The 120,279-nt window shown below is 44.9% G+C and overlaps 1 protein-coding gene and 1 long non-coding RNA gene across 2 annotated transcripts; one reads left to right on the plus strand and one right to left on the minus strand.

Moving 5' to 3' along the window:
• The first annotated feature begins 27,769 nt into the window (after nucleotides 1–27,769).
• On the plus strand, nucleotides 27,770–113,209 carry Marchf10 (membrane associated ring-CH-type finger 10). Its single transcript, XM_047542763.1, is given in 12 exon segments — nucleotides 27,770–27,918; nucleotides 32,909–33,015; nucleotides 42,481–42,603; nucleotides 64,472–64,643; nucleotides 77,313–77,387; nucleotides 77,390–77,464; nucleotides 82,419–83,838; nucleotides 91,786–91,952; nucleotides 94,484–94,593; nucleotides 104,487–104,600; nucleotides 109,660–109,702; nucleotides 112,766–113,209. Coding segments are annotated over 11 exon segments (2,442 nt in total). The 5' UTR covers nucleotides 27,770–27,918; nucleotides 32,909–32,925; the 3' UTR covers nucleotides 112,819–113,209.
• On the minus strand, nucleotides 79,385–90,489 carry LOC124978872 (uncharacterized). The gene is made up of 3 exons (XR_007107567.1): nucleotides 90,369–90,489; nucleotides 89,479–89,659; nucleotides 79,385–83,683 (listed from the first exon to the last, which is right to left on the minus strand). It is a non-coding gene; the product is annotated as an uncharacterized LOC124978872 (long non-coding RNA).
• Nucleotides 113,210–120,279: the final 7,070 nt, after the last annotated feature.

Genomic DNA, 120,279 nt, shown 5'->3' on the forward strand with positions numbered 1-120,279 from the left:
AGTATCACTGAAGTTTGAGAGTGATTAATTTGTATGTTGATCAAGGTGCACTGTCTCTTAACTGGGTTTAGTTTAGCAGCAGAAACTCTACCCTTTGAACTTGCAGAGTTCCTATATCTACGGGTGTCCCAGCACCTCACAGAAAAGGAGTAAACAAACAATAGCAACAACCAATGCAAACTATATACAGTATTAAAACAAATACCTGACATCTATCATGACATCTAGTACACTAATTACTACAAAACAGAAATGATGGGGTCAGCAATTGCCAACAGCACAAACATTAAACTACCATGAACTACATCCAGCATTAAATGGTAGGTATCAACTGTGCTGTCCATAGTACTAATAACTGCAACAATATAAATGGTGGGACAGGGGTTATATAAACCAAATAGTTCTAAAGGATGGTAAAGATACAGTTCATTAAGAGAAAACGAAATGTGATAGAAATGGAAAAGAATGTTTAGAATGTTCAAAATGTGAACAGAAAGAATGCAGAAGAGATGTAGCAAGTGATGGTTATAAAAGAAGGAAGAAAAAAGTAGGGAAAAAATGAAAGAAAGAGGGAACAAGAGAATTTGACTATTAGAGAGAGAGAGAGAGAGAGAGAGAGAGAGAGAGAGAGAGAAACAAAAACAAACTAAACAACCCTAACACTCAAAAGACAAGGAAAAAACATTGTTTTAAAAATTCTATAAAAGAGAAAAAGAACCAAATATATAACTATTGTATTATGTGTATGTATGTGTATATATACATAATTGTATATATTGTATATATCCATGAACCAATCATCATAGCAATAACACCAAAAAATCAAAAAGGAGAAAAGATTCTTAATGAAAAGCAAGAGAATTTTTTTTCCACTGAAGTGCTCAAAACTGTCTACAGGGATGGATGTTCACTGCCTATGCCAGATGATCCTTCTTCCACTGGGCTATGTACTGAGAAGATAGAGCAAGCACTGGGTGTTGTTAATTCCTTTCTTTTTTGTGTGTTGCTCACAAAGCTTCAAGCTGGAAGCTAAAGCTGGTAGAAACAGCTCTCACCTTCCCATCTCACCAGTATAAAGGTAGAATCAGAATGGGAAGTATGGTCAACTGGAGTTTTGTCCAGACAGATCAGATAGATAACACTCCCAAGGAGGTGCTACTGCAGAATTCTAAGAGGGAAGTTCTTATAGCTGGGGCTTAGGTCAAATCAGGCCTTAAGAACTTTAGTATCTGCTCTGGAGAGATTAGATCAATATATCCCTAGGGCCAAACAAATGCTGAATTCTGGATCTCAGGAACCTCCCATGGATTCTATTTATGGGGCAAGGAAGCCAATCCTCCACTCCACTGTCCACAAATACAGCTTTCCTACCCTTATTCCCTGAGTGTATTCATGCTCACCTGTTCTGTTTCCTGATCTTCTTCAACTAATCACGTAAACCACTAGACTCAAAGGGAAAGCATTTCTGACCTGAATTCCCCTGGGTACAATCTTCTCTCTGCCTATTCCACTCACATTCTGCTAAGTACACCCTAGGCCACACTGTAGGTCCTTGCTTGGACAACATGGCCATGTTTCCTATGATCTCTTGGACAAGTTGCTGTGTGGCCTCCTCAAGATGGCCTCTCAGCTCTCCATTTTCTGGTTGAGAAATACAGAGTACTTTTCAAATACCAGTTCACTGTACAGCCTCTGGATCAGTACATTCAGGATGCTTTTTTGATCTGCAGGTTTTTCCATGCCTCATTTGTCCATAGTGTTTCTTTCTCTCTGTGTATTATCCCTCCCCTCTGCAGTGAACCAGTGCTGCTGCCTCTGCCACAACCAGCTTGGCTCCAAAGTACTCTTTCTTGCTTTTTGTTCAATGCACCCAAATTTCTGAGTCTTTAAGAGACTCTGATACTGAATAACAATGAATTCCCTCTTTCACCTACCTTGCTGAGAAGCAATACTCCCATTGATTGAATCCCAAGACACAGAGAAACTGGAAATGCAGCCTTCTTCTAGTCTACCATCTTGAATCTTCCATCCTTTTACTTTCAACCTGCCTATTTTATTACATTTGAAGTGTGTTTCTTGTAGACAGCATATAGATGGGTCATGATTTAAAACTATTTCTGTCAATCTCTCTTTTAATTGCTGTATATGGACCACTTACATTTAATAATTACTGATATATTGGGTCCTAAGATTGTCATTTGATTTTTTATTTTCTTGTTTGTTCTATTTTTCATTCCTCTGTTTTCTTTTTCCTGCCTTCCTATAGATTACTCAGATATTTTCAAGAATTCCATTTTGGTTTATCTGTGGTGTTTTAGAATGTATTTCTTTGTAGCGGTATTTTTAGTAGTTGATCTAGGTATATAAATTACTCATCACAATCTGTTGGTGTCATCATTTCTATATTTCCTGTGCAATATAGAAAAATTATTTCCTTTTACATCACTTTACTTCCCACCATTCATATTACAATCATCTTCTATTTCTTCTACATACATTTGGAACCATGACAAAAAATTATCATTTGTACTTCAATAATTAAACAGTTTTAAAAATTGAATAATATGGGCAGGGGTTGTAGCTCAGTGGTGGAGTGCTTGCCTAGCATGTGTGGGGAACTGGATTCAATCCTCAGCACCACATAAAAATAAATAAATAAATGAAATGAAATGAAGGTATTGTGTTCATCTACAACTAAAAATGTTTTTAAAAATTGAATAATAGTTAGGAAAACTATTGTATTTACTAATTATTTATTTTTTTCTGCTGCACCAAGTATTCTTCTTTTATCATTTCTTTCCTGATGCTCTAAATTTCCTTCTTCTGTTGTTTTCTTTCTGTTTACAAACTTCCTACAACCATTTTTTAGAGTAGGTTTGCTAGTGACAGATTTTTAGTTTACTTCATATGAGGCTGTCTTGGTTTCTTTTTCATTTCAGAAAGATATGTTCACTGGGTATAGAAATTCTGATTTGACAGTTCCTTTTTTCAACTCATAAAGAAATTGTGCTCCTTCCTTAAGACCCTCATAGTTTCTGATAAGAAATCCACTATCATTCAAATAATATTTTCACTGACTAATTTCAAGATTTTTCTCTTGGTTTTAGTCTTCAGAAGTTTAACTATGATGTGTCTTAGAGTGGATTTCTTTGGGCTTATCCTATTTGGGGTTTTCTCAGCTTCTTAAATCTCCATATTTATATCTTTTATTAAAAATTTAAAGTTTTCAGTCACTGATTCTTTGAGGATTTTTTTATTCTCACCTTTTTCTTTTCTTTCTGCAACTCCAATAATACAATGTAAATCTTTTGTCATAGTTTCACAGTTTTCTGAATTTCTGCTCATTTTTTATCAATCTGTTTTTGAACCATTGTTAACATTGGGTAAGTTCTATTATTGTATTTTCCAGTTCACTGATTCTTTTTTCTATTTCCTCCATTCTGCTATTGAGTCCAAACACTGCATTTTCTATTGTAGTTATTGTATTGTTAAGTTCTAAAACTTCCATTTGGTTCTTCTTTTTATCTTCTGTTTCTTTGCTCAGACTGTCTCCTTCTGCCTTCACTTCTTGTATGTTCATGGCTGTCTTGAAATCTTTGTCATGTTATTGTACCATCCCTGTCATCTTGATGTTGGCATCTATTGATTTTTTTTTCTTACTCAGTTTAATATCTTCCTGGTTGTTGATATAATGAGTAATTTTCAATTGAAACCTGTACATTTTTATTTTATGTTATGAGTCTACAAATCTTATTTTACCCCTTTGTTTTAACTGGGTTTTGTTTGTTTGGGATGTCTGAGATCAAGGTGCTAGCCAATTTGGTTCCTTGTGAGGGCTTTTTTCCTGGGTTGCCAATAGCTACTTTCTCATTGTGTTTTCACATGACAGGAAAAAAGTGATCTGTCTCTCTTCTTCTTATAAAGCCACTAATCCCATTATGAGGGCCCACACTCCTGACCTCATCTATCCCCAATTATTCCCCAAAGGCCCCACCTCCAAACATCACCACATTAGGGGTTGGGACTTCAACTTGTAAATTTTGGGGAGACAATTCAGTCCATAGCACTAAAATTTTCCCATTGCTAACTACCCCTTTCCCAGTCCTTTAGTTAAAGGAAGCAGACTTTTATTGTTATTTTTAACTACTGCTGTTGGCATTCCCACCTTGCTGACTTCTTGCATTCCATGTTTGGGAGTAAAAAATAAAAATCCAGAAACTCACTGAAATGTCGTTCCTCAGGTTCTGAGTTCCTCAAACATTCTTCTTTTCTCTATCTTTTAGAGTCTTGTATAACATCAGGGTTTATTGTTGTGCTTAATGGAAGGAATGGGAAAATACATTTATCAGAAGAAAAGAATGTTTTTTCTTTAGGAAAAGAAAGGAAGACATTAGGGCTCTATGTATTTGTCTGTGTATACAAGACTATCATAAGTTCATCACTGGGCATCATCTCCCAAATTTTGGCCACTGAGAGACAATCATTGGTTTATAAACTTTAGTTAATAAATTTATACACACATATTCTCTATTTGTTGAAAAATAAAAATTACATTCTGCCAAGAACCACTTGGAAAAAAAACATAAACAAAATTGACTCTGCCCAATAAATTAGAACACCAACTTCCGTGCATGATATTTCTCATGTGCCTTTTAAGTCCTCTTTGCAGAAAACTGAATTATCATTTCACATTTGCAAACCTCAGATTTCTAGTTCTATTTAATCATACTGCAACTTGAATTAAGAAGTACTATGGGTTGTCTTTGTTTGCTCCAAGCCAATGGCTCACAAAGTGTGGTCCGTGAGTTTTAGTCATGTGTAGATGAAGTTAAAACTATTTTAACAATAATATTAAGATGGTATTTGCTTTTTCTCTGTGTTAAAATTTGCACTGATGTCACACAGACAATGATGGGTTAAACTTCTGGTGCTTTAGCATGAACCCAGCATTAGTACCAAACTGTACTGGTATGAAAGGTTCATTGATTTCAGAAAATGGGAGGACAAGCCACAGACTGGGAGAAAAATGTTTTCAAAACACATATCTGAAAAGGACTAGTATCCAAAATATACAAAGAACTCCTAAAACTCAACAATAACAAACAATCCAATTAAATAATGGGCAAAGGATCCAAATAAACACTTCACCAAAGAAGACATACAGATGGCAAATAAGCATATCAATAATGCTCAACATCATATGTCATTAGAGGCTTGCAAAAGAAAACAATGAGAAACAGATATTGTTTACTTATCAGAATGGCCAAAATCCAAAAAACTAGCATTACCAAATACTGACAAGGATGTGGAACAACAGAAACTCTCATTCAGTACCAATGGGCATGCAAAATGATACAGTCACTTTGGAAGACAATCCGCAAATTCTTACAAAACTAGGTACACTTTTACTATTTGATCCAGCAATCACACTCCTAGGTATTTACCCAAAAGAGTTGGAAACTTATGACCACACAAATGTTTATAGTAACTTGTTTCATAATTGTCCCAAACTGGAAGCAACAAAGATGCCCTTCAAAAAGTGAATGAATAATCAAAACCATGGTACATTCATAAGATGGAATATTACTCAGAGATAAAAAGAAATGAGCCATCAAGCCATGAAAAGACATAAAGGTATGTTAAATGCATATTACTAGTGAAAGAAGCTAGTTTCAAAATTCTACATATTGCTTGATCCCAACTATATTATATTCTAGAGAAGGCAAACCTATAGAGACAGTGAAAGATCAGCGGTTGCCAGGGCATCTGGGGAAGGAAATAAAAGATGACTAGGAGAAGCAAAGGGGATTTTTAGGGTAGTGAAACTATTCTGTATGATTCTGTAATGGGGGATACATGCCATTATACATTTGTCCATTTTCATGGAACTGTGTATAAAAAGAATGAACCTTAATGTAACTATGGACTTTAATTAATAATAATATATCAGTATTGACTCATCAGTTATAAAAAATGTACCACACTAATGCAAGATGTTAATAATAGGGTACTGGTATGGGGAGGGACTTAAGGGAACTTCCCATACTATCTGCTTAGGTTTTATTGTACCTAAGACTCCTTAAAAAAGTAGTCTAGCTGGGCACCGTGGTGCACATGTACTCCCAGCTACTCCAGAGGCTGAGGCAGGAGGATTGCAAGTTTGAGACCAGCTTTGGCAACTTAGCAAGACTCTGTCTCAAAATAAAAATAAAAAAGGGTTGAGGGTACAGCCAAGTGATGAAGAACTCCCAGGCTTAATCCACAATACTATCACCACTGGGGGGGAAAAAATCTGTTAGAAAAAATAAGTTCCTTTTTTTCTTTTTTCAGGTTCCACATTGCAATTAATCTTTAAGAAACTACCAACTTTGGGTTTGGATTAAAGAATATCCATAATTATTTGATAAGGCCATTAAAATACTCTCTTTGTCCAACTACATAGCTGTTCAGGGACAGATTTTCTTCCCATATTTCAAACAAAGCAACATATTACAACAGATATTTTTAAAGGTTATATCTGTTAACATGCAATTGCTTACTATTTTTTAAATGAATGAGTAAGTGAATTCAAAAATATCTGATTTCTAATTTCTTATACAGTAAATATTGAGAGAAATAATCCACACAAATAAAAGCTCTTTAAAGTCTTTGAAATTTTAAGAGTATAAAGGGGTTCCCAGCCCCAAAATCATTGCTCTTGGTCTTTGCGTTCTGATTAAACTTTTTAAGGATATTTTTGGACCATTTAACAAGTGATATATTAATAACAAATATATCTAATAATTACACAGAAGCTTCCAATACCCAGAAAGGGGCCATCAGGGCTGACGGGTGTCTGCTAAGCATATCTTTTTTCAAGCCTGAATTTGGAATTTGTTCAATTTTCATTCTTCTGTTATCTTCCTTTAAAATGAAACATTTCAACGAATATAATAAAACATGAAGGTAAATAAAAAAACAGTGAAGTCAAATTTATGGCGAGGCAACAGAAGGCTTGCGATTCCAGCTTTTAATGGCAGATAGTTTACAATAAACATTGGGCTTAGCCTGGTAGAAAATAGTCACAGACAGGAGGTAATTACTTGTCCATCTCCAAGCATCAGAAACTCTGGAGTCCCTCCAGTGAATAATGCAGATCTGCCAACTGTCACTCATTTGGACCAATGCTTTTTTTGTTGTTGTTTTAATTAAATTGAAAAGAGAGAAAAGAAAAAAAAAAAAAAAAAAAAAAAAAGAACATGAGATAAACCTCTCTCTGATAGTGCTAAAATTCCAGGGATGAATAAATCCATGACCCATCCTTTCACACTGTCTTTATTAGTCCTGAGTAAATCACATAGACTCCCATAAATAGAGCCACCAAGGGAATGGAATGTATATGTACGTGCTAGGAAGGGCTCACTGCCAGCAAATCTGAATATTACAGCGGGGGTTCTATAAACAGTACGAGGAAAGCAGCTCGATCCCCACACAGATAAGAATATAAATGGACCTTTTAACGAGCTTTGCATCATCACATATGAAATAATAAATACACCCAAACAGAGATAAAAAGAGGAAGAGCAAAATTATGCAAAAAAAAAAAAATTTCTGTTGTTAAGATATGTGGGCAGCGTGGCTCAAAATAGAAGCCAAGCAGCTTTCCAAAGACTTGGAGGTTTTAGATACAGAAAATAAAATCGTTCTAATTCTTGTTTAATCTTGTTCCCTCCAGCTTTTATGTCAGAAACTGTTACCCACCTCTGGTTATTTGAGGACAGTGGAACTGTTCACAGAAATGTACCTGAAACAGATTCTCACAAGCACACATTCTAATTTTAGGACTGTAACATTTAAGAAAAAAAAAAAAAAAAAAAAGAACTGTGGCAAAATTCAAGGTTATGTGTAGGGAGAAAAACCGAGAAGCAAATGAACTTCGTATCATATTCTAACCTTTGATATACTTCACAAAACTTGTATTTATGTTTTGCTTTATACTTACTTTAAATTAAAAGGTAATTTAGCATCAACTCAAACTGTTAACTAGAGAGGGTTCACCTGTTATTATTAATGCCTCAGATTATTTCAAATTAAGAGCTCTCAGTGGCACACTGCACACTTATCAAGGGTGTTTTCTTCTGAAATGAAGAATGTACGTAAGAGTAATTCTGATTTTTTTTTTTTTTTTTTTTTTTGGTACCAGGAATTGAATGCAGGGGTGCTTAAGCACTGAGCCAAATCCCAGCCCTTTTTAAATATTTTGTTTAGAGACAGGGTCTCATTGAGTTGCTTAGAACCTCGCAAAGTTGCTGAGGCTGGATTTGAACTTGAGATTCTCCTGCCTCAGCCTCTGGAGCAGCTGGGATTATAATCCTGCACCACCACACCTGTATCATCTCATTGGTTAAGAGGTTGTCCCAGTGCTAAAATGAAACTTGCATTTCATTTCACACTGAATGAAACAGTTCTCCTTATACAGTCATGTTTAGCAGAACTGTTGTCTATCCCATGGTGATGTTAGTAAATCTGACTCATTATATGTTCAAAAAGAACTTAAAAATAAATTCTACTAGATCTCGTGAACAGTAATGGGCTTCGGTTTCAATTTCATCATGAAAGTTTATGACACCTCACAGGTATCACAGCCCAAAGAAGTTGTAACCTGGATAGAGAGGAAGCAAATTTCAGAAGGGGAACTGAGTGGTACCCCTGTGTCACTTTTCCTTCTGGTAGTGATCTTCACCTTTGGCACCCTCACAGGGTCCAGGGCAAAAGTAAGTACAATGGTGTGGGGCGGACATTTTGGAAGCCAATAAATCTCAGTTGTGAGTATAGAGAAGTCTTAAGCTTAACTCAAAGGTTGCACTCTGAGGGCTTGTAGGCAGAATACAGTTCATGTGTCCACTTTCTTTGATCTTTACGATGTTTTTCTAAAAATTGAGTTAGTCGCCAACATTCACAAATCAGGATATTAAAAACAATAAAACAAAACAAAACAACCAAACCCTCAAATTTCTGACTTTTCTGAGCAATTCGGAGGTCTGGTCATACTGAGCTTATGTAGTCTCTCATGTGGCGAGGAGAAGCAGGAGTGGGGTCAGGCTGCTCCATTCATAAGGGACACCTCTTCAGCTGGCCAGAGTGCATACCCAGCCCACCGTATTCACCGGCGTACCCTTTGATACGTTTACATTGGCATCCTGGGCTTATGAGTCACTCTGGTTTGGGCTGAGCCCTGAAGAAAGAATTGGTCAGACTTAAGTGTTTGTACCCTTGGGGTCCCTCCCTATCTCTCTTACTAAAACTCTGAAGAATAGTTCCAGCTCCCAGCTAGACCTGAAATAGGAGGCATTCAGAGCCATGGTCCTGACCAGAATCACATCAAATTATCATTGCTCTGAAGATATTCTGGAAATAAGAGTCAGAGACCTTTCTCGAAGTTTATGTTCAATCAAGGTTGAGCTGCGGAATGTATCGCAAGACAAAAATGAGAGCAATTCTGGGATCACAAAGAAAAATGACCCCCCCCATGGAGGTGTTATTGCAATGCCTGTCTGTATGTGAGATGGAGTAAAGAACAATATCTGTATTCTCGTCCCCATTCTGCCCCTAGCAAGCTGAGGGACCTTAGACAAGTCACTTATGTTGGTTAGTTTCTGTCTTTTCACCTGTGAAATAAAGGGGATGTTTCTGTCAAATCATGTATTTAAGAGTCACCTGGAGGGACTTAAAAATGCTGAGTCCCAGGCCCACTTCAGAAAAATTGAATCTGATTCCTTGAGGTGGAATCCCAGGAATCAGTGTTTTCCTGAAGCTTCCTAATAGATTCTAAAGCACAGAGAGGAAGGAGAGGCATAAATTAATATGGCCTCCAAGGTTCCTTCCCATCCTCCAATTCTGTGGTCTCAGTGGCTTGGGAGCAAGTGCCAGGAGACTAGCCATTTGCACTGTTAATTGTTCCTTTATGTCAGATTACAAGCGAAGAACATTCATTTCTCTCTCTCTCTCTCTCTCTCTCTCTCTCTCTCTCTCACACACACACACACACACACACACAGTGTGGGCCTAACTTTTCATTTCCATAGTAAGTAACTAAGAGAATTCTGGGTTAAATCTCACATTCTAACACCCAACCTCTTCAATTCACTTTCCACATCCATATCTTAGGCATCCCTTGTCCAAGACATTATGATTCCCATATTGTAAATAATTGTATCCAGTGGAGCTATCTAAATCATTGCCATTTAAAAGATATCAAGAGCTTCTTGGTGTGAGAAGGTAGCCATCCGTCACCTATTGCTATTGAACTCCTGAGATGTGACTGGTCCCAAGAGAGATGTGCTGGAAGGGAAAAATATACATTGGATTTTGCCTATGTAGTGCAAAAAAAGTAAAATGGCTCATTTATAATTCTTATATTGATTTCATGTTGAAATGACAATGTTTTAACACAGTAAGTTTGGCAAAATATATTATTATGATTAATTTCAGGGTCTGGGGATATAGCACAGTTGGTAGAGTGCTTGCCTTGCAAGCATGAGGCCCTGGGTTCAATCCCCAGCACTGCAAAATAATAATAATAATAATAAAGATTAATTTCACCTGTTTGTTTTTACTTTTCTAAATATGATTCCTAGAAAATGTAAAATTACTGAAACTGGACATGGTGGAACATGCCTGAAATCCCAGCTACTTGGGAGGCTGAAGCAGGAGGACTATGAGTTTGAAGCCAGCCTTGAATAAACAAACAAAAAACATTTTAAATACTTATGTAGCTCACTTTATATTTCTATTAGATAGCCCTGAGAGGTGCCCACTTTCTGAAACTTTAGTTGAAGTTTGCAGTGTGCATGTGTTTTTAAAGGCAGTCTCATGAACTAAGTTGAGGGTTGATAAACATTCAACTTACTAATCTTTATTGCACTAGGGACTGCCTAAAATTCCACGACTTGGTTGGATGGAGAGTCACACAAATCAGAAGTAGTAGAGCGGTCCCTTAGTATCCTTGGGGGATTGGTGCTTGGACCCACCTCAGCTTCCAAAATCTATAGACGCTCCAGTCTTTGTATAAAGTGGCATAGAATTTGCATAAAACCTATGCGCAGCCTCCCAAATGCTTTAAATCATCTCTACATTATGTATAATGCTTAACACAATGTAAATGTCATGGAAATAATTATTATACTTTATTTTTTAGGGAATAGTGATAAGAAAAAAGTCTCTATATGTTCAGTACAAATGCATTCTTTTTAAATATTTTCCATCTGAGATTGGTTGATTCCATGGATGCTGCACCTGCAGATCAGAGGGTTGACTGTACTTTATGCCTGTGGGAAATGTCCGTAAATGTGGCCTTGGGAGAATCCAAGTGGAACACTACAAGCGGTCATTTTCCCTTCTTTTCACCGAACATTAGGAATATTATTTCAATACATCCACTCTTCACATGTTTTCCCCATCCACACACTCAGGCAGCTCTGTCCTCATACAGAAGGCTTACAAAGGGTACACAAAGTTAGTGGGTACATTTAGAAGGGACAACATCAAAACGTCCCATTTGCTGCAATTGTGTTTCCATCACGGATCTCTCCAAAGCTTCGAAGCAGTTGTTTCTACAGCCTTGGGGTATTTCCAGCCACAAGGTCTGAGACTAGCAGTTATCGGGCCCACACCCAGGCCTTATCATACAGCCACAATACAGGGCAGGGAGGGAAAAGCATGTCAGATTGAATGTTTGGAAACAGGGCCAACTCTAAGTGCAGAAAGGGCAGGCAACTGTCCAGAATATGTGGATCAGGGGTGCCAGGAGCCCCCAGGCCTCGCAGGAAACTCTTCTCCTTGGCTCACTGCCGCCCTTTGGAATAAGGCTCTGAGGCCTGGTGCAAGTGCGAGCTCCCAGGTGCTCACCAGATTTGTCACTCCTGCCTAACTGGGAATACGCTTCAGATCAGTTCGATAAACATTGATGATGTGTGGCTTCTCCAAGAAGCTTTTGATGAAAGTGTTCGGAAACTTCCTCCAGAGGGGCGGGGGAGAAAGGCGCTGGAGGGAGGAAAAGGGCGCCAACGCCAAAACTGGGAGAGCTGACAGCTAACGTCAGCCAGTTCTGGGTCTAGCCAGTGTCTGGCACTGCCGAGAAACACTTCCACCGGGAGGGAACTGACGCACCCGTGGGCACCGCACCGGGACGGGGCCTCCGGCAAGGCTTGGAGGCCCTTCGCTGTGCCTCACCGTGAGAACCTTGCCTTTCGTCTTCCTCTTTCCCTCGCCCTCCCTGAGGCCCACACCTACTCTATTGTCGAGCTGACTCCATGGTCTTGTTTACCTTCCTTCCTCCCCCACAAGCACAAAGACCGTCTGAGTCCTCTGTGACACACAGCACTTGGCTCTGAAATGCTTGAAAAGCATTTGATGAAGGAATACAGGAAAACACCCTCCTGGCCCATGGAGGGGTATCAAGAGAATCTACCATCCTGCCCATGGCGCTCAGGGTGAAAGAAGTTACAAATCTATGTATCAAAGTAGGCCTGCATTTCCAAACTCTAGACACAACATTTTGAAACAAAGATGAAGGGGAAGAGGCGTGGGGCGGGTTGGGGCATGAAGATATTACCACCCATGTGTGCACATACCCAGCTGAGAGGCTGCCAAAATGTTGCCTCTGGCCTTTCCCATGTGCTTTCCTTCCTGTTTTACCCCCAACCTCAGTGGGTCTCTATGAGAAAGACCATTAGGATAACTTGTTTGGCATTAAACAAATAAAAAACAAAGTCTATCAAAACTTCCCCCACAGTCCTAGGGTTATCGTACTTTTTAACAGGCTGACCCACCACGGGTCTTCAGCATTTGTGATACGCTGCAAGTTTGTGCCCAGTGCTCGGAAAGCTCAAGGTTCCAGCAACAGTTGGGTGGCCTTGGATAAGGAGCACAGGGAGACTCTTTGTCCTCTGGTTTCTTCAGTGTATTAAAGAGAGAGAATGGTATATTCAATGGGTATGAAAACAGCTTAACATTAGTCTGCATGAAGCTCTTTGAAATGCATGAAGGGCATCCCAGTGTATCAATTCAACACTGGTCCCAGTGTTCACTCAGAGCCTTGTCTGAACATTTGTAAAATCTCTCTGTGGTAGTGTACATGCACGCATGCGCACACACACACACTCACGCACAACTATATTTAAAATCGCTTTTAAAACGTTTAAGTAAATACACTGCGGTAATTTCAAGGCGTCTGTGCAATGTATCCGATGCAAGCCTGCCATGATAAGAGCTATTTGAGAAACTAAATCACATCAATGCAAGAACAGCAATGAGTCAATTGATGAAATATTGCATTAGCAGTGACCTCTGACCCCGTGTGATGCCAACTGAAGGCTTTTTCCTCCCTTTGTAATTCAATCATCTTTCAGTTAGATTAATTTCTTAAAATCACTCAGTCTTGTGTTACACACACAACTCCAGGTGTAGGTGAAATAAAGGACGACCTGCAATCATGTTGTGACTCTCTGCTACAGCTTTATTCTGGAAATGAACAATATCCTGCTTGTTTCTTTCTGTTTTTGTTTTTGTTTTTTGTTTTTTTTTTTTCTCTGACAAGAATTTTCCAAAACTTCTTCCTGTTAATGGTGAAGTCAAGGGACCCAAAAACCCCAAGGCGGAGACCCAGTCATTACAATATGAAGCCATAAAAACACCTTCAGGAGAGGCCCCACAGCGTGCCTGCTGGACAGATGAACTGGCTATGTTTTAAAAACTTTATTTTAATGCAAAGTAACTGACTAGAAGGTGACTTTGTGAAGACAGCAACTCTGAGAGGAGCTTAGGAGTTGGCTCGGGCTTGCTGGGGGAGCGCGCTCTGCACCACATCCAGGAATTTGAGGACTGAGCGTGGTTAAGTCATGTTTTAAGAATGTTCTCTCATTATCCTGACTCAGAGGGCACAGCGAGCCACAAAAGGGACGTTGCACAGAGACACCTTCTGTTCCGTCTGGTTTTCAAGAACTGCCTACTACTGGGCTGAGGATGGGAGACCCATCTCGCACCAAGTGACACCTTCACGTCTGCTTTCCACGGGCCTAGGGGAAGAGCACTTCTTCCTGTCGACGTTTTTGTTAAACCTTGTAACCTGGGGGTTAGGCTGAGGAAGGTGGGGATGGTAGGGAAGAGTGGGGAAGAGGTGAGGGAGACAGAGAAGGGACTTGACCAGAGGAGAGAACCAATTATGAAAGTCTATAAAACCGGCCAAGAAATTTGTTTGGGAAAATAGAAATCTAAGAGCTGTGGTTTGGCAAGTAACACTGACTGGTAATGAGAAAGGCAGAGAGAGAAGAGAGGGGAACCCAGGAGGAGGAGAGGAGGGAAAGAGAGAAGGAAAGGTGGAGCTCAAGGGAGAAACAAAGCAGGGGGTAAAATGAGTGAGACTCAGGTGTGACTTCAGAAAGGAACATTATGAGGGAATGCATTTTAAGGAGAGCCTGGAAGTTAGCAATCAGGATCTGCTGCCCCACGTGAGACATCTGGTCGTTCAGTGTCCTGGAACTAGAAGAAATATCTTTGCTAAATTATCTCTAATCATCTTGTCTTAACCAATCAACAAGCATGTGCTGGAGTGGCCATTGTGAAGTTTCCGCAAAGACTGGACTTGGGCTGGGCATGGTGGCATACACCTGTAATCCCAGCAGCTCAGGAGGCTGAGGCAGGAGGATCACAAGTCCAAGGCCAGCCTCAGCAACTTAGAGAGCCCCTGAGCAACTTAGTGAGACCCTGTCTCAAAATAAAAAATAAAAAGGGCTGGGGATGTGGCTCAGTGGTTAAATGCCCCTGAGTTCAATCCCTGGTACCAAAAAAAAAAAAAAAAAAAAAAAAAAAATGGGTGGACTTGGGAATCACAGCGTCATAATTGCCAAATCTGCTGAGGAACTTTCTTGTGGGTTTCCCCATATGCTTCACATGAGATGTCACACACATACACACGTGCACACACACACGTGTGCACACATGCACGCAACACATGCTCCCATAGGAACACTCACTCTAAAATCATTCCATGGCTTTCCATTGTGCTTCAAATAAAACCCAACCCCAAATTTGCATCCTCACCAGCCTTCCTGCACAATGGTCTTGTAGCGACACTGACTTCCTTTCACTTCCTTGAATCCCCTGAGCTTTCTCTCACCTTCCCAATTCTGTTTTCTGCACTTCCAGAGAACCCGCTCCTCCTCATCCTTTGGGTCTCCCAGAGAAGCCATCTTCAACAAAAAGTTTCCCACTCTCCCCACCCTATCTCCATCCCTGTACCTTATCAGCAGGCACTAATTGTCATTTATCAGCATATCTTTATTGGTTTGTCTACATGTAAATTGTCCTTGACACCTACTAGCTAGTCAATAATTATTTGCTCATTGAACAAATGGATGGAATATTCCAGATGCACCAATTTGGTGCCACGCAGCTTTGAGCGCTGGCAGCAGTTCCCAACGTCCCATCTTTGCTTCCATGTTTCCTGACCCCTCCAAGCCTCGCTCCCATCTGTGTCTTGAAGGTGGTCCTGCCACCTGTGAAGACCCTGAGCCTAGTGCAAGGAGAGGTAAACCGTCATCCTTGGGTGGGACAGAAGCAATGAGAAACCACAGTTAAAGAAAGAAATTGGAGTTTGCAGCTAATCTGATGCTCCTTTTATGTCATTAGAAAAACTGAAAGAGAATCACAGAAGGAAAGGACTCTGAAAAGAGGGCAGACGTTGGAAATATTCTAATTGGGGACAAATGATCATCTGTGTGGTACTGTCCTGGGGGAAAGAGACCTGGCTCCATCCCTGTGAGTGCTGAGGTTACTCCAGAGAGCAAAACCTCCAGGATGGCAATCATCCGAAAATGGCTGATTAGAAAGGAGGCTGCGGGCCCGTCTCTGCCACGCAGCCTGCTGGTTGTAGCGCTCTCTCAGCCCCACTTCCTGTGCACTTTTATCCAAACAAAATGTCATGGAGTTGAATTCACAAAGGCCCAGACGGTGCTCGGTGCTCATGTTCCCTGTCTCCTTAATGAGAAGGATTTTTTGGTTTGGCCTGAGTATTTGTTTCTCCAGAAACATGCTTACTGGTCGTGTGGGATTGTCGGCGCCATCATGGCTTCAGAGGGCTGAGTCTTTCTCAGGGGTCGAGAATCAGTCCGCAGAGTCAACTCTTAGCCAAACTTGTGTAAGTTGAGTTTATCCAAAGTCCAAACAAATCAGATACTCCTTCTGGACAGAAGCCCAATTCTTTCCTTTGGTAATAATTTATCACAAATTAAAAATGCAGTATGTTTTCTGTTCTCAAAGTTCTTATAATCACATCCAATATTGTATCAGATGCATCAATTGCAATAATGAAAGGTTTTGAAAAGTCTGAAGCTTCCAAAATGGATAAAGAAATCAAAGCTCATTTGAACTTTTGAGAAACATTTCAGCACTGTAGGATCCAAAGACTTTAATGAGTTTGCCCCCTCTTTGTAAAACAGCACAATTGACCAGCTACGATTCCAAGTGAGGAAAATTCTAAGGGATCTCCCGAAGGGCATGCTTTCTTAAAAAATTAATTGTAGGGAGTTTGCCAATCTCTAACAGAGTCTACTTTGTTCCACAAAAGAATTGGATCTCAAATATCTGATCTTTGAAAGCTCAACAGACATTACTAAATTTCATATAGTTTTTGGATGACTGACTGCCAGCCCCAAACCGAATACACCCTCACAATTAGGGATGAGGTCCTAAAATGTCACTCTCTGAAATTCAGGATGAAAAGTAATACAAAATCAACCACAATGATATTATTTTAACACGACTAGCATCTTAGGAAAGTAACTTTGGAGATGTTTTATAAATTTTGGGGGGATGTTCCTTGGAGTGTCCTCAGATCTCAGCAAGGAGAATTAAATCTACATATATAATGTAAAAAATAGTGATAGATATCATTTGTTCAGCAGCTACCGTGTATCAGGTCAATGCCAGAAACTTTACATTCATTATTTTATTAATTCTTAGAGCAACCTGTTGAGGCGACTCTCATCATTCTCATTTTAACTGTGAGGATCTGGAGGTTCAAGTGCCACAGCTGGGGTTTTAACCCAGGTCTTCTCAACTCCAGACTACTGTTAAAAGAATAAATGGAAGAGATACGTCGCCTTAAGTCAAGCAAGAAGGCTCCTAACTGAAACACAGATGTGGTAAAGTCCAAAAGCTTCGAGGTGAACAATCCAAATCAGTTATCCAGACTGAAAAGTCTCTAGAGGGAAGGAGCTTATTCCTTAAGGTCTCCTTAACCTGCTAGATAAATCCCTTAAGAACACTCAATTCCCTGTGATCTATTTCAATATTCACCACATCTCCTGATCTTCAATTCAGACTCCCAGGGATAACTTTCCACTGGGAGGAAGCACCTCATGTACATGACCAGGGTCAGCTTGCCAACTTTGTTCTCTGGGATGAAAAAAATAAGTTGGTCAGGTGGAGGACAAATTAAAACCTCTGCTGAGGGGCATTCTTTGGAATCAGTTCCTAAAATGATCAACTCTGAATATACAAAAATGGATCTTCTGATCCTACAAATCCTGGGTCCTTGATGACCTGCATCATGAAATAGACATAGGGAATGGAGATTTAGGTCAGTGGTGGAGTGCTTGCCTAGAGTGTGTGAGGTTCTGGGTTCGATCCCTCACACCGAGAAAGAGAAGACTCTGTGTGTGTGTGTGTGTGTGTGTGTGTGTGTGTGTTTACATACACATATACATACACATCCATGCCCACCTTTAAACATCCTACTAAGCTCTCTAACCATCTTAATGACATCAGTGTAGTATCACTTTTAATGGGTGCATTAACAGATTGTCACCTTGCACGTTCCCCTCTGGTCAAATAGCTAAGGGGTGAATGCAGAATGTCATAACAGCCCACAGCAAACTCCATAAGTCATTGGTCAGTTCTAAAAAATGAATCAGATGAATTCCTTGCACAAAAGTGGGCTGGAAGAGAACCCAAGGAGTGCCAAGGATTAGCGTGCCCATAATCCCCTTCCCAGGAAAGCTACTCCTAGAAATCCTTTTTGCAAATAAACTGCCATGGCTCAGGTCAGGTGCACCGAATGAGAGCAAGATCATCGCATTAGCCTCAACTGATGGCAACGGGAACCCATCAGTCATGTGTGGTTCAAGACCAGAATGACCATGTTTAAGGTGTTTGTGAGGGAGGCCATCTACCTCTGAGGCCGTTTGGTGTAAAAGCTCTACACCCTCGTAGAACAGCTCCTAATTAGTTAGTGTCAGAGAACCAATTAGTCTGTCTGTCTGTCTCTTTGTCTTTCTCTCCTTTCCCTAAATATGAGGTGAACAAAAGAGGGTGGTTTTTTCCGACTCAACTGAGTAACTGGATTAGGTCTCCATAGAATTGGGGACATCCCAATCTTAGAAGCCTTGGGAAGCTTCAAATGATAACTACCTCTCTGGACAGTCAACTTTTCACATTGAATTAAATATCTCCCTCAAAAATATTATTCTGAAACTTGACTCAAGTCTATTTCTGAAACTTTATACTTGAAGCTGCCCTCTATAGGACTCTTAAATAAAGAATGTATTGGTATGTACTTGCAAACATATCTCAATCATTAGAATCCACTGTTTACTGAAGTCGTTTTTTTTTTTTTTAACTTATTTATCATTTAATAGGGACACTGTGCAAAAAGCAATGACAAGGAGGATCCTTTCCTCAACCTGGAATTGTTCACTTTAATATTTCTTCCTCACTTTAATATTTCTCTTCCTTAGCACTTTGCTTTTTAATACTGGAACTAATCTTATTTGTAATTTACATGCCAAGGTTAAATTTACTCATGAACCACTTAAGTTGGAATTGCTCTATAGTTTTTTTATGGGCTGACCTTTGGTATTATTGTTCTCTTTCAAGGACACCATGATTCTTTCCATAGAACTTAATTGTCAAAAACATGTGATGTGTACAAGAGTTTAAAACTGAAATGAAGGGATGCCTACAAATCTTGATATTTTTAAATCTTAAAATATTTATGGTTTACACATGTACATTAAATAAAATCTTAAATATGCCTTAGAGAACAAAGCTACCAATTATCAAGTGCTTACTAGGTATGTGACATGATGTTTAATGCTTTGTCCTCTCTCATTTAATCCTCATAGCAATCTTTGGATGCAGATAGTATTATTTTATGTGGATCTTGAAGTGGAAGGAGAAAAAGCTGAGTCCAATAAATACCATGTGCTTTTCCCTACTGGTAGGCAACATCAAGGTATCAGATGTGGGGGTCTTGCTTCTGAGTGCTGAGTCTGCTTTTTCTCCTGTGAATATTGTCATAACAATTGCCTTCAACTACCTCACCTGAGCTTCAACTTCCTCCTCTGTTGATCATTAATGATAACCAATTATCATCATTATTTTTTTTATTTGGGGTGCACCATGGCTCCAACAGAACAAGATCCTTATCATTTGACTATTATAGTTTCAATGGTTCTTAAACTTGGTATCTTTAAACACCTACTTTTGAAAGGCAAAGACCATAGAGAGTGATCTTAAGTCCTTAGTTAATGCTTAAAAAAAGAATAATAGAGGCCCATCCAAGATGGTGGACTAGAGGGAGGCTGCATTCCTTGGGATTCAAGCAGAGGAAATATTGTTTCTGTGTGAGGCAATCATTGCTACCCACCCATCCCCTGCTGTTTACCCCTTTCATCCGCTGCAATCACCCACCTCTGCCAGCATATCGCCTGCCTTTTGAGTGTGGATTGCTCACTGACTATCCCCCACCATTTGCCTGTTTGCCCACCTCTTGCCTGTCCATCCCCTGCCTTTCACCTACCTGTTGCCCACCACCTGCCATCTACCTGCTGTCCACCTGCCCATCATCTGCCGTTAGCCTGCAGTTGCCCAGGAGATGACCTGCTGCCTGTCGTTGCCTGCAATTCCATTGTCACAGAACCTGCAGGTTTGGTTACATGCCACTGCCGCCATCTTGGGATGACAGCCAGGGCCTGCAGGTTTGTGGCCATAGCTGTAGACATCTTGGGGCTTGGCCACCTCCGTTTGGGGACTCAGACCAGGGCCTGGAGGTACATTGGGGTACCTGAAGGTCTGGTTGCACCTGAGGTCTTTCTGCTTGGTGTGGTAGCGGCTGCCATCTGGCTGCCTCTTTGCAGTGTCTCTCCTTTGTGTAAGTGCATACCTAGTGGTCTCTCTGCACGTTGAAAGGTCATTGAGATTTTGGGACTGCAGCAAAACAGGGTCTGGGGAAGCTGAAGCCCAGGTCCGTGGATTGCAGTTGGGTTTGGGTGGGCCTGTCTGGGTCTGGCAAGCCTGCAGAAAGCCAGAGACTAGTGGGGAGAACACAGGTTGAAGAAACGGAGAAAACTGGGCTCTCTCCAGCTCAGGGAGTCCTGAAGTGTGCAGGGACGGAAGGGGCCAGCTATAACAGGTGGGAAGACTGGAAGAGAGTTGAGGGCATCTTGCTATCAACTCACCTGCCCAACCCGTCTGGTGCCCACCGGACTGGAGCTAACCTCGAACTTCAGACAACCCCACCTCTCTGCAAAGAAGGGAAGCTGACAAATTTTTGAATGCCAGTGGAAGCAATCATTCAATTTTACATTGAGACTTTCCTCCTCCCCTCCCCTTTTTTGCCTTCACTCTCACACCTCTACCATCTTTGAATCCAAATATTTTTCATGCATCAATTTATTGAGGATTGGGATGTCTGAATAGTCTATGACAGTTTTGTTGTGTATTCTTATACTTTTACTTAAAAAAAACTGTACATATTTTTTCCTGTCACCTACCTGTCTCCCTGGATTCTCTTTCTCACTTCTCTCATACTAACAGCCAACCTCTATTAATTCCTGCCTCGCTCTCACTATAAATTCTCTCCCTCTTCCTCATAAACATCACATCTTATACTATTTCTGTTCCCTCATTGTCCATCATTTGAAATGGTAAATCCCTTTAGCAAACTTACTATTTATATCGTAGACAGTAATTGAGCACTTCATTTCTCTCTATTGTGACAAAACTGTAAACTTAGCCTTAATAGGAGCCATTTGGTTTAAGGTGGCATAACATTTGCCCTGGGTGCTGTTAATATTGGCCTTACCCTTAAAGATAAGGTGCTGGAAGCTTTCAGGGACACTATAAGACTACAGGGTAGAAACTCTATGGCCTCAGCTCCTTATTGCTACATGAGAAGACACACAAACAACATGAAAAAACAAGGAAACAAAGCACCTCAAACAAACCAAGATGTTCCAACAACAGAATCCATAGACAACACAGTAGAAGAAATGTCAGAGAAGGAGTTAAGAAAATATATAGACAGATCTTTGAAATAAAGGATGGTATTGGAGAGAAAATACAGGAAGTGAATGATCTCTTCAATAAAGAGGCAGAGATTATAAAAAGGAATCAAGCAGAAATCCTCCAAATAACAATAAACCAAATTAAAAATTCAATGGAAAGTATCACCAACAGACTGGACCACTTGGAAGACAGAATCTCAGACAATGAAGATAAAACATACTCATGAAAACAAAGTCTACACTGAGAAGATGTTAAGAAACCATGAATAGAACTTCCAAGAAATATGGGATAACATGAAAAGACCAAATTTAAGATTTATCAGAATAGATGAAGGTGTGGAGATACAAACCAAAGGAATACACAGTCTTTTCAATGACATAATATCAGAAAACTTCCCAAAGCTAAAGAATGAAATGGAAAATCAACTGCAAGAGGCTTCCAGGACCCCAAATGTACAGAATTACAGCAGACCCACACCAGAACACATTATAATAATAAGAATGACTAACATATTGAATAAAGATAGAATTTTAAAGGCTACATGAGAAAAAAATTAAATTACATATGGGGGAAACCAATTCAGACCTCAGTTGATTTCTCAACCCAGATCCTCAATGCCAGCAGGTCCTAGAATAACATATATCAAGCTCTGAAAGAAAATGGATGATAACTGAGAATTTTATATCCAGGAAAATTAAGCTTCAGATTTGAAGATGAACATGTGAAACAAAAGTTAAAAGAATTCACAACTAGAAAGCCTGCACTACAGGACATTCTCAGCAAAATATTCCAGAAGAGGAAATGGAAAAAAAAAAAATGAAAACCAGCAAAGGGAGGAACTACACTAAAGAAAAGATCAATCAAAGGAGAAACTAAATCAAGTTAAAAACAAAAATAAACCAAAATGATCAGGAATACAAAGCATATCTCCATAATAATCCTGAATATTAATGGTCTAAATTCATCCATCAAAAGACATAGCCTGATAGATTAAATTTAAAAAAAAGAAAGAGCCAACAACATGCTGCCTTCGAGAGACTCACCTCCTAGGAAAAGACATCCAGACTGAAGGTGAAAGGTTGGGAGAAAACATATCCATCACATGCACTATGTAAACAAGCAGGGGTTTCCATCCTCATATCAGACAAAGTGGAGTTCAAACCAAAGTTAGTCAGAAGGGATGAAGAAGGACATTTCATACTGCTTAAGGGAACCATACACTAAGACATAACAATCATAAATATATATGTCTCAAACAATGGAGCATATATGTACATCAGACAAACCCATCTCAATTTCAAGAATCAAATAGACCACAACACAATAATACTGAGAAACTTTAACACACCTCTCTCACCACTGGATAGATCTTCCAAACAAAAACTAAACAAAGAAACTACAGAATTAAATAATACAATGATTTAGACTTAATGGACATGTACAGAGTATATCATCCACCACCAAGTGAATATACTTTCTTCTCAGCAGCACATGGATCCTTCTCTAAAATAGGCCCTATGTTAGGCCACAAAGCAACTTTCAGCAAATAAAAAAAAATAGAAATACTACCCTGCATTCTATCAGATCATAACCGAATGAAACTACAAATCAAAGATATAATAAAAAAATAGAAGCTACTCTAACACCTGGAGACTAAATAGTATGCTATTTAATGATGAATGAATAAAAAAGAAATCAAAGAGGAAATTAAAAAATGCTTAGAGGTAAATGAGAACACCAATACAACATATCAAAATCTCTGGGACATTATGAAGGCAGTGCTATGAGGAAAGTTCATTGAATTAAGTTCATACATTAAAAGAATAAAAAGTCAACAAATAAATGACCTAACATTACTCTCAAAACCCTAGAAAAAGAAGAACAATTCAAAACCAAAAGTAGCAGAAGATAGGAAATAATTAAAATCAGAGCTGAAATCAATGAAACTGAAACAAAAGAAACAATTCAAAAAATTGACAAAACAAAAAGTAGGTTATTTGAAAAAAAAATCAATAAAATTGATAAACCCTTAGCCACACTAACAAAGAGAAAGAAAGAGAAAAAACTCAAATTACTAAAATTTGTGATGAAAAAGGAAATGTCATGATGGATACTACTGAAATACAGAAAGTAATTAGAAACTGTTTTGAAAATTTGTACTCAGATAAAATAGAAAAACTTGAAGACATTGACAAATTTCTAGAGGCATATGACCCACCCAAGCTGAATCAGGAGGACATACACAATTTAAACAGATCAATTTTAAGCAATGAAATAGAAAAAACCATCAAAAATCTATCAACCAAGAAAAGCCCAGGACCAGACAGATTCTCAGCTGAGTTCTAAAAGACCTTCAAAGAAGAATTAGCACCAATACTCCTCAAATTATTCCATGCAATATAAAAGGAGGGAAGCCTTCCAAACTCATTCTATGAGGCTAGTATCACCCTGATATCAAAACCAGACAAAGACACATCACAGAAAGAAAACTTCAGATCAATACCCCTGATGAACATAGATGCAAAAATTCTCAATAAAATTCTGGCAAATTGTATACAAAAACATATTTAAAATATAGTGCAAAAAAGAGAGAGAGGGAGCATCCCAATCAAGTGGGGTTCACCCCAGGGATGCAAGGTTTGTTCAACATATGGAAATCAATAAACGTAATATATCACATCAAAAAACTTAAAGACAAGAATCATATGATTATCTCAATAGATACAGAAAAAGCATTTGACAAAATACAGCACCTCTTCATGTTCAAAACACTAGAAAAACTAGGGATAGTAGGAACATACCTCAACATTGTAAAAGATATCTATACTAAACTCAAGGCTAATATCATTCTAAAGGGACAAAAATTGAAAGCATTCCTTTAAAAACTGGAACAAGACAGGGATGCCATCTTTCACCACTTTTATTCAACATGGTCCTGGAAACTCTAGCCAGAGCAATCAGACAGACGAAAGAAAGGGATATGAATAGGAAAAGAAGAACTCAAACTATCACTATTTGCCAATGACATCATTCTATATTTAGAAGATCCAAAAACTTCCACCAGAAAACTTCTAGAACTCATAAATGAATTCAGCAAAGTAGCAGGATACAAAATCAATACCCATAAATCAAATGCCTTTCTATACGTAAGCAACAAATCCACTGCAAAACAAATTAGAAACTACCCTTTCACAATAGCCTCAAAAAATATATAAGATACTTGGGAATCAATCTAACAAAAAAGGTGAAATATTTCTACAATGAAAACCACAGAACACTAAAGAAACTGAAGAATACCTTAGAAGATGGAAAGATCTCACAAGCTCTTGGATAGGCAGAATTAATATTGTCAAAATGGCCATACTACCAAAAGTGTTATACAGATTTAATGCAATTCCTATTAAAATCCCAATGACATTCTTCATAGAAATAGAAAAAGAAATCATGATATTCATTTGGAAAATAAGAGACCTAGAATAGCCAAAGCAATCCTTAGCAAGAAGAGTGAAGCAGGAGGCATCACATTACCAGACCTTAAACTATACTACAGAGCAATAGTAACAAAAATCACATGGTATTGGCGCTAAAATAGACATGTAAACCAACGGTACAGACTAGAAGACACAGAGACAATCCCACATAAATACATTTATCTCATAGTAGACAAAAGCACCAAAAACACTCACTGGAGCCTATTCAACAAATGGTGCTTGGAAAATTGGAAATCCACATGTAACGAGATGAAATTAAACCTCTGTCTCTCACCCTGCACAAAAATCAACTCAAAGTGGATCACAGACTTAGGCACTAGAACAGAGATCCTGTGCCTAATAGAAGAAAATTAGGCCCAAATCTTTATCATGTCAGCTTAGGGCCTGACTTCCTTAACAAGACTCCTAAAGTGCAGAAGTAAAACTAGGAGTCAATAAATGGGATGAATTTAAACTAAAAAGTTTCTTCTCAGCAAAGGAAGCAATCAATAACTTGAAGTGAGAACCTAGAGAATGGGAAAAAGTCTTTACCACACACCTCAGATGTAGCACTAATCTCCAGGATATATAAAGAACTCAAAAAACTTAACACCAAAAACAACCCATATAACCCAATCAATAAATGGACTAAGGAACTGAACAGATACTTCACAGAAGAAGAAATACAGTTGATCAACAAACATATAAAAAAAGTTCATTATCTCTTGCAATTATAGAAATGCAAATCAAAAATACTCTAAGATTTCATCTCTCTCCAGTCAGAATGGCAATTATCAAGAATACAAGCAATAGTAAGTGTTGACGAGGATGTGGGGAAAAGGTACAATCACACATTGCTGGTGGGACTGCAGATTGGTGCAATCACTATGGAAAGTATGGAGATTCCTAAGAAAACTTGGAATGGAACCACCATTTGACCCAGCAATCCCACTCCTCGGTTTGTACCCAAAGGACTTAAAATCAGCAATATTACAGTGATGCAGCCACATCAATGCTTATAAGCAGCTCAATTCACCTTAGCTGATCCAACCTAGATGCCCTTCAACAAATGAATAAAGAAAATGTGGTAGATATACACAATAGAATATTACTCTGCCTTGAATAAGAATGAAATTATGGCATTTGCAGGTAAATGGATGAAACTAGAGACTATCATGCTAAGTGAAATAAGTCAATCCTAAAAAAACAAAGGCCGAATGTTTTCTTTGATAAGCAGATGCTGATCCATAATGGGTGGTGGGTAGGGAAGAATGAAGGAACTTTGGAGTGAGGGTAGGGGTGGGACTGTGGAGATGGGAAGGATGGTAGAATGAGACAGGCATTATTACCCTATATATATGTATAAAAATCTTTAATAAAAAAATGTTTAAACATAAAAAAGAATACTAGCGAGTCAGCTGAGAACAAAACCAAAATGTGGGTGGGGTTACTGGGATTGGAAAGGTTGTAGGGATTGCTGGGTGACCAATGAAGTTCAGATGAGAGAATACCCAAAACAAAGACTTCATCTAAGTACATTTTGTCTAGACTCTGTCCAGCTCAGGATATGTCTTAGAAGTTGGTTTGAAGACAAAAAAAAAAAAAAAAAAAAGGTTCAGTGTGTAATATAGCATCCCATCTGGCCAATGTATGTGTAAAGAAGTGCAAAAGGACAAAAACCAAACAAGGAAGCCCAGGGGAGAAAATTAGGAAAGTCATGGACAGGAGTTTGGAATTCATTGCACAGTGAGGACACTTTGAGAGTTTCTTAGCAGAGACAGAAGACATTAGGCTTCTGATGCTTATTAGGGCAGAGGAAATGGTGGGAATAGGGTGTGGAAGACAGAGAGACCTGGGTGTCTTAGGAGAGCGTCACAATAATCCAGTTAAGAGGTCCTGGAGGGCTGGGGTTGCGGTTCAGTGGTAGAGCCCTTGCCTCGAATGCTTGGGTCACTGGGTTCAATCCTCAGCATCACATAAATAAAATAAAGACATTGTGTCCATCTACAACTAAAAACAATTTTCTTAAAAAAAAAAAAAAGAGAGGTCATGGAGCTCAAAATTAGGGGGTGGTGATAAGAATAGAAGAAGGACTATGAAGGACAAGGCCACCACCTGGATATGGGAATTGTAGAGAAGACTCTAGATCCACAGACATGGAGACTCTGGGCTCTGGTGAAAGGTTCAAGAACTTCTCCTTTTTTTCCCACTCAATCTAAAATGTCCTAAGTTGACATCTGCTGGCAAATGACTGAGTGCCTAAATATGCAAAGTAAATGCAAGAGTCATCTTTGCCTATGAGAACCACAGACAGAAATAAGCCTTGGAAAGACCGTAAGGCAAGCAGCGGTTCAGGTGCCTTACTTCCAAAACCTTGGGCACCAGTCCAAGGCTCCATGCACCTCTTTCCTTGAGACGTGGGTGAAGGTCACTGGCAACCAAGAGGCCTGGGTTCTGAGGTCCTTCCTGCTTCATTATTTATGTCTTCGTTTTCAGGTTGGACCACAGCTCCCCTGCAGAGCTCCATCTCCAGGATGACAGGATCTTTCCCCCTTTACAAGTACTGCTTCTATATTATTTCATTTGGAAACATTTTCCTCCCTCGCTTTCTAATCTCGTTCTTTATAAAGCCCTGGACCCTTTCAGGGAAGAAGCGAGGGCCTCTGCATCTGCGTCTGGGCTTGGACATCAGGACAAAGCCGATGAGCCTCCTCCTTGAGCATCTCCGGCCTTCCCCACTGCATCCCTCCTGTTCCCACGGCAACCCGCGGGGCGCCCACGTGTGGCTCGGGACCTCGGAGGCCCCCGCCCCGCCCCCACCCCGCGCTCGCGGCGGGCGGCACCGAACTCTGCGCGCGGAGGGGAGAGGCGCGGTTGCCCAGGAAACAGGAGGACGCTAGGCAGCCGCCCCCACCGCCACCGCCCCTAGAAAGCCGGGCCGGCGCCGCGGAAAGCTGCCTCCAGGAGGAGGAAGAGGGAGGGGAGACGTGAGTGGAGGAGGAGGAGAAGCCCAGGGCCAGCCCCAGCTCGATTGATGGGCGGCCCCTCAGCACTGAACCCGCCCGCCGGCTCCGCTCCTCGGCCCCTTTAGCCCCTGGCAGGAGAGAAAGTGTAGACTCGCAAGGTAACGGCCCGCCTCGCCCAGTCCTCCGTGGGGAGAGAGGGGACGGACTTTTGCTTTTGTCCTCCAAGCTTCTGGAGGGAAATGGGGCCGTGGCTTGGTAACAGGGCCGCTCCCTCCCTCCGGTTGGCCCGGTCCCCCCACCCTTTTTTATCCAGCCTCAAAAGGACCGATTTGGGGAGTCTTATCATTTGCACATAGGCAGCCCCCGGGCACCTACGAGACTTCACTGCACCCTTTTTAAACCTGCTAGTCCAGGAAAGGTGTATTGGTGATATTTGGTATTAGTGATAGCACCAACTTGCTTGTCAAACCTATGGTATCCCCCCCCACCCGCCGCCCCAACACCCCCTCCCCCAAAGTTTCCCAGTTACACACTGAGTCTCCGTCTGGGTTTTGTGATCGCCCATCTCCCTTAGTTTAACAGTAAAATGAAGAGTGGCAGCCTTGAACAAGCTCCTTCCCCGCCCTCAACCACCCCCCACCTGTGTCAAATTGGCTGGGAAGAGTCAGAAGATTTCTCTGCCCTCCCCAGCAATTACTCCTCTTTCTCTGTGATCCCCGTATTCAGGGAGTTAGGAAATTGACCCCAAATCACTAAACTTTGTTGCTTATTCTGAAGACATTTTTATAAGTTATTAAAACTCTAATATTGTTTTTTAAATCTAAGATTAAAACAAATCCTGCAGTTCTGATTATTACAAATTAATTGTGAAAAGAGTTGAATTAAGATCTGAAATCTTTCTTCCAGGCCCTCAATTGCAGGAAATAGGGAATTTATAATCCTGATTGCTAGGTTGCCATTTAAATTTTGTTTCAAAGGAAGCTTCAGCCAAAGAAGAGGTTAAATTTACATTTCGCTTAGTTGTTGAAACCAACTAAATAGTGCTTTAATGATATTTCTAATATTAGAATATTGTAAGTTGAAAACAGCAAAATAGCTTATTAAAAAGATCTCCTTTCAAACCAGTTTTTTGACAAACATGGTCACAGAACAGGACACCATATATATGTATAAAAATCAAATGTAATATTATATATAATATTATATATTATCATATATAAAATCATTCAATTCTCTAAAAGTCATATATATATATATATATATATATATATAGAGAGAGAGAGAGAGAGAGAGAGAGAGAGAAAGAACTAAAAGGAATGTATTCTGCAATCAAATTCTCTTCTTATTCAGGGACACTCAGTTTGAATTCATTGGAAATTTACACTAGAGAGAAATTTGTGTGTCACAAAGTTCTTAGAATTTTTCTCATTGAAATTTCACAGATGTGTAGAATTTGGAGGCTAAGAAGAATAGTTTTTGCTTGCCAGTGAAGCAAGCTCCCTTACCCCTACCTCCTTCCCTCCTACTACTTAACATGGCTTCTTCACTGATTTCTAAAGCACAAATTTGACACAGTACATTACCACAAAAGATTTAAAACAGAAGTATGCATAATTATGAGTGGATTTTAAATTGGGAAGCAGCTTAAAGGTGAGCAACAGAAGACAATATGGAATGCTATTTTAGAAACATACGCCTTGCCCACTTTTATTATCATTCTCCTCCACTCCTCCCACCTGTCTGTATTTGCTGATGAAAAACTCTTGGCTTCAAATGGCCATCTGATTGAGTAGGCCCACAAAGCTGAGCTCCATGAACTAAGCATTATCTCCTGTGGAATTATATCCATACAGTTACTTCTGTTTCTTGTTCATCCTGATGAGTATTTCAAACCTGCATTACAGTATGAAGCTCAAGTGAACCAAGGAGAATATTTCCCTAACCTGAGATAACCAACCATCTCCTTGAGCTATCGCTATAGTCCTTGGTGCGCCTACAGTATCTGTTTACTCTCACAAAGGCTTGATGTATTGAAATAAGAAATTACATGTGACACCATGATGCTTCCAGATACAATGTAATGGAGAGTTGGGGTGGGGGTGGGGAGGAACTTTTAGGCAATTGTAAAGTCCTTTATTTGGTAGGCGATTGTGAAGTCAGAAGTAACCTAGCAAGTTATTCAATAGCATTATTTCCTGCCCCTCAGACAAAGTGATTTCATGCCTCCTGATTTAGAAGCCTCCTTAAAATAGCATTGTGCTAAAACCATGATAGATTAGCTGACTTTGTTATGTTAACTTTGTAACCAGAATGTATCATCCGACTGGACTCTGGGATGTGCCCCTTTAAGTGACCATTAACATATTTTCATTTTGATCCTTATGTTCTCTTCCTGATTAATATTCAGACAGGCTTCTCTTTCCAACAGTAGCAGCAGGGGTTCAGCTCGCTGTTTTTAACACCATAATTTTCTGAAAAGGGTGGGAACAGAACTTCATTCTATGCAGGTACATATTTTTTATGAAAAGTGAAAAGTGATCCTTTAAAATATAGTCCCATAAAGGACTATTAAGATGCTGAGAGATTACCAGATGTAGTGGTGCACACCTGTGATCCTTACTACTACAAGGCTGAGGCAGGAGGATCTCAAGATGGAGGCCAGTCTCAGCACTTAGGGAGACCCTATCTCAAAATAAAAATTTTTTAAAGGACTGGAGGTGTAGCTCAGTGATAGAGTGCCCCCCTGGATTCAATAACCAGTACCAGAAAAAAAATTTTTTTAAATGCTGAGAGACAAGATTTGGTGTGGCTAATGATGGACTGTGGAACTACATATTGGGTTGTAGTTTCAGACTCTGTCTCTCAAAGACCAACGCTCTATACGTGAGAGAAATTATTTCATTTCCCCCGGGGACCAGTGAAAGTTTTCCCTATTGCTCAGAGATAGACAATAAACCTTGAAAGATTTCATAACTACCAGACGAGACATTGTGTCACCACGAGACAGGGACAACCTCACTCTGCCAATATCTACCCAACTAAATAAACCTGAGGAGCGAAGGAAGGCCACAGAGGGCACACTGAGTACTAGGCTTTCTCTTTTAGCCTGTTTACCCAGAGCCTAGGGCAGGGCCCCATCACATCATGGCCATGGAAAAAAATATGTATAGAAATAAATGAAAAAGCATCACTGCACAATAAACAGGAACCTTGTAGGGACTTCACTGAGGTCTACCAATCTCATTATGAGCAGTGCCATTTTGTAACTTTGTGAGCTTCAATATAGTGGTCATGAATTTGACCACGCCAATCAGACTTCAAACTTTTTGAAGTCCTCCTCTCCACTTCCTCACCTCCTGTTTGCACCTGTCCTCAGAGCAATCGCTTCCCTAACTGCTCTCACTGGGGTTATTCACTACCACCTCCCCTAGACAGTCCCTCGAGTGCACCCACTTGGATTTCTTGCTTCCCACACTTCTTTTCAGGGCTTCTCTTTGGCCACCTGTTCCTGAAATTATAGAGTCTGCCACAGGTTTGTCCTGTGCCCATTTTCTCTTTTCAGTTTCCATTCTACTTTAACCTCAGTCATCACCAGAATGCCGGCAATGCCCCTGTCTTCACCTGTCTAATTGGCTTCAGAGTCCCCTGCTTGCTTGACATCTCTGCTTACAGTTCCCCAGACACATCAAACCCCACATTGTTTTCTCACAAAACTGCTGCTGCTCCTCTGTTTTCTGAAGGGAGTGTTGGTGTCCCAGTCAGCAGACTTGAGCCAGTAACCGGGGTCCACGATACTTCCTTCTCTACCCCATCCCTACAGTCAGCAGGTCCTGATGGTTTTCTCTCCTGAACGTCCTTCATATCCATCGTGGTGAAGAGTGTGAACACTGGCACCAGGTTCTTCCACTTACTAGCTCTGTAACCTTAAGCAAGTTCTTTTTTGTGCCTTAATTTCCTCACCTGCAAAGTAAATATAGAGCCTGCCTCTTAGCGTTGTTGTGCAGATTGATAAAGTTAATGTGTGTAAATGCTTAGAACGGTGTCTGGCACTTCCAGAGGCTGGTGAGTGGGAGCTATGATTCCCCTCTGTCCCCATTCCCCTGCTTTTCTTCTTCCTTTTCCTCCTCTTTCTTCCCTCAACCTTACCTAACCAAGCCTGGCCACCATGTTACCTCATCTGGATTATCCACCTATTCCAGTGGTCTTCCCGGTTCCATCTTTTGCTCCACCCCCAACCATTCTCCATACTACAACTGGAGGGGTCTTTTTAAAAAGACAAATGTAATCATTTATTCCTCAGTTTGGAATCTTTCCAGGGTTTCATATGACTCTTCCAATCATGGCCTTCAAGGACTCACATGAGCTGGCTCTTGCCAATCCCCCAGCCCTGCTGGTGCTGTTTCCCCAATCTCTTCCCCTGCCCCTGCCCCTGCCCCATTCCTCATCTGCACCTTCCCTGAAGCTACTATGCCCTCTGTCCTCTCTGTCCCAGTTCTTGCCTATCTCTCCTTATCAAACCCAGTTTCTTTCCTAAGGAAAGCCTCCCCTAGCCCTCTAGAGCAGTTATGCCCTCCTGAAACACTCTCTCAGAGAACCCCATTCTTCTGCTCCATAGCACTTCTTGGCAGTTAAGGTTGGTCTGTTCAGTGTCAGTTTTCCACCTTAGCCTGGAAGCAGCACAAGGTAGGGACCATGTCTGTCTGTCTGGTGGTTGTACCCCAGCAACCTAGCACAGTGCCTGGGTTGGAGTTAAGGGTACAATGGTTGTTGTGTAAATAAATATAAGAAACCTGGGGCTTATAACTTAGTCATTGATAATTTAGCTAGGTTCTCAGGTTTTCTTTTTTGTCATGTTATAGAACCGCTTCGGAATCAGGTGTCACTGAACCTCACTCGCTGTGAATAACCAGGACAGGCTCACTGAAGCCAGCTGATGAATGTGGCTGCATTATTTATGCCCAGAACAGGAGGGCTATACGGGCTTCAGCACCAACACAAGAAAGCCCTTTTGGTCTGAAAGGAGCATCTGTGCCTTTCAAGCACAGATTAGATTAATAAGAGAATAAAAGCAATTACTCTAAAACAAATCCAAATATGGCAGTCACAGAGGAGTCCGTCACAGCACATTTATTTCTCTTTTATATGCAGGTCAGGCATTAAGAATCATGTTGCATGAAGCAAAGGACAGGCAGAAGTTCGTCAGTGATGTTCAGTGTCTGCAGGATATGCAACACAAGATGGACTCTGAGTATCAGGTAATTGTGGAAAGTAAGGATTGCCTTCCACCTTCTCTTGCAGTGTTGGCAAGTACGCAGACCTCAGCACCAACCTGTGACACTCAGTCATCATTTTCTAAAATCCCCAGCCCACCACTTATTGACTGGGTAACCATGGGAAAAAAAAAATCACTACCCCTTTCTGAGTCTCCATTTCCTCATCTATAAAATTGGGAGAATGATGGCGCCCATTTCACAATACCAGCACAAAAATGAAACAAGATAAAGAGGGTTTAGTGCAGCATTTGACACACAGCCCCTGACCAACAAAAGACATTAAGGTTCAAATTCAACAAACCAATTAAGAAGAAAAGACTATAAGGGGTTAACTGGGTCGGGTATAAAATAGCACTTTCTTCTGTTGTCAGAAGAAGGGTGGTTACATATTCTACAATAAGCCAACTGTTGGTCTCCCTGGTTACAGTGTTTACATGCAAAAACAAAACAGAAAGGGAGCCTGAGGGGTCATGATGCAATTACCGGGGGCTGGCATAGGACAAACTTGCTGGACTGGGTTGTGGGGTTCTGGCAGCAGCAGAAGGTGTCAGTCATACCCCCTCCCCCTGTGAGAGGTCAGCCCTCACCAATCCAGAGCCATGTCCTCAGCCTTGTTGGAGGATGGAAAGGCACTCCTTCCCTAAGGAGAACAAAGATCTGCCAGTCTCAGTTTTTCTCCTCCTTAGTAATTTCAAATATAACTGAACCTCCTGGGTCACCAAGGAAACCAGACCTATCTCAGTAACCTGATTTCACCTGTATAATATGGCTTCACTTTGGGGCTGGAAATGGAGTCAGCAATTTCCTCCCACAACTTGCCAACCCACATACAAGAAAACTATAAAATCCAGGGAATTTCTGGAAAACAAGTAAGAATGTAAACACCTGAGCCAGTCACCCTAGAAATCCATCTCCTCCTCACAGAGATGCCTCTGCCACCTGGCTTGTGTGAGGAAGCGCTCTTTGAGATTGTCTCTAGAACAGGCACAGAAGAACATTCTTCTTATTTTATAGTCCTGCTGAAGAAAAATCACACAGCCATGTCACTTGGAGCCCTGGTCGTTTTATTTTCTAATCTCACTTGGGCTTTCAACCTTGCCTTTCCATTCATTCAGCCAGTCTTTATCAAGGGACTACTATGTGCTGGATGGGGTATCTATTCTCCCGGAGTTCTTGCTCTAGGTATGGGGAAACCTTACCATGAGTAAATGTGTAAGATAGTTTTAGCTATTGCTACACTTAAGATCTGGAATAACCCCTCAAAGGCCCATGGACTAAAGGCTTGGCCCCTAGCTTCACACTGTTGGTGGTAGGACCTTTCAGAGGTGGAGCCTGTGGAATAGTAGCAATCCAGTCCCTTCCTCCCTCTCTCTCACTTCCTGGCTGCCATGAGGAGAACCAGCTTCCTCTGCCATGGACTCTCACCAGGTTGTACTGTGCTGCCACAGGCCCAAAGCAATGGGATCAACAGATCAAGGACCGAAAGCTCCAAAACTGTGAGCTTTACTCTTTTAAGGTGACTTATCTGAAATTATCCGAAGAAGTGAATGATAGTAAAGAGCCTCCTAGAGCCTCCCAAGTAGAAGGAATGCTAGTGTAAAGGCCCTGAGGCAAGATCTAGCCTGGAACACTGGAGGAAACAAAAGCAGATCAGAGTGGCTGAAAGACATTCCCCAAGGGGAAGTGTGGAAGAGGAGGAGGCAAACGAAGTCCATAGGAGCAGATGGTGTCGGCAGAGCCTGGCATTTAGATTTGATTCTTACCACAGAGAGAATTATTGAGTGGTTTAAGCGTAGCATGATCCCATCTCCATATTAAAAAGATCACTTTGGGCCCAGCGTGGTGGTGCATACCTATAATCCCAGCTACTGGGAGGCTGAGGCAAAAGGACCACAAGTTCAAAGCAGCCTGAGCAACTTACCAAGACCCTACTTCAAAGTAAAAAAGGACCTGGGGATATAGCTCAGTTGGTAGAGTGCTTGCCTTGTAAGCACAAGGCCCTGAGTTCAATCCCCAATACTGCAAAAAAAAAGAAAGAAAAAGGGCAGGAGATGTAGCTCAGTGGTAGTGTGTCCCTGGGTTTTATTTCAGTAACATATGCGCATGTGTGCGCATGCGCACACACACACAACCAAAAGGACAAGAGACAAAGCAGAAAAATTCATAATGAAACTCAATGGAAATTTAGGAGAGAGATTATGGTGACTTGGTTGGTGGGCGTGGAGGTGGCAAAAAATGGCCCAAGAGGAGTAAGGGAAAGAGAAGACTGAAGGGTGACTCACTGCAGCACACTTTCTTGTCCCTCGGACCCTCCTGTTATCATCGCTATTTTAAACCTTTCCGTTCTTCAACCTCCAACCCCCTTACTTCTGACTACTTCCCCTCTTACTTCACACACCAATGAAAAAAAACCAAGACCAGCCGATGGAACCCACCTAACCGATTTCCCCTGCAACACAGGCTAGCCCTCAAGTCTCAGGGGAGTGGCTCCCTTCCTTCCAGGGACCAGGGGAGGTGCTGGCCCCGCCCCATTGCTCTCCAGCCTCTCCCACCCAGGGTCCCTTGTCTGTCTTTGACCTTCCCTCCTCCTCACTGACTCTGACTAGACATGCTTACGTCTCTCCCATTTATGACCCAAAGAACAACCTCTACGTTGCGCTAATGACTTGTAAACAAGAGCCTGCCTAAAGCGTCGGAATCACGAGCTCCTGCTTATTGCGTATATCCACCTGGATGTCGCATGGGCGCCTCCAGCTCAGCGTGCCAGTTGAATGTTGGACAGCTGTGTGCCCCATGTCCACTCCCTAGCACGTCTCCTGTGCCCTATGCCTGCCTTGGCTCCTCCTCTCCTTCCCCGCCCACACCCCCAGTTACCAAGCCCTGCCGCTGCTTCCTACAAACTCGCGACCTTTTGTTTTCCTTTTTCTCCTACTGCCACCTCTGTGGTTCCAACCTCCACAATTTCTCTCCAGGACTACTGCAACATCCTTTTAACTGATCTCCTTGCCTCTAGTCTGGTCATCGTCTTTCAGATTGCTTTCTTGAAATCTAAGATGTGCATTTGACTATGCCATTGGAATGCACGAAACCCTCCAGGCATTTGCCACAGTCACGGCAGGCCCAGGACCCGGAACCTCAGCAAACCAGCCCAGCCTCCACCACCTCCCTAACCTCCTCTACCCCTTTGTACTTCACCCTCTTTGACGAGGATGCTGAGGATTATAGTTTTCATTTAGAACTAAAGGGAACCTCTATCTCACAAGAAGGACTCACAGTGGCTTTATTTTATTTTTAACTTGGTAGATTTTTTATAATTTACATATCATGAAATTCAACCTGTTTTAACTGTACATTATTTTTAGTAAATTTGCCAAGTTTGCAGCCATAACCATCAGTTTTAGAACATTCCCGTCACCCCAATACCATAGTACTCTTTTATATCTCTTACACAGAGCTAGTGAGATTGTGTTACAATTATCCTTTGTGTGACTTCCTCTCCAACTGCACAACAGCTCCTTAAAGGCAAGGGCTCAGTCTTTTCTTTTATGTTGAATCAAGTGCCCTGTCATTCACCAAAGCCAATGTTACCTAACTTGTATTTATTAGACTTAGATCTTGACCCGTGACTATTCTTAAGAGTCAAATTCACCTTTATTTAGCACTTTTGATGCCACTCATCCAAAGATTTGCAAAAAAAAAATCTTTGTCTTGAAGATACTGAATATTGCTGAAGTAGGTTCATAGAGTAACTACTTCAGAGGGAACAGAAATTATATTTTAGTCATATTATTCAATCTGTCCTTCACTTTGTTCCAAAAAGTATTTAAAGTAGTGGTTTAAGAATCGAATGCATAGCCAGGTGGGCCTGTAATCCCAGCAGCCCACCAGGCTGAGGCAGGAAGATCATGAGTTCAAAGTCAGCTTTGGCAATGGTGAGGCACTAAGCAACTCAGTGAGACCCTGTCTCTAAATAAAATGCAAAATAGGGCTGGGGATATGGCTCAGTGGTCGAGTGCCCCTGAGTTCAATCCCTGGTATGCTCCCAAGAAAAGAATCAATTGCAAGACTTTAGTGACCCCTCAGTAACTTGGCCCACATATGACCTACATGCATTTAAATAATTTACGGAAATTTCGTGTCAGATGAATATTGAAACCTGGGCCATTGATGAGCTTGGTCATTTACCAACTGTGGAAACCCTTGCTTTCTCAGTTCAGTCATCAGGGATTCCCCATTTCAGGGTGTACAAATAGTGTAAGGCCTAATAACTAGATATGACTCCCAAATCATATACATTTGCCACACATTCCTTCCTGTGCCTGACTTGCCTTTAATGAACTGGCTCAAATTGAAGCCCTTAGAAACCTCCGGCGTAAACTATTCCTGCCCCATCCTAAAATATGCTAAGGGTTGGTATGCACCAAATTAGCAGTGCTTTTCAGGTCTCTGTGCTAGCATAAGAGAAGAGGGATAAACCCACCCTGAGTTATTTTGATACTACTCCTCTCAGTAGCTGGGTGGGACCCTTTTGAGAAAACAAGAAGGAATAAACATCTATTTGGCATATTACATGCTATTTCAGAATCTGGTAACTAGTATATAATTATATGCCATCTCAGAATTTGGCTCTATTTCTTCAAGGGTGTTCATGCTGCATAGTTGTGTCTGTGTGTGTGTGTGTGTGTGTGTGTGTGTGTGTGCGCGCTCATGTGTGTTTTTTTTCCCTTGTGGTCAAATGTGTTTATGTAACTGGAGGCAGAATTTAGCCATTAATGTCCCCTGGAAAGTGAGAGGGAAAACTTTTACACCTGGCATTTCAAAACAATTTTCTATAATCTATCAAATATGTCCAAATTGGCTTCATCTCATGTCACTTATTCAGAATCTTGATTCTTTCAAGTGCAGATCAAACAACTAAGCATGACAATATAGATTTATTCAAGGACATGAGAGGTGACTTTAAACCAGGTGGCAAGAGTTGTGGGGGCGGATACAGGTTGAGCAACACTAATCTGAAAATCCCAAATCCAAGACAGAAAATGTCTTGAACACCAACACGATGTCACCAGTGGAAAATTCCATACGAGGAAAATTTGTTTTGTGGACAAAGTTATCAAAAATATTGTGTAAAATATGAGGTGAAGATGAAACATGAGTGAATTTGTTTAGACTTGGGTCCCACCCTCCAGACATTTCTTTTGGTAATATACACAAATACTGAAAAATCTGAAGCACTTCTGGTCCCCAGCATTCAGATGAGGGACCCTCAACCTGGAACTCAACTTCCCTTCCAATAGGAGTCAGGGAAAAGATCCCCTTCCCGGCTCACCTGTGAGATTCATGTTTTACTCTTCACAGTCTCTGAGGGGACAACCTTGTCAAATGTTTTAATGACTACAGTATCTTAACCTTTTAAAATGAATGAATTTTAATAATGTCATCAATGATAATTAAAACCCAGTCCCTGGGTCATGCAAGTTAGAGCATAAGAACCACAAAACAGCAGCAACTGAAGGTGTAGCAGTGGCCATGTCCCACGAGCCTGTGGGGTTAGGTCACGAGAGCCGTGTGGATGCCATTACGGACAGGGACACAAAGTCAGGTCATGTTCATGATGGTTTTTGTACCAGAACTATGTGGCTGGCAAGAGTTCCTGTGGCACGTGACTTTTAAGTCATCAGGAGTCCCGCTGGATAATAAAAAAGGAATCTCTGAGCACAACCGTGGACTCAGAAAGTTGTAATGCCAAAGAAAAAGTGATTTACCATGTGACCCCAAGTGACTGAGGGCGGAACTGCTCCTTCGGCCATCCAGGGGCTCCAGCAAGGGAAACAGAGCTCTACTTACAGGGCAGAGGCGCAACCACGAGCCCCAGACAGAAAAGCTCTTTCTTCTGTGGCCAAGAGCATAGTCATACGCTTTGGCAGAGGCTGACTTTAGAAATAGAAGTCAACTAGGAAATGGGATTGAAAACAGCAATTAAAAACCTGACGGTGTTGGGGAGGGGGCCCTTTTAGGGAGCCCTCGCCGTGGGCCAGTCACTGCTCACGTTACCCACAGGACCTCTACTCTCCTCCTAACGGCCTTGCAGCACAGGGACATCTCTCTTAGGATGAGGGAACTGACAATCAATGGAGTGAGCTCGTCCAAGTTCTCGATGCTAGAAAGCGGCAGCGCTGGGGCTTGTGGTCTTTACCAGGATTGAGTTACTGTGAGTCACAAAGCCCACGCCGTCCCTCACAGGCAGACACGCACGTAAGATTTGCCCCCACGGTGGAGGCTGCTTCTGCACAGGAGGCAACCTGACTGCCTGTGTTGGCGTCAGAGGGACTGGTTGGTGGCAGAGTCGGGGACACTACCAAAGTGAAAAAGGAAGCCCTGGCTCTCCCCAGAAGGAAAAGGAGAAGTTATCTGAACCTTCCATTTCAAGACTGCCCTCTGATGGTCTTGCCACACATCAGAAACTTATTTATAGCCCCCTAAAGCCTGACACGCGGAACAGAGGGGAAGACCATAGAAGTGCAGGTTGTGAACTGCCAGTTCACCCCTGCCCCTGACCCACGGGCTTCACCCTCCTCTGCCTGGTCACTTCAGGGTCCCTACCATAGGGCGCTCATCAACAGCAATGACCAAAAACCATTCACATTTATAAACACAAAGAAAAATAGCCCCCTGGGGGAAAAATATGGCTAGGTTCTTGCTGTTTCTAGGACCAGAAGTCTGGTGGCTCTGTTCCCGTGTTCCTCCTCAGCAGAGCTGTGACTGAGAGGATGGATGTTTGGTTTACACAGAAAGATCGCGGGTCATCTCAAGATAAAAGTCAGCAATACCGACCTTGCCACTGGTCTGTTCTTGCTCATCTCTGAGGGGAGAGAAAAGGAACCAGAGCGGGTGGTGGAGGGGGGATATTTTTCAGTGTAGCAAACCCATCTTCCTCCCTTTTGGTAAAGAAATATTTAAGTCGTATGCATTCTTGGAGAGAATTTTCAAAAAACACTCAGCCCACAAGAATTCTGTTCATCCCACAAAATCTGCCGTGGTCCTACGTGCATGCGCTCACGCTGGCTCCTCCACTTTCAGCCTTTAATACCAGTAGGTTAAGGTGACACAGACATCTGTCACTTCAGGAAACAACACTCCACGCCAGGAACCCCCCTAAGAGGAGTTCTGATTGGCAGATGTCATAAAAGGAAAAGACCAAAAAGTGCTCATGTTTAGCTGAACTTCTATCAAGCTCTCCAGCAGATTTCTTTGAGGTTCGCTTTGGCTCATTTATCATTTCTTGTTTATTTAACTTATTTATTATAGTTACTATCTCGTATTCTTTTGAAAGTTTTCCTTTTTTACATTATGAAAACAAACACTACCCGGTATTTATTTTGATGACTTACTATCTATCTATATGGCATTATTTTAAGAAATAAAACAAACTGTAGGACAGGGGGGGAAAAAGAAACAGCCATTTCAGAGTGTCCTCCCTTTCCAAGCAAGGCGGGGGGCAACTCCATCTTTCTTCTGGAATCCAGGATTCTACCTGCTGCAGGTGACCATCTGGCTGCTGGGGACAAATTGGAGGCCAGGGCCTCACCTGCAATTCAGTTGAGAAGCACAGTGTGAGCAGGTGGTAAATGATTTGCTAGCATCAGGCCATTTCTATTCTTAACCTTATAGCATAATGTTAGCCTTTCTCCATGGCGTAAAACTCCAGACAGGCCTACCATATCACATCACAGAAGGGAAAGGGTGCCCGAGAGCTCTTTCCTTACTCAGCCCGTCTAGGAAGCAGGGCGATGGCAGACAGGTCTACTTTTGTAACAATATTGTTGGTCCCACACGGAATTTCTTCACCGTGACAGTGGATGATTTGACCCTGGCAGGGCAAAAATGAATTAGGTCCCTGGAGAATTTAGAAATACTCCTAAAGTATTACTCTTTGGGGTTATTGAAAATATTAGTTGAGATCTTCATAGCACATATCCTTGGGTTGGTTCAGTCCTAGTTACTAGAGGAGGAATATTTGGAACCGGATTCTATTTTAATCTTGCTAAGAAAAAGGGGGGAAATTAAGTTTTGTTGCTTATTTTGTTTTTATTATTTTGCATTTAGGGATTGATATTTTCTTCCAAAATGCAGTTCAACTAACATTAAGTGCCAGATGCTAGGGGATCCAGAGAGTGGTCCCTATTTTTAAACTTGTCACTGATCAGCAAAAGGAATAGACCCAACTACAGTCAAATAAGGGGGAAGTGTATTGTGCAAGCTATGTTTATTGGTTTGTATTAATATATAGTAATCACCCTTTGTCCACAAGGGATTTAGCTCCAAGTCTCCAATAGATGCCTGAAACTGCAAATAGTAATGAACCCTATATATTATTTTCCCCCAATACCTACATGCCAATGATAAAATTGAGTTTATAAATTAGGCAGTAAAAGATTAACAACAATAAGCCAGGCACAGTAGTAGCACACACCTATAATCCCATCTACTTGGGAGGCTGAGGCAAGAGGATCGTAAGTCTGAGGACAGCATCAGCAACTATTATAACGATATACTTTAATAAAATTGCCAACATTACTACTCTTGCATGTTGGACTGTTATTAAGTAAAATAAGGGTCACTTGAACACAAGAACTTCGATGCTGTCACGTTGGTTGTGATCCCCGAGACGACTACTCAGCAGGCAGCACATATGCTGGACAAAGGGATGATTCGTGTCAGGGCAGGACAGAGTGGGACAAAGTGAGATTTCACCTTTCTACTCAGAATGGTGCTCAGTTCAAACCATATATATTGCTAATTTCTGGAATCTTCACTTTAATAATTTCAGACCAAGGTTGACCATACCAAAGAAGAGTAGTAATCAGGAAAATGAAAGAGAAAAGATGTCCTATGAGCTGGTTCTTAATAATCAGCAGGATTGGCCAAGGGAGCGTTGTGTAGGTTTTCCAGGCAAAGGGACAGCACATGCTAAAGCTCTAACATGAAAATTCTTCTCTGTAACTGGGGGGAATCCGGCGGGGAGAGTGCGGCTGGAAGGAGAAGCTAACGTGGCAGATCAGGTAGAACCTTCCTTGAGAAGGCAATTGTTGGGTAAGTTCTTGAAAAACAAATGCCTGTTAGTATGTCATTATTTGGACTTATTAAGCAGTGACTGATATTTTTTTGGTGCTGGGGTTTGAACCCAGGGCCTTAGTGCTTGCAAGGCAGGCACTCTACCAACTGAGCTATCGCCCCAGCTCATGAGGCTGGTGTTTTTGACCAGGCATTTGGGGCAAAGGGCAGATGGAGCAATGCCTGGTCTTTGTCCTTGGTAGCGGACCCTTCAGGAACCCTTGGAGAAGGATAACATTTCTCTTATGCTCTTCACAATTGGAATGAAGTCTCAAGTTGCCAAAGCCAGTCATAAACCAAGAACAAAAGAACATTTTTGTTTGTTTTCTCTAGGCTTGTTTGAGACGACAGGAATACAGAAGAGACTCAAAGGATGAGAACAAACAAGATCAGTTTGAGGGGCAAGAGACAAGTTTTGAAAGATCCCGATATTCCAGCGGGTCATCTTCCAAACAGGTATGGAGAATTCTGGGGATTAGCCTCCTACTGCTGTGTGTGTGTGTGTGTGTGTGTGTGTGTGTGTGTGTGTGTGTGTGTGAACTCAAAAAGGAAATATTACAGAATCCTAAAGGTCAGGGTAGGGAGAGGTGGGGGGGGCAAAGATTCCATCCCAGTCACCACCTGCCACTCCCCAGCTGTGTGGCCTTCCTACTTCTTCGTTAGGCCTCACTCTTCTTTCCTGTGGTTAAAAGACCTGAGGTAGATGATCTGCAAGACACATCTGCATCAGAAATGCCAGAACACTTTGATTTTGAGCGTTGGAGGCGGGCATTCTCCAGCTCTCGTGTTTGTGACTTATGGTCTAACCCATTGCATGCTGGGGTCTAGCTTTTATTTCAAATGGAGGAAGAGAGTAAAACATGGGGATATCATGTTATTATGCAATGACTGGCAATTGCTTAAATATTTTCATCTAGAATGATAACAAGTAATAGGAGTAATATCATGTTTATTAGAAGTTTGATGAATATGATAATAGCAGTCATAATAGTTACCACATTTGAGTGCTTACAGCAGTCTAGGCACTGTGCTAAGTACTTCATATGTATTAACTTATTTGATTCTCATACATATGTATTGATCTGTCTAACACACACACATACACACACACACATTTGCCCCATTTTACAGATAGGAAAACGGGGCCTAAGAAGTTAAGAAATTTTACCTAAGATCTCACAGCCAGTAGGTAGTGGACTAGGAATTCCATGGCGAGCAGGCTGACCCCACAGAAGGTCCTCCAAACTGCTGAGCTGTCCAGGCATATTTCATGTTTAAGACCTTGGCTGTCTGAGAATTTTACTTATCCTGCCTACGAGCTAAATACCACAAACTGCATCCAAGCCTGGTTGTTAGCATGGTGAATTGATTTAAGATGAGTAATATGCCTTTTATGAATTCTTACTTAATATTTTATGCCTGAAATAGACTCTAGCAGAGGGATTCTCTCTCTCTCTCTCTCTTTCCTATCAGTGGCATGGATCTCTGAGATAGATCTTGGATACCTGATATCAATCAAATTCTTGTTGAGATTTCTTCTTTAATCTATAACGTTCACAAGTGTGGTTATTTAATGTTCAAAGGACACCTTAAAAACATCAATGATTAATGTTTATGGATGTAGATGTATCCCTGGGAGAGATGTATACTCACCAATAAGGGAAAAAAAATCACAGGATAAAATATCCCACCTAGAGTCTGAAGGTGGAGGAGACCATTTCCACAATCCTGTCAGCTCCAAGAAGAACCTGCTGCTAAGACTTTTTCCTGTTAGTCGAGGCCTAGATTAATGGCTGCCACTGGTTAAACTTAGGGAGTGAGATTAATCAAAAAATTAAGTCCAGTTTGGATAGAATAACACATTTTAGTTCTAAGATAAATTCTTAACATTTTTATACTTAAAAACAAAAATCAAGAACAGATAAGAAAATGTAAATGTAAAGTAAATGTAAATGTAAAGTCAAACAGTAGTGTGTAGCATTCTTCCTAGATTGGCATTCCTAAACAAATGGGTTTCTGGATTCCCCTGTTTCCATGCAGAGATTCACGTTCATAGTCAGGGCCAGTTTGTGTGTTGGCTCTTGTGAGTTTGGGACATTCAGGACTAGCAGTTTATGCTTCTCTCTACTAATTTTAGGGGGCAAGCTGGTGTCAGATTCCTACTGTTTTCTTCTTTCTGCTATAAAAATTAGTCTTTCAGACCACTTCTAAATAAGGACATGGTTGTATATATAGAAGTAATTATGTGAAATGGCTTCTATAATCATAGATTATTTGCCTGAATTTTCTGACTCTTAATTTTATTATTGATTTACACCCAACACATAATAATGAAAAAAATTGCATGAAACGGGTAATTTCTATCTAATGTACCAGTTGGACACAGTGGCGGTGCCTGTGAGCCCGACGACTCAGGAGCCTGGGGCAAGAGGGTCACATCTTCAAGGCCAGCCTTGGCAACTTAGTGAGACCCTATCTCAAAATGAAATTTTGGAAGGGGCTGGGGCTGTAGCTGAGTGGTAGAGCACCCCTGGTTTCAATCCCCAGAACCACCCACACATAAAGTACAAGGACAGGAGATTCTGTGTTCCTACAATTCCACCATTCCTTGGTCTCTCTGAGAACATGAAACATTGCTTACATAATCTCCGTTTTTCCAAATGATGATATCCCAAGGGTTTGGTCCTTGACTATATGAGTGACTTTAAGGCTATATCTTCTCATCAAGAAGAGTAACAAATCCATGTACAAACAGAGAAACATGTATCCCATTTGTTTACAAGAAAAAAAAAGAAAGGTAAAAATAAATAAATAAATAAAAACAAAATGAAACAAAAATTAAAAAAAAAAAAAGAAGAGTAACAAAATCAAAATTTTCCACAGTGAAGTTCACTGCTTTGCTTTCAGGTTTGGACCCCCACCCACATTTCTACAGAAATCTGATTACTCTTAAACCTTCAGAACCTGAGTGCGCCTGCCATATCTCAAATCCTGAGGGAACGCACAATTTATCAATAAACTTCTTTCCACAGTGTCCGCAACGCCAGGGAGGTCCTGGACCTAGTCTCCCAGAGACTCTAAGATGAGAAATAAGAAACAAGAAAGCTGGCATCTCCCAAAGGAGAACTAGGCCAGACAGATCCGATTTCCAAAGCTCGGCGTATTGAATGTCACATCAGGCGCTAGAGTGCCAAAACATCTGTCAGTCAGAAAGGGGCAGGAGAAAGAAGCTGCTCAGAGAGCCAGTGTGAACCCACCAGAGCCCCCCTCCCCGGGCGCAGACTCCCCGAGTAATTTCTTTCCGGAGATTGCAGTGCTGAAACCTCTCAGTAATGTCTGCCTCTGATTTGTGGAGGCAGGTTCACTCTCTGAGTGAGTGGCTAGTATCAAAGTGAATTGCTTAATTGCCACGGTGAGGAGCATGCCAGGACCAAATTTTGACACTCGTATTGCAATTTTCATCACTTGTTCCTTTCTTAACTCAGACTCAAATTGTGACCATTCTGATGAGCCTGGAACAAGCAAGGCAGTTACCATCAGGTGATGACTCCAGTGTCAAGCTGTCATTTTCAGACACCTGCCTAGAGGTGGGCAGGTCCCCAAACACAGTTAACCTGGGGGCTGCTCCACTGTGGCCCAGCCTTCTTACTACAACGCACGGCTCTCACTGCTGGGTACGCAGAGGGTGTATTTGATATAAATATAGGATGAAGGCAATTCCTATCAAGCCCATGCTGAGTTGTTCTTTAAAGTTGTACCTCCTAAATACATTTCAGCTTGTGGCCTGGTATAATAGGAAACACTAATCAAGGCCAGCTCTGCCCCTCATTACAGTCTGAATTCAGGCAAACACTTCACTTCAAAGCATTTCAATTTCCCATCAAGGGAATACTTGTTATTATGCTTATCTTGTGGGATCATTGTGAAAATGAGGGAGATCCTTAAGTGACATGCCAACATTAAAATACATATAAACTGTCACTGGCGTCCAATGCCACCTGTAAATGATGCTCCAACTGGCATCAGTAGAGGAATAGATTCTGCTCCTCCTGGACGCTGTCCCATACAGAGCACATTTCCAAAGGTCAACCTAATGCAGCAACTTAATTTTAGGCCTTTCTTGGGGTTGCCTATAGCCTCTTGAACAGCTTAATCAGAATATAACAGGGAAATAAAGAGTAGCTCCATATATCCAACTAGAAATTGGATAATATAGTAGACTAGGAAGCAAATCAGTCTCCATATAGGGAGAAAACAGCACTCCTCTTTCCCAGGTGCCCCCAGGGATTGCTGCTGGCTTGGAGGACCTGCTGTGATTGACAGGGGCACCAGGTTTTTTCATCCTTTCAAACCTCAGCAGAGAAGAGACAGGAGCCCCGATTCCCTCATAGAAGATGAAGAAAATGATTAACCCAGGACACGGAAGGACAGCAAGCTTCTATGAAGAGACGTGACACAAGTCCTTCTCATCTTTGGAGATCCTGTATCCTTATTCCAAACGCACCAGCCTCAAGCCCTTAGAACACACTGTCCCTGCATTTTCTTCACTGGGAAGGAAGAGGGAGATCAGCTCTCAGTTTTTCAAGAGCACCTTTTCCTGTGCCGACAGGAACCCTCATCAACCAAGCTACTAAATATTTAGATTGCAGGTCACAAGGACCCAAGGTTACATTGGAAGAAGGCGTAGGCAGTTAACCTGATACCAAGAAGCAACTGGCTATGGCCCAGGCCCTGCTCAGTGTGATGTTTATATCAGTGAGGTCACCTGAACCTCCTGGCAAACAAGGTAAGCTTCACGAGGAAGGCTGCTTCCCGGCACAAACATTTTAATTGTTTTGTCCAAGAGAATCCACACAAACTTGGGAGAAAAAAAAAAAATAAAGCCTCGGGGCTGGGGAGATAGCTCAGTTGGTAGAGTGCTTGCCTTGTAAGCACAAGGCCCTGGGTTTGATCCCCAGCACCCAAAAAATAAAAATAAATAAATAAATAAATAAAGCCTCTTCAAGCAACCTATAATGGTCCATCCCTCCCACGAGGGCCACAGAGGTCTAGAGCTGTGGTGTCCAACGCCATTGGTCACCAGCCCTGTGTGGCTATTCACATTTAAATTAATTATAAGTAAATTTAAATTTTAATTCCAGAGTCACACTAGCCATGTTCCACATGCCCAGTGGCCACACGGGGTCAGAGGCTGCCATCCTAGACCAGGCAGATAGAGCATTTCCGTCATTGCAGGTTGTGTGGGGCAGTATTGCTCCAGATGGAACACAAAACAAAAGCAGACCCAGGAGCCAGGAAAGAGTTTCGTTTCCCAGAAGCTGGACCTGCAGAATCCACAAGGCAGTACTTTGCATACTGCAGCTCCTAGCACATGTTGGCTTTCCTATGCCTGAACCGTCCCTGAAAGCTGGCTTGCTTTGCATTTTGTGTTTTTCTGTGACCTGGGTATATTTGCATGTCTCTTTTCCTTACCTGTTTATTCATCCTATCTTTCCTGTGATGCCTTCAGCTTCTCCTCTTTCAAAGGACTCTTGGGGAGTTATTCTCCCATTAATCTGTCAGTGTCAAGCCACCGACACCCTGAACAGTGTCACGAAAGCAGCCGCAGCTTGGGACATGGCATCTGCGCGTTCTGTGAGTCATACTTGTAATTTTCTCCAGCTTCTGTGGGTCCATTGTCAGGTTCCTTGGGGGCCGGGCCTTCCTTCCCCTGGCCCCAGGCTGCGTGCTGATGAGGCGGTCACACAGGCACACACTGGCTCTAACTGCTAGGGGCCCCGCCCCGGCAGGCTGTGAGTCATCTCTCACACCTGGTGTGGTGTTTGTCACAGCCGCCCTCTTGACTCCAGAGCAGACCCTGCGCCCTGGAGGTGCACCTTAGTAACAAGGCAGCTGTGCACACGGCATCTGGAGCCTCGCCGCTGTGTGCGTCACGGAGAGGGAATGTGCAGCCAGTCTTTGGACAAGCGCGGATCTGTGGGAATTTTCCTTGGAGCTTGTTTTCCATTTTTGCTGTTGATCTGTTCACCATGGAGTGTTCCTCCAACCCCTCAGACTCAAGATGCTGGATGTACCATCTCCCCTCAGACTGGTTCCTCTTCCTGATTTTTATATTTGTGCCTGAGCCAGTATTCTGCAAGTTGCCTTAGGCTCCGCCCCCTCCTCCTTCTGCTCTTCCTCGCACTTTGCACTTCACAGCAATCAGACACAAAGCCTGTCTGTCTTATCTCCTCTCTTGAATCTGCCCATCATCACCTCCCTTTGCTGGGCCCTGCCTTTGTTTCTTTTTTGGTCTGAATTATTGTAGGGATAGTTTCTCTAGTCCTCTTATCTTTACCTCGCCCCTTCTGGGCAGCCTTCTAGGCTGCCATGACAGAAGCAAATTGGATCATGACATTCCTTTATTAAAATTCTTCACTAGTTCCCCTGGGTCTTTGGGATCAAGTTCAAACACTTTAGCAAGACACTCAAGTCCCTCAGTGGCTTGACCCGCAGACACCCCAGTTCATCTAGCTAACCTCGCACATCCTCAACTCTGAGGGCGCTCCCTCTGGGAAGAAGAGTTTCCAGGGCTTCTCCTGGGTATCCAGTGGCTGTTCTTATCCTCTTTTGTGTTCTCAGGACACCCCTGGGCTCAGGTTTACCATGGGATACATCTTGTCTGTCTGCCTCCTCTCTTAGGCTGGGAGGTACTCACAAGCAGCCACTATTTATTACATTTCCAGTACCTGGCAGGAAATAGGTGCTCAACGCTTGTTTGATGGCTAACATATTAGGAGTGTGCACAGATTGAAAGTCACAACTATATGGATACAACAGCTGGAACAGGGATCCTCACTCTGAGCAAGGGAAGACAGAGAACAATGCTACTGGGAGTGGAGTGTGCTGTATGGCCTGACTTGAAATCATCAAGAGGAGAGTGGTTTGGTGAGTCTGCCAATCGACAACAACCAGTTTGGGCTTGAAGATTAGTCAGTTATGATCCACAAACCCCTGAAATGCTGGTGACGAGAGTAACAAGTTCATTTCCTGGTAGACCATTCTGCAAAGGGACAAATGACTTCTTCCTTCAAGCCCTGGGTAAATTCCCTTGGTCACAGGTAGGCAAACACACAAAGACATAAGAATGCTGGGCCACGGCTCTCAGTGGACAGAGGAAACTCAGTCCAGAGGTGACTCAGGACTTGCTTGGACTTTACGACTGAAGTCATCCTGTTGTGGTTGGATGTTCTGCAGGATAACTCACCAGACCAATCTGGGTAGTTCTTTTGTGACTAGGCTGTGGATGTGTACTGGGGTGCAGGCCCCTCTCCAGGCAAACCAGCTGCAGGGAGTCTTCAACAGCAGCAATGGAGCAAACGAATATAACTACCTCTGGCAAAGCCAGCAGTGCCTCCTTTCTCCTTCACTTCTGCACTTTGTCTGAATTCCACTAGGTGATTTAAAAATAGGGCATGACATTAAAATGAGGCAACTGTCAGTTTAAATTGTGATTGCTTCCAGAAAGGTGTCCTTCCTTTTTCAACAGATAAGCAAAACAGCCTCCTCCTTCCACCAGGGTGATTCTGCCATGTGGCCAAGTTGATACAAACACCAATTGTGATCCCTGCTCAGTGAAATTGTTGGTGCCAAGAACTGGTGGCCTCTGACCCAAAGAGCTCCCTGTGTTAATTGGACTTAGCGGCTCGGAAATTGCATGAGAGAAGATTATGATAAAATATCTTTTTTTTCTTTATATGCAATATCATATGTTTCGAGTTTACTACATTTTATTAAAATTACCTACTTTTACAAAGTGGTTCCAATTAATCTCTAAAACCAAAAAACTTATTAAAAACCAATTAAAATTCAGATATCAAAACTTTAAAATGTTTCAATTGCAAGGTAATAATATTCAGGTGCATACCTGCATTAAATATATTTTATAACACCTGGCATTTCATCCCCAGTGTTTTATATTGCTTTATTCATTAAAAATTATAATACAATTATTTGTTAATTAAAGATAAAACAAAATTAAAAAATAAAATGCAAAAATTATAGATCGCTGTGTACAATACACTGTGTTGGGTGCTATGGGCATATAGTAATGAATAAACCATGCCCCACACTCAGGTCGTTTACAGATTGGTAAACTAAGATGTTATATAAATGCCTGTAGTTCAAGACGGTATCTGGTGAGTGTAATTAAAAAAGCAAGAGGAAACCCGGGAAAGCTCCATTGAGGATGCAGATTTCAGGCTCATCCTAAATCATGGTTAAGGTCTGGGGAGTTGGAAATGGAGGTGGGGACCTGAGGCAGGGAGGACTTTACAGGTGGAAGGAAGAGCCTAAATCCAGGCTCATTTGGGAAATGGTGAGCATCCGGTCTCCCTGCAGCAGGAAATGTGCATCAGTCCTCGTTCCAGAGCTTCCCTGTGACTTGCCATATGGAAGTCTGCCTCTTCTCTGAGGAGGCACCTGCCTGACCGTCCTCCAGGGGGCGCTCTCCTTGACACTCCCGCACACCCTCTTCAGACCAGGAAGGAGGAGGGCGTCCTTGCTCCCAGGTGCTGCTCCCAAACCATTGTTCCCCTGGCTCTGTTGGTTGATGCTCTTTCATTCCACCACCTTCCCGCTTTGATCATCCCCGCTAGTCTTCCGGCCACTCTCCTTTATTCAGTGAAGGCTCTGGTCAGCAGTTTGGTCTCTGTCCACACCACCTCTTGATCTCCTGCCTCAATCCTTGAGGACTTCAGCATCCACCTGGGTAACCCAGCCACACCCTGCCTCCTCAGTTCCTGATGTTTCTCAAGTGCCCTCCTCCATTCTGTTCTGCCACACCTAGCCCCAAGGCACACCCGGGACCTCTGATGTCACGCCCAAGTGATCCTGTCTCCAAGTCCTAGGTCATCACTGCTCTGTAGACCTCCCAGCTCTGCTACTCCATCACTTCTGGTGTGACATGTCTTCAGCCCCTTGGGAATCTCTGTTCCATTGATTCTTCTCCCTTTGTCCTGTGGTCACCCCCACTCTGGTGTTTCTTTTCTAAGCAACCTAAATTATGTGTTTGACCCTCTTTTGCAATTCCTTGTTCATTTGTCTTTTTTCACACCTGTCACAAAGCCCTGCACATCCAGTCTCTGAGCATACATCCCGGTCACTGGCAATTGCTAAAGAAAAATCACTCCACTTTGAATAATGGTGCCACTGAAAGATTACAGGCACCAACCCACTGGAATTCCTCAAAGCTGCCCAGTTACTTGGCCCAACTCTCTCTTCCCCCTCAAAGCTTCTTCCTTCTCCCCAATCTTCAGTCCTTTTCTCTTCCGCCCCACACCTGGATTCTAAAACCAACCTCTGCACCTGTGTCGGGATCCACCTCCTTGCCCTTCTCAGGACCTTACTTAGTCCATCCCATCCCTGCTGTACCCCCAAGTCGGTACCCGAGTGTTGCCGTGTGTTGCCGTCAGCACTTAAGCGTAATCTAAGGCCTCTCACCAAAAAAGAGAACAGAACAGCCCTTCCGTATCCCACACTCCCCTCCACTTATCCCTTCTTCACAGCCAGAGTTCCCAAAAGAATTATTTACACTGCCTGACTCCCCTTCCCCACCTCCTACTCACTCCCCAGCCCACTCCAATCTGGCTTCACACGCCTCATTCCACAGAAATGGCTCTTCCTCGAGCCACTTCCACATCTCTGAACGCAGCAGATCTCTTTCTGTCCTCACCACGCTTGACCTCGGAGTCACTTTGGACTCTGCTGGCTGCTGCCTCCTCCACGCGCTACCCCCCGAGCATCTGCAAAGCCGTGTCCCGTCCCCCCCCCCCCCCCCCCCCCCGCTTCCTCCCCGGTCTCTGGAGGCGGTTTCTCGTCCCTGCTTCTCATCCTCCTCCAGCTGGCTCTGAATCCTGGGATTCCTCGAGGCTCGGCTGTCTCCGCACTCTGCATTGGGGAGGGTCTTAGCCTGTTCTTGTGCCACAAACCTCTTGGCCGCCTGTGCATCCCCTTCTCAGAATATTTCCAAATGTATAAAATTGGATACACAGGCTTTCAAAGGAAACCACTTCTATTGAAATAGTCATCAAAATATTTTTAGAAATTTGTGATTCAGTAATATATGTGCTTCCTTATTAACACATTAAATAACAAGTGATGGGCGTAAAGGGTATTTTGAGACATCTGCAATGAATTTAATGAGATGCGAAAATATCTGTGATTTCCATTGGTGACAAAAATCACAGGTCCTGCTAATACTACTTGTGGTTTGTCGCCTGCATTCATAGATGAAGTATCTACTTAGATTTCAGGTAGAGGTTAGTGGAACTTCAGAAAGATGTGATTTTTTAATTTTTACCATCCAGGTTCACACCCCATCCCTAAGAAGCCCTGCTGTGTATTCTCGTTATCTCATGAACATTTAACTGCCAAAGTCAAGCCGTTAATGACCAGTACCTCCCAAGTCTACATTTCCAACCCGAAGTTCATTTTTGATCTCCAGATATAATATCCAATTGTTGACTCACTGTCTCAAAAGATACCTCAAACTCAGCTGGCCCAAGGCTAAAGCTCCCACCCTGACCTTTCATCCCGCCTCCTCTGTATCATCGTGGAAAGCTGATATTTCCTCTCCGCCTTCTTCACCAGGTCCTATCAATCTCACTTCCCCAACATCTTTTTGAGCCGCCTGTCTTTCCCCAGCACCTCTAGGTCCCTTCTGACTGCAAGTGGCTTCTTAGCAACCCTCACACTTGACTCCCGCCCCGAGTCTCATTTCCAGACCACGGGCACGGTGATGTGGGCACGGTGATGTGGACAGGGGGCTCAGCTCACCCCGTTTGCTTGCTGAAGCCCCTTCCATTGATTCTGGGGCTTTTAGAATGAGGCCCCAAATTCGTCATGCAATTCGCCAGGGACCTGGCCCTCCACGGCGCTCCCTCTGCTCCGGGCTTGGTGTCCCCTTAAGCTTCAGGAGCCTCCTGCAGCACTCGGCCTGCCACAGAGCTCAGCTGAGGTCACTTCCTCAGGGAGGCTTTCCCCGAGCACCCCTGCCCCAACTAGATCAGGGCCCTCCTACCATGTTCTTGTGTACTTTCTGTTTTCCCCCCTTCATTTATGACTCTTGCAATTTTATGCTTATTTAATAATTATTTAATTACTCTACCTCCGCTCGCAGGATATAGCTCTCTTGGGGTAAGATCTTGGTTTTACTCACATTCTCCGTTGTGAGACGTTACATTGTGTTATGGTTTGGATCTGAGGCGTCCCCCAAGAGCCCCTGTGTGAGATAATGCAGGAACGTTCAGAGGTGAAGTGATTAGAGTCAGGGAGTTGTAACCTCATCAGGGGATTAATCCACCGATATGGATTAACTGGGTGGTAACTACAGGCAGGTGAAGTGTGGTTGGAGGAGGTGGGTCACTGGGAGCGTGTCTTTGGGGTTTATATTTTGTCCCTGGTGGATGGAGCACTCTCTCTGCTTCCTGGTGGCCATGTCCTGAGCTGCTTCCTCTGCCACACACCCTTCCACCGTGAAGTTCCGCCTCACCTCGGGCCCAGAGCTTTGAAGCGGCCGACTATGTACTGAGACCTCTGAAACCATGAGGTAAAATAAACTTTTCCTCCTCTAATTGTTCTTGGCAGATATTTTGGTCACCGTGACAACAAAGCTAACTAAACACATTGCCTTCTCCTGGGTGGTTTCTTGTCATCCTAAAGCACCAAGTTTAAGACAAGATCACTTTCAAATTCATCTTTGTTTTGGGCAGTGCTGGGTGGGAATCAACCCCAGAGTCCTGAGCATGCTAAGCAAGCATCAAAATTTATCCTACATTGACTCCTGTATTCATTGTTGACTTTTCATTACCACATATACCATGAAGGGAACAAAATTTTAATCTAATGTAATAAATGTTTATTATGGACTATATGTCTTCAGTCTTTGAACAACCCAGCCACATGCTGGTGGTGTTTCCCACAAGGCATCTAGTTTATCCCACTCCCCTAATATCTATATATCTGTATTTCTGCCCCTTTTCCCCCCAACATTTTACTATGAAAGCTTCCAGACACACGGAAAGATTGAAAGAATTATACAGTAACTATCCCTACCAGCCAGTTTCTATCTTGCTGGTATTTTGCTATCTTGGCTTTATTACACGTCCTTCCATCCATTCACCTGTTGATCCGTCTTGCGTTTTGGTGTGTTTCAAAGTAAGCCACTCACATCGGTGCTTGCAGCCTCAACACCTCAGCATGGACATCATTAACCAGAGTTGCCTGTTTGTTTATGGGTTTTGTGGTTTTGATTATTTGTTTTGTTTTTTCAGGTTTTGTTTTAGAGGTAAAAATTACTTGCAGTGAATCATACCAGTCTTTTAAAAAATATTTTTCTTAGATGTTGAGAGACCTTTATTTTATTCACTTATTTATATGTGGTGCTGGGAATCAAACCCACTGCCTCACACGTGTTAGGCAAGGGCTCTACCACTGAGCCCCAGCCCCAGCCCAGAATCCTACCAATCTTGGGAGTAATGCTGGATGAGTTCTGAGGGCGCATGCGCTGGTGCTAGCCGAGCCCCACCCACCAAGTTCCCACCGCCCTCTGAAATCCTTCCTGCCCCTGCCAGCCAGCTCATGCCCTGTCCAGCTCAGAGGTGACCACTGTTCTGAATATTTTCACCACAGATTTATGCCTTTTCTTCTTCCATTTTTAAAAACTGTTTTCTATGTCATCTCAGACCCTAGTTAGAAATAGGTAGAATATACATTTTAAATAAATTAGATAACTGAATGGACCAGTTTAATAAATTAAATTTACATCATCTCCAAACATGAAAAAATATTTTTTAAAGATAACAGAAGAGTTTTGTAGAAACCGATATTCTCATATAAATCTTGGAATGTAAATTGGTGTAATATTTTTAGAGGATGATTTAGGAACAAAAAATGTTAAATCTTTGTGATACTTTTAATCTAGTGATATAATCCCCACTTTGGGGACTTTAAAGACATAACTAGAGATATACTGAACTATACAATGATATTCTTCATCACACTATTTATCATAACAAAGAGTTGAAAGGAACCAACACAAAGAATTATGATATTCATACAAGGAGGAATATATTCTAAAGACAAAGAGAACTTCAAAGAACTAATAAAACTTACTTAGCAGATTTATTCCTGCAGTTCCATTTGCATTATAATTCTGAAATTATTTCATGTTTATTGCAGAGTAAAACAAATGGACAAATATATAAATATAATTAAGGAATAAAGATTTTAAATATAAAAGAGATACAAATACATAAGTAATGGAAAGCCTTGTAGTGTTAAATTTTAATTAGAAATATTGCTGTGGATTCATGGTTTTTTAAAATACATAATTCTAATTCATCCCAACAGAAGAACTTAGAAACCCAGCCACTCCAGTGGCAATGAACACACCTACCACTTTGTAAATAACATTTTCAACTAGAAGGAACCAGAGCTTGAGAAATAACTGATTCCAGGTCTGAGGCACATAGTCTGTCTGACTATGATGTTTTATTGTATCAGAAACCAAAGAAGAACTCAAAGACTCGCCAAAAGCTACCTTCAACAGACTCTCACCACTTTGAGCTCAACTTGAGCAACAAAAAATTTGATGAGATAATTGAATGAAACATATCCTTGAGACCACAATATTAATTTGTTAATTGATTAATAAGAGAGAAAGAGGAAGAGAAGAAAGGGAAAGCACTTCTTTAGAGAAGGATGCCAGTTAATAATTGTAGAAGAGATGCAGAATTAGAAAATCATCATTTTGCTGCCCCAGGGTAAATTAGCAATTCAGGCAAAGCACATCAAAAGATACTAAAGTCATTGGGTGAGAGATACTGTTCAGAAATAGGCCATTCAGCAAGTGTCAAAGAATCATCCCACAGGCAACTTGCCAGCTACACTGGAGGACGTGCTAGAGAATCCTGACCATCCACCTTATCCTGGAGATCAAACAGCATTAGCAATATTAGGACCACCTAGCAGGCAGTTAATGTGAATAGTGCAAAGAAAGGCACCATCTGGGCGTGGTGGTGCACACCTGTAAACCCAGCAGCTCAGGAGGCTGAGGCAGGGGAATTCCAAGTTCAAAGCCAGCCTCAGCAACTCAGCGAGACCCTGTCTCTAAATGAAATATTTAAAAGGGCCGGGATGTGGCTCAGTGGTTAAGTGCCCCTGGGTTCAATTTTTGGTACCAAAAAAAAGAGAAAAAAAGAAAGGTAGCATATCACCTATAAAATATTCATACCCACAATGATTAACCTGAATTTCATTAAGAGGGAACAAATTCAGAACATAAGACATTCTATGAGGCAGCTGGCTGGATGGTAAAAATCCTGAAAAAGAACAAAAGGTCAGAGAACTACTCTAGATTAGAAGACGAAAGGGATGTAAAAACTGCATGCTAAAAAGATATCTTGGGGACAATTGGGTTTGAATATGCTCTGCATATTAGATAACATTATGAAACTATTAAAATTTCTTAGGTAAGATAATGGTGTTGTGGCTTTGTAGGAGAATGTCTGCTTTGATAGGAGATGCATGCTGAGGTATTTAGGGCCACTTTGGAGGATGGCCACTTAGAAATGATTTGGAGAGAGAATAGAGAGAGATGGAGCGAATTGACAAGATTTTTTAAAAAGGTGTTATTTATACTGTTTTTTATTTATGCTACCTTCCCTATAGATTTGAAAATTCTCAACATGGGTGGAAAAAAGTATAGGAAGGTATTTATTGCTGCAGTGTGTTGCTAAGTGGAGCAGTATAAGTGGTACAATTTTATTTTGTAAGAAAAATAATATAGCTATGCATAATAGTATACATCTAGGTAATGTTGGCTGCTATAACAAAGGGACTAAAAATGCACTGGCTCAGTCAAGACAGAAGTTTATTTCTTGCATAAGACAGTCCTGGATGGATGACCTCGGCAGGCTGCTCTTCTCTGTGGAGGCTTCCGGGGACTCAGGCTGCTGTCTCCAGCTTGTGACTTTCCAAGCTGCCGTTCCAGCTCACAGGAAGGGGGCAGGCAGAGGTCCAAGGCCAGAGATTTTCTCTGAAGCAGACTGCCTACATCTCTTCCACTCATAATCCCCTAGTGAGACCCTCCGAAGGCCACACTGCCCAAGAGGCTGAAAAATTCAGTGCTAGGTGGGCAGCCACATTGCAGCTTTGACTCCTGTAGCTTTAGCAGGGATTTCAGTGGAAAGCTAGTAGTCTCCATCACGGTCATAAAAAGGGCCCGAAAGAATACAGACCAACCTGTTAGCAGTTTCTATTTCAAGGTCAAAGGATTTTTGAATGTTTTAATTTTCTTTCTTTCTTTTTTTTTTTTTTTTTGGTGTGTGTGTGTGTGTGTGTGTGTGTGTGTGTGGTACTGGGGCTTGAACCCAGAGTGCTTTACCACTAAGCTACATACCCGGCCCTTTTTTATTTTTATTTTTATTTTTTTAATTTTGAGACAGGTATTGCTAAATTGCAGAGGCTGACCTTGAACTTGGGATCCTCCTGCCTCAGCCTCCTAGGTCACTGGGATGACAGGCATGTGCCACCTCACCAAGCTTAAAATTTCTTTTTTTATGCTTGTTTTTAATTTTCTCCTATAAGCATGCATTTCTTTAGAAATAGAGAAAATAATTATACTTTAAAAAAAAAAAACATTGAACTATAGCAATACATGCATACCTATATAGCAGCACAATTCACAATAGCCAAACTATGGAGTCAGCCTACATGTCCGTCAGTGAATGAATGGATAAAGAAAATGTGGCATATATACACAAAGGAGTTTTATTCAGTCATAAAGGAGGATGAAATTATGTTATTTGCAGGAAAATAGATGGAATTTGAGAATATTATGTTAAACAAAATAAAACTCAGATTGGAAGCTAGAGAGGAAAAAAGAAAAGAGGAGGGAGCAGATCTCATGAAAACTGAAGGAAGATCAGTAGAGTAGAGGAAAGGAACCAGGGGCAGGGAGGAGGGAAGGGAAAGTATTAATAGTGGGGGATGATATTGGCCAAATTAGATTGTTATATTGTTGCATGTACACTATGTAACAACAAAGCCCATCACCGTGTACCACTATAATGCACCAATAAAAAAAATAAGGAAAAAATAAACCACTGAAACAACAGAGAAATCATTTCGCTGGCAATTTTGCAGGATGCTTTGTTTTCTTCCTCCGAAAGAAGCCACTTTAAGGTACCACTTTAAGCATTTTTTTCTACTCAGAAACGCCCGGATGAACTTGATTCACTATTACATTGATCCTCAAAACTTCGGGAATCTCAGAGTTCCCCACAAGCAGATCCTCGGCCCACCCCCTCTACCCCGGACCCTGGACTGACTGGCCAGGAACCCTAGTGTGGTGGTTCCACTCCACACTCACCTTGGCTCACCTGTACCTGCAGCCTTGCTGATTCCTACTCCTGCTTCACGTCCCAGCACATACCATCAGCCTCGCTTGAGTTCTCATCATTTCTCAGGAATTTCAATGGCCTCGAGAATTGGTGTGACCCAGTTTGTCACTTGATTAAACGTGGTTTTGCATTTGGCTAGTAAGGCATTACTGGTTCCATGCTCCTTCGCGGTGCCCGGCACTCAGTTGAAGACATAGCAGAGCTAGTTGCTAGTTGAAGCGTAGCTTCTCATCACCTTCCACGTTTCACGACCTCTTATTTTGAGTAGGCAGCATTTTCTTTCTTTTTTTAAAAATTTTTTTTTTAGTTGTAGATGGACTCAATACCTTGTTTCATTTATTTATTTTTATGCGGTGCCGAGGCTCGAACCCAGTGCCTCACGCCTGCCAGGCAAGCGCTCCACCACTGAGCCCCAGCCCCAGCCCATAGGCAGCATTTTTGAGGATGACCTCATATTGCTCAGAGGCTCCTCTCAGCTCCAAAGGAGAATAAAAATTCAAATGAAGATGATGGGCACATACATCATAGCAAAACCATATCTGAAAAATACCTAACTCCGGGGCAATCTTGTTGTGGTACTAAGCACTACATTTTAGTGTTCAAATATTTAAAATCCAACCATTTTCTGACCACATACTGCTTCTTTACCTACTGCCCACCGCACAGAACCCATCCCTGCTACACCCGGAGAAATACCACACAGGTGTCCCCAGTATTAAGAAACCTAAAACACGTCACCCGTGTCGACTGTGACCTCTGCACCACACCAATGGTTAACGTGCACTAGAGGAAACACCTAAAGGGCATCAGAAAATACGCCATGCTTGCCACTTCTACAGCCCCCCACTCTGAGGGTCACCCAGTGGGCAGTCCGTAGTGGGATGGAGAGTAATTGCAAAGTGAGTCCTAAAGTCACACACATACTCCGCTTCCAAGAGCAGACCCAACAGTGGCCAAATGTTAGCGAGATTTTAATCACTGAGGCCACTCAGGAGAGGGTCCCAGATGGGTCATTCCAACCTTCCAGCATGTGAATCAGAAGACTGCAGGCAGCAGAGAGTTCTCTAGAGAACCTGATGCCATATAGTTATGCATATGGTCACCCAGCTGACTCCAAAAAGCATCTTATGGCAAAATGGAGAGCAAGAGCGTTCAGGTTGACCCTAGTATCACCCATCCTCCCCTGGCAGCCACGACCTTCGGTGGAAGGACAAATAAGCTTAAGTGTGATTCAGGTGGGGAGGACCCAAGCCCAAAGAAACCAAAAAGGCTCTTGACCTCTGTTCTCTATTGTTGTTCCATTTTATGGTTCTGGTAACCTCAAAATGTCCTGCAAACACGTGAAGCCTTTTGCTGCTCTTAGACTTTCCTCTGGACAAAAGACAGTCTAGTCTGCTTGGTGCTGCAACGCCACTCTGGGTACAATACCACTCTGTAGAGCATGCTCTGTACTTCTTTGCTATGTAAAGGTACCCATCCTATCCAGAGTGCTCTTCACGCAAGCCGTCCTCAATTCCCTAAGGCATTTTTTGTGTATGCAGCACAACTTGAATGTGGACTTTGGGGACAGCGCTCTGAAGATATCATTTGTGTACATTGTCCCTGGTCAACCTTCTCGTGTCGCAGTTTGACTGCCGAGGTTCCCTTCCTTGATGACACCGTTTCGCAATCCCATAAGACTAAGTTTGTTTCAAACGTAAGAAAGACACACTCTTTCCGTGGCACCAACCTGACGCCACCCTTCGCCTCTTCCCTCTTCTTCACGGAAAGTCATGCCCTGATCCACACTGCATCCTAAGATCCCCCCAGCTCAGCCTTCCCCAGCGGATACCCAGCAAAACTGGGTTTCACGGACATCACTCAGCGTTCAGCAGCACCCCTGGGGAGAGACGGCTACAGCACATCAACCCAGAACCAATTTCCTGGGTCTTGGAAAGGAGCCATCAAACGAGTTGGAAAATAACTTCAAGTCTTTTCTGTCCCTGTCTACTCGAGTCTGCGTGTCCTCGATCAGCTGTGTTGGTCACCTCACCCTTTTATGCTCAATATTGGTTCACCCCAGTTTTCAAAACTCTAGTCCTCACATTCCCAAGGAGATGCATCCCACTCCCCCACCCCTGTGCCTCCATCTTCCAGGAGATCTCCCTTGAACCATTAGGGCATTTCTAAGTCCTCACCTGAGTGCCTTTTTCCTTAATTAATCATGCCTCTTCTTTTCCCATTGTGAATCTTTCTCTGATCTTTTTTTTTTTTTTTTTTTTGGTACCAGGGATTGAACCCAAGGGTGTTCAACCACTGAACCCCCCCCAGCCCTTTTTTATATATTTTATTTAGAGACCAGGTCCTAAGTTGCTTAGGGCCTCACTAAGTTGCTGAAGCTGGCTTTGAACTTGCGATCCTCCTGCCTCAGCCTCCCAAGCTGCTGGGATTATTATGTGTGCCATTGCGCCCAGCTTTTTCTGAATTTTTGAAACAGCTGAGCCCTGGGCAGAGTAATATATTTACTTTATTATGTATGATGCCAGAAGGGCAAGTAGGGGATCTTTGGGAAGTCTTAAATGTAAAAATAACAATACTCCAGAAAAAAAAAAATGGATGGATTGATCAATAACTTATTCTAGGCAACATGGCTTTATCAAGATCTTTATCAAATTCTCAATATTAAACCATGTAGGATGTAGGTTGGGTTTTTTGTTGTACTTTGTCATTTGGTGGGGTTTGTTGTTGATGTTGTCATTGTTTTAGGCTTTGACTCTGAACGATAGAGCTGGTTTTCTTCTAAAAGAAATAGCAACATGCTGCTGCCTCCACCTCCACGTGACATTTCAACTCAGGAACATATGGAGAAGAAATGAAAACTGTAATTTTCAGAATTATAAGAGGAAAATACAGGTTTTAAAAATCAACTTTAAGTCAAAAAACTTAATTATTGCTTGTTCAATAATCTCTAAATATTATCAAATGTTTGCTCTTAGAGCTTTACTGTCTGAAAAAAAATGCACATTTTCTTAAGACTGAAGGAATTTCAACTGGCTATTTATGACTATAATAAATTATATGGTCTGCAGAAAAAAAAAAAAAAAAAAAAACAAGAGTGCCATAGAGGAACGGACCCACCTCCCTGTTCGTCTCTCTTTGGAATAGGCGAAATCCAATAGGGGTTTTCACTGGGGTCTTTGGCTTTGGTTTCAACAGTGGGTGGTTAGTGTTTAGTAGTCAGCTTGTTACTTTTAAAGGTGGTCGAATGTGAATATCTAATTGCAAAAACCAACATTTACGTGGCCCTTACTGTCTTATATGTACCTAATACTTGCTAAATGCATATCTTATCTCATTTAATCCTCATGAAGCCACCAAAAGGTAGATATTGTTCATGCATGAGAAAATCTGAGACTTGGAGAGAAAGAAAAAAAAACCAACCCAGTCAACAATTACTATGTGCCAAAGGTGGGATTTGCTCCCAGGGAGCTGGGCGCCTGAGTTTTAAATACCACACTTTATTGCCAGAATGAGCCGCAACTTCTCCCACCAAACAATCATCCTCCCCAGAGGGGACAATGGGTTTTCAGGAGAGGGTAGAGGAAAATGGCAGGGGACATGAGTGAGGACAGAAGAAGCCGAAATGTCCTGCTTAAGATTGCTCAATGAGGCGAGCAGGAAAGGATCCATTAGCACATTCCTAAGAATTACTGGTCTGGCCACTGTGACTTCTGTCTCCATCTGACCAAGTCACACACTTCTGGTGGCAATTTCTGGACTCTTAGGAATGATTAACACCTGGAAGTAAGGATGATTGGGAACCAGGAAGCGGAGAAGGATGTACTTAGAAAACAGGTGCACAACCTCCCCTAGCAGGCGTGGTTTGATTGGCCAAGCCCCCCCTCACCTCTGTGTGCTCCTGGAGGCTCAAAGTAATGAATGGGTGAAGGAAGGATAAACGGGGCTTAACACACACCCAATAAAGAGTTGTTTGGCCAACTCCTCCCAATTCCCCACTGCCTGGGGGCAAGCAAAGAATTCCAGCCCTAACTGGGGGTGAGGGGATGGATCCACTAACGTTAGCAGACACCTGCTCCTGATGCTCCAGCGCAGGTGTTGCAAGTCTTAGCCTAGAGCATCTTTCCTGCCTTTATGCTCACTGGAAATAAAAGGTTGAAATGCCGGCTGCTGGGTAAGCAGGCTTCCTGGCCATCTAAAGTAAGCGAGCTGTTCACGTTGGAGAGATTCTGCCCCATGTTCACTGCTGCTCTGCTTGGAACCCGAATCCAGGACTGTGACTTCCATCACCTGCTTACAATGACAGTCTTAGGCATCATAACTAAAATTTGCCCACGCTTCCTTTTCTGAGAATAGAGGACTCATCTCATGCTCAGAAATGACCTAATATTTCATCTTAGACATTTCAGAATAATTCTCAAGGATTTCTATTAAGTCACACAATCAAAAGGGGAAAATGGCGAAACAATCAATTCATTATGTCTTGTCCTCTTCCTGTCCCTTTATCTCAGGGTGGTCTGTTTTCTGAAAATATATGGAGTAACAATAATTATTTGGCTGAAGTCCGTATCCAAACTCTACATTTAAACACATGATGTATTGCCTTGGAGCATAATGATCTGTCTACCTGTGGATTTATAGAGCCTTTGTATAGCAGACTGACAAGCAGAGGACTTTTTAGAGTTTAGTTTGTCTTACGTTGTACCCAATAATTCAAAGCTATTTGGAATATTTTCCTGAGTCAGGAGCCGGTGACACAACTGTCCATGAGAACCATGAGCAGCACGGTCGATACAAATTGCAGCAGCTGGGGAGGTGCTGGGGACACTCATTGAGCTTCCCATGTCTGCAGAAGTCCACATTTACAGAGAGCGTTCCAGTACTGGGCGAATGTGCAATGTAGGGGAACACCCTTAGAGGTGGGGGTGGAGCAACCCTTGGGATTTTGTTTGGTGCACAGCATCTGGCCTACCCAATCTTGCTATTACCAGGTCCTAAAGCCCTCAGGCTGTACTTAAATCACCCTGGATGACCAGGTTTCTGATAGTCATTTATATTGTTGTCACCATTTCTTTGGTGGGTGTAAATGTGGCAAAGTATAAAACTGTTGAATGCCTGGATAATTTTTATCACGTCTGCCAGGCTGTGTTGAGATTTTCTGACACCACAGGAATCATGATTTGTCCATGCATAGATTTATACTGACTTTTTTATAGAAGACTGACAAGGAGGAGACTTTTTAAGATTCATCTGTCTTATACTACACCCAATAATGCAGAATATTGAAACTGGGGTCTATTTAATCAGTCTCCACCACACTATCGCAATTTCCTCTTGTCAAGTATATGATTAACATAAGGAACATATTCCCTCACCCACCCCCAAAGTAGTTCAAATAACAAACTGCAAGAAATTTTAAAGCACTGTTTTTTTTTTTTTCTCCTTTCATAGTATCTTTTAACATGAGCTACTTATTGGTCATCAAATTACTTATGGGTCAGAAATGCATTCTTTTCATAATGTGTCAGAAAACAGACTCAGAAATTCAGTCTTATCATAATGTTTTACAAATAACCTCTTTGACTTTGCCATTATTTCTAAGTTGATACTCCCAGATACACCCAGTCCATTAAAAAAAAAAAAAAAAAAAAAGGCTGGGGAGATAGTTCAGTTGGTATAGTACTTGCCCTGGGTTCAATCCCCAGCACCACAAAAAAAAAAAAAAAAAAAAAAACAACTCACCAACAAAAGGGTTCATTGAACATGGCAGGATCTTCAGCATCATTGAGGGAGGGCTCCCTACATTGTCCTCAGTTCTTTTTTCTTTACTTTAGCAAAGGTGACCTACTTGGCCATTGACACCAGACATCTTTCATTTTTGGTAGAGCTCTGGTGAGGAGGATTCTCTAACTGAATCAAGATCATCTAGCAAGATATGTGGGGTTAAGTGTGAATCCAAACTTCCAGCAATTGACCAAACATCAGTCAAGCAAAAACATAAAAGTACTATGACTTCAAGGAAACCCGAGAAATCAGAAACCACCAAATCCTCTTCAGGTGAGTGTCTGGTTTATTGAAATTCACAACTTCTAAAAATCCCTGCCTTCACGATCATAACAATCAAATTAGTGGTGTTGGTTAAACCTGGTGTTTTCCAAGTGACTAATTTCTGTTTGGGAAGCTCAATGATCCTATGTGCATGGTAAATTCCACAGTAGACTATTAGGTCAAAGAGGCATGACATATGCAAAGCAACTGTCTCCTTGCCAAGTTCTCCAGCCAATCATCTGCTTAGTGTGGCCCCAGGTATCAAGTGATGACTCAGGCCAAAGGAGCTTTCAAAAGCAATCGAATGGCTTAATTTATAGCTGAAAGGGAAACTAATAAAGTCCTCCAATCCTGGGTTTGTCCTCCCTGGGAAAAAAGGAAATCCTCCCTTTTGTGCAATTTGGTAAAGAATTCACTCTTTCGCTGCCTTCAAATCACAGATTGGTCTTGTACTAGGGGCAGGAGTGACTTAATAGTGTTCAGAAGAGAGTTAAAATTGTCGGAAAGATTAGAATCCCTTGGGTTCACCCCCATCAAAGTCAACATCTATAGGACAAACTTGACCCCTCTGGGAACCAGTGTAAGTTGGGGTAAGTAGGCAGAAAGTGCTGCCTTCTGGGAAGGGATCCAAACGAACTGCCTCAGAATTCGTAAATAACTGCAATTCATTAAAATCCAAATCACAGCGACTCCTAATCCTAAATAGCGACTGTCATGCATCCACCCGTCCAGTTAAATCTTAATGCATTTTTAGAAAATGTCAGCTTTCACTCAGATTAACCACCCACGTTTTATTTCTCTAACGAAGTAAAAGCCAAATTGACTTTTTTTTTTTTTCTTTTTGTGGTGCTGAGGATCAAACCCAGAGCAAGTACTCTACCACTGAGCTGTACCCCAGCCCTCAGATCCATCTCTCTAATGATGTCCTCTAGGCAAAGCCCCATCTCTTGTTCCTTATTTAATCAGGGAAAAGTAACACCATAGTTAATTTCTCATTTTAAGACTTTAATAGGAATTAGGCTCTTCATTCAACTGTTTTAAGGCTGAAATAAAGCAGATGGGGTCATGCTGCAAATATTTCAAAATATGAATTATAATTTATTGAATTGAAGATTTCTTAATTGAAAATTTTTTAGTATAAGTTTAAATAACGTGATTCCACTCAATCAATATGACTTTTTGCCTTCTTGCTAAAACCTGGTATCTGTTTGCTTTGTCATCTCTGGAGAAAAACCATTCAAATGAACTGTTGAGGCCCACTTGATGATTTAGTTTGTCTGATTAATACAGATATTTTTCGAATTGTGCAAACTCCATATGGAACTTAGAGCATAGACAAAAAGAGGGAATTAATTCTCTTTCCAGTCTATAAAACATCAAATTTGAAGAATTACCAGACTGAAAAACACCAAGGTTTAAGCAAGAGAGCCAAATTGGCAAAAGACATCTTTTTCATCAAATGAGGGATGTCACTTGTAGTAAATTATTTACAAACTGCCAGCTTCATCATCATGTTATGGCCCGAGCTTATGTCCAAGACCCATGCAGCTGTGCGCTGGACAGGAACCGGCGGCTGTCTGTCCAGCACAGCGGTCCTCAAGATTGATGGCAGTGCCGGATCAGGGGTGCAGTGGTCTGGGTTGATCAAGAAGCTGGCTAAAAGCAAAGCACACTGGTGTGTTACCCCCCATTCATCCGCTCGTTTCCCTCACATGGACTCACCCTTGGCGTTCCCAATTAGCTTAGTGAAATGGGAACCTAGAACCGTGGCAAGAATTTAAGTTAAGCCTGTTCAGGAAAAGTCAAGCTGCGTGTGGCGACGATGCAAACAATTGAGGCAAATGCTCTGCTGTTACAGAAAAAGAGGAGTTGGTTTCTGAATTATCTGGACACTGACCTGATCCACTAGCTGAATGCAGTTGCCTGCTTCATTTCCGTAGAGAAATATTTCCTAAAGCGTTTTGGGGGGTGACCCCAAGTTGGCAGTGCAAGGCCCAACCTCTTTTTTCTATGTCAGACCTGAAGCACCAAACACAGTGAAATCCCTCTGTGTGACATCTGCCTAAAAGGTCAGCCGTCCTTCCATACTGTGTGAGCCCAGGCTGTTCCCGGATAAGAGGGTGTAGCTGGGAACTGTGGCTTGCCTTACCATAACTCTAGGATGATAATCCATCCTCCTAGGACCTAGTGAATGCACTCCACAGATTCATAACCAAGAAGGCACCAGATTCTCACTATTCTTCACACTCTATCCAAAGGAGGTCACACGTTTAAGTTAAGTTCAACTATTTCTGGATTAGTTGACTTGTGATGCTCCTTGTTATCCCTCTCTGCGTGGTAGGGTGAGTGACTGATGGGCAAGTTCTTTGGAATTAAAATGTTTGTTTTAGCTGGATGCAGTGGTGCACATTTGTAATCCTAATGACTCTGGAGACTGAGGCAGGAGGATTGTGAGTTTGAGGTCAACCTCAGAAACTTAGTGAGACCCTATCTCAAAAAATTTAGAAGGGCAGAATTAAAGTCAGTAAACTATAGCAATACATGCAGACCCATGTTTATAGCAGCACAATTCACAATAGCCAAACTATGGAACCAAGCTGCATGTCCATCAATAGATGAATGGGTAAAGAAAACATAGCATATATACACAATGGAGTTTTATTCAGCCATAAAGAAGAATGAAATTATGTCATTTGCAGGAAAATGGATGGAACTTGGTAATACTGTTAAGTGAAACTCAGAAAGTTATAAGTCCTATGTTTTCTCTCAGATGTGGAAGCTAGAAAGGAAAAAGAAAGGGGGCAGATCTCATGAAAAGTGAAGGGAGATCTATAGAGTAGAGGAAAGGCACCAGGGGGAGGCAGGAGGGGAGGGAAAGTGTTAATACTGGGGGATGATATTGGCCAATTTATATTGTCATATTGTGTGTATGTACAAATATGTAACAATGAATCTCACTATTACATACAACTATAATGCACCAATAAAAATGGAAATAAAACAGATATATATGTAAATATGCATATATTCAAAAAATTAGAAAGGGCTTGGAGATATAGCTCTGTGGTAGAGTACCTCTGTGTTCAATCCCCAGAATTATTATTTTTTAGATGCTTGGGTAGCTTCTGGTCCCCATATCTTATTTGCTGTGCACCTTTTGGCAAGTAATTTCCCTGTGCCTCAGTTTCATCCTCTGTAAATGGGGGAGGGGTAAAAACAGATCCTACCTGCTGGGATTGCTAGAAAGAATCGGTGATAAGTATGTTCAACCATTAGAATAGCCCACGACACTGTAACCACTTCATAAATTATAGCGTTATGATACCTCTCATATGAAAGCAGCATTTGGCAAAGAAAAGAGAATAGAAAAACATTATCTTCCTTGTCTAAAGCTTGTCCCCACCTCCCTATTTTTTTCCCTTACAAAAATCGAAGATGTATTTTTTAAATCTCTGACATAAATGCAGAAACGGATGCTTTTTCTACTCTCTTGAGTTTCCAAAGCAAAACACAAAATGGAAAAAGACAAATAATCAGGAATTATTCATCAAGTCAAAGATACGCTTTGTCTCCAAAAAGACATGGAAAATTCAGGCAGTGTGTCAAGACCCACTTGGGTCTGATGTGTAGTTGACGCAGAATCCTTCACAACCAGGGTGAACACTGGGGTGGGTGAGAAATAAGCCTAGCAGAGTTGCATACATTTCAGGGCTCTATGTGGGTCAGTGAGATGCAGAGCAATCAGCAGGCTCAGCAAATGCAGGGGTGCAGGGATGATTGGGGAACTACGGTGGCCTCCAATTCCTGCCTGCTCTGAAGACCTTTGCCAGCCCCGCCCTGGGTTGGAAAGGGGCCGCCTCTCCCTTCCAGGACATGGAGAGGCATCCAAAGGCCATTGTGCTGTGGGGTTCTGGCTCACAGAGCCCTGAAGTGCTCTCTACCCCAGGGCCAAGCGCATGGGAAGCCAGCATGCCCTCTCCTGCTCTCTGCTCTCACCTGGATCCCGGGCAGAACCCCAGTTATGTTTCAGGAAAACAGATCTGGATGGAGTCCGGGGAAGCTGCTTCCAAAATCTTGCCCTTTAAAACAAAGCCAAGCGTTCTGAGATCATCCTCGCTCATTATCGAGCTCAATGTTAGCCATGCCCAGATTCAGATCTGCAGGAGTGAGACCTAGGCTGCCTGACTGCAGCTTATCCTGAAGACGCGCTCTTGTAGAACTAAGCCAGAGTGGTGAATTCAAGTTTTAAAAGATAGAAATCTAAAATAACTGTGGTCTCTTTTGGATTGGGAAATATTTAAAGAGCAGCCTGGAAGAGGAATTTGAGGGCAAATTCTGAAATCTTCATAATTTGCCTTGCAAATAAATTCTATTGAAGTTTTTCTCTGAAAGGCCAAGATGAATGGGTTTCCTAGCAAGTCCTGCTGGTGTCCAACAACTGTCCAAGCTATCTGCCCACAACAGGAAAAAAAAAAAAAAATGTAAATGAGAGAATAATTATTTTTTTTTACAGAAATCCATAATTCCCAATCCATTTTTGCAAATGCTTCTAAGACAGAGGGGCTGGGAGGTATCACAGAGCCCAGAATGTGAAGTCTTGGCTCAGAATCCTGGCTCTACCACTTTATAGCCCTAAAAATGTGAGCTGGCAACTTCTCAACTCAGTCTCCTCATCAGTAAAATGGAGTTACAGTATTGCTACTTCACCAGGCAGGTAGAAGATGGGTGTCAACCAGGCTTTAGGTGAAGGTAGACCCTTAGTCCTTCCTCTGCTTCCAAAGCCTGCTTCTAACACCACCTGCCGTGCCAGGGCCAGGAGAGAAAACTGCCTGGGCAAAGCAGTTTGAGATGTGAGCGATGTTATAATTTAGTTATAAAAAATCTGGAAGTATTTGATCACTGAAGAAGGCATCCATTTACTGAGTACCTATGGGGATGTTAACAGATACACTCAGCTGTTCCCCTGGCTCCTGTTCCCCATCCTGGGCGTATGAGACCAGAGCAAATTGGGTTTTTCATTCATCACTCGTTCATGCAGTCCTTCATTCACTGCTGGGCCCTGGGGATAAAATACACAGGTCCCCCACCCTCCAGGGCCTCCCAGCCTAGTGGGCAGCCAGGACACCAACAGGGCAAACAGTGCAGCACTCACCCCGACCAAGGTAAGTCCTGAGAACTTGTGGGAAGGAGTGGACAAGGTGAGAATCCTGAAGGGGACAGGATTTAACAGGTGAGGAGAGCAAGGAAGACGTGCCCAGCAGGAGGTGCTGAGCATGGCAGGCCTGGAGGAGAGGGACAGACAGGCGTCAAGGAGCTACAGATAGTCTAGGGTCTTGTGCTTCCACGCACCCCAAGACCAGGAGCGGAGGCATCACCTGAGAGCTTATTAGAAATGCAAACCTGAAGCCAGGCACAGTGGCACACATCTGCAGTCACAGTGACTTGGGAGGCTGAAATGGGAGGATCACAAGTTCAAGACCACCTCAGCAACTTAGCAAGGCCCTGGGTACTTAGTGAGACCCTATCTCAAAATTTAAAAAATAAAAAGGGCTGGGGAAGTGGCTCTGTGGTATATTATCCCTGGGTTAAATCCCCAGTATCAATCAATCAGTCAATCAATCAAAGAAATTCAAACCTGAGTCCCCAACCTCGACTTACTGACTAGGAATCTGCACCTAACAAGATCTCATGGCTATTCAAATGCACATGTGAGTTTGAAAAGCTCTGGTATAGGGTCAGGCTGCATATTAGGAAGTGTAGAATATGAAATTGAGGCTCTACAGACCCAGGACCCCAAGGTCCTTGAATGACATGCTGAAGGCAGGGAGCATTGGTCATCCAAGGGGACTATGCAGGAAATGATATAGTTGAACTGGGTTTTCAGTGTTGAATCTGGCCATAGCATGGAGCAGGGACCAGTTGGGAGGGTGAGGGCAGCCAGACCCAGTCAAGAGACCAGACCAACCTTGCAGTTGACCCGGAGAAACGAGAAGGGCTTGACTAGGAGAAAAAGCAGAGAGAATAGGGAAGAGGACGTGAACTTGAGGAATGGTTAAGGAAGTAAGCCTGGCAGAACCTGGTTACTTGGAAGTCGGAATCAGGAAAAAAGGAACCAAAGAGAACTCAGGGATCTGGCCCAGAAAACTACGCCAATGGAGGCTGCCTTTGCCAAGGCTGAGAAAGCAAGAAGAGGGAGGGCCCCGTTCTGCGGTGGTGTCTTTGAGAAGCAGACAGGATAGCGGGTGGAAATGCCAGGTCCCCAGGTCTGCTGTTCATCAGAGCAGTCCTGCTGCTCCTAGGAACCCAGTGGCCTCAGTGAGTCAGAGGGGTGGAAACTGCAAGAGGGCCTTCCCTGCCAGGGTGGGTGATGGAGGAGCTCTGGGAGGTAAAAACAGTCAAAGGAAGAATGGAGGAAGACAACTGCCCAGAGAGAAAAATGAGGAGTAGGAACCACTCTGGGAGACACTGAGGAAGGAAAAGCAGATTATATCTGCTTGAATCTGCAGCAAGACACTCCTGTCCCTCCATTGGACTGAGACCCTACACTTTATGTAATAGTTTTCAGCTGGATGACTACAATGATTTTTTTTTTTTTTTTTAGATATTCATTTTAGAATCAGAACTGATTTTAGCTGCAACATTTCCCATACTTCTCTAGTGAATAAGGATCACCAGGGAGGTGCTTCGTTGAGACACAAATTCCTATTTCCCATCCTTGACCCAGAGTTTCTGTGTTAGTCAGCTTCATGCCACTAACAAAATCCCCGAGATAATTAACTTAGAAGGAGAAAAGGGTTATTTTGGCTCATAGTTTTTTAGGTCCAGTCTAAGATTGGGGTAGACACATTTGCCTTGGGCCTGTGGTGAGGCAAAAAAATCTCACTTCATGGCCAGAAAGTGAAAGAAAGAAAGAGGAAGGTGACCAGGGACCCACAATCCCCTTTGTGGGCACATCTTCAATGATCTATTAACACCAACCTGGGTACCAAACCTGTAGCAAGCACGAGGACCTTTTGAGGACACTGATATCCTAACCCACAGCAGCAACTGAATCTCCGAAACGGGGCTCTGCAAAAGTGCTTTGAACAAGCCCTACAAAGATCTCATCACAGAGGTGTGGGCAGCTGTCTCAGAGCCTTGCTTCTTAAACTTTAGTGTTCATGGGAAAGACCTTGATAAAATGCGGGTTCTGACTCAGTAGGTTTGGGTGGGCTGAGATTCTGCATTTCTAAGAAGCTCCCAGGTGATGTTCATGCTGCTCATCCAAGCACCAGTCTAGGAGAAGCAAGGCCAGAGAAAACACCTGTCTCATTTTGCAGACGAGGAAGCAGGTTCCGAGAAGGTAAGCAGTCAGTGGATTCAAGGTGACCGAGCTGGCTAGGGGCAGGCATGAGGGAGTCGCTCTGAATCATGACTCCACAGGCGCCCAGGTTCTGCCTCCAGAGAAATTGGCAGTTAGAGCATGAGGTTCATGTTCAAGTCATTAATTTCACTTGGACACCTCTCTTGTCCACCTGCCTTTCCCTCCTTGACTCTCCTCCCTCCCATGATCCCACCAGGATCTCTCTGCTGCTCTCTCTTTTCCCAAGCTTCCCCTCCGTAGTGGAAAGGCCAGACCAGGGCATGACCACAGCCTCCTGCGGCGGACAGCTGGAGCTGGAGATGGGGGAGAGCAGGCCGCCATCTGCCGCCGCCGGAACAGCGTGTTAGACGGGCTGTGGGGGATGAGGGAGGACTGAGCCTTGCACATGGCTGCCTCAGGATGTTCAGGAACTTGCTGGGGAATAACTTCCCTACATCTGCCAGGGCTGCCCGAGACTCTTGGCTGGAAAGGGGTGTGAAGGTGATGCCTCTCTCCTTGGTTAACTCCTGGGTGCGTCAGAGCTAGGCGCGGAGGCTCCTGGGCAGGAGCCAGGCCTGCTGTGCCCGCCACACCTGGAGGCCGCACTCCCACCCCTGAAGAACCATTTTTGAGTTTTGATTCATTCACAGACTTTTTTAATGTCCTTTCCCACCTAGAGTGCTGCTTCCTGATTGCTCTTTTTCTTTTATGCAGGTGACAGCAGCGAGCACCCCCTGTTCTGTGTTGAATATTCCCCTTTCTGCTCCGTCTTTGCTTTCTCTCCCGTCATGCAGCCCAATACCAATTACTGCTGCCTCCTCCTGCCACTAGTGCCACCGGCCTCCCCAGCAGCCCAGGGGTCTTCCTCTTCCCCGCCTACGGCTCTCCTTCCCACCTATGGAAACTCCTCTTTCGCTCCCACCTCCTCAAGTCCCACATCCGGGTCTCCAGCATCCCTCTGCTACTTCCCTGTCTCCTGCCCAAATCCAGCTGAAACACCTGTGCTGTGCATGTCCGGCCCCAGAAGGCCCAGTAAAATTTACCTCATGTGGTAAGTCGCCCCTGGCAAGGCACACAGCACAGAGGAGTCAGGGAGGAGGGAACATCAGGCTCCCAGGAGGCAGATGACAGGAGAGGGACCAGAACAATGCCATGAACAATACCAGGAAGTGTGGTGTGCAGGGGAGCAGGAAGACTGGACAACGCTGCTGCTTGCTTTGGGCTCAGCTTCCTCTAGTGTTAAAGAAGTGAACAACCAATAAAATCCCATCATCTCTGGAGACTCTCTTGATTTCTTAACTCCCGTGTCGGGCACTCTTTGGAACATCACCACCAGAAACCCAGCAGGCTCTGCTGTGTCTAATCAAACCCTTGGCCCTATGAATAAGCAGTCACTGAGGGGGTGACGCCCCGAGAGGGTGGCACCAGGCAGGTCCTTCTGAAAACACACACTGGAACTGAAAGCCCGTCCAGACCCCGCTGAGGAGGGACAGATTGAAAGGCTCCGTCAGTGTTGACATTCCCTCTCCTGCCTACTTATTAGGCATTGCATTTCCTAAAATCAAAAATCCCACCTCCTGCGTTCTAAAATAAAACATATTTATGGTACATAATTAAGCCTTAATTAAGATCTCCTCTGGGTGTGTGAGACAACATACATTTCCAGCAGACTCAAATAGGCAAATAGATGTGACCTGTTATTTGTGACTGTATAGAAAGCTGCCTATTACACCAGGGCAACACTGGCTCTTATAATTACACTGTAATTCTTCTCATGATCCAAAGGGAGCAATCACCTTTTCACAAAGCAGGATCTCCTAGATGGAATCCAAGCAGCACCTAGGCACCAGGGACCCTGGTCAAGGTAGCACTGGGCAAGGATAAGGGTTCAGGAACTGTTTTTTCCTCTTTCTCTTTCTTTTCAATTTTGTTTGTCAGGAACCATGTCTGTGTATGGCCAGTGGTGTGAGGCAACTGAACCATTATCAAGTGCATGGAATGGACATATACAGGTGGATGGACTTGGTTCTCAGTTGTGAGGGTCTTGAATATATATGAGACTTCTACCATTTTTCCCCCTTTCCTGGTTCAAATAAGATCTATTGTAGTAACTATTCCAGTTTCCTAGCATGATCAAGAGAACCAGAGAAGACACCCTTTATCAAAATAGCTGCTTGGTTTCTTTGCTATTGGAAGCATCCCTTTGCTCAGATACTGAGTGTATGGGCTGCATGTTGTCCAAAGCAAACACACTCTTCCCCAAATGCATGGATGTGCAGAATATTGGGTTACCTGGAGATGAAACTCCTGAACAAAACACCCCCCTTTTTCTGTAAGGCAGAGAGGGCTTGTCCTGCCACCTGAAGAGGAAGTTTATAGTTCACATCCTGGGGCACATATGACTTGAATTTCCTGCAGGCTAACATATGCACTGTGCCATGATCAGGTCTGAAATTTGGTTCACAATTCATGTCGGTATGGTGATTAAGAACTTAATGGGCTTGGTGAACGTTTGAAACTCTTAAGTTCATGTACACAGACTATGCAATCAAGGTCACTCATTTGTGACTGTGATTGGAGATGGAGAAGAAAGAACATTTTGCAAGAACTTGCTTTCCATGGGATGAAAAGGGTATCTCAGACAAGAAGTCAGCAACGCAGCCAAATTAGATCATAATTTTTAAGGTCATGACCAAAAATGTCTTACTCATCTTTGTGAACCCTCAAATCATTGCATAGCAAAGGCACACAGGTATTTGTTGAACAAATTATAATAAAAAGAGTTGCTATTTGCCTTTTGGATTTTAGAAGAGAAGGCTTGGGAGAGAATCAATAAGAACTACACAGGAATGCAGGCTGCTGAATAAGTTATTCTCAACCTTCAAAACCTGCATGACAATGAGTTTCTGGTCAAATTCACTTCTCTCATGGGAGTGACTTTAATTTCCCTTGATTAGTAGTATTAGTATTAATATTCATTATGGTAGAAGAAGCACCTACTGTTTTTAGCAGCTAATAGACTCTAGACACTAAGTTAGGTCATTTATGTACACTATTGTTAAATTTTACAGTAGCTTAAGATAGGAGATTCCCATTTTACAGTTGCAGAAACTGAGGTTCAAATTGCCAAAGGTCAGGGGATCCTGAGGCTACTTCACTGCCAAGACCTAGTAAAATAATCTCTGGGTGTTCAGCTTTGTTAGTTTAGTTTGCTGGAACTCAATGACAAAAAACATGGTAATCGTTTTAGAAATTAAGAGATCTCATGTTTTAAAGAAAGCAGTTTTCTGAGCAACAATAACAAAATAATCTGTTATCTTAAGCTCTCCTGGATGTTTTGCACATCAAAACCATTATTCTAGTTTTGAAGTTCCCCATAGTTTGGGCTGAATGCATCTTCTGGAGCCCAGCAAATACTAAGCAATTATTATTAGTCCTGCGTAACAGTGTGAAGCAACACACAGACTGGCCATGAGAGAGTATTTGTCCTTAAGGAGCTTATAGGCTATTTGGAGAGAAAAAAACATACATGTTAAGCAATTTTTGAAAACTTAAATGCTAATGGCCTTCAAAGGCTGAAACAAGGCCTCTAGAAAAGGCAGAGTCAAGCAGACGCAGTCGACAAAAAACAGATCTTGAAGGGCCTGCTTGCTGGTGTGGGCTGGGGAGAAAGACTTCCTAGGAGAGAGGATCACTCCATGAAGGTGTGTGGGTGGAGTGGGAGTGAGGGGGTAGCAGTAGAAAGGCCTGCTACCTGGCGGGTGGAGGAAATTTGAATATTCTGCTGGGAACCAAAGTGAAAATCCTGCTAACTAGGACTTGGCCTGAGCTCCAAGCCTTCCTTCCCTGGTTGCTCTGTTTCTTCCTGATGGAGAATCCTACGGCTTCCTTCTGTCGGTCAGGTGAGGGAAGAGAAGCAGTTGTTGGTCTCTGGGGGCTGAGGAGGGATGAGGGCTCCGTGAGGAGGGAGAAACTCTCGATTCAAGCACTGCAACTTTGGGTGCTGAGAAAACGCTCCCCTCCTCCAGACCCCCTCCCAGAGTCCCCCTCCAGTAAGGGCCCTGATCCCTTCCTCTTTCACCCTCCTCCTCTCACTCCCTCCAAAGAACATACTGTCATTTTCCAGAGAACTTCCACACTCTCTCCTCCTTTCTGGCCATGCCACAACTTCTCTAGGCCCTACTGACCTGCTCTAAGCTGACTCAACACCACCAGCGCCCCCTGTTCTAGCAAGTTCCCCGTGATGCTCCAGCCCCAGCGCCTGCCCCCCTGGAACCTGTTAGAAGGAAGTGGACCTAGTCATCGTATTACACTAGGTTTCACAGTCTGCCAAAGAGAACTTTCCTCCCTTCCCTGAATCTGGATGGAAACTATTCACGCAACCACAGCCCACACTCTGGAACGTGAATCCCGTTGTCCCCACCAGGGGAGCACCAGGAAGGGCTGTGCTCTCACATGCCAGCAGGTCCTGTCCCAGCCCTACCCTGTTGCCTGCTGGCTGCATCTACCTGTGAAACTTCTAAACTGTCTAAAAGGGGACAAGCCAGGCAAATTCTCTCCCGGGGGAGGAAGTGCAGATATTCACAATTTAACTGCCTTGTGAGCCCAAGAACTTGCAGAGATGACTGGAAAATACTGCAGCTTTCCCTCACATTCATGTGCACCGGGCCTAGATACATGTGAAGAAGAAACTTGACATTATTCCTACCAATTAGTGGCCTAAATCCAAATATGAATTTTTAAAAAGTGTTCGCTGGAAATGCAGTCCCCCGTAGTGCTCTGGCTACTGCCTCCTGCACCAGCCCAGTGGTGGGTAGGATGTGGGCAAGGAAAAGTGGATGGAACCTTCCTGTAAGGTAACGTTTGCTGCTAACAAACAACCCGAGGACATTAATATGCAGGTGCAAACCATGCTGTGACTCAAATTTGGGCAAGCCCTTGGGGAGCAAGGACAGTGTGTGTCCCAGGGGCCTTCTGGACAGTATCACTGAGAGATCCATCCAAACACCTTGAATTGGAAACTAGAAACTTCTTAGTGAAAGACCCCTATGCATTGCAGGTGTCATGGGTGCTCATTAATGGTGATCATAGTCTTGCATAGTCTTACTATTTCCATGTGACAAGAGGAGGCTTGGAGAGGTGGAGAAATCTTGCCCAAGCTCATGTGGCTATCAGGGAGTGGAACAGGTTTCCTCAGAGTTCCTCTGATCTCTTGGGTCCATTCTCTTAAGTTCCTGTGGCCCCCCCACCCCCTTGTTGGGCCCGTTGAGCATTCTTTATGTGGAAGATATTTTCCTGTAAAAAATTAATTATTGAAAAGATTTTGCACCTTTCAGCAGCACAGGCACCAAAGATTTTATCAAGGAAGAGGAGGCCAAACTTGGGGAGATTGACAGTCAGCCCAGAAATGCACAGCCAAGAGCATCTGGGGACAGAAGCAGACAGAAATCACAGCTGCCTGCGAAGGCACAGACTCTCTGGGGAGCAGGTAAGGACGGTGGCTGCTGTACCTTGGTCCTCAGGGAAGAGGACCGGCTTGTGCTGTCACCCGGTGAATTCTTCATGGTTTGTAGATGCCTGTGCTTTTATGTGATGGAGAATTGCCTTAAGATGAAAGGTTTTAAAAACAAATTATTGGATCTTGGGTTTTTGTTTTTGTTTTCCTCCAATAGACGTTGGTGGGAAAGGCGGTGGAGGAGTTGATCTTTTATTTTCTCTCCCATCACTCCATGAGCATGACAAGGTGTGTTTCTGAGTGGACGGGAACTGGGGGAAGATGGAAAAGCAGCCTGCAGTTCTGGGGCGGTCCCACCCGGGAGGGGGACGATGGATGTCACGGTAGCAGACGGTTGACCTCTGAGAGAGTTGCTCCCCTCTGATCCCGGGCAGTCACAGCAGCAAGAGCTTAGTGTGCAAGACATATCAAAATGAATATGTGCTTTATTTCAGAGCACTGGCTTGGTGCTTTGACAGGAAGGAAAGGAGAACAGGACCAAAGGAGCTCCCTTAGGACTCAAGGGAAGCCATGCGTCATAGTCAAACTTGCCCTTAGAGAAACCACTGAGTATCACACTTTTGTTACCAAATGAACCTGGTAACCTTTGTATTTAAATGTGATATATTCTATGGCGGACACACATAGAAAAACTTGGGAGCATTTAGGTGGCTTGGAATGAGACACAATTAGAGAACACATGAACCTGTAGCGTTGAGATGTCCCCAGGGACCCCAGTGACAGAATGCCTCCTGGCAGAAAGGACACGAGCTTTAGGGCAGACCCCAGTTCTAATTCCCCTTCTTCCTCCTGGCCGCGGGGTCCTGTGTGGTCATGTAGCCACACTGGGATACAGTCCCCTTATCTTAAAACAAGGATAATGAAATCTACCTTGTCCTATTGTCGCAATGGCTTAGTGAAATATTACACAGACCAGCGCCAGCACATAGTAAGTCCACACAGAAGGCTCTGAATCGTCAGCCTCTGATCTGCCACGTCCCCAGTGGTCTTCCATGAGCTCTCAGGGATTATTTGAAAGATGGCGTTGTCTGCACATGAAACATTCCTCGACCCAAGGGGCTTGTTCAACCCTCTATCTGCACCCAGGAGACATCTTTCATTTTCCTGTGGTTTCCCCCACCCCCAGTTGTTGTCCCAAGCCTCCTCCTCTTTCCCCCATTAAAATCTCCCTTCAGCTTCTTTCCTCACATTCTAATGTGGCTTAGATAAATTGGAGTAGGAGTCAGATATTTGAACAGCGAGAGATTTGAAGCAAATGTAATCAAGATAATATACAGAAAAAAATCAATCTCTCTCTCTCTCTCTCTCTCTCTCTCACACACACACACACACACACATGCACACGCACACACACACACACAAATACCTAAGAGAAAAATGGAGGAGGGGGGTAAGAGACACACAGATGATCAACACTTAAAACAGAAGTTCAGCCTTAATAGGTAGTAAATGTAAATGCACATGTGAGCTCAATGTGGCCTGCCAACTTGACTAAGGATTTTAAAATAATATTTAGTAGTGGTAGTAAAACCAAAGCTAACATTTCCTGGCACTTTTGTGTCCAATGCTATTGATAAGGATTGCCGGTGACACAGTTATGACAGAGATGCTCTTGTGTCCCACCAGGAGGGTAATTTGGTGCAAACTGTCTGGAAAGAAATTTGGAAACATGTGTCAAAAGCTTCTAGAAAGTTCATACCTTTTGACCTGGCAACTCCACCCCCACAAATCTATTCCAAGAAAAGATGATGTGTCGTCAATGATGCGCAAGCAAGGAGATTTATCACAGTGGGATCTGTGACAGCAAAAAACCCAAAACTGTCTATATGCCCCGTAACAGGGGAAGAGTTCACAATTATGATATATTCATTTTATGTACCCTTATGCTGTAATTATGATAATATAATTAAGGAATAATGACATGAGATAATGCATACAATAAAATGTTTAGGGAAAGAAAGCAGGACATACATTCGGGTATACAGAAACATACCAGTTTTGTTTTTCTTAAAAGACTACCTCTAGATAAGGGAGCCCTGGGCTGTAAATTCAAATGCCTTCAGGGACTAGGTGGGTATGGCAGGGGAGAGACATAGCGGATTATGAGGTATGCCACACTGTACATGCTTCCATCTGAAGACGTTCAATTCATTGTTCAAATGCTGAGCCAAAGCACTATTGCAGGATGAAAATAACCTGGGGTCTTTAGTCTGCAACTCCCCAAAGTCCAGAACATGAGCAAACGGTCACCTGAGCCATGAGTCATGGGCAGACTTGGATTAGTTCATCCTCTTCTCTATTTTCTCCAGTGATCATGGGCCACTTTTATAACCAGAAGGGAAAAAACAAATGAAAAGTATATGGCTGTTGGAATTAGGACACTATTGGTCAAGCACACGAGGAAGTCCAGACCAAAGGCTTCATCTCAGGGTAGACGGTCGCTTGTTCCGGTTTCATTTCCACATGCCTGGAACTCCTGGTGGTGGCAGGCCCTCCAGCCCCAGCTGGAGGCCAGGCAGGCCTCAGAGAAGCATCCAGTGTCTGCGCTGCACGGCCTGAGCTATGAATAGCACATCCCTGGCATACCAAGTGCAGGGTTTATTCCCAGCCACTAAGTCTGCTCCCTCTTTGATAGACACAAAAAAAAATGGGGTTAAAATAGCATAAATATAGAATGCCGCAGTCTGCCACCTTTAGGAAACACACACACACACACACACACACACACACACACACACACACCAGAGAAGCTCTGATTGAATTTTTAAAGAGGAGACGGTTGTGGTGACAAGGAGGGTGAAGACGTGGTCCCTGGTGTGTTCTGTCTGGGAGCTGCGGGAGTCTGGGACTTCTGCTTCAGAGGCCCCTGTCACCAGCTCAGTGTCTTCCGTGCAATGAGCTCATGGCTCCTGTTGAGTCTCCTCTCTTTGTTTTCAGAAGTCACCCAGCTCATTCCCAGCCCTCCAGGTGTCTTCCCCTTGCCTGCTCAGAGGCCTGGGCTAAATCCGAAGGGGCATGGATGGGGGTGGGCACAGCCCCTCACTCTCCAGCTCGGGAGGTGAGTTCTGGAAATGACCATAAGACTTGGGTTCCAGCACCATGAGCCTGCTTCTGGGACCTTCCTCAAATTCAAAACGAAAACCAATCCATCAGAGTCTGTACTTTGATGCCTTCATATCACTTTTTTTCCTCAAAAGAAAGAAAGAAACGATCAGAATTCAGTTGGTTATGTAGAAGCAGGAGTCTCCCAAAGTGTGGATCAGCCCAGTGGGGTGGGCACACACGCCGCACTCCTGTGCACACACAGCCAGATGCTCAAAGCGTCCTTGAATTACTGATAAATCTCTTACTGGGGTTTATAAACCCCATGAGGGGCCTGGTAGGAGAGTTTAACTGACTTTTGGAAGAGCTGATGAGTAAAGATTCGCACTGTGTGGCTGAGTGTCCTATGCAGTTAACAATAAAAGAAGCTTACCGGGTATTAGGACGTGAGAGACTGGAGCTGGGGCTCCCCTGCGAGGCAGCTCAATTAAAGCAAGTCGGTATTGACTTGGCCCTTGGCTGCTCTGGCTGCTCCAAGGATTTGCATTTCCCCAGCAAAGCTGTTATCACAGACCTTCCAAGGCCCCACAAAGTCCTGTCCACTCGACAGGCATTTGAGCTGCTTTAGAGACTAAGTGATAAGGACAGCAGAGTCTCATCAGACCCACAGAATAACAGAGAGCAGGGCAGAGTGGGGGTGACTCACTTGAGGAGGGGAAAAAAGAGAAATGGGATCAGAGAAGTACTTCCAGTTTCAGCCATCAGGGTGAATAACCCTCCACCACACACACACACACAACACACACACACACACACACACACACACACACACATCACAATGAATTCCTCTGGATCCTGGTTTTCACAAGGAAATTGGAAGTCCAGCCAGTTTCCTAAGGTATAATAAGGACAGTGGTTAAGAACACAAACCCTCACATCAAACAGGCTTGGGTTCAAATGTTCACTCCATCACGTTCTAGAAATACGATCCTGGGCAAGCTATGTGACCTCCCTGAGGTTTGGTGTCCTCAGTTATAATGTGGTATGATTATGGAGCCTATTTCATAGAACTGTGAGGCTTACATGTGTGTGTGATACAGGTGGTGTAGTTCTGCTCAGCGTATATCCTCAATAAGTAGCACTTACTCATTACTTGTATAAGGCAGGTTTTGAATAAGTGATCTCACCAATAAAAATTCCTACTCATTGGGCACTTTATCTCCTCCTACTGTAAAATCGGGCAGGTGGGGGACGTTGGGGAATCCATGATAACCAGAGGTTATGAGTTTACTAAAGATCATGATTTCTTGAGAAATTTAAAATCATTATTTTTCACTAAGTGGCAAGCATGGCCACAATCTTCAGGGTACCTGGGCACTGGATTCTAGGGCCCTCCTCCCCATCTGCCAAGATGAACATACTTTTAATACATTTTTTAAAAGCTGTGTGTGAAGGAGGAGTGTCATAAATGTATGTCAGGTGAATTTGGGTGAGAAAGGACCTGTCGTTTTTAAAGAAGTTGTTGCCAGAGTGCTGGTTTTCCTTCATTACGTACAGAATGAAAACCAGTATTATCCATCCTCACCTCTGACTGGCCTGGAGCTGGGCCATTCCTCTAGAAGTTTCTGCAGAAAGAATCTGTGCTTAGGGGCACCCTATCTCCCTAGAACCAGCCGGAACTCCACAGGGCACAAAGGAGGACCCAGAAGCAGTCAGAAGAAGCTGGCTGTGTGGGGCTCCTCCTGTACCTTCTGCCATTTTGGCCATTCACATTTTCTTCTCCAGGGCTTTTTCTTATCTTTAAAGGATTCTCATGCTTGGTGCAAAGGACTTTCATCCATGGGTACTTTTAATAGCATGACAAATTTGTCTCTTGTCCATGCAGATCCAGTAGTTCAACAAGAAGCCCCAATATGGGCAGGCGAGACTAAGCTAAAGAGGCCAACCCGAGAGAGAAGAAACTTAGTCTCCTCCTCACCACTGATGATGGCGGCTGAGAACCCCCTTGAGAGAGCCAAAAAAGGAGACCCAAGTGCTCTTTCCCAGAATGAGCCACATTCAACCCCAACCCAGACTTTCCAAGGAACAAAGAGTTCTCAAGTGCTAAGTGAGCCCTTGGGGCCACCACTCATGCCCACCATTGTAGCGGGGCCAAGAAGGGCGCCATTTAGGTTCCGAGATGAAGATTTCTTTTCTGTTATATCATTAAATGCTGAAAGAGAAAATGATGACACTGAGGAGGAAACCCGTATAGAAGAAGAACTTCTTATGGTTGGCATGCGCTCACCCCGTTCTCCCTCCAACCATAAGAGAAGTCGATTTCTTGGGACATCAGCTACTCAGACCAAAAATAAAAATTTTGAAGAAAACGCTGAACATTGCAGAGGTAATTCTTTAAGAAGAGGCGAACCCAGTCATGGCTCATCAAGAATAAGCAATGCAATGGAGCCATTGCTTACAAGGCAATCTTCTGTAGGGCAAAAAATGTTCCAGGACCCCAAGCTCCCTGATGCGGAGTCTAAGGACAATGTTGGTGGTGGAAGTGAAAAAGAGCAAAAGACCTTTCATTCATTGGACACCAATTCTGAACCCAAACAAGATGGTGGTGTCAATGCTGAAAATGTACCTAATGATTGCATTTCTACGGAAAACCGGCCTGGTATCCATGATTACGAAAGAGATTGGCAAGACTATTTAAATGGTTCCAGAAATTCTCTTGACCACTTACTTTCTGGTAGACCAATAGCCTCAAGATCATCAATGAATTCATCTTATTACACCCCCGGATCATTAATGCATTTTGCTCTGAGAGATGATGTTCCAGTAGACTTGTCAATGTCATCTCCTTTAGGTCACAGCTCAAGTACAGAGGGAAACTCAAGGTTCAATGTTCGCCGGCCATTGTCCCCCATCAGAAATAGGAATCCATTTGCCAGTGCTGAAAACCACAATTATTTCCCAGTAAACAGTGGACATGAATTTGATGTCAGGGGAGCCGAAGACATTACTTTAACAAGCCAGCCTCGGGGGGCTCCAATATATGCAGAAGATCTCTTCACAAATCCTCAAGGCAGATTGTCCTTGGTGCAGTCTCCTGGTTCCTCTCCAACAAGAAGGAATTTACCAGGTCACTTGCCAGTGCCTGGGTCCCTACAAGAAAACATACCTTTTACATTCTTCGCAGTGTCTGATTTCCCAAATCAAAATGATAATGGCAGCAGTGTGGCAGTCTCCAGGTTCACAGATGGGAAGGAGGCCACCGAGATAAAGACAGACCCTGAGAAACTCAAGAAATTGCAAGAAAGGTGAGGATTCATAGTTACATGTATAAATACACATATTCTTTTCCATTTCTTCCAATGCCGAAGTAAGTGTTGCTTTCATTAGAGTCACGGGAATTTTATCTAAACCACAGCCTGTTCCTTGACATATTAATGATTGCTTATTTTGAGAAAATTGTCCCTATTTTGTTGCTCTTAGAATAGATGTATGAATAAAGAAAAGTTTGGTATTTCTGCTCAATATCTTCAGTATTCCCAAAGTGTTTTTTCCTTGAACACCGTAAGTTTAAGAAAGGAACGTTTGCTAGATATAATGGATTCTGATGGAATAGGACTGGATTTTCTCCCCAGCAATTAGGAACCAGGATTTTTCATGAAAAGGTTGTTATCTCCCCAGAGAATGAACCATTCAGCACTTGAAGTTCACAGCTCTCTGTTGGGACTTATCCCAAATCAAACCAACAGTTCTAGAATTTGAACCTTCCAAACCGAAAGCCAGTTCCCAAACGGTTACCATAGTTACCTCAGTCCTCCGAGGGGCTAAGCTGGGGTAGCCACTGCCTCCATTTTATGTGCTCTTTCTTGTGCACAAAAGAGAGAAAAACAAGATCTTTTTTGAATTGCCCTTTTCTTTGATCTTTCCTTTCTCATGAGGTGATTTTGGGATATTTCACAGCTATGAAATTGGATACTTTTTAAAGCTATCATTAAACACTGGGTCAGAATTCCACCATTTCGTTTGTGATAGGTGTTTACTGTGCCCTAATCTAGGCCTACAGATCTGAAAATTGATTCTTGGAACTGGAGCCTTCCTTGTGTATGTTAGTATGGCTCATTTGGGTCATTAATTATCCTATGGATGCTCATTTGTAAGCAGAAAACTTGCCTAGCAATGAATTAAAAATGGGAAAAGGAGGGGTGACTGCATATATCTCCTACCTCTTAACTCCAGAACTAGCTTTCTGGTCGCCACTACCTTTTCTTTCCCATGATAAACAAGGCCAAGAGTCCTCCCCAAACCATCCTCACTTACCTGAGACAATAGCTTCAGACATGCTGGTCAGACCACTGGACACCACTATCCCAAGATGATGCCTTTGGGCTCAAAGTAATTTTTTTTTTGGTACTGGGGATTGAACTCAGGGGCACTCAACCACTGAGCCACATCCCAGCCCTAGTTTTTTGTATTTTATTTAGAGACAGGGTCTCACTGAGTTGCTTAGTGCCTGGCCGTGGCTGAAGGCCCCCTTTGAACTTGTGACCTTCCTGCCTCAGCCTCCTGAGCCGCTGGGATTACAGGCACGCGCCACCAAGCCTGGCTCAATCATTTTAAATGCATGTACTTCTAGACACGGTAACACATGAAACAGCTCTTGTTCATGGGGTACTTGTTTTATCAGATGGCTCTGTTTTTCTGTGTATAATAAACCTTATATTTTTCTTATTATTTCAAAAATGTCCATTTTAGGAAATATTTTAAAGTAAGGACTTAAAAGGAAAACACCTATAACCCTAACATCCATAGATAAGCACTGTTGAAAACTGTAACGCCAGAGATAAGCACTGTTAAAATTGCAACTTTTAGTAAACATTGGTTCATATTGTTTTATAAAATGTCTTATTTTGCTATTGCAAGTCATTTTTCAAAGCCACTTAACACCTTTATAATGTTTTCCTTCAGTTAGTTATAGTAATACATAAAAATAAGCATATAATACATATACACTTTGGAGAATAAAAAAAAATTTTTTTTAACACACACACACACACAAGCCCCAGACATCCCTGTGCCCACCTCCAGCTAACAGAAACTTCTTTACCTACCGGAGCACGCGGGAGCCCTGCGCCCACCCCATCTCTCTGTCTCCCTGCTCACCTCCCCACAGCCTGACCTTTCCTGAATTGTGTTTTTGGTTCTTTGGATTTTGTCTCATCCTGTTTGGGACTTTTTTGCTCTACGCGCTTTGTGTGTTTCTAAACTCTGTAGAAATGTTAATATCCTTTTTGGACTCTGCAGAAATGCAATCTCTGTTCTTCTGTGACTTGCCTTTTCCCCTCATTTCATTAGGGAGATGCACCCTTGTTGGTATTTTGGTTTTTCATTTGTTCCCTTCACCCCAAGTGGCACCAAGTATTTGGTTGTGTGAATGTCAGTCATTCTCCTGTCCATGGTCATTTAGGATGCTACTGTTTTCTGCAAACCACATTGCACGAAACGTTCTTGTAAATGCCTCGCGGTGCGCGTGGGAAGAGTGCTCTGGAATCAATGGCTGGGTTGCCGGGTGACACATCTTCCACGTACTAAGTAATGCCCATCTACTGTTCACCCGCAATATCTAACGTCGTGCATCCTTGACAATACTTACGTTGATTAGCTCTTCAAATTTGCCAGTCTGATGGGAACAGAATGATATTGTGGCTTTAATTTGCATTTTCATGACTGTTAATGAGGTTAGGCATTTGGCGTGTTCTCTTAAATGTTAAATGACCATTTGTGTTTCCTTTTCTGTGCCTTTATTTTTCTTTTTTTAGAATATTTATATTTTATTTTAGGAGTCCTTTATATATCCTAGTTACTAATCTAATCCCTTGAGAGTTAAGTATTGGAAATATTCTTTCCCAATTTATATTTCATCTTTTTCTTTAGGATGTCTTTTATTGAAATTTATTTATTATTTATTTATTCATTTATTCATTTATTTGGTACCAGGGATTGAACCCGGGGCACTCTATCCCTGAACTTCATCCCCAGCCCTTTTTATTTATTTATTTATTTATTTATTTATTTATTTATTTATTTATTTATTTATTTTGAGACAGGGTCTTGCTAAATTGCTGAGGCTGACCTCAAACGTGCGATCCTCCTGCCTCAGCCTCCTGAGTGGCTGGGATTACCGGTGTGCACGACCATGCCTGGCATGAAAACAGATTCTTAATTTTGATGTAGTCAAATACGTCCATCTGCTCTGTGGATTGTGATTGGTACCTGGTCCTGCTGAAGAAATTCTTCCCTAACCCTGACATCATTATGACATTCTTCCTATTTTCTTCTAAACTCCCGGTTTTGCGTTGGTACACTTAGGGCTCAAGGTGAATTGGGTTGTGGACGTAATTTGTGAGATGACTCTAATACTTGGTGTGAGGTGAGCTTTAGGGTTCACCGCATGAACGTGCCATGGTCCCAGGATTTTCCCTGCTGATCTGCACAGCCTCCTCTGTCACGCGTAGCATGCCATACCAACGTGAGTCCGTTTCAGGGCTCTCCTTTTTGTTCCATTAATCTTTTCTGTCTTTCCCTAATTTAATACCAACCATCTTAATGTCTGCAGTTTTTATTGGTTTTGCTGAGTGATGGTGCGAAGCCTCCTTTCCCACATTGTTTTTTTTTTTTTTTCTTTATTTTTTGGTACCAGGGATTGAGCCCAGGGGTGCTTAACCATTAAGCCACATCCCCAGCCCTGTTTATATTTTATTTGGAGACAGGGTCTCACTAAGTTGCTGAGGCTGGCTTTAAACTCGGGATCCTCCTGCCTCAGCCTCCGGAGCTGCTGGGATTACATACAGTGAGTGAGCCCCCGTACCCCGCTCCACACTGTTCTTTAAGAGTCCTTGACTCTATACTCAAGAGTCTACTTGTTGCGATTTTTATTACAATTGCATTGAATCTATAGGCTATTCTGGAAGAATTGATACCTTTGAGATACTGTTTTGCTCTTTGGTAAACATGGTATATTTCTCCTTTTGTCTTTAATGTCTTTTATGTAGTTTTGTTAATTTTTTTTCCTTCATAAGATCCTTTCCATATATTTCTAGGTTCTTTTATTTGCTGTTTGCTATTAAAACAATATTATAAATTCTTTTAAACCTTTGTTGTTGATGTATACAAATGCAATTGATGTATTTTCTCTGTATTTTTGCTAGGCACTCTTATTCACTCTAACATTTTGTCTGTAGATTATTAGGGTTTTCCATGTAGAAAATGACTTCAACTGTTCAACCACCATTTTGTAAGAATCCTTTTTCTCTATACCCTTGCCAGTTCCAGGGTTTTATGTTTGTCAATGATTAGCCAAAAAATATAATCAGTTTAATTTGCAAATTTTATGCTTATTAGTGATGCTGAACTTTTTCCATGTTTATTGTTAAATTTGCATATCTTCATTTGTAATTGCCTGATCTTGTCCCTTGTCCATTTTTGTTTTGGGATGTTAGTATTGCTTTTACCTTCTAAAATATATAAACATTTTTTATAGAAAGTACATAGTAACGCTCTGCCAAATACCGGGTATACACTTTTTCACTTTTCCCATTTGATTTACTTTGTATTTTATGTGCAGGATGTTTTTGACATGCAGAATTTTGAAATTACTTTTAATCAAATCTGGCAATATTTTCTCTGATGGCTTTTGCATTTGGTGCCAGGCTTAGAAAACCCAACGATCACTCACGTGTCCCTAATTACTTTCTTATTATATTTCTATAATTCTCATTTTCTATATCATAGAGGCTAAAAGCATGGGCTATGTTGTCTTATGGCTCTAGATTTGATTCCTGATTCTACCAGCTGTTAGCTCTATGATTTTGAGTGAGTTCCTTCACTTCTTGAAATCTGTTTTTCCATCCAGAAAACAGAAATAACAATGTAGGCACTCCTCAAGGAACAGTGACCATCAAATGAGGTTTAAAATATTCAGCTATGTCAGAGAGTGCCTAGCACACAGCAAGCTCTGACTACACAGTCGCTATTCCTAAATTCGGGTGGAATATATTTTAGTGTGTAATTTGAAGCAGGGTTCTCTTGTCTGTTTTTGTTTTTTCACATTTAACCAGTTGTCCCACAACTGTTCTATCCTTCCCTTCCGAGTCTGGAATGCCTCTTGGCTCACACGATCCCTGTCAGTCTGTTTATGAACTTTCACGTCTGTTCTGTCAATCTGCCTGAAATACTGTATCCATTATACACTTTTATTTATTGTAAATTTAAGGATTTAAAAAATATTTGATATAGTACATTCCCCTTTGTTAACCTCTGTTAAAAATATTTATTGTCCATCCTAATTTAATTGCATTATGTATGATCTGTGGTTTTTGTGCCCCAATACATATTCAATATTTACAAATATGCTATGATGTTAGTAAGGGGTGCAGAGCATCTATTCTCTCATTGTCTGCACATATGTGTAAAATATAGTTTGAAAAGTAAAGTTCTTCCTACTTCCCTAAGCAACTTAGCAAGACCCTCTCTCAAAATAAACAATAAAAAGGGCTGGGTGTGGCACGGTGCTTGAGTGCCCCTGGCTTCCATCCCCAGTACAAAAAAAAAAAAAAAAAAAATCTTCCTAGTCAATTATTTTCTATTGAATTTGTCAATTTCTGAAAGTTATTTATTAAAACCTTCCCATATGATTTGGATTCACCCATAAATTTTGCTTTAATTTAGCACATTAAGGCTAATACTGTCTCAGTGCATTGATCAATATTACCTTTATACTTTCAGCTGAATTACGTTTTGTCTATCAATAGCGCTATGCCTGGAATTTTTTAATTTTGTCAATCATATTTTTTTTAATTCCCCAGAAATTCTTCTTATCTCTGGTTGGTCCTTTCACAGAGCAGCGGGCAACATCCCCTAGAATCTTCCCTGAGAATCAACTCATCCGTTACCTGAACCATTCATTTCTTCCAGGGTCAGCAGGCTCTTCTTTCTTGTCTCCTCTGTGCTGCTGGTTTCCACATGTGACAGGTGATCCCAATCGTCCATAAAGGAAGGAATGGCTGGTTCAGGATAGAGGCCGCCAACACGGTTGCCCGGGGCTGTGCCTCGCTTCCTCTGCAGTCCTCTGCCCTAAATGGAAGGCTTTGTGTAAGCGGGGATGCTCAAGGACTTGTTTGTAAACTCAGGGCTTTGTGAAGCGTTCCCTTTCTATAGCACTCAGCTCTGGGTTGTTCCCGAGCAGAGGCACTGTTGCTGGACTGTCCAGAGAAACCAGCCCTCTGTGCTGAAGCTAGTTACCTTCATAACTGCCCTGCCTGCGAACGTGTTGTGCACCCCAACCGTCTAGGTCAGCTCTTCTCCATGGATTTCTTTTGGGGAGAGGTGGATACCTGGCATTGAACTCAGGGGCACTCAACCACTGAGCCACATCCCAGCCCTTTTTTGTATTTTATTTAGAGACAGGGTCTCACTGAGTTGCTTAGCGTCTCCCTGTTGCTGAGGCTGCCTTTGAACTTGCAATCCTCCTGCCTCAGCCTCCAGAGCCACTGGGATTAGAGAGGCGTGGGCCACCTTGCCAGCTTCTCCACGATTTTCTCCTGCGAACAGGTCTTGTCAGTGTGGTCACCTCTGCATCTACTTTCCTGGAATGCCTTGTCATTTCGGACCTGCTTGTTTTCCAGCCTGTTGTGGATTCAGTCTATGTAATTATCTTTTTAAGAGAGTGAGTGGGAAGGGAGATGGATGGGAGTCCTTCACCTGCTGTCTCTCAGAGCAAGCTCAACTCTCTAAAACAGCGTGTACCCCACGGTCACTCTGGGGCAATGACTTAGTGCCTGACCTTTCTTTTTCTTCTCCGTTTCTTCTTCACTTTTGTTTGTAAACATATATATTTTTCTCAAAATGTAGTAGCCCATGGATTCCCACCAATACCTTCGAGAAGACAGGAGAGCTTAAGTTAGGACTCAGGCATTTATAAACTCTATATGTACAAAAAATTAACCACAGAGCTGGGTGCAGTGGCGCACCCCTGTAATCCCAGGAACTCGGGGAGGCTAAAGTAGGAGGATCACAAGTTCGAGGCTAGCCTGGGCAATTCTGTGAGACCTTGGCTTAAAATTTAAAAGATAAAAAGGGGCTGGGGCTATAGCTGAGTGGTAGAGCACTTGGTTCAATCCCCAGTACCGCCATAAAATAATAATAATAATAATAATAACAACAACAACAACCACCACCACCACCACAGAGCCCTTGATCCTAGTGCTTAGGTCGGCGGTCTTCAGACCTGAATGACCAGGCCATTCAGATTCCCGGGCCGCAAAGCTTTGCTTCGGTTTTCATTGATTCGATCTCCATCGCTCTCCAGCGGCCTACATTCTGAAACAAGACACCACTTGTTGGCAGGAGTCGTTACTGGCGAGCTCAGGTCCCGGTGTGTGGGTTCTTCACTCCTCCAAACCAGCACCCACCGAGCGCCACACCTCTGGGCGCAAACTGTGTGGCCAGCACTGGCTGCACTTCCGGTGCGTCCCCCAGGTTCGCCATCGCGGCGCCCCCAGTCTGCCCGGCCTGCAGAGCCGGCCGCGGTAGTGCTACCCTCGCCCCTTTTAGGAACGCAGAAATGGGGTGCTGGGGAGAGTAAGGGGCTTGTCCCAAGGTCACATGACTACCTGGGTTCAGAGGCAGCCTCAAGCCGGAGCTCTGAGCTTGAATCCCACAGGCCCTCGCATTCGGAGGGCTGCCTCCTCCGGGTGGTGAGGCAGCGGGAGGGGCTTGGGGTTGACAGGTTTCCCTCTGGAGGCCTGTCCTTTGTTTTTGTTTTTGGTTTTTTGTTTGGGGTGCCAGGGTGGAATCTGGGGCCTCAGGCAGGCTAGGCAAGTGCACCCCCAGGTTCCACCCCCAGCTACCTGGTTTGTACTCAGTGCTGGTCCTGGTCAGCTCGCGCATCTTAATAACTATAGAGAAAAGTGTGCATCTTAATAACTATAGAGAAAAGGGTGCATCTTAATAACTATAGAGAAAAGTGTACATCTTAATAACTATAGAGAAAAGTGTGCATCTTAATAACTATAGAGAAAAGTGTGCATCCATGATCAATAACCCCACCTAGAGGAATCCCCAACGGCCACAGAGGGTGAGCCCCAGGAGCCTGGCAGGCAGGGCAGGGGCGAGTCTTCCTTCTTCCTTCTCCCATGAATGCCCTGGGAACCGGTATTTGTAGAAACTGTAAACGTCACGAGCACTTGTTTTCCATTTAGTCTCCTGGAGGAGGACTCAGAGGAGGAGGGAGACTTGTGTCGCATCTGTCAGATAGCCGGGGGTTCCCCCACCAACCCCCTCCTGGAGCCCTGCGGCTGTGTGGGAAGCCTGCGGTTTGTTCACCAAGAGTGCCTGAAGAAGTGGCTGAAAGTGAAAATAACATCAGGTAGGTGGGGAAGGGAGAGCGGCGAAGGGCCCTGACTTGTAATTAATCTGGGACCCTGTCGTGTGGGCCTCGAGCCTTGTCACCTGCTCACTCTTGGGGAAACATGGCCATGCCAAGGATTCTTGCTCATAAATGCTGCCTGCAAATCATGGAAGGGAAGTGAACTTTTTTTAAGTCTGAGGGAAGAATTCTGGAAACATTTGCTACCAGATCCTCCTCCTGCTTGAGACCTGAGCAGAGATGCTAAGATCACCTCCCAGGGGGAAGGAAACAGAAGAATCAGGTCAGTGGTTGAAGCTCAGCAAGCATAAGGTCCACCAGTGGGCCCTGTACAAAAATAATTCAGAAAGTCCCCCTTCAGAGACCCCAAACACACACACGTCTACATCTTTTTATTTGGGGAAGGAGGATGGGTATCACCTAAGATGCCAAGCAAAGCTGCCGGTGGGCCGTAGGGGTAAGGAAAGAGAGCTGATCTGATTTTCTAGAACCACAGCAGATACAGAGATTTCCGTGTGCTGGCTTTGTCAGTCTGACTTTGGAAATAGGTATGAAGCCCTCTCTCAGCTCCCGGGGAGAGGCCTGTGGGAACCTCAGTCCTTATCGGTAGATTTACTTTTCTTGGCAGAAAATGGGTTTCTTTAAACATGGCTGCCAGGCTTTCTCGAACTGGGGAATTTCACCCAGGAGTTCCAAAAAAAGCAGCTTCCCTGCCTTAATGGCTCAAACAAACCCATCATTTATGCATAACTCCCAACACATGGCTTTAAGAATAACCAAAAGAAAGAAAGAAAGAAAAGGACACATCAATGAATCAGTGCAAGCAACTCAGAAAAGAGATGCTCTGGGCTGGGGTTGTGGCTCAATGGTAGAGTGCTTGCCTCACATGTGTGAGGCCCTGGGTTGTATTCTCAGCACCGCATATAAATAAATAAAATAAAGGTATTGTGTCCATCTAGAAAGAAAAAAAGAAAACAGATGCTGCTTCACACGCACCCCTCTGAAAACTTCACTCCACAGCCAGATCCCTTTGCTCTCTTCTTCCATGTTCTGATTGCTATGTCAGGCCACCCAGGAGACCTAGAACTTTGCTCTGGCCCCACGGCTGTGGCCGTGGCCCCTCACCAAGGACAGCAGGCCATTTCACAGAGAGTGAGCACGCAGGATCATCGTAGTGACGGTCACCCTCAGCTCTTTTTCCATGTGTGCCTCTCATCCTAGCACGAGAGGCACAGGCCCACTCCCCACTCCCAAGATGCTTAGACGCGTGTCCATGCAGCAAGCAAAGAATTCAGTCCAGAGAGCAAAACACAAGTGGAGTTTGATTGCTAATGACTCTGCCAAACAATGCTTTATCTTACCAGAAATTCAAGCCAATAAAACATCTATCACAGAGAGAGCGAAAAAAAAAAGACCCATGAAATGTGTTATGAAAATGATCTTAAATGCTCGTAAATGCCGATGCTAGTATGGGTATGTTCAGCAGGATTAGGTTGGAAGACACATGGGATGCACTCTAGCCAAAAGCATCACTGAATGGTGCTAAAAAAGAAAAATCAAGCAAACAAAATGGAGATAAGGGATTACTGTGCATCCTTGCCCTTTAAAAGTCTCCATTATTTACTATTTCTTTATATCCCCAGTGGGGAAATAGAACTGGGGTATAAACCTGTACAAGCCCTAATTAGTAAATACATGCAGGTAACTAATAAGTCCTCTGCTTTCTGATGCATAAAATAAACACTAGTATATCATCATCTGCTGCAGCGGCTAGGCTGGGGGGAGCTTATGGGGTTTTTCTCTTTTTACTGCCTGGACATGGCGGCCACAGTTCTATAGATTCTACTCTCACATGGGGCACAGGGTAAGTGGAAAAATAGTGCTGATCTAGATTGCATGTTTTTATAACAGACATTCAGTTGCCTCTCATGTTTCTTTTCCCAAATGAGGCCGAGCTCAGGCTGAGGCGATGGACCCAAGATGTTCCTTCTACCTAATGCCCATACACGGGCCCCCCTCGCTCCCTCCCTCGCTTTTCTCATTTGGGACTGTCACCTGAGTGGGAGGAAAGGTAGACTTTTAAGCCATCAACTAGCTTCTGCCACCTCTTTGGGCCTCCCTAATTTATTTATCTGACTCTTAGCTTCCTTGTGGCAATCCCAATTTTAGGAGTCATTGTGTTTATATTTAAATAGAAACAAGATCTGTTATTCAAAAGCCATGGGAATTTCACTTACCTGAAGCTTGCATAATAAATGATTACAAAGGGGATTTTTCAGATCTCAGATCCAAGGTCATTTTCTAGAGAAGATGACTGACTTTAAATGAAGGTCACTAAAGCTCAGAATTCATAACATGCTGAACTTCAAACTCAAAATATCACCTGTCTAAAGTTTCAACACAAACCAGCCCAGGGTTGGATGATGGATCATTGATCGTGCGTGTGTGCATGTATGTGCATCCACGCATGTGCGCGTGTGAAGAACACTTAAGATCTACTCTCTTACATATAATTCTTTATCTGATTCAAGGAGCAGATCTAGGTGCTGTGAAGACCTGTGAGATGTGTAAGCAAGGCCTGCTGATCAACCTGGATGACTTAAATCTGACTGAATTTTACCAGAAGCACCAGCAATCCAGGGTAAGAAACACGCCCACCCCATAGCAGTTTAGAGGGGAGCAAGACGGGAAGAGACCTGCTTTCCCTGATTTAAGGAATGTAGAAGGCCTGAGTGTGACATGTCCATTTGGCTCCCTTCTTTGAGAAGGGTCTGTCACTAGATTTGACTATTGGAGAGTTGGGAAGTTGGTCATCCTGTGTTGATGTCCGCCTACTGTCAGGGACAAAGGTAGGAAGCTATAAGCTATAGTGGCCGAGTGGACACACAGGAAGAGCAAAACATCTGGGCAAGCTCCATGCTCCAATCTGCTGAAGTCATTTAAATTTAGCAGCAACAAGAGAAAGAAAAAAATTCAGGATGTCGGAGGAAATAGTCCCCAGTTAAATACCAAGTAACTCTGGACAATAAGTAAACTGCTCTGCCTAAGGTTACGAAGCATGGAGTAAATGCTTTCTGTGTGCTTTGGAGGGAATAGGGAAAGTGGAGAAAACTCTCCTGGGGCATCTGGATTGTGTTTTGAATACTTCAAAAAAGTTAACCTCAGGTGGGAAGGTGAATTATGCCTGAGAAAATAGTCACCCAGTTCTCAGGCAAACGACCTTGCATTTAGAACCACACTCTCCAATGTAGAAGCCACAAGCCACATGTGGCTAATGATAAAGTGGTTATTCTGACCAATATATTCTTATAAATGCTAGACACACACCAAATTTGTTACTTAGTAACAAAAAACATAAAATCTCATGTAATTTTATATTAAATGTACACTGTATTAGTCCATTTTTCAATATTTTAACAAAATGCCCAAGGCTGGACAACTTTATAAAGAAAATAGGTTTCAAACAACAGGGACAGTGGCCATCCATGCCATGGCTCTTCCATGTGGGAACAAAGAATAGAGGTTTATTTAGTTCACTATTCACCATTATGTGGTGATGATCTTGCTGGCAGATCCCTGAGGCAGAACACTGCATCATGTAGCAAGAGACAGGAAGCACTAATGTGAGTGTCCTCTGATCTTTCTTACTCTTATAAAAGCCACCAGGATTCAATCATGGGGGCTCCATCCTGGCAACCTTATCTAACCTTAATCCCCTCCCAAAGGCCCCATAAACACATAGTTAGATTAAATTTCCACCTTTTTATTTTTTTTATTTTTTAATTTTTTTTGGAATCAGGGATTGAACCCAGAGGTGCTTAACCACTGAGCCATATCCCCATCCCAAATTTCCACCTTCACATTGTATCAGTTAACTTTCTGTCACTATAAGGAAACACCTGAGGCAATTAACTTATAAAGAGAAAAGGTCTCTTTTGGCACATGGTTCTGGAGGTTCCAGTTCAGATTGCATGGCTCATTGCTTTGAGCCTCTGGCAAGGGCAGCACAACATGAAAAGACCGTGTGGTGAAGCAAACTGCTCAGCTCATGAGCCAGGAAGCAGAGGGAAAAAGAGGATGAGACTGGTGTCCCACAATCCCCTTCGGTGCCCCCAGTGACTCACGGAGCTCCCACTAGGCCCCACCTCCTAAAGGGCCACCTGGAGAACCGAGCCTTTAACACATCCAGACCGTAGCAATGAGTATTAAATTCCAACACAGAAATCCTCAGGGGAAACACCGAGAATATAAACACACATAGTACACATCACACCGCAAAGGCTTAGTGTGCTTTCCGGTTCAGCGTATAAGAAGCTTAGGAGTCACTGTTGTGTCCTAACAACAGGAAAAGCTGAACAAACTGAAAAATCAGCAACTCTTCTTAGATACGTAAGAAAAGTGAGATCACAGGACAAACCACTGTCCCTAAAGTTGGAGAGAGAGACAGGCGAGCAGAGAGGAGGAGAGAATCGCAACTTAACCAACAGAGGCTCACAAGCAGAAGCCTCTGTGGGAACCGTAACTGGGCACGGAAACCTAAACTGTAATTAGCGAACTGCTGGATGGAGTGTGGATAGTCTGAGAGTCAAAAACTCCAAGGAAAACCAGTCATAGGGGTGTCCCCACACTCTTGTGAGATTTATCTCTAGGAGCTCAATCAGGTTCTTACAGTGAATATCAGAGAAAAATCCCTTCACACTTCTGGCAGTGGCAGGGAGAAGTAACCATGTTTATATGTGCCAAATTGTACAAAAGTTATATGTATTAGTCAGCTTTCCATCACTGTAACAAAACACCTGAGGCAATTGACTTATAAAGAAAAAAGACATTCTGGTTCATAGTTTTGAAGGTTCCAGACCGAGACAGGGTGGACCCATTGCTTTGGGCCTCTGGTAAGAATGTTGGATGGTAATGTCAAGGAGCACAAGGTAGGGTAAACTGCTCACCTCAGGGTCAAGAAACCAAAAAGAGAAAGAGTAAGGGGTCCCACAGTCTCCTTCAAGAGAAGATCCCCAATGACCTAGGAACCTCCCACCAGGCCTCTTAAAGGTTCCACCACCTCTCAGTAGCATCACCTTGGGGACCACATGCATTTTGGGGGAATAATCAACCTCCCAACCACAGTGGTATAACATCAGGATGATGGAAATACCAAAAAAGAAGAAAGAGAAAGGAATAGAATCTATCATTGAAGCAATCGTAACTGAGAATTTCTCCCACATTAAAGTCAAACATCAAACCAGAAATCCAAGAGGTTCAGAGTGTATCAAGCAGGATAATTGAAAAAAAAAAAATCCCTAAACCATGACATCATATTTAAGATGGAAAAAAATCAAAGATAAAGAAATAATCCTGAAAGAAGATAAGAGGAAAAAACACCTCACTTATATAAAGCAAAGATAAGAATTACATCCAACTTCCCAGAAAATAAAGTAAGCAGAGCAAAATATTTAAAATGTTGACTAACCTAGAATTCATAGGTTGCTTATCCTGGGTTAATGTCCACCTGCTGGACATGTGGGAATTCTGTGCCCTTCATAATTATCCTTCAAAATTGAAATAGAAATAAAAGCTTTTTCAAAGACTTAATACCCAAAAAGGATGTAAAATATCACATAGATAATTGTAGATCAGAGTCGTGTGCTTCATAATGACCTTTCAGGGACGGATGTGTATGTGACGGTGGGTACCACAGAGCCCGGGTGGGCATGCGGTACCAGCTGGGCTTGTGTAAGCCCGCTCTGTGATGGTCACAAGGCAACGAAATCGCCGACAAACAAATTTCTCAGGATGCACCCCATGATTACGTAGCACAACTGCAATTATACACCGAAATGACCTTTTGGATATATTAAGTTAACAAAATACATTGTTAATATTAATTTCACTGATTTCCTTTTACTTATTTAATGTAGCTACTATAATTTTTCAAATTACCTACATGCTTTGCATTCATGCCTCACATTGTATCGTACTGGATGGTTCTGACCCAGAAGGTGCCTTCCACATAATAACCCTCAATAGGATTTATCCAATAAATGTAGCCCAACATGATCATTGTAACTTCAAACTGTCCTCCCTTGTAACATGATTCCAAAAAAGTATTAATTATGACTATAAAGCATGTGATCTTAAAACTACAAAATCGTTGTCAACAACCAAAATGTCACCCTTCAGAGGGACTCACTTCAGCTTTCAGATCATTAGCCTGTATCCAGACCTTTTTCTGCAAACATTTTGACAGCTGAGTCAAAATAATGTGTACCAGTCTGGGCAATTCCACAGTCTCTTTTTTTAAACCCTAAGGTGCTAGACAAAGAAACACAATTCTGATAAGAAGAAAGGATATGGAACCTCTTAATAAGTTTGACAGAGTTACACCACATCGACATTGCAAAGACTGAGCATCAGGAGTTTAGAGAAAGAAAGAAGAACAACAAGAAAAAGGAGGGGAGGAAAGAAGGCTCAGAGGGAGGGGGCAGGACGGAAGGAAAAAGAATTTCTTGAAAAATAAGTTCAGTATTTTGAGGCCTGAAGGTCTCCCATCCCCCAGTCATAACCCCAAACACTAAGGTCTGACTTGAGAAGCAAAGTGACTCACATTCTTGAGTGCTGAGCATGTTAGAGTCAAAACACTGAAAGGAACCAGGCACACAGAGTGCCAGCCAGTGAAGACGGGCTCTTCTCAAAAGGTAGATCATTCCAGAAAACGAGCCCCACGGACTTCCTGAGGAGAAGGCCATGCCCAGGTGAGGCTGGTACCCCGGAACGCTACCAGAATGCTGTGTAGACATCACAGACGCCTGGGAATGCCTTGCCTCGTAAAGACCTCTTTGGGTCCCAAGCATTTCATGTTCTTCCTGCCAAACTGCTGCCACCGTATCACATTGGCTTACCAGTGATGTTTGCAGAATTGACCCAATAACAGCAAAATGTTCCAGTTGTCTTAAAATGTTTGCACTCCTCTGTAGCCTAAGGAAGCCTGTCCCACTGAAAAGCACACCAGCTCTGGCTGAAGTCCAAACTTAAATCCTATTCCCTTCCCCAAAGGTGCCAGGTGAACTTGGGGAAGTTATGTAAATTCCCTGGGCCTCTGTGGGGAATGGGAGAGAATTCCCACCTTGCAGGGACGGATGTAAGAAAAGACTTGAGCCCCTAGTGGAATAAACACAGTGCCTGCACCGGGAAGGCTGGAAGGGAATGGGAACCGCCACATCACAGCCACAGGGATGCCCAACTTCTTCGGCACAAGGGACCAGACTAGAATCCACCACCAAACAATCCAAGCCAACTGGCCCACAGAGGGGTCATGGCCAGACCCTCCGACTCACTGCATCCTCCCAGGGGAGGTAACTAGCTACAAGCACATTCTAGAAAGAACCGAAAGTAACCATCTTAGCGGAGTCTGGGGGGATGTGGGGGATGATGGTACACTCAAAGGCGCTGAGTGACGAGAGCCGAACAAAGGGCAAAAATGTGAGCCACTCAAGAAGCAATGGGGACGAGGACCAGCAGTGAGGCCACCAGGCCTGAAGCAAGGAGGGGGCTTACCAGCACCAGGATGGCCGCTCAGCAGGGGAAAGCAGGGCGGCCAGACCACTGCCCACAGAGAGGGAGCAGGAGGAACTCACTCCCCAGGCCGTGGCTCCTCCGCCCTCTGGCCTCCTGCCAGCCAAACCCACTGGCCAAACCCAACGGGAAACCAGAGGGCGCGGGAGCCGGGCGGCGCAGTCCACGGGGTCAGCCTCCCGGCCACAGCGCAGGCTGGAAAGCGGCCCCGGAGGGGAACATGGAAAACGTCCAGCACAGTAATTACTCCACGTGGAAGCAGAAAAGCTTTCTAAATGAGTTTCGGTGAGAACTGGACAGGCCATCAAAGCCGTTAGAAAGGGCCCGCATGATGATCCAGGTGCGGAGGCGATGGCAGACCCACCCTGGCCAGAGGACGCGCACCTGCACAGCAGGGCTGGCGGTTCCCGGGCTGCTGTGAATTCAGCGGTGTCGTCATTGATAGCGTCTGAACAGCCTGAGCTGAAATCGAGACAAGGGAAGCGCCACTCCGGCGCGTTCAGAAACCCCCCTCGGACCAGCACCGAAGCAGCCGTGTGCTAACACAGAGCTGTCTAGGATGTCACAGGCCTCGGCCCGCGCCTCAGAAATGGCGGCCCCCAGGCTGCCAGGGGAGCCATCTGTGTCTGTGTTTCTGTGCTTCTGAAGGTTGAGCTCCTCCTCCCACCCCGACCATGGCTCCTGCAGGCCTCTTGGCCACCCTCAGTGCTGGTCACTTCCTTGGAGCAGTGGGGTAACTGAAGCCACACCTAGACATGTACAAAGATAGGCACAAAACCAAAACCAGAACAGGTCACTGTCTTCAGCCCAGCCTGGCTCCCTCCTGACCTCAACCAAGTAACCCACCAACTTCTTTGTCTTATGCAAAGAACAGAGTGTCCCACGCAGTTGTTTTATTTTGCTTTCATTATAATAATCATGCATAATTTACCGCCCCAGATAAGAGCTCCTAATCATTAGCAGCAAGTCTTTTTTGCCCTCCTTATTAAAATGCTGGTGCCCAGGCTCAACCCCAAGATTCTAGGTTAATTGACCTGGCATGGGGCCAAGTATCAATTTTTTTAACTCTGCCAAAATATACAAACACGAAACCTTAGCTGACTTTTGAAGCACTGACTGAGGCCAGGCGTGACAGCGCTCACCGTGACCCCAGACATTTGGGAGGCCATGACAGGCTTGCAAGTTTGAGGCCAGCCTGGGCATAGAAAAGGCTGGGGGCGTGACTTTACCAATAAGTACCTCTGGGTTCGATCCCCAGTACCACGGTAAACAAATAGAGAGCATTTATTGAACACCTACTGCATGTCAGACACAGGGTTGGAGATACCAAGCAGCCCGAGGCCAGCCAGTCACTTCCTCTTAATGAGGAAGGCCATAGTGAGCAATAAACATGGTCGGGAGGTTCAGAACAAGGGACCTGCAGAATTCTGTGTTGCTCCCATCGTTCCGTCTGCCTAGGTGTGGATTGAGCGCAGGCTACACACCAGGCGCTGGGAGTGCGGGTGAGGACAAGACGCAGGCCCTACTCACACCCCTCAATCCCAGACAGTGTTCCTGGAAGCCTATGTTGAACTCTTGCCTCCTGTAGGACATTTTTGTTTTGGAAAATGCCACATCCACCTGTGTTAGCTCAATTTACATAATGCCTCGGGGAAACAGGCAAACAGAGGTTACCTTTAAAGGTGGGGTCACTCTGGCCCCACACAGTTAAAACTCTTTGCCCTAAATCACAGCGTTTGGTGACGTCAGGCTGCCCACCTTCCCGGCAGCACTGTCCAGGCCGTGCCTGCTGTGTCCTGAAGATGGCCCCTGCCGCCTTTGCTCTGCGGCACAGGAAGGTCTCAAGGGCTGCCGGCTGCTGTTGTTTTGAGGCACAGGCCTGGCCTTGCTCCATCTCAGCCAGAGACAGATGTCCTCGGACACATGCAGGCACCTAATCACCCTTAGACCTGGGAGCATCTCTGGAGCGTGTTTGGAGATTTGACAGAATGTTCAGCCAGCCTGTCAGCCTCTCTGAGTGCTCTACCTGGGTGTTGAAAGTTCCCTTGGGCAGCAAGCCTGTTGGCCAAAATGATCATAAAGAAAATGGAGGGTGGGGGCCGCAGAAAAGAAAGAAAACAGCCGGCAGGTGGGCCTTGCTGTCCAGGGCTCTCATCCACCCATTCAATTGCCTTCTCCTTTCCCCATGTCCCCACCCCCTCCTGCCACTCCCAGTCCCTTCAGGCTGGTGACAAAGGGAAGGCCACGTGGGAACCAGAGTGTGCTGTGATTGGGTCAAGTGGGGAGCGGATCCGGAGTAGTTCCAATAAATAACGCTCCAAAATCTATTTCATTTGCTGATCAAATGCCATGGAGCTCTGAGTTCACAGGTCCCTCCCACTTGTGGCTCGGGAGTGGAAGGGATGACTCTGGGTTGCCTACCAAGCCAGCTCTGATTGGCTGGCCGAGCCGAGTCAGCATGGCAAGCTCTGCAAAGGGCTCGCGTCAAGAAGACTCGCGAGATTTATGGCACCACGTGACAGGTTCCCTCCCACGGAACGGAGAAGAGACACAATCTGCTAGGAGTGACTTTTCAAATTATCTGCAGAAAACATTAGTGGATATTTTCCCATCTGCATGCCTCCAGGCCTTATTGAGTCATAAAAAGTAAATGATTTCCCTGAATGCTTTGACAAACCTGATAGTTCCAAGCCATTTTCTAGCTGATTGATTTGCCATTATGCATCAGCGAGTCTCTACGCAGAGGGCTCCCTGGCAAAGAGAGGGCTGGAGAGAAAACCCTCATTCCCTCGCAGGAGGCCAGGGCCAGGAGAGCCAGCAGGGGAGAGGCTCAGTCAAGGTGGAGCAGCTGAAAGGCCTGGCAGGAAGGCTTCCCAGAGGAGGTGGCTTTGGAGACAGTCCTGAAAGGAAGCAGCAGGCACCTGTTCTCAGGGAAGGTGGGAGGAGGCATGTGAAACAGAAAAGTGAAAACAAGCAGTTTGCTGTCTGCCTACTCAAGGCCAAGGTCAACAGAGCACAGAAAACAACCAGGGCTAAAAATAGGAGGCTCACTGCTAAGGACAGGCTGGCTTGTCTTTTAAGATGGGCCCATAGGATGCTGGAGAAGCCTTGGACAGTGACCTTGAGGGCAGCCGTCGCCAAGATCTGGAGTGGCCTGATTCAGAAGGAAGAGCACGCTGACCCTTGGTCAACTTCTGCACCTTTCCTGGCCGCTCTTTGGTCCTGGAAGAGGTGTGTTCTGCACCAACTTCCTGAGCTGCCCTTGATCTCACAGGAACAGGAAGATGGGCGGGTGAAGTACCCCAGCTGCAACAGAAAGAAGATACACTGAAGGGTCGTGTGTCAAGTCCACACCGTGTTACCCTGAGCACCCGCTCACAGTTCTGACCTTCTGCAAGGGCCATGTAAAGGGCTGTGCTCCCTGTGGGGCTCTTGAGACCCCAGGACTGGGCAGCTTCCTGAACACAGCCTGACCCCTCCGCTCAACCCTTGCGAGGCAGCACCTGCTTCAAGCACCAGGGAGGAAAGTATAAAATGCAGCCTAGCTATCACAGAAAAGCAGAAGTGGGCTAAGGGTGTGGCTCGGTGGTAGAGCACTCACGAAACAGGCACAGGACCTTGGGTTCCATCCCCAAGACTGAGAAAAAAAAAATTTAACAAGTGCAACTTGTGGTATACAAAATAAAGACAAATGCTTAGGAGTCAGGGAGTAAAGGAACAGCTGGGACAAGTGAGGTTCATTGCACAGGGGCGACATTTGTAACATCTGTGTAGGGAAGTTCTGGATATGGCCAGGTAGAAGGGCAGGAGAACAGCACTCAAAACAGACGCATGGAAGTGACTGACCAAAGAAAGCTCGAGCAAAGGCCCTGAGCTTCCCAGTGCCACCTGAGACACATCTGGGGATTAAGTGATAATAGACCAGTAGGCGGAAGGAGGCCTTGGGTGAGACCATCAATATGCCCAGCTGTAGGGCTGGGGATGCAGCTCAGTGGCATGTGCAAGGACCTGAGTCAGCACTGCAAAAAATAAAAACAAGCCCATTGTCAGGCAGTGATGTGCAGAACTGAGGCGTGGAGCCCTTTCTCTGGGCAAAAGAGGATCTAGGAAAATCAAGCTCCCCAGAGGGATCAGTGCCCCAGGTTGTGCACAGTGAAGTTGGCACTTCTAAGACACATCTTGTCCTGTTTACTCCTGTGCTCAAAGACACCCGCAGGGCCCGCACACGCAGCATGATGTCCACATGACTCAGGTCTGCCCCGGGTGGTCCCCACCTCACCATCTCCCTGGCCTGTGCCAAAACATTTTTATTTCTTAAATTTCAAAGCAAACACTCACCCTGTGTGCTCCAGCCACACCAAAGGGGAGGGAATCTTGCCCATCACATTCTCTGCTCTCTTCATGGTCTCTGCTGGCCTCCAGTGTCCCTGTCCACCAGGCCTAATGGCCCTCCTCACCACCTGCCAAAGCACCTACCATCCTTTAAGGACCATCAAAGGTCACCTCCTCCAAGAAGCCCTCCCTCGGCTCACAGTTGGCCACCCTCTCTTCCCCTTCTCATCTCTAACGTGACACTGGGCACTTGGCTCTTATCAGAGCTGTTTGTGAGTGAGACCGACTCCCCCTCATCAGGTGACCGGGTCCCAGCAGGGAGCTGTGAGACTCTGCCCTCTGCCCACCCCAACCCCAGACCCAAAGCTTTGCACTCATGACTGCTTGGCTCATGCGCATGGGGCAAGGTGGAGCCTGACAAATGGAAATTTCTCAGCGCTTCGTTCATGGGGTAGTAGAGAACTCCACCCTGGGCTGCCTCCAGCTCTGTCCCTGCTCCCCAAGGGTGGGCCTTGCTTTGGAGTTGGGCTCTGGTCACACTTCTCATCAGCTCTCAGTCTTGTTCGCCTCCATCTGATTGAGATCAGGAATATCTTGTAGACCTACCTGACGAGCTTCCTTTTCCATATTTAGGCACAAAATGAGCTGATGAACTCAGGCTTGTACCTGGTGCTGCTGCTTCACCTGTATGAGCAGCGGTTTGCAGAACTCATGAGACTGAACTACAGCCGGGTCTCAAGGGAGAGGGTAAGTCTGGTCCCGACCCCGCACTGTCTCCTGTAGCCTGAAAAACCCTGGGGTATGTTCCCGAGATGTGGCCCCGTTGAGGTCCTCATGGTCGCTTGGTAAGATAAGGGACTCTCATCAGGACTGAGATTCAGCAGCTGCTACGTGTATCTACCATGACCCTCTGGCTGAAAAGTGATAATCGCATAGCTGCTTAGTATTAAAGCATAGTGACTAAGTGGTCATCAGTGATCACCTAAGCGAGCGTCCCCCCAAAATAGAGGCCAGCAGGGATGCTGGGGTGGCGTGTGCACTGTGTGAGTGTGCCCTCTGCCCGAGCACGGAGGATTTGAGAAATAGTGGGACCTTCCTCACAGGAGGTCTGGTTAGCTCTCAGACTGCAAGAGGACCCCTCTCCCTGATTTGCTTTGGGTCCCTGGTTACATCATACCAGGGCACATGGGCGTGCGTGTGTGTGTGCACACATACCTGCTGAAGAAGAAAGGATGCCAAGAAATAAAGATGCTGCCGTGAGCCTGTAAGAAGCGTGGCCACATACTGACCGGCCGTGGTCATCCATGGCCGCCCTTTAACAAGAAGCCCAGGGTCCCCTAGGAAACCAGGTGATGTGGAGGAAGAGGCCCACTCCACTAACAGGGGCTTGGCCTTAGCAAGGTCGACCATGGGCTGACCTCTGAAGTGTTCTGGGACACCTGGTCACTGTCAAGTCAGCACCTTGAGCCCCACGAGCCTTCCCTCTTCATCAAACGGCTTGCTGTGGCCAGTCCAGGCAGGAGCCCGGACAGGGCACCGTCCTTTCCTTAAGGTCACGCCAGGGGCCGCTGTGCTCTTAGTGTCTTGAATTCCCAGGACACCCCTTGAAGTTCAGATCCTGACCTCTGCTCATGTCAGAAGGTCATAAGACCGTGAGCCGCAGTGGCAGTGGACGAGCCACAGATGGCGCCACGAGGCAGTTTAGTGACCTGCCATCCATCCTGTGTGCCTCTCTTCCTCCTTACTTTCTTTTTTCTTCTTTTCTCCTTCTCTCCTCCTCCTCCTCTTCCCTCCTCAAGTGGACAGGAGGCATCTGCCACACCACTCATGCCTAGAGATCCAAGCCCCGTGACTCTGGTGTGGCTTACGTGGCACAGGTGTGGGCTGCTGTGATCTGTTTGGAGCCACCCCTATTAAAAATACCAGATTCAAACCACTCGTCATTCGAATTCTAGATTCCTTCCTACTTCAGACACTGGGCTGTCAATTGAGAAAACAGGCTGGATCTCTGCCAGTGTATCTCCTCAGGAATCTTACCCTCTTTTTGACCCAGGCCTGTCCTTCCTTAACTCTTCCATGGTTTTAATGGTGACGTAAATTCCTCAGAGAAATACATTTTTTTAGAAAAGGAAAGTACAGGAAGCAGGAAATGATCCTTTGTTAACATTTCCATAACCTCATTTTCATGATTTCACGTCTTTTTAATGAACTTTTTATTGCACGCTGAGCGTCGAGGCTTCAGGGTTGATGTAGGTCATGGATGGCCCCCATATCAGTGAGCTAAGGTGATGGACATCAGCCACTGACTGCAAAGCAAACACGCAAAGACAAATAGTACAACCCGACAGATGAACACCAAGGCCAGAGAGCATTGGTGCTAAGGAAACTTCCAGTAAAACCATTCTGAAGATGGCGTTTGTTACACCAGGAGCAAGTTGGGAACCCAGGTGGAAAGATGCAGAAAGAACCAGGCCGCACTCGGCTCTCACCACCAGCTCATGTTTAATCTGAGAAACCCTGAGATAGGTCCCACTTCAGCCATCAAGCAACTGGTACAAACCACCAGCGAAGAGGCAGCCACGAGAGAGCAAGAAACCAATGGCTTTTGTCACATTCACACTCTTATCAGTTTTTGTCTTGGTATTTTCCTACAGAAGATACTCAGATTCCAAGGGTAACATTTAGCAAAAGAGAGGTACTAAGTTGGGAGAGAAACCCTCCTGCCTGTTCTTTTACCTGCCAGAACCAGAAAATCGTTCACGTCGGCCTTCTTGGCTGTATCTCATTAAGAGACCCAGTGAGGAGGGTGTGAATGTTGGTGATCTCTCTCTCCCCACTCTGACATGCCCTGCCCTGCACAGGGGAGAAGATGGACTCAGGGAACGTGGCTAACAGCCATGACGCCACAATGTCCCTTTCTTTGAGGAGTTAATGACCAAGTTGGGAGACAAGACTCATGTTTATAAAGCCAGAAAATAACTGAAAAGGAGCAACTGAGCAAGAGAACCAGGGGCCCAGTGAATTCCCAGAGGCTGTGAAGTCGACAACACAGCATCCCCCCTGGCTGGGGCTTCCTGGGCTTCAAACAATTCTGCTAACCGTCTCTATCCTCAGTGAGGTTGTGAGCTATGTGGAGACAAAGCTGGGACTTCTACTCCTGCTGGGTACGGGCTATGTCACAGTTGACCGCTGACCATGTCCCTGACACTATGGATTCCAGGAACACTGGGGAATTATGAATGTGCTGAAGAAGGAAGCTGGGGGTGTCACAGGCCACTCGGGCACAGAATCCTATGTCTTCTGTATCCCACGGCTCTCCAGTGCTTAGAAAATGCCTGGTACATAGTAGGTGCTCAGAAACTTTTTTTTTTTTTTTTTTTGGCACCAGGGATTGAACCCAGGGGTGCTCAGCCACTGAGCTACATCCCCAGAAGCCCTTTTTAAATATTTTATTTAGAGACAGGGTCCTGCTAAGTTGCTTAGTGCCTCGCTAAGTTGCTGAGGCTGGCTTTGAACTCGTGATCCTCCTGCCTCAGCCTCCTGAGCCACTGGAATTACAGATGTGCACCACTGCGCCCAGCACTCAATAACTTTAATGCACAATGAATCAGAACCTACTTCTTCCAGGACACGAGGCTGGAGTTATACTTTAGAGAAAGGGATAATACACATTCCTAGACAGAACAGAACTCTAGGTCAAGGAACACTCTAAAATCAAGGTATGTTCATTAATTCTGCATACTTACCATGTGCCTAGCTCTAAATGAGATGCTGAGGGTACAGAGAGGAATAAGACCCTCCTTGCCTGTCAGGTGCTCAGAGTCTAAAAGGAGAAGCACACTTCGCCAAGAGGACCTCAGACTGTGCCTGTGTCTTGACAGCAGACTGAGCTGGAGGAGGAACTCGGTGCAGAGCAGAGTCAGATGAGAAGAAGGACTCTCACCCTCGCCCCCTCCTTTCGCCTTTTCTCCGAGACAGGTTCCCCAGCCCGGCTCTGCAGGGACCCCAGCCAGTGTTTGGGAGGCCTCACTCTTAACCCCTCAGGTCATACCCTTCGCCAGCCTAATGGCGATGCTGCTTCCATTATCAATGTTTACACCAAATTCTTGAGCGCATGGCAGATGGACAACGGATGGGGCCAGGCAGGGTACTCCCTGCCAGGGAAAACCCAAAGGCAAAGAAAAATCCAGGAGTGGTGTGACCAGGCTGGCAGCAAGTGGCCCGAGGCGTGGGCAGGGAGCTGTCAGGAAGAGCTGGGCTCTGGCTCTGGGGGCCACTGAACAGCACCCAGCCTGGGATTGACAGGCCAGGAGACTGGGGTAGCTGTGGGAGCCGCATGGAGGGTGGGCAGGATGGTGGGGGAAGAGACCGCCTGGGCAGCATGGGGGCATGGGAGAAGGGCTTGGGTGGGTGAGGGGAAAGGGGCGGGCTGAAGGGAGCGCTGACCTTGTTCTCCGCATGTGCCCAGTGGGACAGTGGCTTTTCCTCACTTCAGAGGCTCCTGGTAGGAGCACTGCCAGGGAATCTGGTCCCCAGCAGCCTCCCCTGACCTCACCTGGCCTACCCTTTAGTCCATGGGAACACAGGCAAGCCAGGGAGGTGAAGCTGAGTGAAGCTCTTTCCCTTCCACTCCCACATGGGGCCTCCCATTGTTCAGGGCCTGCTCCCTTACAGACGCTAGTCCAGGCTTCCTCTTAGCCTGGATCTTTTCTCCATCTGGTTATTCTAGTGTCTTCTGTTCATGGTGACAAGGCCAGGCTAGGGGCAGGGGAGGGGAGCACAGTGCCTGGGAGGCCGGCCAGGTCTGGAATGAACTCTCAGATCCCATTGGTCCACTCATGCCCCCCCCCCCATTCATAGGAGGTCTACAAAACCAAGAACTCTTACCTCTAGGGACCAAACCTCCCCAACACAGGAGGAGCCCAGGTTTGGCCCACAGTCAGAAAAACTTCCCGGCTCACCAAGATAAAGTTTTTTGGCGGGCACGAGGGTTGGTTAGCTAGACACCTTCACCTGGCCGCGGCAGCCAGGAGAAGATAGAGGCAGAGGTTAGCAGGATCCTGGTGTAGAGTTTACCAGGTAACCAGGACCTGTTACCCTGGATGAAAGTCCATCCTTCTCCTGCCCCTCCCCCTCTCCCCGGGCACAGGAAGAGCCCAGGGACCAGAGCTAACTCCCCACTGACCACACAGTTGCTCAGTAACACTGTCCCGCACCCCTTGTTTTGCCCCCAGCCTGTCACAAAGCCCCGCTTCTTCCAAGGGAGGAGCACAGCCCCTTCTGCAGCGGATTCCACATCCCTGCAGCCTGGCACAATGGGCTCCCATGGAGTACACAGTGTTTCTTATTGTAGCATAAAATGCCATAAAGTCAGAACAAAGAGAGGGCCCAGGGCCTTGGTGGGTTTGCTGCTTCCTGTGAGCAGAGAATACAACCGATTGTTTAAAAGCCAGCGGAGAGGCGAGTGGCCAATTAGCACAGCCTTACCCCCACAGCCTGCAGATGCTGTTGGGACCATCAGAAAGGGATTCTGCTATTCAGATCAATTGCTGAAAGGAAGCAAGTCTGTTCACACGGCCAAATTTAGAAGCCTTGAAACAGCAAAGGTGACTCAGGTTATCGCTGCGGCTGTCCTTGGGACTAGCTAGGCTGACTATGGACCCTGCCCTCAGTACCTCTGCCCGTTCCTTGCCCCTTTAAGGTGATATAAGGAATTCCTAGAACATTCTTGAGACGAGGGAATTATACATCTGTTCACAATTGCATTGGAAAAACAATTCATTTCTCATTGTCTTCTTTCTCCTAGTTGTCAAGAAATTACCCACAACCCAGACCGGAAGAAAATGAAAGTAGGTTTGGGGGTCAGTCCTGCCGTTTTGAGGGTGTTTGCTAAATTATTCCTTTTCTGTTACTGTGTTGAACTTAAGCCTATGGAAGGAAGTAATGGCCAACACCCAGAGGCAAAAATAACCCCAAAAAGCTTGGGAAAGTTCCTGCAGCTAACGAAGGCTAGTCCTAGTATGCTGGATGCAGAACAGATAAGAATTTAATTCATCCTGAAAGCAAGGAGAAGGGTCAACAAAGGGGCAGAGGGTATCAGCAGGCAAGAGATAAGGGTTCTTTCCTTTCCCTTGCTGGGATTCTCCAGCATCCAGCACTTGATGAGCTGGGATTGGTGGGGGGGAATGGTCTGCCAGGATCCTGTCTGGGATTTTCCTTCCCAAACTCTGAAACAGGGACTGGCCATTACCAAAAGAAATTGCATTCAAGACAAGCAAGGGCTTGATTGGATTCTCTCACCATTAGGCCCAATCCAGTGGGTCCACTGCATTCACAACAAAGCAAACAGGTCTGAGAAAAGTCCCTCAAAGAAGGCAGGACAGGGATCTCCAAGCAGGTCCCAGAAAAGTCTCCTCACTGTTACTTATTTCATTCTGGATTGGAGAAAATGTGCCTAATTAAAGCAAGAGGGCTCAAAGTCAGACTCAGGAAGAACTTCTCTATCAGCAGGGAGAGTAAACACTGCAGTGAATTGAGGCGGGTGTGACAACTGGATCCCAGTAGGTTTTGTGAAATCATAAAACTACCTGCCCAGAAAGGTTTAGAACAGTGGCTCCTGTGCTGGCTTTGCCATCAGAATCACCGGGGGACTTACCCAAAGAACGAACCCCCAAACCCTCCGGCGACGGGCGGGGCCCTGAAATGTCTGTCACACACAGGCCCCGGTGACTCTGATGCAGCCCTCATGGGGATGCTTTGGGTAACCCCAGAAGGCCAGCTGCCCAGGGTGCGGCCCAGCTGGGCCCGAGAGAAGCCAGTTTGCCATCGGGGCCGCAGTCCCGGGAGCTGAGCTGACCCTTTGCAGAGACCCAGGGGGGGGGGCCCCCCTTCCGTTCACAAAAGGAGCCCACCGAGCCCGGGTCCCGGCGCGACAGCGGGGTCCCGCGAGCCGGCCCGGGGCCCAGAGCCCCCTCCTGCTCGCGGGGTCCCGGGGACGCTCGGGGGACCGCGGCGGACCCCGGCCCTGTGGCCTGGCGAGGTCTTCGGAGGACCTTTGTGTCGCCGCCGCACGCACCACCTCCGGGAAAACGCCTCTGCGCCTCGGCCCGGCCGCCCCGCGGGTCCTCCGCTCCGCCTGGGCGAGAGGGAGCCGAGCCCCGGCGCAGCCCGGCCCGGGGACCCGCAGGCCCGGCGCCGCGCCCAGCTGCGCCCCCTGCCCTGCCCCGCCCCGGAGGCGCCCGCGGCTCTTCCCCTCGCGGAACCTGCGGCGCGGGGCGCGCCCGGGCGGGTTCGGCTGGGCAGGGGCGCCCCCTAGTGCCCCGCGCGGGCCGCGCAACCTGCCGAGCCCCCAGGCTGCGCCCCGCTACCCGGGCTCCGGACGGCCTCAGCGCAGGGCAGAAGCGCATCCTTGGTAGGCGCTTCACGAAAGGCGGTGGATGAGGGCACCCCTCTCCCTCCCTGTTGCTCCTGGCTGATGGCCCCACCGACCGTCCACAACTCTTGCCATCCTTCCGCGTGAACGAGGAGCAGCTCTAGGGTCCACCCCCCCGCCCCCCGCCCCGATGGGGGTGCAGCCCGTTCTCCCCTGGAGAGCTCTCCCCGGGTCCTCTCCACCTGCCCCGGTCCTGCACAGTCTCCGGACCCTGGTGGGCACAGCGCAGGCACAAGAGAGCCCTGCACAGAGGGACCTTGGCGTGCTGGCCAGTCGCTGCCCTTGCCTGGCTTCACGCCAGAGCCATTATCAAGACAAGAGCCAAGACAGCCTGAGACAGAGCCAGAGGCCTCCAGCCTCCTTCTGGGCCACACTTTTTTCCTGCCCCACCCCCCAAAACTGGCATGACTCACCTGGTCGGCAGCACTTTGTTTATATGTGCCGCCAGCGCTGAGTCGCAGCTGTGACCTGCCACCCCAGCTCAGTTCAGGTAAACAGGGAGGGAAAAGGCAAAATATCAGGGCACACCAGGTGGCACAAGTGCCAGCTGCCTTATGGCTCTGTAGTGCCCACTGGGCGCCCTTTCCTGAGTCCCTGGATATGCGTGCCAACTGTGACCCATCCCCCAACAACACTTTCCAGCTGGCACAGATGATTGTTACCATAGCCAAGACCAAGGCCCTGGCAGGAAACAGTGCCACCTGCCGATGTCCAGACAGGTGAGGACAGGAACTGAGGCAGGCGTAAGGGCTCTCAGGCCAAAGACTGGGCCAGAGCACCTTCTTCTTGCTCTCCCCCAAAAAATCACAGGATGGGCAAGGGCCTGGGTACCTGTGGAGCTTCCTCTAGGTGAAACGTAGCACTGAGAGGTCCTGGTAAGATGGGGGATGTCACTGTCCCCAACTCCCTTCCAATCTTTAACAGTCAGAAACCTTTCTAAATAGTCAGTGCTTTTCAAGGCGAAAAGAAATACACCGAGAACAAGATTTCCCCCCAGAATAAGGAGGGCCCTCCACCCTTCCTGCTCCACTGGGACCCCATTGCCACCCCAATGCCTCTTTGCCCTCCACTCTCCTGTCATGTGTCCTGCCTCGACATTGACCCTGAAAGACATCTTAGAAGCCCAACTCAATCTCTCCACTTCCCTGTCACCTCCACTGTCAGGCAGTAGAGATTAATGAGGGCACATTATTCTGAGAGGAGGCAAAGTCTCCTCCCCCTTTTGGGACTGCCGAAGTTAGCGTACAGGCAGTTGGGGGTGTGGAGATGACTAAGATGGATTCACTGAGTGACTTAGAGTCCAGCTTGCCCTTGGTCCAGCTGGAAGCCCTATAGGTCAGTCTGGGGATTCCCCAGCCCCAGACTGCAGATGTCTGTTCCCCACACTGTTCCAGGCACAGTAGCCATGTGCCGGGTCACTGGGCCAGGGTGGAAGACAGAAGGGCAGCCCTGTGGCCTGAGAGATCTTCTTGTTTTCTAGATTCTGAGTTGGGAGATGGAAATGAAAGCGTTTATCCAAGCCGGGTCATCTAGCAAGGAAGCTGGCCGTGGAGCTCAGCAGAGACCTCTCCACTCAACAGCCCCTCTGATGTCCCCACACACCTCCCTTCCTCCTCCTCCTCAGTGAAACTGAAACCAATGTGTTCCAAGTTACCATTTGTATCTTGTGCCACTCTCTCTTTGGGGTCTGGCTTGAACGTCCCGGGCAGCAACAGGAACCAGCCCCGTCCCAGAGAGCACAGGTCAGGCAGCCTGGGGCCGCTGAGCCCCTGGCAGGCTGTCCTGCTCCTGCCCCTCAGCTCAGAAGCCCAAGGGGACCCAAGGGCCCTGGCAGGCCCAGCGGACTGGGATCCCACTGCCGCGGGCGCCTGTCCGGCCTCACTCCACCCCGACTGGGATGGAGCGGTGCCTTCAGTAAACTGACTTTATTCTCCTGTCAGGTCTGATGCTTACTTTCCTCCATGGATAGAGACTGAGGTTCTCTAGGGAGAAGGAGAGGGAGAGGGAAGCACAGCTCACAGCCCACCTCACTTCCACTTCTGCTTGCTGGCCGCCACCACGGGGGTTGACACCTCCCTGGACTCCTTGGGCTGGGGCAGACTAGCACGCCCTGGGAACCTGCTGGGCGTGTGGACTCCATTCTTCCCTCCTAATTGCATCTAGGAGCACAAAGACTAAGAGGGGATCAGTGAGGAAAGTGTGTGTGCGTGTGTGCGTGTGTGTGCACGTGTGTGTGTGTGTGCGCGTGTCCAAGAGAGAGAAACATAGTTCAAAAAAACAACAAAAATGGAGGAAACGACAATACGTGCAAATATGTTATGCTAAGTGAAAGAAACGGCACAAGAGACCGCGCTGCCGGTGATTCCATTCATATGCCATTTCTAGAAAAGGCGGAACTAGAGAGAGAACAGCTCTGCGGGGCTCTGGTAACTGGGAAAGGAAAAGGGGTTGACAGCGGAGGCGATGGCCAGGACTTTGGGGTGATAAAGATGTCCCAAGGCTGGTTTGTGGTGATGTTTACACAACTGGAAAAATTTGCTCAAGCTCATTGAACTGCACACTTGCAATGGGCGGACCTGATGGCATAATTGTGTGTCTGAAAAATGGAGGAAGAGCCAGAGAAGGGGTCAGAGGGAGGAAGACGAAGGAGGGCGGTGAAAGAAAGAGAAGGAAAGCTGCTCTCTCCTGCCTTCAAGGCCCACTCCTCAGACTGCGGCAGCCCCTACTGGGGGGCTCAGAGGGTGGATGTCACTGCAAGGGGGGCACTGAGGTCAGTGAGCGTGTCAGTAAGGTTCTAGGAAGGCCGGACTTGAAGTACCTTAAAACCTCATTTCCCTCCTCCACGTGTTCCAGTTAAACCAAATGGCCCAACGACGGGAAATAAGTTCAGCCAGCAGCTGAGACCCAAGAGCAAAGATGAAGCGAACAGGACCCCTCTGCCTGTTAATAGAGCCCAGAGGGGTCACTCCCGCTGCAAATATCACTGGGGTCTAAATAAGACTCCAAACCTCAGGTTCCTCCATTCACACAGCCCCCACCCCGCCCCATGAGGAAATGGGCCCTTATTTTTTAACAACTTTTAAGATTGAAGATTTGTCCAGGAGCCACCACCGAGGACAGTGTAAGAAGAGACAAGACTCCAGGCACAGTGGCACACGCCTGTAATCCCACCAACCCGAGAGGCTGAGGCAGGAGGATTGCAAGTTCAAGACCAGCCTCAGAAAATTAGTGAGACTCTGTCTCAAAATAAAAAATAAAAAGAGAGGGGGATGTAACTCTGTGATTGAGTGTCCCTGGGTTCCATCCCCAGTACTATGGGGAAGAAAAGGGGCACATGATGAAAGTTTTATAGCCAAGTGTGGGAGCAGGTGCCCGCAGCCCAGTTACTCGGGAGGCTGGTGAGGGAGGATCACTTGGGCCCAGGAGTTCAAGGGCAGCCTGGACAACATGGTGAGACCCCCCCCAGCCCATCTCAAAAAATATATATAATAAGTTTTACAGAAAGCTGTATGGAGTCCCAGGGGGCTGTGTGCATCCTGACAGTTCCACCTTTAGCTAGTGTTTGAAAATGATTACGTTTTTGAAAACTGTTCTTTTCTACAGGAAACTTTGGGGCATTTACCTGTACAACCAGGACCACCTCCCATGAGGTTGGGGGTAGGAGAGGACGTACCCCAGCCCCTCCATCCACTCAGTGTGGCAGTGGCCCATGGTTCTGCCATGTGGAGCTTTTCATCATCTGGTGTCAAAAGGACCAAGGCTCATTGATCAAAAAGAAGTGCTGCGGCCGGGGCTGGGGCTCAGTGGTAGGGTGCTTACCTAGTGGGCGTGAGGCACTGGGTTCCAGCCTCAGCACCACATGCAAATGGATTTGTTAATTAAAGGTCCATTGATAACTAAAAAAAAATTTTTCTAGATGTGTTAAAATATTACTTAAAAAAAAAAAGATGGGGCTGGGGTTGTGGCTCAGTGGTAGAGCACTTGCCTAGTACACATGAAGCGGTGGGTTTGAGTCTCAGCACCACATAAAAATAAATGTATTCATCTACAACTAAAATATTAAAAAAAAAAAAAGTGCTGAAAGGGGCGTGCTTCCCAGAATCTAGTGGTTCTGGTGATTATTGCCAGAATCCACTAGAGGTCGAGGCACAGCAGGTGGGTCATGGGTTCTTTCCAAGCCTTGGCTCTTCAGGCATCAAGCATGGTGACCTTCCCATGTTTATTCACCATCAGCTAAGCACGTGCCACACTTAGCAGAAAAAACACATGATGCTCACATGGAACTCAGTCTTATGGGGACAGTGGGACATATACCAGAAAGGTCCCATCAAGGTATATGAGCCTGCAGATCCACTATAAAGCACTTCCTATAAGCCAGGCCTGGGATGAACACACAGCTGGCCCTTGCCCCAGAATGGTCACAATAAGCGGTGAGGCACATGTTGTTGATCCCATGTCACCTGGGAGCAAACCCAACCTCAGGAAGGATAAGCAACATCCCCAGGTCCACAGAGTAAAAAGTTGGTTTGTTGGCCAAGTACACACACCTGAGGCCTGTATCCCACTACCCAAGACAGCACATTCTTGACCAGCTTCAAAGTCAGGGGACTATGGGGTCACTAAGATCAAGGGGTGCAGCAAAGTCACCTGGAGAAGAGAAGGCCTGAAGGGATGGTGAAGGCCAGGGATGCACAGTGGGGGAGGGGCGGGCTGTGCACACAGATGTGGGGTAGAGGGTGCATTTGGCCACGATGGGGTCATAGGGCAGGTTGCTGGGAGGGCCCCAAGATCAGGTCAGGGATCTGAGAGTCCCTACATAGGCAGCAGGAGCTGCCAATGGCGGGGGATGCACTCTATGGCTGCAGAGCCTGGGGTGAGTCAGCTCCTGGCAGGGGCTGGGTGTGCACTTGCAGAGCTGGGTGATTGCTGGTTTAAACATCTAATAAGCCAACTCAGCCTCACCCCATTTCTATGCACTGTGCCCCAGGGTCCTACCCACGGCCGGGTGCTCCGGTGTCCCTCCTCCACTGCCATAGGAAAGGAGGTCACAGAGAAACAAGAGGAACGAGGCCACTCAGACTTTACATCTCAAAATAGGCTTCTGCAACTCTGCAGGAATGATAGGTTGAGGCAAAGTTCGCAGCTCACCGCTTGCCTGCAGGACAGCAGGCCTCGCTCCGGTCCTCCGTGGTCGGACACGCTTCGTAATGTAGGGAGGGAGGAGGAGAGCGAGCATGGCAAGTCCCTGTCCTTGTGCCTCTGTTTCCTCAGCTGTACAGGGGACGAGAGCACCAACCTCGTGGCGTGCCAGGAGTGAGCAGCTGAACCGGGGCTCAGGCCTGGTAAGTGCAGTCGGCCTCCCTACCCTCAGGTTCCTCTCCCCAGGTCTGCCGGTCACAGGTCAAAAATATTCAAAACAAAATTGTGTCTGCACTAAACAGGAATAGGCTCTTTGTCATTCCCCAAACAAGGTCGGATACTAGCTAGTTATACCACACCTACATTGTATTAAGGATTATAAGTAACCTAGAGGTAAAGTGGGAGGAGGACGTGTACAGGTTATGGGCAAATACTCTGTCATCTTATATCAATGACCTGGGCACCCTCAGATATGGATATCGATAGCAGTCCCGGAAAAGGTCCACCTGGGAAATCAAGGGATGACTGTAACTTAATAAATATTTTGGTATCATTATCATAGAGGAATGGTATGCCTGAGGCAGCCCCCCGAGCTCTGCAGCCCCAGTACAGGAAAAGATGACACAAGTCCCAGAGAGGGGCACGGAAGGGTGGCATAAGCTGTGAGGACAGGCGGTAGTGATGGAGGACCAGGTGACCCCCCACCACGCACCTTAACACCCAGAAGCCTTCAGAGCTCGAATGCCTTGAAATGAAGGAGAACCATGCGGCTGGACTGGAAAACCTGCCCCAGCTGACACTTCCCTGCGAGGGCCAAGACTAAGGTCTGCCATCAGCCCACATGTGACAGTGCTTTTCTGTGCCGCCGAGGCTGCGGCCTCCAACCTGGATGCCAGTCCACTGTGAGCAGAAAGGCTTCCTCCAGCCCAGCATCCTGTTTGCTCTCCAGACAAGAAAGGGTTGAAATCTCCCCCTGACGTGGTGCTGATTCCGGGGGGAGTGAAGACTGAAGTCAGCCTTTTCCTGGGGCTTCTTGGTAGCCCCGCTCTCTGAGATAAGGCAAGTCAGGCGCAGGCCCTGCAGGAACATCTGAGTCCTTCGAGCTCATGAGGGTCCCCTCTCAAGACCCCTCCTCATTTCCTCGGCCTCCTTCCCCTTCCCCCACTTCCCTGCCCACCCTCTTGGGGTCCTCCCCCAGGATGCACTTCTTCACCTCATTCCTGCCGCAGACTCGAGCCTGGAGCTCCAGGCATCTTGGCCAGGCGCAGGCAGTGCCGTTCCAGGAGAACCATGTGGCCTGACTGGCTGGCTCCTTGCCTCTGCGGCCTCATGGTGTTGCCCACTGGGCCAGGCCGGCTCTGCCAGGACACCTGGGAGGAGGCCACGGCTGACATGACATAAGAGATTGGGCGAATGCTGTTCTCTGGAGAGCTGCCCCGTTCTCCATTCATGGGTTCATTGAGCTGTCACTGAGTGTCCAGGTGGCCTGAGTCGGGCAGGTTTAGACCTGCAAGTGCGGGCTGGGCTTGGTGCCTGGCAGACAATGCCCTTTGCCCAGGCCCACTAGGATGGGCCTCAGGGCATCTGCCACCCCACAAAGCACCTGGCACATAGAGGTGGTGCTTCATTTCTACTGAATTGAAATGAGCAGGAAGAAAGGAGTCGCTGCCCATGTGCTCCAGCAGAACCAGTACTGTCCTGGTGCCAGAAGGCAAATGGCCAGGCCTGGAGCCTTCCTCCCACCCTCTCGGAGACTTATGGGAGCATCCCTTGGCTGCCACAGGACAGATAGGAGTCCCCAACAGGGGGGCTTAGAACAAGGCCTCTGGGGACTACAGTCACCGAGAAAGGAGAGAAGCAAAGACAGTAGACACTAAGCAGAATCCAGCTGCACTGGGCACTTGGGCCCCCTTCCCCCAGCTGCTCCTATGGTCCCCTAGACCCATGCTGGTCTTTAGCCCTCTGCTTTCTTCTCTGCCCAGCAAGGGTCAGTAGGCATCCAAGGGACCTCAGCTCCAGATTGGCTCCCAGCAGCTGTCAAGTGATCCTTGAGCCATGGACAAATGACAGGGCACTTAAATCACAAAGGGAACTATTCTGGCCACAGGTTTGGAGAGCGAATCACTTCAGGGTGAAGTGGATTAGTTATTAAGGATCTCTGTTATCGTTTGGATCTGAGTGTCCCTCAGAAAAGCTCATGTGACAGTGCAGAAATGTTTACAGGTGAAATGACTAGATTATGAGAGCTTGTACCTGAATCTGCGGGTTAATAATTTGAATGGGTTACTAGGTGGTAACTGTAGGTAGGTGGGGCCCGGCTGGAGGAAGCAGGTCACTGGGCCCTTGGAAACTGTATTTTGTCCCTGTCTCTTCACATGCGCTTGCTCGCTCGCTCTTTCCCCACCCTGCCCCCTTCTCTCTCCTTCCTGGCTGCCACGAGCTGACAGCTTTCCTCTGCCAAGGCCTTCCACCATGATGTTCTTGCTCACCTCAAGTCCAGAGAAATGGAGTTGGCTGACCATGGCCTGAATCTCTGAAACCTTGAGCCCCCAAATAAAGATTTTCTCCTCCAATTTGTCCTTGTCAGGAATTTGAGTCACAGTGACAAAAAAAAACCTGACACAACCTCCCCATGGATTGGGATTCCCTCCCCAAGTGACCAGGTCCCTTCCATGGGTCCTGCTGTGGCTGAGGCTAGGGGAGGGTCCTCCGCGCTTGGCTGCAGCCTCGGTCTCTGTGAAGCAGTTCACAAGCCCTCCCTAGACCCCATCTTGGGTGATGCCACTCATCCATCCTGCAGTCCAGTAGAAGACTTGGACTGCTTCCGGAGGCCCGTCTCTCCAGGAGCATATCTAATCCTCAGCAAGTGCAAGGACATCCGCGACCCCTCAGGCCAATCCTGTGCTCCTGTTTGCTCTTGTTTTCATATAGAAACACTGGAAAGAGATGCAGGAAACCAACAGGGCAGGAGGCTGTGGGTTGAATGGGGATGGGGCAGGAGGAGGTGGCTCAATGTGTGTCTTTGTGTGTCTTTGAACATCCTTTAGGTTTTGAACCATGTGACTATTGCCTATTCAGAAGACTAGAAACTTGTTTTAAAAGTCATGGGCAGAACACGCGCGCGTGCTCTCTGTCTCTATCTCACACACACACACACACACACACACACACACACACACACTGCATTGGACCACTGTTACAGTCCTAAGCCAAACAAACCACCATCTTCTGGTGCTTGAATTGTTACAAGGACTTCCTGGAGTCTTCTGCTTTCACACCCGCACCACCCCGTTTCCTATTCATTGTCTGTTTCCCACATCCTCACCAGACAGATTAGCCATTCCCACTGGCTTCCCACTGTACTTAGGAATGTCCACGCTCTGTGGCTGCCCTGGAGGCCTGGACCCCACCCTCCCATGCTCCCTTGGGCCTAGCTGTCCTGGAGTCCTCTATGGCACCAGGGATCCCTGGCTCTGGGCGTTGCTCACTCCCCTAGTCTTCAGGCTCCTGAGTCTCACTCCCTCAGGGGATCCTCCCCTATAGCAGGGCACGCCACTCCCCCCCTGCGCTGCCTTTTGCTGTTCCTTCTCCTGGCTCCCCTTCTCTTGCCTCCCTGCAGTATCTCCAGCTCAAACATCCACTGAATAAAAGGGCAGATGAGTGAAGGTCCTGCCATCCACCCACCCCCTGGCTTCCAGGCAGTTTCAGAGTCCAAAGGTTCTAAAGACAAAAGGGAACCTTCTAGCAGCTAGAAGGCAGGTATGTTGGCTGCTCTGGAAGGATGGTGATGTGTAGCCCCCACCCAGAGTGGTCCTGGGCACCCTGAGTGCAGCCCTCTGAGGCCCAATCCAAAAC

The sequence above is a fragment of the Sciurus carolinensis genome, chromosome 3, assembly GCF_902686445.1.
Source record: "Sciurus carolinensis chromosome 3, mSciCar1.2, whole genome shotgun sequence".
Lineage (NCBI taxonomy): Eukaryota > Metazoa > Chordata > Mammalia > Rodentia > Sciuridae > Sciurus > Sciurus carolinensis.